Here is a 143,584-nt window from a genome sequence, read left to right as displayed (position 1 = left end):
ACTAAGTGCACACAACATAAAAATCACCTACTCAATCTTGAAAATCAGTCTTCTCCATCGTGTACATGAAAGTTATAGTTGAGAGATTTTTTTTTTTAATAACGCCAACCCATTTGGTGGTATCCAAACAGTGAGAAGATACAAATCTTATTTAAAAAAAAAAAAAGTATCTAGACTTCCATTTAAAAATTAAATAAAGAAATGCACAAAGGCCGGCAGGCAGGTGGGGGCAGCTTCCAGGATCCCGAGAGCTGACCGCCCCCTCTCCAGGAGCAAGTGACCAGGAGGGGCCTCAGTCCCTGAGGAGGTCCTCCCAGTCCCCCACCGTGCCCCCCACACGCACAGACCCAGTGCCGCAGCAGGAGTTACTAAGAGGAAAGAATCCAGAGAGGTGCTCTGTCAGGGGCCAAGGGCACCGCGAGCCCCCAGCTCTGCCCATTCACTGTGGGACCCAGGGTGGGACTTAAGCCACTCACTCACGTAGGCCACTCTTCTTAGCTAAGAACTAGGGACCCAGCCGCACCGCCCAGAGGGGCTGAGTAAAAGCAAAGTCATCGGAGCATGTTCCCAGTGCCCACGACAGAGCCTGGCGCCAAATGGCAGTTTTTAAATGACGAGTGACCACGGTTAACTGTTGTTTGGTGGGGATGGACACACACGCCCCAGAAGGGGCAGATTGCCTTGGAAATGAGAATGGGGTGAGCTCCTGTCAAAGACGACGTGACAAACAGAAACGCATCACAGATGGCAGCGAGTTGATTCTTACGTCCTGAATCCTCAAGGACAGAGAGAAGCAGAAGAGGTGAGAAGAACAAGAGATCAGTAAGTGGCACTGACGGTGCAGATCCAGGAAAGCCAGCTCCTCCGCCAGGAGTTGGGCAAACCAGTCAACCCCCGAGGAGCGCCCCCAGGGTGCCCAAGCAGGGACGTGCTGTCTCTGGAAGGGGGAAGGGGCCCAGATCAGAGGAGCGGTTGCAAGTCTTGAAAGAAGCACTGAGCCGCCTGCTCCGCTCCATTGCCCTAGCTGCCACAGACGTTTCCTTCCCTGGAGAGGGCAGGACCGAGGACCTCAGGTTCAAGTACAGAGCAGAAGGCGCTCCAGAGAGAGCACTGCAGAGGAAACAGAGCTGTCCGCTTGGAGACCTGCAGCCTTCTCCCCAGCAGGCGCCCCAGGGCTGGTGCCCCACTCACCCTCCAGCCCGAAGCCAGAAAATCACAGCCTGAAAGAAAAGACCCACATCTCCCGGCACAGGGCCACCCCTGCAGTAGGCGGAAAATACCTCCCGCCTCGGCTGCCCAACGAAACACAGGAAGCCCATGTGGATTTCAGGAGCTAAAGATTATTTCAGGAGCCCAAGATTATTCCACACAATATTTGGGACATATTTATACCCCAAATTTATTCATTGTTTGTCTGAAACCCACATTTAACTGGGCTTCCTATATTTTTATTTGTTAAATCTGGCAACTTCATCCCCCCTTCGAAGTGTGTGCACATGCCCACACACACACACGTGCTTACACTCTCACGCATGTGCGTGCACAGCTCACAAACATTTTCACAATCTCATCTCAGATACAAGCTGTCATAGATCATGACACTTTGGGGGAAGCCCTGTGCCAGGGACAGGTGGTGGGGAGGGGGGTGCAGGAGGGGACAAAGCATCTAGGAAGAAAGAGAAACCTGGAAGACGGAGCTGAGGAAATCTGAGCCTTTGGCAGAAGTGTGCTCAGTGAGAGGAGAACCGTAAAGAGACACGTCGTGGGGCATCTGGGTGGCTCAGTGGGTTAAAGCCTCTTCCTTCGGTTCAGGTCATGATCTCAGGGTCCTGGGATAGAGCCCCACATCAGGCTCTCTGCTCAGCAGGGAGCCTGCTTCCCCCTCTCTCTGCCTGCCTCTCTGCCTACTTGTAATCTCTGCCTGTCAAATAAATAAATAAAATCTTTTTAAAAAGAGAGAGAGAGAGATAACATGTGACAGCTCAGAACTTAGGGGCAAAGAGAAGGTCCTAGAAGTGTCCAGGGAGAAAACAGGAAGGTTTTCCACGCTGGACAAAGCATTACCATGGCACAGGCCTCCCCAGCACAGTCCCAAAAGCTGGAAGAGACACAGCAGCATCGTGGAGACTCTGAGCAACCCAGGACTCTAAGCTCAAACTGGGTCAAATACGGACATTTTCAGAATTGCAAGATCCTCCCAACTGACCACCTCTGCCCCTTCCTCAAGAACGCCTGGAGCCTGTGATCCACCAGAGGCCCAGGAGTCAACCCACCTCAAGGAGACTGGGGAGCAGGACAGAGGCCTCCGACCAAGATAGGACATGGGGAGGTAGGGCGGGGGTTCGGGGAAACTCTACCCAGAGCAGCGCCCACGGTTCCAGAGGAGCCTGCCCCTAGAAGACGGATGGAGACGTGGGGTTTGCATGGGTGGTGGAGAGCGTGGCATTGTCGTCACGGCAAAGGCATGGAAGTCAAAGCAAACAATCAGAGTCATCACTGGCCCCAGACAACACAACAGCTTGTCAGGCAAGGAGAAGTCATCTCTGTTCTAACACGGCTTAGCCGCGAGCAGCAAACACAGACCGTTTATCTCAGGGAGATTATGACCACCATAGTGGAAAGGCAGGGAGCTCGTGTGTGTGTATGCGCATGCGTGTGCCCGCACGTGTGCACGTGTGCATGCGCTGGAGAGGGCCCCCATGTGGCAGAAAGGCAGCCGATCTGAAAATTGGAAAGTAGCCATATAACCGAGTGGTTCCACAACCCGTGTGGACACCAGTGCGACTGGCTGGAGGAGTAACAGTGTTTGCCCCGATGGGCAGCCAGAGCAGGGCCGCCATTCTGTTTATTACTCCAAATGCTGTGTGTGTACAGCTGATAGAAAGAACAACTAAACTTTCTTTATAATCTTTTTTTAAGATTTTATTTATTTGTTCGACAGAGAGAGACAGCAAGCGAGAACACTAGCAGGGGGAGTAGGAGAGGGAGAAGCAGGCTTCCTGCCGAGCTGGGAGCCCAATGTGGGGCTTGATCCTAGGACCCAGGATCTAGATCTGTGCTGAAGGGAGACACTTAACTGACTAAGCCACCCGGGTGTCCCTTAACTTTTTTTAAAATAGAGTTTTGTTTTGTTTTCAATCTAGGTGAGCATCAAGCTAGAGCCAGGGTAAAGACTGGGAGTTTCCATCAGCGCTGTTCACCGCCCCGGAGAGCCAAGGCAGCAGCCCAGAGACTGCATCCTGGTGTCTGCAGGGGCCCAGGGCTCAGAACGGCTGTCTGTCCTGAGAAAGAAAAAGCGGCTGCAGCGTTCAGTCAGGCAGCTTCAAGCCAACTCCCCTCGCCTCTTATCCTTTTCACCAAGCTGTCTCCCCTGAATTCTGGGGCCGCCCAATTAGTTTCCTGCTTCTGCTGTAACAAATTAGCTCAACGTTAGTGGCTTAAAATAACACACGTTGATTATCTTACACTCTGGAGCTCAGAACTCCAAATTCAGTCTCTCTGCACTAAAGCCCAAGGTGTCCGCAGGGCTGTGCTCCTTCTGGAGGCTGCCTGCATTCTGGACATCCTCCCACCCCAATCCTCAACTGAATCACACCCACAAGACCCTGTGCCATGGGGGCCGACGCACACCCCAAGACCCTCGACTAAATCATACCTGCGAGACCCTGTGCCATGGGGGCTGACACGCACCCCAAGACCCTTGACTGAATCACACCCGCGAGACCCTGTGCCATGGGGGGCCAATGTGCACCCCAAGACCTTCGAATGAATCACACCCACAAAGGCCTTGTGCCATGGGGGGCCGAAGCACAAAGGCTCTGGGCACGAGGATGTGGATGGTCGGGGGCCATCCGCAGCCCGCCCCGGTCTGGTGGTAACAGACACAACGGAGGAGTTCAGAGGGATGCAGGCAGTCTCTAGAAGCTGAAAACACCAGGGAAACATGTCCTCCTTCCAAGCCGGAGAAGGGTCCCCAGAGCCGTCTGGGAACAGACTGGGCTTATAAGCCACCAGACTGGTGGCCGTTTGTGCACTGTGCCCGGTCCCCATTCGTAACAGAGACCAAGTGTTGACAGGGAAAGGCTCCTACTCTTGAAAGAAGGTTCAGCACTCCCCATGCCCTGGAGACAGAGATGGGGCGCACCACGAGAGAGCCGGCCACACGCTGGGGTCAGAAAGCAGACGGAGGCCCTAGGCAGCGCCTTTGTGATCATGGTGGCAGGAGGGAGCCGCGGAAGGCATCCCCTGTGAATCAGTGGTCAGGACAACCGCAGGCCCACAACAGCTAGTTTGCCGTGAAGACCCATGGCTTGGGTCACAGTCTGGCCCTGTGATTCACAGCCATATGGGGAGGTCGGGAGTAACAGATGTCAAAAAGCCAATACAGGATTAGCAGTGATTGACTTGTAATTGATTCATTGTTTCAGCATCCCTAGGAAGCTAACGCAACGCTCCTGGGAAGCAGGCTCGCGACAGCTGGACAGTTGGCGTGGATGCGAGCCTAGGTCTGGGAGCACAGAAGGAATCAGGAGACAGGCTGGAGGGGCCAGTGCTGGAGGCCACTTCCCTCTCCTGAGCCCAGGGAGACTAAAAGTCACCACAGTCCAGCAGGGGCTATCCAGGCGTGTTGGACACCTGAGCCCACGCTCAAGACAGGCTGCTCAGCATGGACAGGGCAGCCCCCAGGAGGGCAGTGGTGAGGACGACTCTATGCGGCCTCACTCAACAGGACAGTCTGTTAGGTTGACAGTGGTCGGGGAATCACACCTGGGGTGACTAGAGCTTTGAGCTCTTATGGCCAGAGGAGAGCAAAATCCCAAACAGAACTGCCTTGGAAAGTCTGCCTGAGTCTCGGCCGCCCCGCTGTGGAGAGCAGAGCCGGGGGAGACGGAGGGGGTGGAAGGCCCCAGGACGTTCTCGAGGTTTTCACAAGTCTCAGCGGTGCGGTGCGGAACTCGGCTGCAGCGAGGAGAAAGAATTACGGCTTGTGAATGAGGAAAGCGAGAAGGAGCCCCAGCCCGGGTTCCCCCCACCTGGGGTGGGAAGTTCAGGATGAATTTCAACTGTGAAGACCAAGGTGATTTAGAAGGTAAAACATTTGCGTTTGTGTCAGATTTCCACACCTTTCCCCTCCAGGTCCCTGCGCCCCTGCTCCCCACACCGCATTGCTCAGCCCACGCCCCCCTGATGACAGCAGGCTTCAGGGGCTCACGTCTGCAGGTTAGAGCCCTCCACAGCCCTCCTGCTCCCCCGGGGCCCACCCGGAGCCTTCCTCAGACCTGATCCTTTGGCCAGGCCACCCGGGGAGGAAACTCCTGCCTGTGGTCTCACCAGCACCGAGGGGCCAGAGTACACACTACCCCCATTGTACGCAAGCCCCCAGCTGGCCAGGGGCCAGATTCACCCCCGTTATGACATTTTTTAAATCCTACCATTTATGCATTGGGTTTGGTAGCTTTAGGTTGCTGATGTACTTAATTTCACCACTAGGCTGAGTCTGAATGAACTGGACGGAAAACATACAAATATAAAACAATGCCTGGCCAGTCTCAACACCAAGAGAACAGGTGTTTCCTATCTGCATCTCCCTGGCTCTGCATCTCCCCGCTGGCTATTCTCCACCCTGGGAGCTAGGTATGCCCCAAGGCGTTCTCTTTTAAACAGCTTTGTGATAAACACGCGGACCCGGGGCCCAGCTGGACCTCCCCTTGGGACCGCACTCTCTTGGGTCTTTCAAATAGAGCAGAGTTAGCAGGAAGGCTCATCTGTCACATCAGTCGACGAACGCCGGGGTCAACTATGTGCAACCATCCGGTATTTCTAACTCCCACTGCAGATGACTATCTGTGGACAAAGTGAGAGATTTATACCAAACTTCACCCCTCCTTCCTTCCAGAATTGTACTCTAGATTTGCAAACATGATTTTTAAAAGTAATAATAAAAGGACAGACTAGCTGAATAAAATGATAGGCAGGGAACCCAACATGTTTTGGGAGAACTTGCTTTTCCTTGGGCGCCATATTGCAATGGAGCCTCCCCTCAGGCTAGTGAGAGAAGCTCAACTTTAGGGGCCTCCATGACCCTCCCTTCAGGTCAGAGGCCTGAGCCCACGCCAGCAAGAGGCCCACACAGGGGTCAGCCCAATGGCCTGAGTTCCTAGGGGCAGTGTGCCCCCCTCAGCCACTGGGCTGGCTTCCTGGGCACGTAGCCCACAGAGGCCCACAGCCCCCCATGCTCAGGGCTGGGGGTGAGGGGTGTCCCGGTGGTCACTTTCTTGAGGTTCTTCATAAATTTGTGTTTGGTAAACGAAGGTGATGGCACAATGGTATGTGCCACCTCCCCAACCCAGGGACCTGTGCCTGAGGGCTGGGGGCACGCGCCAAGTCACAGGGTGGGCCCTGGCTCCTGGGAGAGTCTGCACTTGCACAACATTAAATAGCAAATAAAAAAACACGACAGGTCAAAAGAGAAACCACAGGAAAAGCTTTGTTCCTGCTTTTCGAACAAGGGTTCCTGTGTTTTCATTTGGCACCAAAGCCTGCAAATTATACAGCCACCCAAGCTGGTGCCCAGGGTCCTCCCTGGAGGCGGAGGAAATGCGCCCTATTGGGGTGGTGACATTGGGGGCCAGAAAAGGGCCTGATGCCTGCCAAAGTGCTGGGAATGCAAGGCAATGGGGGGGGGTCCCTTGATTTTAAAGATAAGGGAAGGAGGCCAGAGAGCACAGTGAGGTCGTCAAGGTAACACCACACCACACTCCCCTCCTCCCCACGTGGGTTTGAATCAGAGAAGACGGAGAGGGTGTGTTGTGACCCTGAGTGGGGACCACCACCCGGCAGGTCTCCCTGCAACAGAGCCGTGACGCCAGGACCTGTCACTTTGTCAGAGGTGGCAGCTGGGGGTGGGGGGCACCCACCAGGGAGAAAAAAATGATCAATAACTTCCGATAGCCTCAACCTACTTGGGCGGCCCACGCACACTCTTCTGAATATTTTCAATTCTCCTGACCCCCTGAAAAAAAATTGCTTAGTATGAAACTATAAATGAGATCAATATAAAGATATTTTTAAAGCTTATTTTGCTCCAATGGGGACCCCAGTGAATACATCTATCTGTTAAATGCATACAGCCCCAGAATGTTTCATTAAGCATCGGAGCCCTCTAAATTCCTCATCAGGCCCGGCCCTGCGAAAAGAACAGAATTTAAGAGCCGCGAGAACGTCCACTTGGCGGGGCCGGCCCCACCGCCTGTCACAGGGCCCTTTGTAGGGCTGAATATATTTTGGCTTGGGGCAGAGAAAATGCATTTGCCAAAAGGGTTATTATTACCTTAGCAGTGATTCATTTAAGCGGTTTCCCGGGAGTGCTGTTTTATTATGATTTCTCAGCTCTCGGCTTGGTTCCTGCCCCTGCGGGGGGACCAGGCAGGTCAGAGCACAGACAGCCCATTCAGCCCGCCCTCGGGGTTCCAGCCATGGCCTCTATCCTGCCACCCGCCCCAGGTGAGCTGCCCCACTGAGGTCCCTGGGGGCCTGGGCTTGGGAGCTGTCCACGTCCAGGGAAGGAAAGTAAGGCCATCGCCATTCCTGGTTCCCAGGACTCGTCTGTGTCCTGGCCGTGCTGGCTGCCCCATCGGGCAGGTATGTTCTGTCCTCGCTCTGACCTTCATTATGCTGAAGGAAGACCGAGACAAAGCAGTGAGAAAAGAAACCAAACTTGCTGGTAAGGTCTGCAAGGGAGGCAAGCTTTCCAGAACGGGCTCACCAACACAGACAGGACCGGAATGGAGACAGAACGGGACGTTACCAAAGCTCCCGAGTTTGCAGTGAGTCTCTTCGTGGGTTTGGTCAGAAAGCAGCACCTTGTGATGTGATCTGCGTGGATGAACAGTCACAGCAGATGCTGGGAAACATGCCAGCATCGCAGGAGTGGGTGGAGTTGGGAGTCGGGGACATCCAGGAAGAGTCCAGTTGTCCTCACAGTGTCCTCGCTGGGGGAAGCAGTCTCTCTGACATGCAGCCATCAGCCCAACCCACCTTCCTGACTTTTAACCAGCCTTCCTCTCCTCCCTGCAGGAGGGAAGGGACAGCCATTCTCTTCCTGTCACATGCTGACCAGAGCCCCAGAGGAAGCCCCAGAGCCCTCATCCAGGAGCCCCAGCCTGATGGGAAAGGACTCCCCAAGGAGCTGTGGGCTCGAGTCGCTGATGTGGCTCCCTCTTGTGTTCAACCCCCCCACCCCCGAGACTGAGGGCATGTCTGAGGAAATGCGATTTGATTCGGTCACTGAACAGCCCAGGAAGGGGGATGGGGTGCTCCCAATCAGAAGCAATCCCCCCCCAACCCCAGCACTCACCTTCCTTTCCATAGAGAATCTGCCCAAGGGAGATTCTCCCTCCCTTCGTGGGGACCTGACCCTCCCAAGGAGCCAGCCAAGCACCAAGCTCCCTCTAGACCTGTGCCCCCCGGACAGTGGCCACTGGACACAGGAGGCCACTGAGGTGTGCAGTTCGTGTCAAATATACACTGGTATCAAAAACTCTGTACAAAACAAGGACACACACTGTTTCACTGATGATTTTTATATGGTTTACAGGTTGAAATAATGTTTTAAAGAGAGTATATTAAAAATATATTAAATGACTGTCACCTGTTTCTTCTTCCTATTTTAACATGGCATAGACACGGTGTTCAATTTTGTAGCCACGTGTTAAAAAGGAATAAGAAACAAGCCTCTCCCTATCTCAGGGGTGGGGAACTGACTAGATCAAGAAGACTTGTCTCATTTGATGGTCCTCCCTGGTAAGCTCAGGCCACCCCAGGAATGAGATTCATACGTGGAGGAGGCTGTTTCAAGTCACCAGCCAGGAGGTTCTGGCACCTTCCATCTAGACAGCGGCCACCTCCCACACAGAACAGACAGTTCTGGCCCTGTGAATTCCCACCCCCTCCCTTTGGAGCAGCAGAAGGCAATTCTTAAAACACATCTGAAGTGAATCTAAGCAATCCAAAGACATTCTATGCCCAAGAAAAAGGTTCTCCTCGACTTTCAGTCTGAGTCCCAGTGAAAAGAACAAAGTCTGAGCTGATGCCCAAAGCAAGTGCCCTTTTGAGGTGTTGCCACAGGACCCAGCCCTTCAGTTAGGATGATCAGGAACTGAAGTTCTGGAAAGGTGACTGACTCCCCAAGTGACACAGCTGATGTTCAGGGTGCCTCACCTTTTTCCCCTAGTTTATTAGGTTTTTTTAAGCTATGTGGGGGCAAAGAAAGATGGAAGAAAATGGGATATAATCCTAACCTGCTTTTGTTCCTCTTGGAGAAGGAGACAGAGTATGGGAAGGAAGAAGACATCCTTTGGTGCAAAATAAAACCTAGCTCTTTAGTGTATACAGATGTGGGGTCTGGGGGTGTACATCCAGCCACACAATTTGCCGATTTTGAAAGAAGTAGTACGACAAGAAATGGGGAGGCAAAGGATGTGTGCAGTGCAGGAATGAGACCAGTGTTCACTGGAACAACCCAGTCCCAGCAGGTGCTCACCTGGGCCATTTACATAACACATCTAGTCTCTGCTTCCCTTTGGCTACCAAGCTATGAACAGCCCCATGTGTGCACAATAAGGGAGCAAGTAGGTGTTTTCCAAGCAAGATATCACCAGAGCGTGTGATGAGACACACAATCTGAGAGTCAGCACTCTGAGCACACTTGAGGGAGGGAGGGAGGGAGGGAAAGAGGGAGGACAGGCATCCAAGGACCCAAACTATATTGTTGACTCCTAAAACCAAATGGCACCAACTGCCCTTGTGACCGCGGTGACAATAAGAGGAAGAAATCCTTCTCTCCACTGGAATCCATAAGGCGCAGCTCAGTTCTGAGACACTGGAGGTGACGTTGCTGGAGCACGGAGAAGGCAGGGGGCTCGGGAGGCACAACAGGGGCTTGCTGCCTCCCCCTTCCATCTTCAGACCCATGGACTCTCCCTCAGGGGCTTCCCAGAAAAGAAGAACCAGAGAAAGGACTACAGTCATTTTCAGCCTTCTTTCAAATCTGGAAACCCCATCCGTGCTCTCCTTTCTGAAGGAGGAAACAGTTGGGGCTAGCAGAGACCGCCCGCACGCTCCCCCTCTGTTGCTTTCCTGATCTGCTGGAACACTTAAGCAGACCTTTTGGGAAGGACTTCTGGTACAAAAAGTAATCACTGGTGCAGCTAAAAGCTGGAGAGAAATAAGAACAGGGAAGCAAAGTCCAAGGTCTCAGTTATTAATTTTATGAACTACACGGGGTTGCCGTCTCTCTTTGCAGCAAACTTCCTTTGTCATGGATGAATGTAAACATACAAAATTTCATTGGCAATTCTGGTCAAAATATTTTAATAGAAAAATTTATGAGCAAAAGAGTGATTTTATTATTCAGTTCTGTTGCAACCAGCCCCCTGAGTTTTTGCTCAGATTTATTTCAGCTTAAAGGCAGTTTTCTGTTCATTCTCTAATGCCTTCAACCCAATTAACATGTAACAGTTGATCAAACACTCTTGCATTTTATTTTTTCTGATTGTAAAAGAAACTCATGTTCTTTCTGCTTCTGGGAATATGAAGTAGACCTGCTTTTTCCTTCTTTTCCCCACTAAGAATAGCTGAAAACTCTGGACATTGTATGCAAAACAAACACAAAACCCCCTGAAAGGTGGTATAGACCAGGTAGGGTCCCAGGGACCCTAGGAAGACACATTGGTGGGGGAGGTTTCCTGGCTTTGCTCTTGTCTAGTATATTCCAGACTCGGAGATCAAGGAAGCTGCAACCCAGAAAGGTCAATAGGCAAAGACCCAAAAAGCCCTAAGAAAAACCTGCTCCCTCTAGCCAGAGGATCAGGAAAGAGGCCACTGGCTGGGCAGAAAGTTATTAGACAATCACTTTTACTCTAGCCAAACATGATGGAGAAAGCCGTGGCCCCTCCTCATGCATAAGAGCAAGGGCAAGTGGAGCCCAGACCTCTACTTCCACCCTCCCCTGCCAGCAAAGTGTTGCAGGCTTCAGGCCAAAATCACTCATCACACCAAGAACCAGGCAGATCTCAAACTGAGTGAAAAAAGACAACCAAGAGATGTTGACAGCAAAGTGGCAGAGGCATTAGAATTATCTGGCAGAGATTCTAAAGCAGCCATAACAAAAACGCTTCCACAAGCAATTACAAACATGATTGCAACAAATGAAAAAATTGAAAGCCTCAGCAAAGAAATCGAATATATTCTAAATGGAAATCTAAGAACTAAAAAGTTTGATAGAAGACTCAGTGGATAAGCACAACAGCAGAATGGACGGGGCAGAGGAAAGACATGGTAAACTAGGAGACAAAGCAGCAGGCATTGTCCAAACTGAGCACAAAGAGAAAATGTTCTGGGAAGAGACACTATAGAGTCTCCAGGACCTACAACAAAAGTCAAATGTCCATGTCATCAGAGTCCTGGAAGGATAGGAGAAAGAAGGAGGGGCTGAAAAACATTCAGAAATATAGTGGCTGGTAATTTCACCGATTTGACAAGACACAAACCTACAGATTCAAGAAGCCAAGCAGGCTCCAAACAGGACAAACCCAAAGAAATCTGTGGACACATAACTAAGGTCTAAAAGTAAGACAAGGAAAAGATCCTAAAGCAGCTGGAGAAAAACAACATTGTACTCCAAGAGAAAAGAACAATGCAAATGGCTATGGATTTCTCATAAGAAATCAGAGTCCAGAAGGATGCAGCACGATTGTTCACATGCTGAAGAGAGAACCGTCTGCCCAGAATCACTGCCCTGGGTAGGAATGAGGGGGGAAAAACGAGATATCCTCAGATGAAGGAAGACTACTAAGAGAATCTGTCACCAGCAGACGTGTCCTAAAGAATGCCTCATGGAGGTTTTCAGAGCAGAAATCAAACAGCAGAAGAAGGAACTTGGGACATCAGTAAGGAAGAAAAACACACATAAGAAAAAGACACAGAGAATGACCATAGGCTTTCCTTCTCCTCCTGAGATTTTGAGATTATGTTTGATGTTTATAATTATAACACTGTGTGAGGTGGTTCTCAATAGATTTAGAGTAAATATTTAAAAGGATGATATCATCAATGGGGTACAGTAAAGGGACAAAAAGAGAGGTAAGATTTCTATACTTAACTCCATTCAGCAGAAAGGGACCCCATTAACCCCATCTGAAACATTGCCTCTAGGGTGACAGTGCTCCCCACCAGGCTGAACTAAGGGTGAACGTCTGCACCTGAGGGGTTCCTTGGCCCCTGTCCACCAGGGGAGGCTGCTGGGCTGACTCCCCTTTCCTGGCAGAGGGCTATCCTTTCCACCACCTCTTGCAACCAGAAGGGAAGCCATATGCCTCTTGCTGAAAGTCACCTGAAAAGATTGGCCATGACTTGAAACTGCTCTCTGCTCTGAAGGGCTAGGCCTCTTGGGGAATGACTAGGGAACCATGCAAAGGAGGTTTGGGCTCCCATCATCAACACTACCTGTATGAGTCTTATATTAACCTATCACTACTAGCAATTGCTATCTGGACTCATCAGAGCTGTCCCAGCACTGTACATTCGCAGACCCTTAAGCTGAGGCCACCGTAGAGGAACAGGGCAAAGCCAGATGGAGTCTACCCTATGCAGGTGCTGCCAATGTGGACAGGTAATCCAAAGGAAAAACAAGAATGGGAGAATGAACAAGAATGGGAGAATGTCCCACCGTCAAGAGGAGGAAGGATGATATGTGGGGAACAGGTGTCTTAAAGGGATTCCAAAGTAATCATGGGAGGGGAGGTCCCAGAGCATGGGTAGCTAGAGGGCATGGGGCTCCCCCTTGTGGGGAAGAGAGAAGGTACAGGCCCCCCAACCACCAGCCAACTTGTGTGCGAAACAAGAGCACCAGCTTGCCCTCAGAGAGGCAATTTCCAAACCCCCACTCTTCCCCGTGGGACCAGCTTCAAAAACTTTGGGATTCAGGTAGCAAATAGGGACCAGGTGAACAAAACACCTGCACTTGTAGAGGTAAGGGGCGAGACGGCTAAATCTTGAAGCATGCAGACAAGACCAATGACAGGTTCTGAAGACACGATTTCAGAGACAGAGAGTCAGAAGGCAAGTGCAAAGCGGAAAGACTCAGACTGTCCCAGGGTCAGTGGCTCGTTCATGCCAACAGTGTGCTTAGTGGTGAGCACCTGTCTTTGTTCCGGGGGCTGGGGTCACACGGACACTGCATGCCTCCATGAGCAACCCCAATAAAAGCCTCAGCAAGTTTCCTCTGTTGGCAGCACTCTATGCGTGCTATCACGCATCCTTGCTGAGATTATGTGTGTCTATGTGACCACCAGGAAAGCCACAAGAAGCCTGTGCCTGCTTTCTCCTGGACTGCCCCCCTCCCAGGTGCCTGCTCCCCCAGCATCATGAAGACAAGCTCCACGGGGCCTGAAGAAGGTGCAGAACTCTGGGCTCCAAAGGCTCTCTGAACATCTTGAGTTGGGTGGGGAGGGGTGCCGGGAGGGTCAGGATGGGAGGGCCTCGAGCTTTTTGTGCCCTTCCTAGCATGGGGATACCCTCTGACCAAGTTCTCCAGCAGCACCTGCCTGCCCTTTAGAGAGAAATGGAGAAGCACGCGGACGTCCTCCCCAAGACCTGGCTGTCTGTGCCCGGGGCAGCCAGCCGCAGGTGGGGCTCTGTCCACAGCGACAGTGGTGCATATTCCAGGCCCCGCCACTCGGCGTCGAGGGGCTGCCCTGTGCCTGGCAGGCTGTGGAGCAGCATCTCTGCTCCCTGTGCTCTGGTGGCCAACCCCTCAGCTGTGGTACCTAGAAATGCATCCAGCCACGGCCACTTGTCCCAAGGGGGCAGGACCTCTGCTCTGGAAGCCACTTCAGTCACGTTCAGGATTTGGTGTGCAGCTACTTTCTTCCAAACCACTTCTGTTTTCTTTATAAAACATACACACATACAAGCATATGCACACGCACACACACGCATCCCACAGAAAGCCACCGGCCAGGAGATACAAACGAATAGATACCTCGGAACAGGGGCCACACTAGTCAGGTGGCCAGGAACCCATGTGACAGCCACAAGGCCATGGCATTCCACCTTTCTGGCCACGTGTTGTGAGGACATGGCTCAAGACGGATTCCAGGCCGGTCTCAGCAGATCGTCCAGCTTTCCGGGAGCTACCAGGTTGCCGGGAGCCCGCCAGCCTCTGCCCAGAGACAGCAGCTTGGAGAACCTGACCACATGATGTCGCTGTCATCTGGGTCCCATGATACAGCACGCTCTTCAGATCTCCAGCGACAGCAGGAGGGGGTTGAGAATATGGGTTCACTCAAGGCAAGGCATCGGGCAGTGGGGACGCAGTGGAGGGTCCTAAAAACCCCTCTGAGCCGCCCAACCAGAGTCCTCGCCAAAGCTCGTGGTCAAAGTCTTTGAAGAAAGGTTTCATTCCTTCGTGATTCACACCCCTCCTGGCTCCACAGAGAGCAGAGGCACAGAAACAAAACGAGTCATCGGAATCAGAGGGAACATTCCAGGGCCCCAGCACCGACACAACCCCACGGCTGGATCAGCCCCTGAAAGGGGGTCACGCCATTCAGAGGGGCGGCAACCCTGGGACAGAGGAATTCCTCATTTCTAAGTCCTTCTGTAAAATGCTGCTGGCAGCTGGTGCGTTTTTCCTTTGAGAGGAACCAGAACAGTTCTAAACGTTGCCCCTGGGGGACAGGCCCTGCCAAGGCGGGGGTCAGCACAAGTGGAAATTGGGATTCTCTTGCAAACGGTTAGGAACGGCGCTAGGGCGCCAGGGTGAGGGCCGACTGCAGTGAGGCTGCGGCAGGAGCCATGTGGGCTGAGGTCACTCACCCTCCACTCGGGGACTTTCTGGGGAAGGGAGGGAGCACACGGGAAGGAGAGGAAGTTTGTCAAGACTGATGATTACCAGAACACAATGAAGCGCTCAAACTGTGATCAAAGGGCGGCCTCTCCTGCTTTGGAATAATTCTCAACACTCTGTAAGAACGTGGATTCCACCTCGGGCCTCAGGCCACATAGGCCAAAGGTGAGGCTAATTAAAACAACTTATGGAACGTGAGGATGGAGGCAAGAGGCGGAGTTGCAGCTGGAGGAAGAAGGCACCTAAGCCAGCCCTGCACGCCAAGCAGCACCTGGGGAGCCAGGGCCCTGTGAAACCTGATTCAGACCAGGGCCAGGATGCTCGCATTAAACTTGAACCTTAAACCATGCCCTTTCATCCCGCTGGGCCTTTGCACAGGCCGCCATTTGTCCACCCACCCCCATCCTTAATCTACTAGATTGTTCTGGAAAAATCCCCTCCTTGCAAGATTCCCCAGACCCTAGGACATCACCACGTAAGCCAGAATCCCTCCTCTGGGGCCCACATGACAGCCAGCAAGCCACTTTTCCCATTTTTTTTTTCCTTGGGTCACTGGGCTGAAGGTCCCAGGAGGGCAGGGCCGGGTCGTCCTATTGGCTGGGCACCAAGAGCATGGGCTATCCCTTGACTGGGCCTCCAGAAATGCTTGTGGAATTGAGTCTGTGTCCTGGGGCTGCTGACACAAAGAACCACAGACTCCGGGGCTGAACACAGCAGAGATATCCTCTCTCACAGCTCAGGAGGCCCAAAGTCCAAGATGGAGGCACGGGCGGAGTTGGTTCCTTCTGGAGCCTGTGAGGGAGACTCTCTGGCAGGCCTCCCTCTGGCCCACGACGGCTCCAGCAACCCTTGGCACTCCTTAAGGCTGCATGAGGCCAACTTCTGCCTCCCTCTTCACGCGGCCTCATTCTCTCTGGGTCTCTTCCAAGTCTCCATGTCCAAACCTCCCTCTCCTTCCTTTCTTAAGGATACCGGTCATTGGATTTAGGGCCACTCTTCTTCCAGTATGATCTCATCTTGACTTGTTTATATCTGCAAAGACCTCACGTCCAATGAAGGCCAACATCCACGGGTAGTAGGGGTTAGGACAGGACACAATTCACTGCACTGAGGCAATGCCTGAGGGAACGTCAGTCCCAGCCCCAGAAGCAGTATCCTTAAGCATCCCATCTCCCTCTCCTTTCCTAGGCCTTCAGTGGTGAGCACTTCCTGCCCTTGGAAAGGTGACCGTAGGACACCAGGTGGCCAGCAGTGCTGCCCAGTGAGGGAACAGTCCAGTCTCCACACCTGAAATCCCAAACTGAAAGTGAGTCCTCAGTCACTAATCATATCCATATCCCAAACACACACACCAAACCACAGTTGTGGGAACACAGGCATGGGGGGTAAATGTGTGAGTGTGGTGTATGTGAAACCTGAGGTCCATATGTGATACGGGTGTGGGTGTGTGTGGACAGCTGAAGGTCTGCCTTATTCTGCTTATCTTGAGAGATTTCATGGACTTGATGTGCTTCATTAGATAAAAAAAAATGTTTCCAAGAAACCAGGAAAGTTTCCCCAATGGGGCAGAGAGGTGGGAGAAATGATATTTTTCCAGCTGCAGTCAGTAGTAATGGTGGTTGTATTAGTCAGCTCAGGATGCTATAACAAAGGGTCATGGGGGAAGGGGGCTTTCAACAATGGAAATTTACTTCCTCACAGTCCTAGCCACCAGAAGTCCAAGATCAAGGGTCATTAGGGTTAGCTGCTGGTGAGGTCTCTTCCTGGCTTGTAGACAGCCACCTTCTTGCTGTGGGCTCACATGTCCTGTCCCCTGTGCATTCCTAGAGAGCGGAAGATCTCTCCTGTCTCCTCCTCTTATCATAAGGATATCAGTGAGATTAGATCAGCGTACCATCCTTATGACCTATTTTAGCCTCAGTGACCTCCTTAGAAGCACTAGCTGCAAATATTGGGGGGTTAGAGTTTCAACATACGAATTCTGAGGAACATGATTCAGTCCATAATAAGACGTAATTTGAGGAGATATGAGTGCCAACACTTCTTTTTGGAAGCGCGTAAAGCACCGAGGAGAAGGACACCTGAACAGTGCTGAAAGAATGTGGGACAAGGTGCATCCTCACCTAGGAGGCTGAGGCGCGAGGCAGGAAGTGTGACTGGCTTGGGAGGGGCTCCAGGAATACCTAGTGAGGCCACAGAAGTGGGACCCCTGGATCCACACCTGCTAGAAACACAAGGAATTTCCCTGGCTCCCTAAAGGGGACCCGATGTTCCTGTAAGGGATGTGAAGAGTGAATGTCTGAGAGGAAAGAAGCACCCCAGTCTCCCTCACAGGATTCCTGGTGACTTTGGTACCATGTGCTGAGGGGACTGAAGGAGGGGTTCCCAGGAGACCACACACAGATTCACAGAATCCCAGAGCCAAGGGGACTCCAGGCAAGGCATGGTGATTAGGGGACCTAATTATGATGATCCCATAGTAAGCAAACGCATTCATGCAGCACATGTGAGAGATGGTCAGAAGGGCACGGGTTCTAGCAGGAAGTCATACCAGATATGAGCTGTCCACCCATTTTCTTGGGCTTTCCTCAAACATTCCCTGGGGGCCAGGTCCATAGCAGCCTCCAGATCCTCCAGACTGTTCTTCATGCCACCCTGGAATATGCAAAGTTCAGAGGACTCCCAGGAAGCCACCTGAAGTTGGGGGGTGGCTTACTTTCCCTCATGGATGTACAAAGACAATAACAAGGGGTCTTTCCCCTATTCTGCGTTTCCCTAGAAGATGCTCTGTGTGGCTCAGACCAGGCTCTGTGTCTCAGGGGCGCCACACCCTTGCTGAGCCCCCAACTCCTCACCTGTGGGTTGGTACTTCTCTCAGGAAAGATGGGAGAACGGTACTCAGCTCATGAAATCATTGTGCCAACCACCAATACTGGCCAAGAAAAACCCATGATTCACCCACAGTGCTGCCCTTTGCATTTGAAGAGGGGATCCCAAAGCAGCCAACCAGCAGAGGGCACCCCTTCAGGCCCCACTTTTCTGTTCAACTGGGGTTGGTGTCTCCAGCTTTGCTTCTCAGCACCTCTGCTCAAAGGAGGTGGTGATGGCCCCATTCACTGTACATGGAGCAGGCTAATTTGCTGCTGGGACTTTTCAGTCACTTAGAGTGAAAATAATTGCATCCACATGGAATTTGTTTATAGAGAATTTCCCTCATGTTTCACTGAGTACCTTCCTTTTAACTCGGTGACTGAACCACCACCCACCAGGTTCCCCTTCTTCAATTACTGCTGTTTCCTGTTCCCTGAGCAGTTTGGGTTCTATTAAATGGTGTCAGGTACAGTGCAAGAGGGCCTCAAGTGCTGAGTAAAGGTTAGAGATGGCCTACCACACAGTAACTATACAAACTCCTGCAACCACTTTAGCCCTCTGAGCCTCAGTGTCCCCCATCTGTAAAGTTGCAACAATAACTTTGCTAACTACTTCATGGGACAATTATGAAAATCAAATTTAAAAATCATATGACAAAATGCAAATTGCTCCTGATATAAGTAGTCTGGAATTATTCCACCAATCTGCTCTAGTGTGACAGAATGGCTTGCACCAGACCAAACTCCTTGCCAGAAAGAACAAGAAAAGCTGGATAAAACACAAAGATCCCAGGGAGAAGAAAACTGACTGATATGAGTCTGACACTGAGTGCTGCTCCCACCCTCTGGGTATTTGGAAATTCCTAAGCAGCATGGATGTGAGAGGATTAGAAGCCCAGCAGAAAGTGGCTCTGAGTAAGAGAAGCAGAGTTCCTATCCACAGAAGCAGATTCTCAACAATTTCACAGGTCTACGAAGGGAAAAAAAAAAAAAGAAAAGAAAAACAACTATAGTCCAAGGTACCAATTCAGTCAAAATGGGAGGATCTTAAGAGACATGCATAGAAGAGAACACATAGAAGGAAGCCCAACACTCTTCACCACTTGTCTCCTCGGAGTGATTGCTTTCGCACAAACAGCAGCCCATGGGCTGACAGGCCCTGGAGAAAACAAAAGTCAAGAGTCTGAAAAGCCAAGCAGAACTTCAGGCACTGTCACTATTGAGTAATTGGAGTTCAGGGTACATAGAGAAGCATACCCATGAACAAAGATGATCCAGGAATTGATTTGGCCTGACAAAGACCAAAAACCACCTCAAATCAGTTCACTACCTGATTAAATTCAATCAGTCTGCCCCAAATCTAACTGCCTATCATAAGCAAAAGTAAGCATTCTTTAAAGGAAGACAGTGTCATTCAGAACTGCATCAGTTTATGATACAATGCCCAACATTCAATAAAAAATTACCAGACACATTGGACTTAGGATCAAGAGAAAAAGTCACAAGAGAATAATAGTGTAGAAACAATTCAAATATCCATTAACAGTAGAATAAACAAATAAGATGTAGTATAGTCATATAATGGATTTCTACATGATAATAAAAAACTACAAAACTACTGCTAAACAAGAAAACATGGGTGAATTCAGACATAATGGTGAGGAAACAACTCAGGGATAAAGGAATACATACTAAGGAATCCATTTATGGGCAATTCAAAAATAGAAAACTAATCCATAGTGATAGAGGTAAAAAAAAATGGTAGTCTTTAAGGAAAAAATCATATGTAAGGAACATGAGTGAGACTCTGGGGTGCTAGGAAGATAAAATATCCTAATAGAGGTGATTATTCAGATCTGAATATTGGTAAATGATGATATAGAGATAGAGGTTGAGACAGATAGAGGTGTGTGTGTGCATGTGTGTGTAAAAATTAATCAGACTAACCACAGGATTTTTGCACTTTATCATGTACAAACTACACCTCATTGAAGATTTTATTTATTTATTTATTTGAGAGAGACAGAGCATAAGCATATGGAGTGGCAGGCAGAGGGAAAGGGAGAGACAGGTTCCCCACTGAGCAGAGAGTCCAACATGGGGCTTGACCCTGACCTGAGATCTTGGGATCATGACCTGAGTCAAAGGCAGCTGCCTAACTGACTAAGCCACCCAGGTGCCCTAAATTGTAACTTACTGGAAAAAGAAAAGAGAGAAATATTATTTCAAAAAAAAAAAATAGAACTCAACACATGACTTTATAAGCAGATTACACATAGCTGAAGAGAGAATTAAAGAACTCGAAGATAAGTCAGTAGAAAATTAAATACAGAAAAGAAAAATACAGATGAAAATACAGGAAATCATTTTTAGGGAAATCTGGGACAAGGAACACTTAATATGTAAACAAAGAAAAAATTACAAGGCAGTAGGTAGATTTGAGCCCAAATATATCAGCAATTATAATAAATGTAATTTTGTTAAATATACAAATTAAAAGACAAACTATAAGATTAGATAAAAATACAAAGTTCAACTTGATGAAGTTTGAAACTTACAAGAGACATATCTTAAATATAAGGATTCAGAGACTGTGAAAGTAAAAGGAGTATTCAAAAAGATATACTATGCAAACATTAATGAAAGGAAAGCCAGTGAAGTTTACTAATATCAAATTAAACTCAAAAGCAAGAAGCATAAATAAAAAGATCCTTCATATATTTGACAATTCCAAATATATATGCACCTTATAATACAGGCTTTAAATATATAAAGCAAATTGGGATGCCTCGGTGGTTCGGTCAGTTAATACATCCAACTCTTGGTTTTGGCTCAATGTGATCTCAGGGTCATGAGATCCAGCTCCGAGTCAGGCTCTGTGCTCAGCAGAGAGTCTACTCCTCTCTCTCACTCTTTCTCTCTCTCTCCTCCCTTACTCTGCCCCTCCCCGTTCACACTTTCATTCTCTAAAAACAAATTAATTAAAATATATATAACACATATACAAAGCAAATAATTACACAAATAGATGAATCCACAACCAAAATTAAATACTTTAATAAATATCTATTCAAAGTGGACAAAATAAGCAGACAAAAATATCAGTAAATACACAGAAGACTTGAGCAACATATTGAAATCTCAATAATTTTAAATAAACACATTGTATTCTCTATGACAGAGAATTCTCTGTCATTGTCAGAATTGTCATTGTCAGAATTCTCTGACATTGTATTCTCTTTGACATGCTGGTCACACCACCGTGCGTTAGGTGTCAGGAGCAGATAACTCAGCTCTAGTTTCGTGGATCTGAAGATGGAGAGGAACGATACCCGAGGAGCTGTCCTTCCAGAACTTGGAATCTACAGAGCATTGTGGTGAGCATGGCACGCTTGGAGGAGTCTGACCCATGCAGAGAAAGAAAAGGATCTGGTGCGTACAGCTGTGAGGAAATGAGAGGTTGAGAAGAGTTGGCAGGCATGGGGTTTATGACCCTCAGTGAAGGGTCAGGGAAGTTTACTCTCACGCTCAATGACAGAACTGGAAAGCCACGTGGGGTCAGTGTAGACATAGGAAAAGGTGAAAATGGGGCCAGGTCTCAACCCTGAATCTAAAATTGTACATCCAACTAGACCTGTTCCACATTTTTCACAAGGATGTCTCCAAGATACCTCAGATTGAACATTTCCAAGACCAAATCTGGTCTAGTAGCTTCCACATGAGTAAATGACAAGACTCCGTCCAGTTGCATGAGGTAGAAATCAAGGCCCAGACCTTGATCCCTTCCCCCTCCTTACCACTCACCATCTGATCAGTCACCAAGACCAGAAGATCTGACTCCTTAAGCAATTCTAGTGTCAGCCCACTTTTCTCCATTCCCCTCTCCTGCGCTGCCAACCACCACCACAATCCAAGTTGCAGAATCCACAATGACCTCAGGAAATGGGCAAATCATTGGCCCCACCCCTAGACATCAAGACTGGCTCTTGTGGCCAATACACTCTTTTCAAAATACAAGTGCTTTTGTGACTTTCCCTAATTAAACCATTAGGTGGCTTTCCAAGGCTCCTAGAATGAGGACCAGAGAGCTTACCTGGCCCACGAGACACTCCACAGTCTCTACCTGCTGCCCCCACCAACTCCCTTGTTCCTCTCTCCCTTCAGCCTCGCTGGCCTGCCTGCTCTCAGTCCCTGGGTTACTGGGCACCCTACCACTGTGGGCCTCTGCACAAGATCGCCCCTCCCTCTACCCTCAAACCTGGCCCTTCTCCTAGGAAACTCCTAGATTTTGGCTGGGGGGTTTTCTCCCTAGAAGCCCTCCCCCCTCCCTTAATACATGCCCCACTGAACAGTACTCCTTTCCTCGGCATCCCCTGCTTGGGTTCATTTAACCTTTGAAATAAGCCTAAGCAGTAGAGGACATTCTTGGTCCCCCCTCATACATGAAGAGACATGGGCCCAGAGGAGTGAAGAAAAATGCCAAGGTCACAGAGCTGGGGACACTGAAGGAATGGGAGGCTCAGGATATATCTGATGAACAGAATGGGGAGAAAAACTATCAGTAAAGTACTTCTCACTTAGAAAATGATGATACTAAGAACAGGTAGAGAAGTAAAATGCTGTGATTACGGCTTCCTTACTTGTAAACTCCTTCTCTCCCACATATTCTCTCTCTCTTCTCCCTCGCTTGTTTCCTCCTTCCCTGCGTTCAGTAGCTAACCTGTCTCTCTTTTAATAATTCCCAAGGAATCTGCCTGAACAGTCTTTCCCACGGATTTGAAAATTCCCTGCAATAAAAACGTCAAGGGTGAAATAAGATAATGCATTTTTTCGGCCCTACATCAGGCCAAATTACACAATAAAGGACCAACGACTGAACAAAAAAAAAAAAAACTCAGGATGAGGGCCACATTTAACTTGGTGGAACCCCAGCTGAGGTCTGTATTAAATGGAGTGTGAGGGACAGCTGAAGTCATCATTCTCCAATGCTTTTGTACATGGGGTACAATTTGCTCAGCCCCTCCCTCCCTTCCCCAGGCTCCTGCCCAGCCAGGGCAAATACAAACCCTGGAGAAACTCTGATCAATTCCCACAATGGTGACTGCTGACAAAAATGCCCTTCTTGCTAGAAGTAAAAATTTGCGTTATGCCTGCTTGGGTTCCCTCCACTGGAAACCCTGGGGGCCCAATGTCCCTAGGGCTCTGAAAGCTGTCCCTTCCCAATCTCTGCACTGGGTCCAATGCACCTGCTTGGCTAAATGCATGACTGTGACCGTACACGACCCGAATGGACCAGTTCGGCCAGGCTGACAGCATGGCCGCACTTGGAGCCAGGAGGCACCGGGCCCATCCCTGCACCAATGGAGATGGTGCGCCCAGATGTCTCACAGTCTGGGCAGAGAAGGGACAAGGCCTTTCTCAGCGCTGTCTTGTACATCAGGCAGCCCATTCATGCTTCCCAGCTTTTTTTTTCTAACCTTTTTAAACTTTCTTATCTAGGTGAAAGGACTCAAAGACTCCTGCCCCCAGAGTAGCTGAAAATCTTGCTCTGTCCAAATACCAATTTGCACCTTGTTGTTCTATGAGTGACCAGCACTTTCTATCTTGGACTTATCAGAAGTCAGTGCAGGGTCCCCCGAGAAGCTCGGAACACCAGGCACCAGCTCTGGGTCTCTGGAAATGCCTCGGGAACACTGTCTCTTCTTCTTCTTGTCCAGGACAAGGTCAAGGCCCAGCCCAAAGAATGAGGTGCAATCCCTCCCCAGAGTCCCCATCCCCAAAATGACCCACAATAGGCCAGCATCTGAGCTGGATGACTTGTAAAGTTGATTTTGATTTGAAGGGTTTGGGGAGGGAAATGTTTTTTGTTTCTAGAGTCAAACCAGACGTGGATGGTGACATTTTGATATGCTGACCCCCAAGGTGGCACTTGGTCCCACTGTTCTCATTACACTGGATCTGAACTTACACACACTCCCCATGCTTAATCAGCAGGTCAATCCAATCTCTCCACCCCTCTGAGGCCTCCTTAATTTTGACTTTGCCATCACAGACAAGAAGGGGAAATGCCAAAGATGCTTAGTTACTCACCAGAGACTGTCAGTGCCCCCCCTTGATTTGTTAATAAGGAAAATAGGACCCAAAGCATAGATATCCTGCCTAAGTCTAGAGACCCAGCCAGCATCAGACCCAGAGTCCTCCAACCCTCCAAGTAGATTCTCAGTCCACAGGAAGACTCACGCTAGGGTAGGTGTGTTTCTCTCTTTCAATAGGAAGACCCTACAGGACTCAACACTATTACTAGCCCCCAAGGGGCCTTCTGCTTGTCCATCCTGGCTCTGGAAACCTACTGCTTTTTGGTTTTCACCCTATTTTCTTTTTTTTTTTTCTTTTTTTTTTTTTTTTTTTTTTTTAATTTCTTTTTTTTTTAATTTTATTTTATTTTTTCAGTGTTCCAAGATTCATTGTTTATGCACCACACCCAGTGTTCCATGCAATACGTGCCCTCCTTAATACCCACCACCAGGCTCACCTAACTCCCCACCCCTCTCCCCTCTAAAACCCGCAGTTTGTTTCTCAGAGTCCACAGTCTCTCATGGTTCATCTCCCCCTCCGATTTCCCCGAATTCACTTTTCCTTTCCTTCTCCTAAAGTCCTCCATGTTATTCCTTATGCTCCACAAGTAAGTGAAACCATATGATAATTGACTTTCTCTGCTTGACTTATTTCACTCAGCATAATCTCCTCCAGTCCCATCCATGTTGATACAAAAGTTGGGTAATCACTCTTTCTGATGGAGGCATAATACTCCATTGTATATATGGACCATATCTTCTTTAACCATTTGTCTGTTGAAAGGCATCTTAGCTCTTTCCACAGTTTGGTGACTATGGCCATTGCTGCTATGAACATTGGGGTGCATATGGCCCTTCTTTTCACTACATCTGTATCTTCAGGGTAAATACCCAGTAGTGCAATTACAGGGTCATAGGGTAGCTCTATTTTTAATTTCTTAAGGAATCTCGACACTGTTCTTCAAAGTGGTTGCACCAACTTGCATGCCCACCAACAGTGTAAGAGGGTTCCCCTTTCTCCACATCCTCTCCAACAATATATTTATTTCTTTTTTTTTTTCCCAATTTATTTATTTTCAGAAAAACAGTATTCATTATTTTTTCACCACACCCAGTGCTCCATGCAAGCTGTGCCCTCTATAATACCCACCACCTGGTACCCCAACCTCCCACCCCCCCGCCACTTCAAACCCCTCAGACTGTTTTTCAGAGTCCATAGTCTCTCATGGTTCACCTCCCCTTCCAATTTACCCAAATTCCCTACTACTCTCTAACGCCCCTTGTCCTCCATGCTATTGGTTATGCTCCACAAATGAGTGAAACCATATGATAATTGACTCTCTCTGCTTGACTGATTTCACTCAGCATAATCTCTTCCAGTCCCGTCCATGTTGCTACAAAAGTTGGATATTCGTCCTTTCTGATGGAGGCATAATACTCCATAGTGTATATGGACCACATCTTCCTTATCCATTCATCCGTTGAAGGGCATCTTGGTTCTTTCCATAGTTTGGCGACTGTGGCCATTGCTGCTATAAACATTGGGGTACAGATGGCCCTTCTTTTCACGACATCTGTATCCTTGGGGTAAATACCCAGGAGTGCAATTGCAGGGTCGTAGGGAAGCTCTATTTTTAATTTCTTGAGGAATCTCCACACTGTTCTCCAAAGAGGCTGCACCAACTTGCATTCCCACCAACAGTGTAAGAGGGTTCCCCTTTCTCCACATCCTCTCCAACACATGTTGTTTCCTGTTTTGTTAATTTTGGCCATTCTAACTGGTGTAAGGTGATATCTCAATGTGGTTTTAATTTGAATCTCCCTGAGGGCTAATGATGATGAGCATTTTTTCATGTGTCTGATAGCCATTTGTATTTCTTGATTGGAGAAGTGTCTGTTCATATCTTCTGCCCATTTTTTGATGTGTTTGTCTGTTTCGTGTGGGTTGAGTTTGAGGAGTTCATTATAGATCCTGGTTTTCACCCTATTTTCTATATAGACTAAGATAATGCTTGAAATCTAAGGTCCTTCTAAGTATCAGTGACAAGGTAGCACTGGGCTCAGGGCTTCCCCTGAGATGGCTGATATGTTAAAATATAAACTTAGTCCCAAGGAAATCAGCATGCACACACATACACACACACACACACCATGCTGGTGTCAGAGGAGGCCTGGTGGAGAGTCAGGACTTCCCAACACTGCCCAGTGGTAATGAGGTGACCACCCTGCCACCCTACACCCCTACAGGTTCTGGAAAGTCATTTTCTCCTTACCCCAGGGTGTCAACAGAGGCCAAGAAGGGAACCTGGAATTCCGCCCCACATGACAGTAACAAGGCCACTCCCTCTTCTCTCAGTGACAAGGCATCAGAGATCACCTGCTAAAACAGATTTAAACAAAATCCCAAATACCCAAAATGTTCAGGATACAACCAAAAATGACTCATCATACCAAGAAACAGAAAAATATCAACTTGAATAAGAAAAGACAGTCAAAAGATCTCAACACCAAGATGACACATATGCTGGAATTATCTGACACGGATTTTGAAGCAGCCACCACAAGTATGTTTCAATAAGGAATTATGAACATGCTTGAAATAAAAGAAAAAATAGAAGTCTCAGCAAAGAAACAGAAGATGTGAAGAACCTAAAGGAGAATTTATAACTGAAAAATGCCATAACCAAAGCTTTTTAAAAATTTACTGGATGGCTCCACAGCAGGACAGAAAAGGCAGAGGGGAGAACTGGTGAACTGGAAGAGAGGGCAGTAGAAATCTCCAATCTGAACATCAGAGGAAAAAATAGACTAGCCCCAAAAATTAACAGACTTGGGGACCTGTGGGATGATAAGGAAAGATGCAACACTCATGTCATCCAAGTAATGGGAACAAGGAGGGGGACACACAAACACCCCTACAGATTCAAGAAGCTAAGCAAACTCCAAAAAGGATAAACTCAACAAAACCTGCACCAGAACATGTCATGAGACTCCTCAAAGCTAAGGACAAAGAAAACACCTTGAAAGCAGCAACAAAGAAACATCTCTTTTTTTAAGTCTGTTTATTTATTTAAGTAATCTCCACACCCAACATGGAGCTCATGACCCTGGGATCAAGAGTCATATGCCCTACCAAGCCAGCCAGGCACCCCCAGAAACATCTCCCCTATATAAGAAAAACAATTTGAACGATATGATTTGTCATCCAAAACCATGGAGACCAGATGGAAGCAGCACAGTATCCAGCAAGTGCTGAAAGGAAAGAACCATCAACGAAAACATCTTCCAAACTTAAGGGAGACCCTGGGTAACCTCATATGGAGGGGAACTCAGATAGTCTGTCAGCAGCCAACCTGGAGTAAAGGATGGCTAAAGGAAGCTCTTGAAATGAAAAGGAGGGGCGCCTGGGTAGCTCAGTGGGTTAAAGCCTCTGCCTTTAGCTCAGGTCATGATCCCAAGGTCCAGGGATCAAGCCCCAAATCGGGCTCTCTGCTCAGCAGGGAGCCTGCTTCCCCCTTTCTCTCTGCTTGCCTCTCTGCCTACTTGTGATTTCTGTCTGTCAAATAAATAAATAAAATCTTTTTTTTAAAGATTTTATTTATTTGCCAGAGATAGAGAGAGAGTACTCACAAACAGGCAGAGAGGCAGGCAGAGAAGCAGGCTCCCTGCCAAGCAAGGAGCCCAATGCGGGACTCAATCCCAGGACCTTGGGATCATTACCTGAGCTGAAGGCAGCAGCTTAACCAACTGAGCCACCCAGGCGTCCCCAATAAATAAAATCTTTAAAAAAAAAAAAAAGAAAAGAAAAAAGAAAAAGAAATAGAAAGAAAACGAGAAACAAAGGATCTTGGAACATCAGGACAGAAAACAACAACAGAAAAAGTAAAAATACAGGTAAATACAATAAATTGGGCTTTATGAAACTATTTGGAAAAACACATGTTTTTCAGATCTTAAAACAGTATTAGGAGATGCACAGATGGTGGGCACCTAGGAAATCACTGATACCATCTAGATTTTTTTTTAAGATTTTATTTATTTATTTGACAGAGATCACAAGTAGGCAGAGAGGCAGGCAGAGAGAGGGGGAAGCAGGCTCCCCGCTGAGCAGAGAGCCTGATGCCCGGCTCAATCCTAGGACCCTGAGATCATGACCTGAGCCAAAGGCAGAGGCTTAACCCACTGAACCACCCAGGCACCCCTAGATGTTTTTTTAAAGCTAATTTGGAAGAGTTTCATTCAGATTTCACAAATAAAAAACAATGTCTGATTACTTTGTTTGCTTTTCAAAATATTCACCATCCTCATTTATAAGGGAGATTCCTCACTGACAGAATTACATATTCATAAAATCTTTCATTTTAGTGCCAAGTTTACTCCAAATAGAATTGCTCAATTTAGCAAATAAAAAGGCTGTCCAGTTAAATGTAAATATTATATGGGACACAGTAATACTAAAATTTACCTGAAATTAAAAATGTAACTGGGCTTCCTGTATTCAGTCTGGCAACCCTATAGGATTTCAATCATTGGGGTCCAAAGAATGGGTGCTCTCCTGAGTAGAAGCCCTTCTAGAACCTCATCCTCTCCCAGCAAGAAGCAAGGGACCTGTCATCTCAGTACCACTAGTCTTGGGACAGTAAATAAGGTCCTTGTTCAGAAATGTCCCATTTCCACACATAGGAAGTTCTGGGTTCTTCAAAGTTTTAATTCATCAGGGTAAGGATTATCCAGTCTTAGGGACCTTAGAGAAGAAATGAAAGTCTTTAAGCTACTGTCAGGCAAACACTGGTGGGGTGTCTCTAAGGCGGACTTCCTGAGCACATCCCCCCATCCAGCTCACTCTTCTTCTGAAACACTATGGAGAGCCGGGCAGGGGTGAGGTGGATTTCAAAACCATCAGTGCGCATTTCCCAAACCCCTTCCCCTAGGCTCCTGGACATGAAGCCAGATACCCCGACCCAGACCTGGGGAGAGAAGGAGGATGGGGGGAGCTGCTGGTGTACCGTTACCCTGGGCTGGGCAGCCTGCACATCAGGCCCTCAGCAAGGCATTCTCTGGAGGGTATTTCAGTCCAGAAAATGAATTCATTTTTGTCAAAACATGTCTTTCGTTCTTTCATTCATTCACTCAACAGCTTCATGGAGCATCTACGATAACCCAGGCCCAGGATATACAGCAAATGAAACAGGAAGCTCCTTCCCATCAAAGGGCATGGGTTTCCCTAGGAGACAGCAGGTTCCATTCTGTTTCCCCAGAGAACAGGCTCATCTTGGGCCTGGAAGGCATGCAAAGTTCTAGCAGAGGCTGTGGTGCAGATCCAGCTGGGAGGGTTGCACCATGTGGGAGGAGGGGTGATAGTGGCCAGCCACACCTCCTCACCTCCCTGAGCCTCAGCATCCCTGCCCAAAGTCAGGCTGCATGGGACCCTGCTGGCTGCCCGAGGCCTTCTTTGACACCAGGAGGGTCAGAGCCAGCATCCATGATCACTGCCACAGCCACATACAGACCTCCAGGGTGTCCTCATGCATCAAGCACAAATGGATCTGTCATCGATCTGTTTCTCGGCTCCTTATGCTGCTAGTCTACTGGTCTTACTGGTCGGTCCATCTGTCACTGTACATGCCGGCACTCGCCATCTGTATCACAGCCTCAGGCTAAGTCCTCAGGTCAGGAGGAGCAAGACTCCCAGCATCTTTTTCTCCAGTGCCGGCCAGCTAGCTTCATCCCTTTACATTACTGCATAATTATTAGAACTGCCTTTCCAGTTCAAAAAGGAAGCCAGTAAACATTTTAACTGGAATTGCATTAAGTCCCAACATGGAGAAATTTGACAGTTTTGTATAGTGTCTTTGAACAGTGATGTCCTTCAAAGCTATCCTGCACGCCTTCTGCTGCACACAGCCCTGGCTACTTGCCTTCCATGTCACTATAAACCGCACCTTCTTAAATCTTTAATTTCTAATTTCCTGGTCTTGATGCACAGGATGAGACTGAGTTTTTTTAGTTGGGGGAGGGTGGAAGGGGAGAGGAGGGGCTAGAGAGAGAATCTTAAGCAGGCTCCACGCTGAGCACAGAGCCCGACCCGGGGCTCAATCTCCCCACCCTGACATCATAAGCTGAGCTGAAATCAAAGAGCAGGACGCTTCACTGACCGAGCCCCCCCAAGGCATCCCAGACTGATTTTATAGTTGATTATGCACTCAACAACCTTATAAACTTTCTTACTAATTCTAATAATATATTTGTATATACTTCGGGATTTTCTATATTTATATTATCAGATAACAAGTTTTCTTTTCACCGTCCCAATTCTTAGACCATCTATTTATCTTTTGTTAATTGCCTAAGTGCCCCCAACTCAAAAGCAAGGCTTGGAATTTTTCGCCATTGTTATAATGCTTGCCATAGGAGTTGGGTTTTTTTACAAGTAACCTGTGTCAGAGCAGAGATACCTGCTTCCATTCCCAGTTGTTGAGGTTTTTCTTTTATTAATCAGGTTTTCTGCATCCACTAGTATGATCATATAATTTTTATCCCTTAATCTGTAAACATTGTGAAATATATAATTTACTGTGTAACATAAACATTATTAAGGAAGGCCAAAAACACACACACAGACCTCACAGTGTATATGAGCTCAGAGAACTGGAAGTTGATCACCAGTGTGATAGCTCAAGGTGGAGGTTCCGGAGGGGAAGAAGCTCCTCTGCGCCCTCCAGCTCTCCCCTTCGGACCCCACTACCCCGAAGAGCCTGTCCTCACCCACACCCTGGGAGCAAGCCTAAAGGGGAACAGACCTGGAGCAGCCTCAGCCTGGGCGGGCGTTCCCCTGGGGAAGAGTCTGGGCCCTGCGCTTCCCGGGAGCAGCCCGGACCATGAAAGAGGTTTTCCTGGAGGCCGGGGTCGAGCCATCCCCGCTGACATGAACCTGAGGCGGGTTTCACGCACGGTAGTTGATAGATCGCTAAAGCAAGTGTTCTGGGTTTTCTTTAGGATTTCGCACCTATCCCACGTGAGATAGGCCAGTACTTTTTGTCCTGCCGTACTGGCTAGGTTGTGTCGTCCAAAGTACTCCGACCCCCTAGGATGAGCAGACTCTGCTGGTTGCAAAAGCGCAGCCCTGCAGCAGGAGCGCGCCTTCTGCACCCTAGCTCGCTGCTGCAGTACCAGGCTGTGCCGGTAGAGGGAGCAGGGGCCGCTGGAGGAGGACGTTTCCCTTCCTGCCTCCACGCGTGGCTATCCTTGCTCCCTGTCCCAAGGCCATTGGTGGACCGCTGCGCACCCAGGGATGCTGTGCCAGGGCACCCGAGGCGGGTTCCTGGTGGATAGTTCAGTGGCACCCCCGCGAGCAGCTTCCTGTAGGTTCTGCAGGTGCCCCCCGCCACTCCGCTTGGAGAGTTCAAGAACACTCACCTGGAGGGCTTGGAGTGGCTCACCAGCAAGTCCAGCCATGTCCCCAGCTGGCTTCTCAGCAAACGAATGGCACCTCCCTTCCCCATGGCCAGCTTCCAGGTGAATCGTGTAGACATCCCACAGTGTGTTGGGGGGTGGGGGATAGTACCTTGGGAGGGGGAGTTCTGCCTTCTGCTAGCTGGTAGTTCTTGCCCACCAGTCTTGCCCCAGTAGACATGGACCATCTCCAGTCCAGATCGACCCCACAAATTCCTCTGCCATCTGCTGAGCTGAAATGACACCATCACCAACAAGATCTCAATCCCCACACCCTGCGGCAGGGATTCCTCTCTTCCAGATTTGTTCCTTCTGTGGTACTTTCCTTCACTGTTCCTTAGAATCCTCTTACATCCCCACATAGTAGAGAAATCACTGGAAAGAGTTAATATTCTTTATACGAAACCTGCTTTACTCCGAATGTGATATGGTTACTCTCTGCTGGCCTGGACCCAGAGGTACCTGGTACCAGGAGTAATCACAAGGGACAGGCTTGCACAGATGGGATTTGGGAAGTGATTGTACTCCTAATCTTAGGCAGTGTTGCGTTCATTACCAGTGGGAAACGGGACCCTAGTAATCTGTGGCGTGCACTGGCGTAAGACTTAATCAAGCTATCCCCTTTGGTTGATGGTGATTCTGACCAAAGCAAGGGCCTTGGAGCCCCAGTAGTGGCTGAGCTTGTCTTTCCGGGGTGGTTATGATGACGACAGAAACTCTGACATGGGCTGGAGTCTCTCCAGTGCACGAAAGGGGCTCACAGAAACAAAACGACTAGATAGGGTGAGAACCAGAGAATGGTGATAACCACTCTAAAGGAAACTTTCTACTCATAGCCACGGGGCTATTTCTAAAAATCACATGGAAAAATTAACTGCATTTGTTGAGAATAACAGTTGGATTCACAACCTCACCTTTCTCAAGGAAAAGCCAGGGCACTGACTGGGAAAGGATCAGGAAACGCAGAGTGGGGACATCTGGTCAGACCCAGATGTAACTGACTATCCTAAACCCTGAATCACTCTGAGCCTTTCTTACCAGTAATAAGTCTGCCCTGCGGTGTCTTAGAAGATCAGTCCTGTGACAGCCTTGCCAGGGGCAGGTAGGTGCCTTGAGATGGGACACTCAACACCACAACACTCTCTATGGCCGCCAGACCCGTAACTAGGGTCAGACTACAAAGTGCTTCAGAGGGATGGGTACACGCTGTGCCTCTGGAAGAGCAACCTGCCCATCTAGAAAATAAGTGAGATTTTGCTAATATCTGTCAGTAGAAACATGGAGAATATATGTGGATCCTGAAGGTATTAGACCAAAGCAGATGGAATATAACACCAAGTCAGACCAAATTCATTGATGATGGTAAAGTAACTGAAGATCCAGATTTAAGCTGCTCACTTGGGCAGCTGGGGGTGGCTCTAGCAGCATATTTGATCACTTGATTAAAACCTAAACTCAAAAAATGGCCTACAATTAATGAGGTGATAGGAATGTCAGATGGGTGCTCGCTTCAGCAGCACATATACTAAAAATAGGAATGTCAGATGGATTTATGTTGTGAACCACACATTTATCTCTTAAGTACATGCTTCAAGAAGGCCCAGGAGAGACTCCTTTCGCTAAGGCACTAAGAAACACATTAGGAAGAGGAGTATCCACACTGTTGAAAACCTCTGTGATTCCTCTCCCTGGCAGGTGGGTGTAGAGGGGGGTTGGGGGAACACTGCCGTAGAGATGGGCAGATGGCCTTATTTCCCTGGGGATGCCGGGATTCTAGAGGCCAGAGGCCAGGTGGCAGGATGTGACCACCAGAGGCAGGGGGCTGCCTCTGTCGGGAAGAACAGCAGGTATATACGGGGAATCAAAATACCACATGGTCCACGGGCACCTCTAACAGTCGTTCACTGAATATCGCACCCTAAAAATACAAGAGTGCTTGTGATACAACATGGGGGACAATCTTTAGATCTAGGAGCCAAAAACCTACCTTGAGTCACAACTGGGAATGACTGCCTCTCAGCCAGTCCCTAGATCTAACCCAGTTTACAGGCCCAGACCCCTGGACTGGAGGGGAGGCTGGGTCCCTGGCAAAAGAACCCTGCAAGGCTAGAATATTTCTTCCTTGCCTCGTGGCATGCTAGGCTTGTCAGGAGAGGGCCCTAGAGGGGCACTGGGAAGGGGGCGCTGCTCTTCAGCATTCCATTGGTCTTCTTCCTTCTTACCCCCTCCACAGGTGACTGCTACAGGAGACAGCAGTGGAGCTCCCCTCCAGCAAGTTTCAGCAGCACCCAACAGGCAACTTCATCACATTCCCACAGGAGTCCAGCCTGCTCCGGCTAGCTTTCCACCAAGTTCAACCTCGCCCCTGCAAACAGCTGCCCAGCAAATTCCCTCCACACTCCAGTAGGTGGACAACCCAGGGGACTTCTACCCTAGAGTAGGGTACAACCACTACAGAACATGCATCGGTTTCCCCCGGTACCCAAAAGATGAGCAGTCCCACGAAAGCTTTTGTAAACCAAAATGGCATAAAGCAAAGAAGCAATCACTGTTCAGTTATATGGAAATTTTTTGAGGGTTCCTAGACCCCAAAATCACCTTTCTTAGGCTTTTCCAATTACCTTAGGACACATCTTGCTAACAGATACACGAAATAAATCAAGACAAAACACAGATGTTCCACAGTTCAAAGCCCTGACTGCTTGACGCTGAGATGCCCAGTGTGGTTCCTGGGAAAGGAGTTTGCAGGACCACTCTCTGCTGAGGGTACGCCCACCTCTACAACGGCTCACTGCAAAATGAACACAGAACACTATTTTCACTCTTCACCTTTTTCATAAAAGTGAAAATCCTCTTCAGAGTTCTTTCAGTTACCAACAGTGGGGACTAATACAGATCTTTAGTAAAAGCAAAGTGGTGTGATGCAAACTTTCAGAAAGCAGACAACACCTGTATTTACTGACTGAACACAGCCACAGGAAAGACGCAGGTCTGAAGATGCTGAGAACTTCTGTGCATTCTCATCTCGCAAAGCTAGTTACTACAACATTTGTGAATGCCTACTTACAAGGGGCACATCCCCCCAAACTTTGCCACAGTCACCCCCACTCCGCCCTATTAGTTTCTGCACTAATTATGGCTCCTACGCAGCCCCTGTAGGTCCTAGTCATTGGTACCTGCCTACTAGGTTCCGGACTTCAGGGGACATGGCTCCTGCATGGGTCCTGGGAAGAACGCTTCCCCTCAGCAGTGCTGGGAAATGTGGGACAGACCCTGGATACAACAGACCAGCTCATACAGCCTGGAGATGCACTGGCAGGAGGTAGAGGGAGAGGACCATCTTGGAGCCCTTCAGTTATTCCCTAAAGGTCTTGGGCGGCAGAACAAATCAAGCCAAAAGTGGACTCAGAGTTCTTTACTGTCATCATTGGTCCCCACCACCACCCATTCCCTCAATGCTGCAGACCCCAATTCTGCTCTCAGCCCACACACAGAGTAAACAGAAACTGCCAGATAAAAGGTGGCTTGAACAATAAGGCTTTTATTCCCATACCCAGCAGAATAATGGGAGGGAGGCAGTTCCTTTGTTAGTCTGACTTGGAAACTGGACAAATCCAACAGAAGTCATATGAGGTCAATAGTATCTATGAAAAAAGGTAGGCCATCTCTGTCAGCCACAAAAAGACCCCAACTGAGCCCTCATGACCAAAGCTGAGTCACACCCATGCCATAACTGGCAACAACAGAACAAGTCCCCTAGTGCATCCCTCCCAGCAGGCAGAGTCCACAAGACGGCCTTTACCACAGGCACTGACAAGAGGGAACTGTGGTCAGGGTCCTGGGCAGGTGGGAAAGGGCAGCATGGCCCTCAGCGGCCTCCCACACACCTGGCGCTCACAAGGAATATCCCCAGGGTGGGTATTGGACTTGTGGCCCACGGCAGCCTCTCAGAGGCTGTTCTCAGAGATTCTCTCCACGCTCCTCCCCTACAGTGAAGGAGGGAACACAGCCCCTGCACGACTTAAGGCTTTCTGCAGTGTGATGCTAAGTGCGATGCGGCCCTTGGCTGAAGGTTTTCCCACACGGGCTGTGCTCGCAAGGCGCTTCTTGTGGCGAGTTCGCTGGTGCAGTTGGAAGCCTCTCTGGCGCAAGGCACTGGGCGCATCTCGGCCTTCATGTCTTCTGAGTGTGAACTTGCTAGGGGTGAAAGAGGCGGGATGGGCAGCTTAATACGGCCCCACACTAGTCCTATTTAAAAGGTTCTCCCGCCTCACAAATCTGAAGTTGGGGCAGGGTTTCCCACACCCTACTCCTAACATCTCTCCAGGCTCGAACGCTCCGTGCTAAATCCGAGCGATGCTTCATTCCGAGCGCTTAATAGATTTTCTCAGGTGGGAACATTCTGCTGAGGAATGAGCTTGGAGGTGCGGCGAAGGCTCCAGCACCACCGCCTCCCCGAGCCCTTCCTCCCGGGAGCTCCTGGCGCCCGCGGCACGCACCCGCCCTGACCGCGTCCTGGCCCCCGGCCCCACTCTCAAGTCTGCTCTCCGGCGAGAACTGCGTAGCTCCGTGAGGCCGGAGCTGCGGCACTCGCTGCGCTCAGGCGGGCCTCCAGCGTGGTGGCTGCGGGAAGCTCCCCGGTTCGCTGTGCTGCCCGGTGGGAAAGGCGTCCCCGGCGGTTGCGGACGGCGGGGCTCCCGCCACAGAGCGGCCCGGTGCTGGAGGAAGGCACACGGAGGGCCTCTCGGGCGTGCGGGCTCCGCGGCTCCGGCCGGAACTCTCCCGGGAACTCCGCGCGCCGCACCGACCCACCGGGACCGCCTGAGCCAGGGCGCTAATACAAAACACCCTGCCCGCGGGAGCCACCGCTGCGTAGCAGCTTGCGGCCACACCCTCGGGAGTCCTCCCGCCAGCACCGCGAGAGACCACGCCGCAGCCGAGAGTTCGGCGCCAGAAACCCCGCCCCCAGCCGGAGGACGCGCAGGGGAACTCCCCCTCCCGGGTTCTCATTGGCTCGGCACCGCGTGACATCATCAAAATGGGCGCCGGGATTTGATGGGAGAGGCGGTGCTTCGCCCCATCTTAAAGGAGACGCGCCAAGCTTTACAGGCGGGTGCTGCTCCCCGCCTCCTTAGGGAAACTGTTTCCCTGGAAACTGGATGTTCGCCTTTCCTTCCACAAACTTGTTGATAGTACCCTTAGCACTGGGTATCAACTGTGTAGCGCTGCCCTTCCCACAGTGATCTTCTGCCTGGGCTGCACTGGTCTCTCCGCGGGTGTATGCACTCAGGAAGCAGCAGCTGCGGCTTTGGGGCTGCCCCCTTGCTTTGTTCTCTTAACGAGTTCCAGCTCCTTCTGCTCCCTTCCTGATCTCGGGCCCTCCGCTCCGCCTCTGACCTCTCCCTTAGGAACTGAAGGACTAGACAGCTCTCACCCACACGCTTCCCCCACGCTCCGTCCTCTCAGCAGAGCTTTAAGGCTGTAAGGTCCGTAGGGTTCAACCTCAGGGTCGATCCTACTAGGACCAAGTCAACACTAACCACCGCTGCGCCTGCTACTGTTACTGGGATAATTTTCTTGCCCGTGGTTTCCTTCTTGGACTTGGGTCCGGTGACTTCCCGGGAACGTGTCAGTAACTGAATTCCAATTCCTCTCCAGGAACGTCCGGAGGCAGGGGCGGTCTAAGAACGAAGACCTCTCCGGGTCTTCCTCACATCTGCTCCAGACTGGTGCTGTCTATGCCCACTGCACAGCCACCATCCGGGAACCTTTCACTGTGCGAGCTTCCCCTCGCCTCCTGGGGTCGGGTTCCCCACCTCCTGGGTACCATGATTTCCCCTTCCTCGGGTAAATCTACACTTCCCTCATTTTGGAGGAGTACGTCCTCTTGTGGTTTCCTAAGTGTACGTGGAACACACATTTTTAAAGACACTACAATTCTTTAGCTTGGCTTTTAATCTAGCTGCAAATATTCTTGCCAGAGTTAACGAAAGTGAAGGCCCACCCTCATCTATGGCCCAGTGTGGCATCTGAGGACTCCAGGGCTACTCTTGTCCCTGTACTTTGTACACGTCCTGTTCATTCTAGCCACAAGTTGTAGGATCTTTTCTCTCCAGTGACAGGTCAGAGCAAGTCGTCTCCTGTTATTATCAGCAGTACACTGGCTCTTGTGATCTGGAAACCCTGGCCTTTGTTCTCAGAATTCTCTTGATTTGTTGGCATCTACTGTACGACATGTGAGCATGTGGCCACATTCCGTACTGGCATCTAGGTGTTCCTCTGTCAAAAACCAAACTGCATACTGAATTAAACAAAACCAAGATTAGTCTCTTGCAAGGCTTTAAGCCTGAAAACCAGGTAACTCAATGCTACAAAAGCAATGAGCTCCGAGCTGCTCACAGACTAAGCGGCTTTAATGGGACAAATATGAAAATTACTTTGCTTTTTCAGCTGATTGGTTGCCTAGCGGTGTTCTTATTTGGATAAGGGTAGCTGAGTCAGGGAACAAGAAGTCCAGAGGTAGAGTGACAGACCCAGCATTTGGGAACTAGCCAGTGTCCTCTGCTGACTGAGAAAGGCCTTCAACACCAGCACCAATGGTCTACCTTTCATCCGACATAAGGCACTCCATTTTCTTCTGGTTCTGCACCTTAGGCTAGTGATATTCCCCAGGAAGCCTCTTTCTGCTCTAATCCTGCGGCAGGGTACGAGCCTGATGCCCACCTGAAGAGGACAAGAAGAGACATACGGAAGACTGTGATGAGCCTCCTTCATCTTTCACTGGGTTGGGGCAGCTACAGCTGCCCAGCTAGGTCAGGACCAAGTCTTAACTGGCTCTCAGCCCATCCTCCCACTTTCACCCACTTCAAAGGTATCTGAGCTGCCCTGCCCATTCCAGAGCCTTCAGGAGCTTTGCAGTGAAATCAGATTCTCAGATACTCACTTCTTTTGACAAGGTGGCTTTCTCAGATGCGTCTAGGTCAGTCATCATTCGTTCATCTGTTTTCTTGAGAGGTTTGTTCCTAAATTTTGTTGCTATTCCATCATCTCGTGTATTTGTACATTTTTTGAAAAGTAAAATCCCGCTCTCATTTCAATGGGATTTCAGAAAGGAGTTATGGCAAATGGCCACATCTACTGCACAGAAGGCTGGGAAATGAAGAATATACTGGGACTTTAAAAGTCCAGCTAAAACTGGGGGCTGTTATCACAGATGAACACTGGACAGTGAAAGAAAGCCACCCATCTCTACCACACAAATTTGAGACAGAAAGTGAGGTCACATTTCCAGCAGAGCAGGAGATGTGTGTGTGCATCCAGGACGGGGTGGGGGTGGGGGGATCAGGGTGTGAAGAATGAAGAAGATATATGAAACAACAGATAGAGAGAACATGCTAGTGTCGCTGAAATAGGAGTAAATGTCTTTATTTAGTTCCTTCCCTCCTGGGTTCATTCCAAAGCTTCACACCTCCCCCTCCTGCTGTCAGAACACATCACATGTAACAGAGGCCCAGAAACAATGGTTCTGCCCACACTTCTCCACCTCCTCCCCGCTGCAGAGCACTGTAGGGACAATTCACCTTGTTTGAAAGCCATGGGTTTCACACACTTTACAGGCACATCCTCTTCAAACTGGAAACCCCACCAAGTAAAACAGGCTTGGCTGGAAGCTTCTATCTGTGCCACATTCTGGGTGCCTCTCTAGAACACTAAGATCCCTCCAAGCAGTTCAAAAAAGTTTACCTCTCCATATCTTTCCAGACAGCCAGTCACTTGGCTGAAACGTGTTTTCAAAGATTTCACAAGTCCAATTTCTACCCATTGAGATAAGCAGTCCAAAAAATTAAGGCGTGGGGGGGGCATTGAATGAAAGGGTAATAAAGCATTTATTAAAGTTACAATAATATCTCAAAGAGACCCGTCACACTTCTGGAAATGCTTAACCAGGCACAAGTGTGAGAACAGTCATGGCCCCAGCTGCTGAGGGCAAACACACCTTCATTCCCGGAGCAGGAAGGACAAACAGGAGCTAGCAGGAACGTTCCCGCCAGCCTGTCAGCAGGCGCACAGGCCCACTGCAGGTCACACTCTTGTGCTCACCACCAAAAAAGGCCCAGAAGCTGTGCAAATGCTGCAGGGCAGAGCAGCAAGCCGGGACTCCCCACACTCACAAACGCCACACTCACACTGCACTGATGTACATTCGTACATTACCTGCTAGAGATCCGAAATCAAAGCAACTGAAAAAAAAAGGATGCCCATGCATTCCAGACACTGCACAATCCTATGTTAAGGCCACAGAAGTCAGCCCTTCTCCCTGCCTCAGCTCTGCATCTGTCTGCCTAGAATGTATAGTATGTGTTCTTTACACCACCACACTCCAAAATCTGCATGTCCTTCCCATGGAATTCTCTCAGGACATAGTCCCACTAACCACTCATGAGTGACAACAGTTATTTTATTCCACACTAAGGGGTCAGGTTCTGAGGGGCTGGCCGGGGTGGGGAGCTAACAGGTAAGCCAGGGATAAAGAGGTCACATGGCCAAATGAGGCACTTCCAAGTTGGGGCGGAATCCAGAGTACTCAGGACTATTCACCAAGTGCCTGGCGGGAGACTGAAGGGGCAGAAGCCTCAGTTCCAGAAGACCCACTGCAAGTGCCATCCCCAACCTGCCAGGGAGCCATGGGCGCTCAGAGGCCCGCTGCCCCCCAAAGCCTAAGGTGAGGGCAGCCCTCACTGAGGCGGCCACATAACACTTCTGGGGTGTGCTTCTCCTGGATTCTGGAATAGCTAGAGGCCCGTCACCCCAGGGAACTGTGGGGAGGCTCTGTTGCCGCCAGAAGGTAAGCTCACACCTGCCGACACCACACACAGTGCACTCTGCAGCTAGACTGGGGTTCCCTGACCCTGCGACTCCAGTGACAGACGACCTTAAGAACTTCTGGGGCTTGACAGAGAACAGCCAACATTTTATCTTCCAACCAAGAGCATTTTAAAAAATAAAAATATTGCCCTCGATTAGCACCTTCGTTACATAAAAGTAATTTTATCACCCAAATTAAGGACATTATCTCAGAATAAAATATAAATCTTCAGGTTGAATAAACTTGACTGTCAGTTACTTAATACATGTCCTTATCCTTATGAACCTAAAAGGAGCCCTCTGTGCCAGGGGCCAATGCTGTCGGCTCCCATGACCGTCACTGCCCCGTGAGGTCCCTAAGGTCACAGGCTCTTCCAGCACCATCACCACCTCCAATGCACCCCCACTGGGAGGAAGGACCAGAGTCACACCAGCAGTTTACAACCACAGGGACCGCTGGGAACAGAGCGCCTTCGCACAGGTCCCACAGGCACGCGCAGCCAGAGGGCTGTGGAAAAGCATGGGAAAGCCCTTCTCTCTAAGACTGAGTTTCCTCGACTCTGGCCTCACTTGCTGCATGTTCTTCCCCTTCTACTTCTGCATGAACGCTTGATTTAAAAAATTGACTCGGGGAAAAAGAAAAAAAGAAGAAAGGATGGCCCTTAAGCCTGAAAACAGAAACCGAGTCAACAACAAAAAACTGCTAATTATCCTCTTTTTAAACTCACCTAACAAGTACATGCCGGCAGCAACTTACCAAATATCAAAACAGAACATCAAAAACCCAGCATCACTGCCTTAAACCCTTTTCGGGAACATGACAGGACATAAATAAATAAATATGTAAATAACATAATACGAAAAGGCTTGGATGGGTCTGGGAAACAGACTCAATACCGGCACCCAGGATGCCAAAGTGTAATTCTCAGAGGCCATCGACACTGCCCCTGATCCCAGTCCCTGCCATATGTCCACAGCTGGCCAGGCCCACCACAGGACGCTGTTCAATGCCCAGGAGGTCTCCCCCGAGTGGGAACAGTCAGGACACTCCTGGCCCAGGCTTGGGGGACACTCCAGCTCACTCCCAGGGGTCCGTCGTGCCCTCCCCAGGGAGAGCTCTGGGGCCTGGTGGGCAGAGGCCTCCTCAAGTACCACCATGTTTCCCTGCTACAAGGGACTTTCGGGCCCCATGCCTCAGAAACACAATTTCCTAAAGTGTTCTGACAGAGTTACACTTTCCTCTTTAGTATCTGATCCTGGGCAAGGAAAAGAAAGGGGGCTTTAGTAAAGTGTCACTCAAACAAGTAGGAATGGCCTTAATCAGCTATCTATACTGTTTTCAGATTCATGTTTGGCAGCTATGAAGTTTCAAACTACAGGCTGAACCTCACGGTTCTCAGGATTCTGAAAGCATCGGCCAAGTCTGGCTGTCCAATGACCAGACCTGAACTCTGCACAGAAAGGGTGGAGGCCCCGGGCCCACGCAAACTGTCCCAGAGCACAGCACATTCAAGGGGCCAAGCAGGAGCGCCCCTACTCCCTGGCACCCTCTCCTGCCTCATACTACCTCCTGGCCAGGTCGTGGGGAGACCCAACTACGAGAATCAACTCAGTCCGTTCCTTTCAGAAAGACCCCAGGAAAATGGTTCAATCCCCAGAACAAAGCCTGGCAACTGCTTCATCCGGCAGCAGACCCCATACCACCCTGCGCCCGGCCCTCACCTCCCGCAGCCCAAAGGCCATGCCCACAAGTGTGCGACTTCTACAGTGGCACCATTCCCAGGCGTGTCTTTCCAGAAGGTCCAGGGACAGAGGCACCCTCCCACCTGGGGCAGGAGTGGGGAGGCCCCATCCTAACACACCTCTGCAGAAAGCACCCAGTGGGGCAGACTCAGGTGTGCCACGCATCTGTAACACGGCCCATCTGGAGAGAACCTGAGCCAAAGGGGCCGAAGCAGGGAGGCCCAGAGTTGGAAGAGCTGAAAGGGAAGGTCAACTTACCACCCACTCTAAAACTCCTCTCTCAGCCCTACTGAAAAGGTGACCAACCACTGCTTCCCCACCTCCAGGGATAGGAAGCCCCGCAAGTGGCCCAGTCCACCCCTGGGCAGCTCCAGCTTCCCTATATCCAGTGAGCCCTACCTCCCCGCAGCTCCTGCCACAGCCTAAGCGTGGTCTCAGCCCCACCCAGACTGCCACAAAAAACACCCCGAGTCCCTTCTCAGCTGATGCCCTGGCAGCACTTGGCTCTGACCCCAAGAACCCTCATCAGCACCCACAACCCACAGCTTACGGCCTCACTTTGACCGGCCCCCGCTCTGCACAAGCCCCGGCAGCCAGGGGCCCAGTCCTTCAGCAGCAGCACACAAGCCCAACCTCAGGCTCAGCCAGCCATGCCGCACTTCCGGTATGGCCACAGCTTGTGACAGGGTCACTGTAGCCCCACAGCACCTCCGGTGATGGTGTCCACCCTCTGAATCATTCAGGGCCTCTTCTCCCCTCAGACCTCATGCACGCGCCTGCAGGTCATAGCCTGGCCTTCCAGCCAAGCTATCCAAGACACACAAGGTAGGGTTTAGAATCTTATCCTCAAGCTGCATTAGACAATGACAGACACCGCTTGTCTCCGTGGCTAAAACCTACAAGGCTGTTAGTAATTAAGTAAACCTGTATCCTTAATTCAATCATTACAAATTAGATAGCTCTTATGACAGAAAACCTAGGCACAGATTTGAAATCTGCCTATTCCTAAATACTTCTGAAGGTTAGAATCACCACGATTCCACCCAACGGTCACCAGGGATGGCCTCCCAGGAAACAGCATCACCTGGGGAGCTCTGAAGAGGCAGCCAATGGTCCACCTCTGCGGACACAGCCACATACTGAGCCGCACAGCCTGGGTGTGGGTGAGCCCTGCCCACAGCCACAGACTCGGGGATGAGAACTCAGCTCGTCTCACCCCCAGCACCCCTAGCAGGCCGGGGGAAGAATTCTGACCTGGCTGCTGCCCCCATGCTCAGGTTCTAGGAGCAACTACCAAGACATGAGGTCCAGTAAGGCAAAGAGCAATCAACCGCGCGCTAGATGTCTTGTCCACTGGACACCAAGCAACAGAAAGCCTGGAGCCATCCCGAGGACACGCGAGTCCCCCGTCGAGGAGCGTGCAAGGACCAGAAGGCAGCGCCGCAGGTGTCTCCTTCGGTTAGAACTGGCAGTGAATGCTGTGGGAGCGTCCTTGGTCCTAATGCAGGCAGTCATCTGACTGGCTAGTTCCTTGGTGCGGGCCTCCTAAAATCAATTCGTGTCTGGAAGCTCTTCCAAGGGAAAGGGCAAAGAGTTCACGAGACCTGCTGGCGTGATGCGAGGCACAGGTAGGTACAAGAACAGGTGCAGCGCTGCGGGAGGTCCTCCACTTAGACTCTGGCCAGATGCAGGCACCGACTGAGCTACCACAGCTGGTCCATGCAGCCAAGAAGCCATCCTGGGAGGAAGGCAGTTAAGAGACGACACTGCCACGAGAGAACATGGGAGTGGTAGGGAAGAGCTGAGTGTAGGCAAATACCACAGGTCACCCCCAGGAGCAGGGATACAGACTAGCAAGTTCGTGAACTGCATTTCTATACTCTACCTTTTTTTTTCTTTTTTTCTTTTCTTTTTTTTTTTTTTACCAAAACTCTCTTTTCATTTAGGTATTAGAAGGCTTTAATCAAACAATGAACTTGAGAAGTAAAAATATAAACAGAAGCACAGTTCTGGAAAGTGCTAGGTGTCCTCCCCGCTGGAGCCATGAGCAGGCCAACTCAGCCCGTACGTACACACACCACAAGGCCCACTTTGTGAATATGCTACCATGAGAAACCAAAACAGAGATACTGAGGAAGGACAAAATGAAGTTTTGTATGGACTTTTCAGCTGACAATGACCCCAGGACTGTCCAATGCCCTGAGCACCTGAGATGGAATTACAATCCACGAGAAAAAGGCCACTTCTGCTTCACCAACAGCCAAATGGGATTCCGTCAGCAGCACAGACAGGATGTGGTTCACAGGGGCAAGAATCGGTGTCAACTTTCACTGCAGATCACCTTCCTCCTCACTGCAAGCAACCGCCACGCTTGAATTCTACTCATAAAGCAGAAACTTTTTTATGGGGTCTGGCAGAGGCAGCGAGGGAATCAGATGGAGACGGTATTTGCCAAGAGCTCTTCTCACAGCCACACGGCACAGACTCAGCAAGGTCCTGGGGACACCTGAAATGCCATGGGAAGAAAAGGAGACAGAGGGAGGTTAACCAAAGGCTCGCTGAGATGGACAGACAGAACCACACTGAATGCCCATGGCCAACTTCCCAATTTCACAGTGGAGAGAGCGGTGCCTGGGGAGGAAGGTCTTGTCGCCTGCTCCTCCCGTCTGCGGAAGGAATACAATCTTCACATGAGGCACCTGCTCACCAGGACGGCGCCACCTTGACCGGGTTTAAGTTCCTAGACAGAAACAAGAGCTGACCACTGAAAGCCCTGGCAGGTGTGAATGACGGACCCTCACCTCCTCTCAGCCTCTGCTCTTGTCAGTCCCGGAAACTCCAGGGGGATCCAGAAGAAACATGCCGAGCAGTCGATGAGGAGAGCAGGCTGACAATTCTGCTCTGGGTCAGAACAGCCCGGCCGGGCCTTTGCCTTGTGAAGCAGGCACGACACCGGCAGCTTCTCTCAGCAGGACTCCAAGTGACCATTAACCAGCCCCTTTGGGGGAGGCTCAACGTGAACGTGTCTTAATGACTGGCTTAGGAAGCTCCAACAACAAAAACACAATAAACTCAAGTTCTGTGAGAGGAAAGGGTTAGGGAAAGGTTTTCAACTAAGATGCCCTCGAGACCCAGACAAGGAGGAGGACGGGTGCAGGCAGGTCACAGACGGCCCACAGCAGCCAGCAGGAGGCACACAAGGTCCACCTCTGAGCCCCAGAGAGGGCCTTGGACAAGAAGACCCAGTCCAGATCAACTGCAAACAACCTGACCATCGATTGATTGATTCATTAGCAAAATCTTCCTTCATAAATAAGTAAGCTATGGAGTTTATTCTAACAAAAATCAGAGGTATCACACAATAAACGTAATGGTAATTTGAGTGGAACTGAAGAAAGGGAATGAGGACCCCTAGAGGAAGGGCTTACCACCTGTTGTCAGGCAACCATTTAAAAACCATGCGAAAGTGAAGGGCTTTGGGGTCAAAAAGCAGAGCAGAGAGGTAAAGAGACTATAATTCCAGGAACTTCCAATGTGTACTTTTATGTATTTCTTTGTATTGATTCTTGGTGTCTAGGAATTTGAAAAGACCACTCTATAAGTATTTTGGAAACGGCCTAGCCCTAACTGCACATTCTAAGTGCTTCGTTGGAAGAGGTTTTTTTTAATCACTACAGTTCGATTCATTCAACTGACCCACACAAGTCAGAAGGGAACTCAGGCCACTTACTTCTGGCCTCTTTAAAGACCTGCAACGCCTCGGGGTCCACCTTCCTTCTGCCTCTTGACTCTGAGCCCAAGGATTCCCACTTCACCAGGTTCAGGTTGGCTCCAAACTCAACAAGCAGGCTCACGAAGGCTGCCTCACAGCCATGACGCAGGACAGCATCCATGACACACCCGGGGGAGCCCCGGTAGAAGCCCTGCGTGTTGACAGGACCATTGCAGTTGAAGTCAGGGTTCGCCCCCGCCTGGAGAAGCAGCTTGAAGCACTGGAGGTTGTGGTAGGCCGCGCTGATATACAAGGGGCAGACCACCAGGGAGGTGAGGCGCCGGGAGAAGGGGGGCCGGATGTCAGGAGTCAGGTGGTGGTTGACGTCGACGTCAGCCCCATACCTACAGGGGAGACACAGGGACAGTGAGATCTTGCGGTGGAACGACCAAAGCCACCAGACCCCCATAGCACTGGAGACAGGCCTGACCTCTGTGAGCACCAGGACGCCACTGAGGAGACACCACAGATCACAGCGGCCTCCTGACTTGCAGAGCTGAGACCATTCCAAACAACTCGGAACCCTCTCACACAAACACTCATCAGGGAACTCTTCAGAGCCTCTGAAGAGCGGACAATCTTATGGCTAGTCAAACTACTTCAAAACAAAGGATAAAAAAGGAAAATTTCCAAATTCATCTTATGAAATTAGCAGAACAATCCCTAAATCTGACAAAAGCCACACCATTAAAAAAAACAAAAACAAAAACACCTACCAACTAATTTCGCTTACGAGTATCAACCTACCCACCCTCATTAACATGTTGGCATAGCAAATCCAAAGTATGAACCACAGCGTCATGCAGGTTATTCCAAGAATGCAAGGGTGGTTCCAATATTAGAAATTCTAAGAACCCTGTCCATCATATTCACAGAACTAAGGGGAAAATCATGATTACCCCTATAGATGGAAAAAAACGCGGCATGGGACAAAACCCAACACTAACGCAGGTTTGTAAGTACTCAATAAAATAAGAAGTGATAGACATTTCCTTCACAAGATAAAACCCAGATGTTGGTGTCTCACCTAATAGGGCAAGGGGTGGCTCTCCTATGGAGGTTGGGGCGAGCCATCTACACCCACTCTCCAGCCCATTCTTATTCAGGCATTTTAAAGATTTATTTATTTACTTGAGAGAGAGAAAGTGCACAGCTTGATCTCAAGACCAGGAGGATCATGACCTGAGCCGAAATCAAGAGTCAGACAACCAACCAACCGAGCCACTCAGGCACCCCTAAAGTTTAAATAAGGGTATTAGTGCAATCTGACAAGAGAAAGCAATTAGCTGATGAAGATCATAAAGAAAGAAAAAAAAGCTTTCCCTATTTGCAGAGAATATGACTATGTCTGGAAAGCCCTGAGTAATTAATGAAAATACAATAAGCAATGAATTTATTAAATACTTTAGTAAAGTTACAAAACCAACAGCCTTCATACATACAAAAATAAGTTCAAATACAAAACGGAAAACACCTTACTTATGAAAGCAAAATAAATTTTAGAATGAGAGATCTAAGCATAAACTTAACAGTACATATCCAAAATCTGCATAAGGGAAGTTAAAAAATACTCAAACAAGTGGAACTCGGAAATGGGGAGCCCCACCACTGCCTTGGAGAGGAGGGCTCAACACTAGTAAGAGCTCAATTTTCCTGAAGTCTATTGTATAAGTGAAAATCCCATTCTTGGAGCTAAATAACTTGATTATAAATATAAGCAAAAGTAACATCTCTGCAATTCCAGAAGCTGACGATAAAGTTCATTTGGAAGATCGAAGAAGAAAAGATGTAAAAGCAAAGCTTTTTAACATGAAAATTAAACAAAGAAAAACCTGTGCATGGCAAACAGCAGCATAAGCAAAGTAAAGCAGTAAGTGGAAAAGTTCGGGGGGGATGTTACAAGGGATTAATAGCCTTATCACAGAGAGAGCCAACAAAAGGGAATGATGAGGGTGGGGGCGGGCCGGGATGGCACAGTCAGTTAAGCATCTGACTCCTGGTTTCAGCTCCAGTTATGACCTCAGGGTTGTGATCCAAGGGTCATGATCCTGTGATCGAGCCCCAAGCCGGGCACTATGCTATGCACCCAGTCTGCCTGAGACTCTCCTCTCCCTCTGTGCCTCCCCTCTGCTTGCTCATGCTCTCTCTCTTTCTCTCTCATATAAGTAAGTAAATATTTTTAAAAAAAAAAAGGAAAAGCTCAACTGCTCTACAGGAAAATGAGCTAGAGACGCTGACAGCAGCAAGCATCTCTCAGTCATCTGAAAAGATACTCAGCTTCATCATAACACAAACGCAAATTAAAACCACCTTTACACCTGAAACTAATGTAATATTTTACTTTTTTAATTTAAAAAAAAAAAACCACCACCCTGAGATACTACTTCTCACCTATCACACTGGGGAAAATCAAAATTTTATTAACCAAGCTTTAAAGAAACAAGAAGTCTCATTCAGTTCTGGGGGCGATGCAAAATGGAACAATCCCACTAGCACTGGAACAATCCCATTAGCACCCACTAAATTTGGCAAGAACTGGAAAAACTACATATCCATTTACCCTCTGACCCACCAATCACACCCTTGGAATCTCTTCCCAAGTTGCATCTGCAAAATTCCAGAAAGATGCACGCACGTAGCAATTCATTAAAATGTTATATGTAAGAGTTGAAGGCAAGAAACAACCCACAGGTCCCTCAAGAGGAGACTGGGTGAACAAACCGTGGCCCATCCACATAAAGCAGCACTGAACTCCCGTGAAAAGGTGTAAGGAGTGTCACCACTGCTCCAGAATGACCTCAGAACACACTCAGGCAGAACAGTCAAAGTGTGTACTATGCTACTGTTTATCGGAGAGAAAGTGGTTACAATACATTCGTGTATCTGATAACACACCTAGACATATGCATGTTATGCTTATTTTTTCAACAATGGAGGGATCAACTATGAAAGCTTAAAAATGGTCATCTATAGGGAAGCTGAAGGAGACTGACACAGAAGCTAGACCTCTTTTAATATATGTTGTTTTACAGACTTGACTTTGGAACCACATAAATAAGTCATAAAACAAATTAAATAAAAGGCAATCCCCAAAAACTAAAAGCAAAAAGAAAACCACTTTAGCCCCAACTGTGTATCCAGATGGTGCCATGCAGTCCTGACTGCTGGGGGCCTCCTCTTTCTGGGTGTATTAAACTGCCAGACCCAGCAGCAGAGTCCCCTGGAAAGCCCTGAGACAGGAGCACAGCTCACTGGCCTCATGCTCACAGCTGTCCCTGCAATGATCCCTGCCCAGACGTGAGGAAATCATCTCTTAGGGGCAGGTGTGGGAGCAGCCTGACCTGCCAGCCTCATTCTTCAGCAGAGCCAATCTCTAAATGACTCTAAAAAGGCAGGGGCTTTGGGTCCCCACAAGGGACCTGCCCTTGTCCCTGCCCTCAAGGGAGTCTAAATATATGACTTACTATCGGGAGTTTGGAGTTCTCCAGCCCAAGTGCAAATTACCAACCTCGGTCCCTTTCATCTAAGCAGAGGCCATGGACTCAAGCACGGAGGGCGGCCTGGCTCAGGGGATCAGAGTCCTTGCAAAGTAGAGAGTGTGCTTGTTAAAAATGCTGCCTGGCATGGGGCATGAGAGCCCACGTCAGGTGAGGAGTCATGTGTGAGAGGCGGCAGCAACATCAGACTGGTTACAGATCAGGATTGGCAAAATAAATAAATGTGTTAAGGAGAAGGGGAACCAGGTCTCTGCTAGAAAAGCAAATAATAAAGTCAGAAACGGAGAAGTAGGATATACCAGATTAGATTAGAAGTATCAGGGTGAACTCAACTGTCAATGTACATAGATACAGAAATACAGACAGAAACGTACATGTAACCTTAGCTCTGTCCAATTGGAGGGACTGAAAACAGTAACAGCCCATAACCAAAAAACACTATCGGTACCCAGATCTTGGCCTCTAAGCACCACTCTCCACTAAAAAGAAACCAGGATGCTTTGAAGAAATGACTCATTCCAGGGCTAAGACAGGCACAGTACGAGATGAGCCTAGACTATGTTGTTACAAGAGAAAGTAAGAAACTGGTCAAAGGCTGCAGGGGACATGTCCTAAGGACAGAGTTAGGCTCCAGTTTAAAGACTCTGTGCAGCCAAATCCGAGACAATCTGAGCATCAAAATAAGTAATACTACTATGAGATTATAACTCCCTGGAAAATAAAACTGTAAGTCTAACACAAATAAATTAAAAATCTGGTGAGAAATACGATATATATGTGTTGCATGGTCCCTTGCCACAAAATACGAATTAAATAATTACAGAGGGGAAAAAGGGTAGCTTTACAGTGGAGAAACCCAACAGACACCACCTTAATCAAAAGATCACACTGACATCAGCAGTGACGGGCCCAAGGACAACCGTGTGCAACCGGAGAGGACATAAAGAGCGCAGCCTTGCTCCTGGGAGAGCCCCGCCAGGCATGCCTTACGGGCTCCCCTCTGAGTCACCACTAGACAGACGGCACCTTCCTCCCTGAGCTTCCATCATGCCAGACAGCCCTCCAATGCCACCCAGGTTTCATCGGCTCGTGTTTCATGGAATTAGGAAATGCCAGCATGGAGAAGCAGAGAAGCCGGGCAGGCAGGCAGGCGCCTACGGCACAGGAAACAGCCCCATCTTCCAGGCCATGCTTTAAATGGCCAGCCAGCAGTCCTATTCTCTGGCCTGTTTCTTCAACACATTTGGAGTGTACGAAGGAACTTCTTGAAACCCACACGCCTGCTTGCAGGCAGCGCAGGCCTAAGGAGGAGAAGGGAGGGGCACACAGACCAATGTGTTCCCAGGACAGTCCTTTCCCCACTGAAGCCGCCGTCAGACACCACAAATGTAAACCTCACCCAGCCTCCTAGACACTCCAGCAGGGACAGGAAAAATGCTCCACACCACACACCAAACCAAGCAGAACTGCCATTTCACTTTACACACTCAACCAACAAAGAAAAAGAGAACTAAATTTTAAGCAGTGTTTTTTTTTTCCTTCTCTTGTTAGGGATAGGTCTTCCAAAATGTTTGTAATTTTGGGCAATATGACAATCTGGTATTAGCTGGGCTATGGGAAAGACAGCCCTTCATCCACTCATAAAAATACACTGGATAGGATCCAGTTAATTTTAATCCTGACTATTTTCCAAAATTCCCCTCCTGTTTTTAATATCTTTGGCAAGGAACCACTGGGACAACTCAGTGAATCAATATAAATTTTGCACATACAGAAACATCACTCCTTTACCTTTTTTAAAAAAACACCAGCAACATTTATCAAGGGAATTTACAAGTAACAAAATGGAATTCACTTGCAGAGAAACAGCAAATCACGGCATGACAGCAGAGAACCCTGCGTGTAAGAACAATGACCTAGAAGGCAGCTGCTGACATCAGATTTAGATTGTAGTATTTGCTCAGTAACTCAACCATATCTCTCTCATTTTCCAACAGTCACTAAGTCAGTTACCTGGTAATTTAAAAAAGAGAAACCTTTCTGACATGTGTTCTCGCTACCTCATTATAATAGTAACGTCCTAGCTCCATAAGGGAATGCAATGTCTTCATAACGGTAACACTTTCTCAAATAGGGCATCCGTACACGCACTTCTCAAAGTCAAGCCTGCAGTTAATCCAAAGCAGTTGTGCATCATGAACTGACTGAAAGGCCTTAAAGGGATTTCTGGAACCAAGATGAAATTTCATTGATTGATCCTATTCAAAAATATTTCCAAATTAATGACTTACATTCTCTAAGATGCAAAGATACGGGACTAAGGTGGCTTAGATGATCAGGCTAAAAAAAAATTTTTTTTTTTCTAAAGATTTTTTTATTTATTTGTCAGAGAGAAGAGGGAGAGAGAGCGAGCACAGGCAGACAGAATGGCAGGGAGAGGCAGAGGGAGAAGCAGGCTCCCTGCCAAGCAAGGAGCCCAATGTGGGACTCGATCCCAGGACGCTGGGATCATGACCTGAGCCGAAGGCAGCTGCTTAACCAACTGAGCCACCCAGGCGTCCCAGGCTAAAAATTTTTAAAGAGAAGGGAAATATCATAATACCCTCATTTGTCTTGCCTAAAGCCAATCCCACAGTCATTTGAAAAATAAAAATAAAAAACCTTTTAATGTAAAGTATATCCTCAGTACCTAATTCAAAAACCACACACAGCCCTAGGCAAGGGGACACCAGGTCTCTTGCTCCTCAGAACCACGCCCACTGCAGCCTGTAACAACAGGACCCTCACCCAATCCTTTCCACACTGAAAATTGTCTACCTAAACTGTACTCTGTCCAACCACAAGAAATGCCTCCAGAGCAAAGCATGGGAAAAAAGCATCTTAGGTAGAAAGAAGTCATTGGAGACACGGAAAATTAAAATGTAATCTGGTTCAAATTCTTTAAAAATGTAATGACTGGTACAACTAAAATAAGACCATAAACCATCTAAAATAACAGAAAACAAAGCAAACAAATACAGATCATGGAACAAAGATACAAAATAAAGAACAGCTAAGAAACCGAGAGAGAGAGAGACCTAACATCAGCTGTGGCAATTAGGTTAACTGTACTTAAAAAACAAAGAATCCTATACGGTCAAATAAGAAAGATGAGCACCCAAAGAACTACTTAAGCCCACGAAGATTAAAAACTGAATGTGACAGAACATGTAAACGAGCCTTCAGTGAGACCTACAGTTCCCTTTTGGTTTGATAGTGAACATAACCAAAGGAAACAACTTTTAACATCAAAACATAGGAAGCAAAAAACACTAGAAATAAAAGGAGGAAATGACAAATCACAACAGCAATTAGAGACTAACAGACTTCTCTGAACTTGGGGCAGAGCTGATGGGAAAAAAATGGGAAAAAAGAGGGACCATGAGTAAGGCGACTGAGGCTACCACACTGCCTGCTGCAAATAAATACCCGTGGTCACATGCTTTGTCACAAGCATCCACAACATCGTGTGACAGTAAAAAAAAAAAAAAAAAAAAAAAAAAAAAAAAATTAAAAACTCAAAAGAAGCCCCAAAATGCAAATTATTTGTTCCACATTACCTGAGCACGACAAGATAAAAGTAGTTCATAAAAATGTGCATTAAGTTTTTCTCCTCCATAACAACAAGAACAAAAAGGAAATCAACTTCAATAATACCTAACTTAATTATGGGGGAAAAGTTTAGCAAGTAAGAACAGAGCTACAGGTGAAAAAAATAATAACCTTGAAAGTGGACACTCTGAGAAGAGTAATGAATAATCCATCCATCATTCAACTGAAAAAGGAGAAAAATAAAGTAAAATTAAGGAAAATGGGAAAAAATAAACTAGAAATTAGTAAGCAGAAAAAGAAGAGAACTGACAGCGAAGAAGTAGCTCTTTAAAAGGACTAACAGACGGGGCGCCTGGGTGGTTCAGTGGGTTAAAGCCTCTGCCTTCGGCTCAGGTCATGATCTCAGAGTCCTGGGATCGAGCCCCACATAGGGCTCTCTGCTCTGCAGGGAGCCTGCTTCCCCCTGCCTCTCTGCCTACTTGTGATCTCTGTCAAATTAATTAATTAATTAGTTAATTGATTGATTTTTAAAAAGACTAATAGACAATTCTTCCAACACATCTAACTTTCCAGAGAGAGGGGGGTAAATATAGACAACAGGGAAAGAGCTGGCCGCCATGGGAGGTAGTGGCCACGGGGCCACGTCCTCCATAAGGGCCCGAGCCAGGCCACAGCACTGACCTGATGAGGGCCTGCAGAAGGTCGGCCCGGCCCACACGCGAGGCATGGTACACGGGGGTGCTGCGGTGGTGCCGGCTGCCGTTGGGGTCAGCGCCAGCTTCCAGGAGGATCTGAGCACTCTCCAGGTGTCCGTTCACCACAGCCACGTACAGGGCAGTCTGTCCTTTCACGTCCACGAGATCCACCTCGGCCCCTTTCCGGATCAGGAAGTCCACACAGTTGCCGTGGCCTGCGGTGGCTGCGATTCTCAGTGGCGTGCAGGGGAGCCAGCCACAGCACCAGACAGACTTCTCGTTGATGCGGCTGAGAAAGAGCACAGGGGAGCCAGGCTGTGGGGGCAGCTGGGAACCCCACACACAGCTCTGCTTCCTTGCAGACTGGTCCATGCCGGGAACAGAGCGCAGGAGGGCAACCTCTTCAGACAGACACCGCAGTGCTTCAAGAATGCCTCCGCATGTGCTGTTTTATGAAACGCTGGCTCCATGCATGGGGTAGAGCAGAACTGCAGAGCCCATTCCACAGCGGAGGGCTCTGAGGCACAGGCAGACTGACAGTCCCAGAGCTAAGACCTCAGACCTCCCAACTCCAGCTCCACAAAGGATGGAAGGGTCTGCCCAGGGAGGCAGCGCAGGATGAAAAGCAGATAGTTGCTGGCAATCTGCCAGGGTCCCGAGGCCCCTTCTCACCAACCACTCACTGTGGTGGCCTAAGGTTGGCCTTGGCACCCTCACTGGGACCGGGTGACCCCTGCGATCCCCCTACCTATGGCATAGCACAAATGCCAGCCTGTGGGAACTGCTAAGGTCATGCAGCACTCCATTCCCAGCAAATATCAGCTGAAGAGAATGGGCTACGTTCAGCCCTCATCAAAAGTGACCATCAGACTGGGACTCCCTGTCAAGAAATGCCACGGCCATGCAGCCCACTGACCCACCATGTCACCAACGGAGACACAGTTCACTTCAAGCTCCCAGGGAAGCTGTGAACAAGCCTGGCCATCCAGCTCACAGCAGAGTGACACAAAATGACACACAGTGGGTCAGGGGCTCCTCCTTCAGCTGAGACCGGCTCCCACTAGCCCAGAAGACCAAAGTACTCATGGTCGCAGTACAGAGCAACAAAAATCCATCAGCAAGAAACAGATTTACTAAAGCCAAATGTAAGGAGAAAGGAAAAAAAAGTACTTGGAAAAGCAATATGAAAATACCTAGTTGAACTCTATTTTATTCTATTGTTTTTATTGTACTGTTGCATCTGCAAACTTAAGGCTTCCTTTGGGCTTGAGTCATCTGCATTAACTATTCATGCGGAATCCATCTGCCATCTTTGTATGACGATTCCTTTCTGGATATTTAGAGCTTTTTAAAAAAAAAAATACTGATATCTATTCTAATGAAATAATGCTAGGGCATCAGAAGTTAAAAAAAGAAAAAAGAAAGAAAGAAACCTATTCTTGAATTGTTAGGAATACCTCCCTTGAGAGCTATTCACAAAAAGCAGCATTAATTTCAATATTGACACGCAGACATTTCTTCCATCAATTCACTACCAACTTAACCCCGAAGGGAAAAGAAACACAAAGCAGGAAGGAGTTTTGGGTGGCAGGTCAGCTGCTAATCTAGCTAGGGCTCCAATCTCCAACCCACAAAGCAATCAGAGAACACCCAGAGGAAAGGCAGACTCTGTGCTCTGCCAGGGGTCCCTGGCGGGGAAAAAAGGAGTACCAACACCCTCTGCTGTGAAGGTAGAGCCCAAGCCAGTGTGGAGGAGCAGGGAGGAACAGGTGGGCTCTGGCAGGCAGCAGGCCAGGCACTACAGACACGGGGAAGAAGAAGGTGAGCATACTGCATATCCCTGGGTGACGAGACAGCTGGTCTGAGGCTGAACACCAGGCCTGGGGAGGGCAGACACCTGGGGACCAGAGACACCAGAGGAGGGTACATCAGGAAGTCTGCACCCACAGTGGGATAAGCACATGAAAACAACAAAGTTAGGGGAACTCACGTATACAGCTTAGGGTAAAGAGGAGGCAGGACCACTCCTGAAGAGAGTAATAGTGCTGCCATCAGGACTAATAGCAAGAAAGCTGATATCAGAGAGGGCCAGAAGTTTCCAGAAAATACCAAGATCAATGACCGAGCTGGACTCGAATTCAGGTATCCCTATCCTCACCACTGGCTATCTCCTAGTAGTCTGACCATTCTCCCTCCGACTCCTCCTCCAACCGTCTTCATCTGCTCACCAGGGAGACACAGTGCCCTCACGGATCACACCCCTCAGCTTCCAGCAGCAGCGGGCCCACGCCAGGACAGCGATGCTCACCTCCGGTAGCTCTCCTCCTGCAGCAGGCTCCTGAGGGTCTGGAGGTCCCCCACATAGGCTGCATCATGGAGTCTCGTGTCCTCACAGTGCTCCAGCGGATGGTCACAAAACTGCTCCCTCAGCCACTCCTTCAAATTAGGACCTGCACTGAAGAGAGGGGCTCCTGTCAGCTAAGGGAAACCATGCTGACACCAAATGGGGCAGGGGTGGGGGGGTGCCCTCTACCTTGAGCCCTTTATCTTCAGACTGCAGGTCTAACTAAGCTCAAACGTTCCAGAATAAACCATTCCCATCCTCCAGAAATGCCCAGAGCTGAGAAAAATATAGAATGTCTCCCTTAGTGATCAAGCACATTCCTGACACCAAACCTGACAAGGCCGATGATTTTTAAAACGTTGGTGGGACAGGAGGCAAGGAGTCAATCCTACTGAAGAATACAGAAGATCCTACATAAAACAGCAAGGTGCAACTTAAAATACATACCAAAAACCCACCACAATATTACTCTGTTTATCTCAAGGATGTGACAGTGTCTTGATATTGGGGGGAAACAAATAATCATCGCCTGTATTACAAGAAGACACCTGCATCTGGCAAAATTCAACAGGCACACAAATGCTGCTGCTTGTAACATGAATGACTACAGTGAGCCAACCTGGGCCATGACCCCACAGGAGTCGCCATGTGCAACTCATGAGACCGTAACCTAAGATGGGTGTACTGTACTGAATGTAAGTTACACCTCAGTAAGAAGGAAAATGTTAAAATATATGCATATGAACAGAAAGCCAGCTTCACATAATGAAAACTATACAACTGGAAAACAGTAAAGATAACTAGAGTCAACCGTACCATGTGCTTGGACAGGGTGAGTCCATGCTAGAAAAATTTTAAATGATAAGAAATTAAGTGGTTTAACAAATCTCTTGGGGTTTTTATGTGAGATGTGACGAAAATATTATAAAAGTCTATCTGGAAGGGCACCTGGGTGGCTCAGTCAGTTAAGTGTCTGACTCTTGATCTCAGCTCAGGTCTTGATGTCAGGGTCCTGAGCCCAAGCCCCACTTTGGGCTCCATGCTGGGTATGGAGCTCACTTTTAAAAAAAAGTTTATGTGGAAACATGACTGAAAAAATCACGTTTTTTAGTACATATGAGAAAAAAAGACCCAACCCATTAACAGAACATATTATCTCTTATCAGAATAAAAAATTAAAGAGAATCAGTTGCCCAAAAAAGACGTTAGTATAAAGCTAAATGGGTATCAAAATCTGAGGAATAGAAAGAGTAGTTGCTATAAACTGAATGTTTGTCTCCCCTAAAATATGCTGGAATCTTAAACTCCCCAAAGTGATGGTATTAAGAGGTAGTGACTGTGGTAAGTGATTGCACAGATCATGAGAGAAGAGCCTTCGTGAATGGGATTAGCGTCCATATAAGAGAGACCCCAGAGAGCTCCACACACCCTCCACAGGGCAGGACAAAGTAAGAACACTGCCCACAGGAAGCACGCCCCGGCAGACAAAGAACATGCTGGTCCTTGGTCTTGGGACTTTCCAGCCTCCAGAGCTATGAAAAATAAGTGGTCAACAGATCTGTAAAATCAGATCCCTATTTACAAATTATCGAGTTCTTCCCCTCACACTGGAGCCCAGAAATCAAGAGTTCTGCAGACATCGTTACAGACAGGGGCTTAAGGAAAGAGTGTGACCATGGACTCCCAGTCTGTGACCAGGCACCAGTGGAAAGCACACCCCTCCACTGGGACTCCTCCCGATGAAGTTGCTTTTACATTCACATCAAATCTCTGAAATACCTACTGCAGACAAGGTCTGACCGCTGTACAAGAGGGGTGATGAGAAGGCTTCCTTGCCCTTCAGGACTCAACAGAACACTGGCAGGTGTATACACACACACACACACACACACACACACACAGGTTACTTGAGCTGATCCCACATCCACGCCTGCAGCCGATCAACAGGCAGCCTCAAGGAACCCTCAGGGCAGCCTCCACCCTGATCTTCCTTCAGTTGTTCTCCTCCACAGCAGTTATCCTGCAGTTTCACCCGCCTGAGTGAAAAGGCTCAAAGCAGGGGTGAGTGAGATTGAGGAAGTGTAGCGCCAGATAGACAGGTAAGTGGGAGCCACAGACGTTTGTTAAGTTTTTCTCTGGGCCTCCCTCTGCTGGCCTCTTTTCAACCCACTCCCTGGCCCAGCTAGGCAGTTTCCTCTACACCCAGCTCTAGATCCAAGGACACTTCAAGTTAGCGTTTCTCTGATCAGCATCTCCACTGTCAACGCGATTAGTTCACATAGGACTCAGACCTTACCTGGAATCTGTGCCCCTCCATTCCTAGGCCTGCAACACTGTAAATAACGAAACAGCACTGCTCAGACAGGAGAGGTACTGCATACTGGCCAGAGCAGCCTGTGTTCCACACGACTCCCCTCTGTACTGGGAAGCAGTCATCCATCCTCCTCTCGTTCCATCTCTCTCTCACGTTCAAATGACATCCCAGACACTAAAGTCCTGATTCAAAGTATCAACCAAATTCCAGGAGAGAGGGGGCTTTATCTGAACTGCCCTTGTTCACTGGGGTGTCCCTACCCCGGGCAAGGTCTGGTCCATAGCAGTTCCTCAAGGAAGGACTGCTGAAAGCACGGATGGAGGGATGAAAAGCTCAAGTCCCCAACTGTCAACTCCTTGGAGGGGTAGCTGTGCAAACACCCAGAGGAACGTGTGAGGTCCAGAGCACAGAAAAGCATTTGGTACACAGTGCCAATTCAGCAACGAGCACAGAGGAAATCCCACCACAGGTTAAGAAGGAACCTCCCCTGAACACAGCAAAGAACACGCTTGGCCTGCAACTTCACATCTGCTTAGTAGTTGGGTCTCGGGGTGAAAACCCTGCGTCTGATGGCTCTTCTGAGTGGTGAGCGTGAGCATTCCCAGCTGCCGGCTCTGCTGGTGGGCCAAGGGCCCCTGGACATGCTGTGTCACGGACAGCTCGCTGAGGGTGCTGTTATCGCTGTCCCTTGCCTGTGCGTTTGCGGTAGCAGCCCAGTCAAGCTGTGGGTGGCGGCGCGGAGAAAAGACACCTGCCGTCCCGAGGGACCGGCCTCGGGGGGCTTCCCAGACCCCTGCGCTCAGAGCTGGATGACGACCCGTGTCCTGTTCTTAGGGTCCTATCACATCCCCACCGGCTCACAGACCGGCAGTTAGAAAGCAAGTTCCCAGAGCGACGATGTCACCGCGAGGCCGAGGAGCGGGCACACACAGCAGCCGGGCCGCCCCGTCCGGCGTGCTGCGCTGACCCGACCCCGGCGGCAGGGCGCGGCTCCGTGGGTCTGGCCCTCCGGGGACGGGAAGGCACGGCCCCCGCCCGGGCGCAGCCACCGGGGCCCCTCGGCCAGGGCGCTGGCCCTGTCCTCTGCCGCCCCGGCCCACCCCGCGGCCCGGCGGCTGCACGCACGTTACCTGCGGGCCCCGGCCCGGCCCGCCCGTGGGGGCCGCCGCCCTCTGCCATGGGTGCCCCGGACTCCCCCAGTCCGTAGCCCTGGCCCGAGAGCGCCCCGCAGACCGGAAGCAGAGCCGCAGCGACCACTTCCGGCGCCGCGGAAAGGTGGGCCGCCTCAGGGGCGCGGCTTCCGAGGGGCGCGCCCCTCCCTCAAGGGCCTACGGGGCTTGGCGAAGGGAGCCAGCGCCTCCGCCTCCGGGGTCCAGTCGGAACGTGAGACCGGGCGAGGCGGGGCGCGCGCTGTCGGGAGGCGCGCCGTGTCGGGGGCGCGCGCCGGCAGCGCGGTGGTTTCTCTGCCGGAGTGAAGGAGTCTGGGAAAACACGCTCACCTGGGGGGCGGAGTCTAACTCTTCCGGATGAGCTCTGGCTGTCTGGATCCTTCCCCGCCCACACAAGGGAGGCGTGGCCTTGTGCCTCACGGTTGTGGGCGGGGTTGCGGGCGGGGCTGCGGGCGGGTCGCGCGGTGGTTTGGGACAGGACCGCATCCCACGCTGGGCGCATTTCGCCGTTCAGGTGATCCCCGCGCTCCTCTGTGGGCTGGAGCAGGCTCGCGAGCGCGTGGATGCGAAGGTGCCGGACGTCCAGCCCTAGTCACCGCAGCAGGTTGTGCGGGCTGGGCGCCGCTGCGGTGAGCATATAACTACGTGCTGAGAGAGGAGTGCGTTCCCTGAATCTCTTCCATGGCGGGGGGGGGGCTTGTCTATTAAATATTGCCCAGTGCCTCACACTAAGCATTTATTGAATAAATTAGGGAACAAAGGAATGCATCTTCCTGCACTCTCGCGCTTAAGCGTTGTCAAACGGTGTGTATAGAGTTTGCATTCTTGAGCGCGATTCCCTTGGCTGCAGAGCTGGCGGGCCCTGCGAGGGTGTTTGGTGAGGGAGGAGGGCTTTCTGCAATGCGTTCGCACTCGATAAGGGCAGAGAGCACCCCCGTCAGAGGCTTGGGGGTGACGCCCTCTGTCCCACAGGGCAGGGAGCCAGGGGCGTGCCCAGCCCACCGGCCCTCCACCACAGCTGCCACTGGGAACACCCGGGAGCTTCCAAAACACCCCAGCATGAAAACAAGCCAAGCGTCCGTCAGCGGTGCAGTCAGTAAACAGTGTGGTCTGGCCATCGTGGAATGATACTCAGCCTTCAAACGGAACGGACATCGGGTGGCTCAGTCCCTTAAGTGTCTGACTTCAGCTGGGGTCATGATTTCAGGATCCTGGGATGGAGCCCCTCGTTGGCCTCCCTGCTCAGTGGGGAGTTTGCTTGTGCCTCTCACTCTGCCCTCCGCCTGCTTGGGCTCTCATGCTCTCTCTCTCTCAAATAAATAAAATCTTAAAAAAAAAAAAAAAAGTAAGAATATTATGACACCTACAACATGGATGAACCTTGAGGACATCATGCTAAGTGAAATAAGCCTGTCACAAAAGGACAAATACTGGATGATGTGACTTATATGCAGCACCTGGAGGAGTCAAATTCATAGAGACAGAAAATAGCGTGGGTGCCCCAGGCTGGGGAAGGGGAGAACGGGGAGCTGTTTAAAGGACACAGAGGTTCAGTCTGAGAAGATGATAAAGTTCAGGTGATTGACCAATGTACAACAGTGTGGAGGTACGTAACTGTACACTTTTAAAAGGTTAAAATTAGAAATAATAAAAAGGTTAAAGGAGTAAAGTTTATTATGTGTCTCTTACAACAATTGAAAAATAAATAAATGAAGGAAGCAAGCAAGCTAGCAAGCTTGGCCCTGCCCCACCCCTACTGTGGAGGTCCTGACACAGCTGGGGTGTGGCCTGGGAGCCCTGTCCCTGGCTTCTGCTGTGCTGGCTTCCCCGGCTACCCGGCAGGCATCAGTGCCTTTGCACTGAGGCATACATGGCCTGAGCAGAGCATCACTCTGTGCCGAGCCCTGGCCCTGAGGTTGCCCTCAGAACCCTGTTTCCTCGTGAGAAAGATCAGAGGCCCCACTTGTATGCACAGTCTCCCACCCTCCTCCAAAATACCTGCCAACGGGGACCAACGCTGTCTATACTGGACGTGGCACTAACCCTCCTCCATGAGCCTGGTGCTGTGCCCGAAACACACAGACACCCACTAGTCTCTCCTTTCAACACCCGTGTTAAGGATCAGCTGTGCCCCACCACAGGGAGGGGGAGAGTCCCCGGCGTGGAAATCTCAGCCCTTATGCCTGAGTTGTAGGGGCAGGTAGTGACTCACAGCAGAAGCGGCAGACTCTTAGGGAATGACTCACCTGCTCCCGGGGGACCAACCTTACGGCTTTGCCCCAGACTCAGCAGGTTCCCGAACAAAGGACTCCCAGTTTTAAAACCAGTGTGGGTTGGGAACCCTCCCCCTACCCCTCACATTGCTCCCCACCAGCCTGCCTCCCACTGCCTCCCTCCCTCCCCACCAAGTTAAGTTTTCCTGCTGAGCCACTCGCTGATATCAGCCTCTGTCCAGTGGGGCTGACAATTCTTAAGCAATCCTCAGAAGTCCCACAGGTTCCTTAGCTGGGCACGTGGGGCCATTCGTACACACACTCCAACATCCTCCCTCCTACAGCTCCCAAGACACATCCAGAACCCGGGGTCTGCCCACAGCAGGTCCTCCTGTCCCCACATCAGCAGCCCAGGGGGCCATGTCCCTCTGGTTCCCCAGATGCCTCCCCGCCCCACCCACTGGGCAGCTGACGCCTGGGCTCTCTGCCAGCCACGTCTATCTCTCCCCACCTGGGCTTACAGCCCCGCAAGGCTGACGCTATCTCTGCCAGCAGACCCGTGCTTTCCTCGAAAGCTGCCTCTGGTCGGATGGGTACTTTGACTCTCTCACAGGACTTGTTATTGAACAGATGGATAAAGCCATTTATTGGCCAGAACTGACAGGGTGCCTTGTCCAGGCGTTGTGCCTGGACCCTCGGGAAGGCGTAAGCCCACCCGGACCCTGCCCACAGAACCCATGGCCCAAGGCAGCAGGGGGCATGGTGGCTCCCCAGGAGGACAAGTCCACCCCCTAACACCTGAAACCTGTGAGCGTGATCTTGTTGGGAAAGTGGTCTTTTTTTTTTTTTTAAGATTGTATTTATTTATTTGACAGAGATCACAAGTAAGCAGAGAGAAAGAGGAGGAAGCAGGCTCCCCGCTGAGCAGAGAGACCCATGTGGGGCTCGATCCCAGGACCCTAGGATCATGACCTGAACCAAAGGCAGAGGCTTTAACCCACTGAGCCACCCAGGCACCCAAGGGGTCTTTTTTTAAAAAAAAAAAAGATTTTATATATTTGACAGAGAGAGACACAGCAAGAGAGGGAACACAAGCAGTAGGAGAGGGAGAGGGAGAAGCAGGCTCCCTGTTCGGGAGGAGGACTTGATCCCGGGACCCCAGGACCATGACCCGAGCTGAAGGCAGACACCCAATGACTGAGCCACCCAGGTGCCCCGGGAAAGGGGTCTTGCAGATGTAATTATAATGTAATGATCTCAGGCACCCTGGACTCAGGCCCTAAATCCAAAGACAGGTGTGCTGATAAGAGAAAGGCATGATTTGAGACTGAGACACCCAAGGAGAAGCCACGTGAGGCAGAGACTGGAGGATGAGGCCCCAGCTAGGCGAGCCAGGGGCTATCAGGACCAGGAAGAGACTGGAAGGACGTGCAGAACCTAGCAGGGCACACACCTCGATCAGTCCCAGATCTCTGTCCCCTAAAGTGTGTGAGAATACATTTCTGTGTTTAAGCCAAGTGCACGGTAACTTTGGGGGCAGCCACAAGAAACGCATTTACCCAGGCATGGAACCAGAATCACAGACCACTGGCTGAGCCAGGGCTGTGAGCGGGACTTGGGGGCATGGAGTCAGAGAAGGGTGTGAAGTTCACCACAAAGAGACAGGAAGCGTCGGAGCCCAGGGTTAGAGGCTCCGGACCACGGAGGAGAGACTGACAGAACCCATCCCCATGTCGCAGGGAAGTCGTCAGGGCGCAATGATGGTATCAGGTTTGGAAAAGGGCACACTGTCTGCTGTGTGCAGGGAGAAGAGAAAGAAAGGATGCTGACTCCGAGGAGACCCAGGGTGACCCCCTGCCCCCCACACCAGCCAAGAGGGGGCCTAGAGATCAAGAAACACCCACCTCCCAGCGGCATCAGGCATGTGAAGGTTACATTTGTTCCTGTGAGGCCAAACCCACAGAAGCTGGTTTCAGTCGAAAAGAGTCTTTAGGGGCACCTGGGGGGCTCAGTTGGTGAAGTGTCTGCCTTCGGCTCAGGTCATGATCTCTGGGTCATGGGATCGAGCAGACTCCCTGCTCAGGGGGAGTCTGCTTCTCCCTCATCCTCTGCCTCTGAAGCTTCCCCTGCTTGTTCTCTCTCTTGCTTCCTCTCTCTGAAAATAATTTTCTTTTAAATCTTTAGATAAAAAGTCTTCAGTTTGGTTCAGGGACAGAAAGACAGACCGCCCTGGACCCAGAATCTTCTCTTGACTCTTACACTGTCTCTTTCACCCTGCTCATGTGTCTCTCTGTCTCTGACTCCACCTGCCTCTGAGGCACCGTGTCTTTCTCTCTGTGTCTACTGCTCCCTGTCTCTCCTCATCGATGACTGGTGAACAAGAACTCAGCAGCTTCCAAGGACAGTGATCACGTGTCCTCTCCCAGGGAATATGGACGGGACCTAGCAGGAAAGGCTTGTCTGTGCCTCACTACAGCCGAGTTTGGGGGCTGGCCCACAGGCTGGGGCGGTCAGTCAGGGCACCACATGTGGCCTCCCTGCAAGCTGGGATTCCTCGCAACGTGGCAGCTGGCTTCCCAGGCAAGTGTCCAAGAGAGGGAGAGAGCCAGGTGGGAGCCACTGCACTTCAGTGGTTAGAGAAGTCCCTCAGTTCTGCGGCTCAAGGGGTGCAGAGAGCTTGCCCACCTCTCAGTCAGGACCGTCAGTGTCACCTCCAGGATTGCAGGGGGCGATGGACACACATTGCTGCGGCTAACTTTGGACGATTCAGTCTCTGTCTTTCCGCTGACCCCACTTTCACTCTGTCCGTCCATCTCTGCCTCTCACCATCTCCCTGAGCCTTGGTCTGGCCCTGTCCCAATGGCTCACTCTGTCTTTGGCACCCAGACCCTCCTGCTCTCCCTCTCGCAGCTCACCAGTCTCTCCTCTGCCCATGCCCCTTGACCTTCTCTGAGCATCAGCCTCTCTAAGCGGGAGACCCTTAGTCTCACAGAGTCAGAAAGTCCAGCCTGACCCCACGTGGCCATCAGCTCAGGGAGCCACCTCCACCACAGGGCTCTCAGTTCACGTTCTTGTGACAGAATCCTGGCCAGCCAGTTGGCCAGGGTCAGGTTTCTCTGGCCCAGGGGCCCCTGCTCCAGGCCTGTATTGACTGGCAGAGCCTGACCACTTGGATAATTAAGAGCCTTGGCTGCAGTCTGTGGAGGAGGAGGTTTCCCTCCCTCACACAGTGGGTGCATGATTTGTCAGGACTTGCCATTGCAAAGGAGAGTCTCAACTCAAAGCTGCAAACAAAAAGCATCATCACCTGCGAAGCAGATGCTGCTGATGTCCTCAAGCTTTAGAACCACCACACAAGGAGGCAAGAGAGGAAGAAGTACCTGGGCATTCCATCCCTCACCTAAGGCAGGACACACATTGTGATGGACAATGTGTGTCCATCACATAATCATTTAGGGTTCCCCAGGGACACAGAACCAACAGGATGTGTGTGTGTGTGTGTGTGTGTGCCTGTGTCTGTGTGTGCATTTCTTTTTTTTTTTTTTTTTTTTATTTTTCAGAGAGAGAGAGGGAGAGAGCGAACACAGGCAGACAGAATGGCAGGCAGAGGCAGAGGGAGAAGCAGACTCCCTGCCGAGCAAGGAGCCCGATGCAGGACTTGATCCCAGGACGCCGGGATCATGACCTGAGCCGAAGGCAGCTGCTTAACCAACTGAGCCACCCAGGCGTCCCTGTGTGTGCATTTCTATGTATATGTACGTGATATATCAAGACATACACATAACACACACACATTTATATACTATACACATATACACATATGCAAAGAGATTTATTTTGAGGAATTGGCTCAGATGACAGCAAAGGCTGGCAAGTCTGAAATCCAGGCTGGCAGGCTGGAAACTCAGACAGGAGCTGATGTTGTAGTCTTGAGTCCAAAATTCACAGGGCAGGCTGGCAGCCTAGAGACTCAGACAGAGTTTGTATGCTGCAGTCTTGAGGGAGAACTGCTTTTTCTCAGAGAAACCGATTTTTGCCAGTGAGGCCTTCAACTGATGAGATGAGGCCCACCCAGATTATTAAGGGTAATCTTCATGTAAAGTCCACTGATTGTAGATGCTAATCCCATTTACAAAATATCTTCCCTGCCACTCTAGACTGGCAACGCACCACATAACTTGGGGACCACAGCCTAGCCGAGTCGACTTAAAATGGAACCATCACTCCCATGAGGACATCTGGAGAATAGGGATGTCCAGGACGGGCTGGTGTTTGGGCATAGCTGACTGCTAGAACCCTAAGTTTCGCCCTTGGTCTCATCCACCTTCGGGCTTGCTTTCCTCCATGTGCAGCCTCCACGGTGACACTTTCCTGCACGTGGCAACATCACACACCATCGGACACCTAGCTGAGCAGCTGCAGGAGAGACCACCTCTTGGCTCACATGCCATATCCATGCCCGAGAGAGCTGTGAGTGCCCCACTGTGGGCCTCGACCCACCATGGGGGCTCCCACCAGAGCCTGGTGGTTCCCCACCCCACCCCCCGCCAAAGAACTGGACCAAGGGGAACAGGAAAAGGGCCAGAGAAACCAACACGCCCACAGAGCTCCTCTCTGCCATGTTGCTCACCAGTGCATTGCTTTGGCAACTTTTTCTCAGAAATCAATTTTTCTGCTGTTTGAACACAAGATGAATTTATTTTATTTTCTCAAAGGTCATAGCCAAAAAACACAGTTGCCTCAACCTTCAGCAGTCTTGATCCAGGGGACCCAGGGCCACCCCTGGACATCTCCCCGCAGCAGTGGCCGCGCTGGAGTCGTGGCCCAGGGCGTGTGCTGGCTGCTTCTGAATCCATAAAGTAACAAAAGAATGCCCTGGGTTACAATTAATAAGGATCATTGTTCCTGGACGTGAACAAAGCCGGCCTTCATTTCTTTATTTGGTGGCCCATTTGGTGAAGCAATTAAGAAGCGCCCAGGCCAACATACACACAGAGTGGTTTTCATTACATCCTGCGCATTTATTTTTCCAGAGAGAAATAGTTCTTGGGGAAATGTCCATAAAAGCAACCTTAGCGGCTGTGTGATCGTGTGTGTGCGTTTCCTGTAGGAAGTCTGTTGAGTTTAAGGCCCAGCTTTAGTACCACGTCTTAGGGAGGGAGGGGGATGGTGAAGGCCGCCCACAGCCTGGGGGATGGGGAGGTCAATGTCGTGGCGCGGGCACGGGGCAGGGGGACGGGTGCCCCTGAAGACAGGCAGCCTGGCTGAGGGCGACACGGCCTCCATGGACTCCAGCAGCCCTCGGGAGCCCTTGGGACCTATGCCCACCCAACTGTGCTCGCTGCTTCATGTGTTCCTTAGAGACAATTCTAAGGGATCAACTTTACAAGGAATAATCAGACCCCAGATGGAAGGTCTGAGATGCAGGACAGAATGATGAGCAGATATCGGTGAATATGTGAATAAACTTGGACAAAACGTGGCTGCCTAAGCAACAACAAAGCAAATCGTGAGCTGAGAAAAGCAAGGTAAGATTAAAAGACCAGCTACTACAGCCTATCAGCTGGGGTTGTGTTTGTATTGTTGGAAGAAAGCTAAAGATAGGGATTAATCATGGGCTTTGTAAGCTGTAAGGAGTTCAAAGCAGTTAAGGTAACCATTAAAATAACAACTGTATGTTGGGCACCTGAGTGGCTCAGTTAGGTGAGCATCTGCCTTCAGCTCAGGTCATGATCTGGGGTGCTAGGGTCCGAGTCCTGCATCAGGCTCCCCGCTGAGCAGGGAGTCTGCTTCGCCCTCTCCGTCTGCCCCTCCCCCCATGCATGCACATGCTCTCTCATTCTCTCAAATAAATAAAATCTTTTTTAAAAATAACAACCATAATTTGAAAATTATGCTTTCAAGCTAGACATATCTAGGAAAATGGTATACAAAAAAAATAGGATAAAAACCTTTCTTTTTCCAAAACAAGGCAAAAAAAAAAAAAAAGTGAAGCTGAGAAAACACGGAAAGTGGGAAAAATAGAGCCCACGTAATAAGACCATATGGTACATCCAAATGGAACACACTCTGCAGGTGAAAACAGAATGCCCGACAGAATGCTTACAAGAGACACAATTAAAATATGAAAATTCAGAGAGATTTAAAGGCAAAGGATGAAAACACGTCCCAAAGAGAACTCCATTAACTATCACAGTGGGTGCGAGACTTTAAAATACATCTCTCAGGAAGTGAAGAATCAAGCAGGAAAAGCATCTCCAAGAATCTGACTTCGCATAAGACAACCAACGGGCTTGACGGAACAGGCATATTACCTACAACACGGTGCCCGGGATTCCTTTCCAAAGTATACAAAACACAACAATAAGCAGTGTGGGCGAGGATGTGGGGACCCGGTGCCCTGCTGGCGGGACCACAAAAAGGTGCGGCTGCTATGGAAAACAGAGCAGAGTTTCTGCAAACAGACTCCCCATATGATCCAGCAACTCCAATGCTGTGCGTGTCTCCAAAAGAATAGACACAAGCAGATTTTGCACACCCACATTCAGAGGAGCTGTATTTCAAGAGCCAAAGGTGGGAGCAGCCTGGGTGTTCATGGATGGATGAAGAATTAAACAAAATGCGGTCCATCGGCACGAAGAAATATTTGTGAGCCTTAGGAAATGAGATCCTGACCCACAGGAAGACATGAAGCTGAAGACACCATGTCCCCTGAAACAGGCCAGCCACGGAAGGATAAGGACTGCACATTTGCAGTTGCACAAGGAACCTAGAGCCGTCACACTCACGGAGACAGAGAGCGGATGGGTGGGCGCCAGGGGCTGCGGGTGGGCTGGGGAGTCAGGGTTTCATGGGGACATGAAAACATTCTGGAGACGGACTGTGATGAGCATTTACAGCACAAACGTAGTTAATGCCACTGCACTAGACACATAAAAATGATGAAAATGTGCATTTTATGTGTATTTGGCCACAATAAAAAAAGGTGGGATAATGACATGTCAGGTGTTGTTACATCCTAGAAAGTGAAAAATTGTTGAAAAAAACTACTTGAGCTTTTATGAACTGGAGTACGCGTGAGGCTCAGAGGGTGGAGACCAGGCAGGGAACCTTCTCTCACCACAACGCAGCCAAACCAGAAGTCAAGAATAGGAGGACCCGGGTGGTGGTGGGGTAATCTGTCAAAGGGCCAAAGGATAAATTATGATGGGTTGAGAAAATATTTGCAATGGAACCACGATAAGGTCTCCATTCAATGAAATAGTATGCAGCCATTCAAACTGTGGCGAAGAGAAGACCTGGGAAAAAGGGGGAAACGGAACAAACCGTTTACTCACAATAAGACATCAAAGTGACATTGCAATAGAAACTGTATGATCCCAAGAGCATGCATGTGTGCTTTTGTGTATGCATTGTATATGCATAAAAAATAGATGAGATTCAGGGCGCCCAGGTGGCTCAGTTGGTTAAGCCGCTGCCTTCGGCTCAGGTCATGATTCCAGGGTCCTGGGATCGAGTCCTGCATCAGGCTTCTTGCTCAGTAGGGAGCCTGCTTGTCTCTGCCTCTGCCCCTCTGCCTGCTCATGCACTCACTTTCTCTCTCTCTCTCTGATAAATAAATAAAAACTTTAAAAAAAAATAGACGAGATTGCAAAACACGTTTTAAAGATGAGACAGCAGCAAGCAGCATGTGGGTGGTGGTTGGCTTCAGAAGGTGAGACGATGAGCCACGTCTATCTCCTTGGTGCGGCTTTCTAACTGAACAAGTATTAAGCAAGCAGAAAGCTAGAACCACAAAGGTCTTTGAGATGGAAGCAGCAGTCGCTGTCAGGGAGTCGCTCTGAAAACCGGTGCCCACCCAACTTTTAATCCACTCAGTGCCGCCACTGGCCCGATGCCTGTCACACACAGTCAACGAAGGTATTGGTGGTCAGGGAAGGACACTGGCATCACCGCCCCTGCCCTGCCTCCCCAGGTGGCAGCACCCTGGGTGGGGGCAGCATGGATCTTCCCTGGAGTTGATGAGGCATGTTCTGCTCAGTCTGCAGTGCCCCCCACCCCGTCCCATATTCCCCCAAACCCCAGTCCTCGGGCTCTTTCCGATTCTGGACATACCCCTAGGAGAACCTCAGCAGCCTGGTGCCTGCTCAGTCGAGGGGAAGGTGGCCATATCTTGAGCCCCCCCAGTGTACCTGTTCCAGAAAACAGAGCCTGAAGCTGTGACCTCAAGAGGTGGTTTTGCTGGGCTCAGGGGAAATGCCACCTGAAGGACCAGTCATGGCAGAAGCTGGTCTGGGAGGGAAGGAAAATCCCACTCACAAAGGGAGATTTCTGGGGGGTGTCCTGAAGGGGGAGGAGACCCAAACCAGAGACTGTCTCCTCCCCTAGTTCAGGGGAGGTTCATTATAAAGATTAATGGTGATATAATACGGATGTTTTTTAAAAACATGACTGACAAAGATGTAGCACACAATTCAGAAATCACACGCGGTATTGTTTACCATCAGTTCCATACAATCAACCCCAGAAAAGGCTCTTGCTGATTTTGCTGAACGCCTGTCCCATAGCCAGAGGCTGCGATTCCCAAGTGTGGTTGTGCTGTGAATGTAGGCTGGTGCTTTCATTCATTTCTTTCCTAAGCAAGAGCAGAGCGAGGCCGGAAAGACCCGCGGACGGGGACTGCATGCCCTGTGGTGACACAAGCAGGCTCCTTGCTGGGCTGAAAGGTAGTTTTGAATCCGGGAAGGCATCCCTGCGTGTGTCTGTACTGTCCACGGGGCGATAGAGAGGGAGAGCATCCCAAGCCAGCATGCACCGTCACCGTCCGTGGGACCAGACTCCCGCTGGGGCTGAAGGGGACAGGACTGGACCAGCCGCAGGAGAGAGATGAGCCATCGGGCTACAACGAACCTCAGGGGCTCTGGCAAGCAGACAATGTGGAAGGTCACTAAGTGATGCATTTTCAGGATCGACTGCCTTTGTTTTTACTGTAAGGTCTCCCCAAAATTCCCAAAGGGTAACCCTCGCAGGAACGAACAGCTCCAGCCCACCCTGTGCGAGCGACCTGGGGTGTCACCATCTGGGGGTCTGTGGGCAGCCCGGAGGGACAGGAGGCGCCCCGTGGCTGAGGGGATGGATAGTGAGGGGAATCCCAACACGCATAGTCCACCTCACCCCAGAGACCACCTTGCCCCTGACAAACTGTGACCTTCCTCATCCCGCCGCAGAGGGACCCAGGCCTTTTAGCCCCACACGGCTGTCGGGGCAGCTGTAAAGACAGGGTCACAAAAACGGTTTTGCAGGAGACGAGCCAGGCCCGGTGTGCAGGCCCCATGGGGCAGCAGGGGCAACGGGGCCAGGGCAGCCGTGGACACGGGGTGAGGGAGAGGGGAGAGAGGGGCGTGCACAGCGCCTCAGGCTGCCCCAGCCAAGTCCATGGCCAAGGCTCTGATTTCACAACTATCTGAACGAGCTGCACACTTAAAATCTGTGGTTTGGGAGTTTCTCTTTGAATGTTCTATTTTTAAATGCATCCCCATGTTTGTATTGAAACCGCCCCAAAGGCACTTGCCTTCAGAGCCATAATCCCTGGAAAGGGAAAACCCACCAGAAGCAGGCAGCTCTGCTGGGCTCTGGGGGTGCATACTGGACGGGGAGGGGAGTGAGGCCAGCTCTGGGGTGGGTCCAGCCACACAGGGGCCCAGTGTGAGTCCCGGTGTCCACATTACAACTTGGGCCTTGTGGGCCCTTCCTCCACAGAAATTACTAAAAATTATATTATACAACTGTGTTGATATATTAATAGCGTCTATTAAAACATCTACTCTGACCTAGAAGTTCGTTCTATTTTCTGATTATAGAAGAAGTGAAAACACGTTGTTGGGTCCCTACAGTACTGGAGGCACCGCGGGCTTGCCCAGATGTAGCAGCCGGGAGCCCTCGCGTGGCTGGGCGAGTGCCAAGGGCCACCCTGGGGATGGGGTCTGGAGCAGGGCATCAGGCAGCAGCCCCTTCCCGAAGGCTCCCCAGGGCCCTGGGGCAGCCACGCTCATTGCAGCTCACCCCTGGCCCACTTACCCCAAAGGTGCCAGGGACTCAGAACCGGAAGAGGCCAGTAACTTGCTCCTACAGCTTTGGTTTCCCATCTGTAAAGTGGGTAGAAGGGCTGTCTCCCAGCCCTGGAAAGGCTCACGTGGCAAAGTGGGAGCGAAGGATCTTTGACATAGTTCCCCAACAGGAGGGGTCTTTATTCCTGCAGCCCCCCAAAACAGCAGAGGGGCATATGGGGCATTTCTAGCCCTGACTGAGGTTCAAAGCCCTGAAAACCTACAGGGCAGCTGCAGCCAACCCAGGCCCCCAGCCAGTGCCAGGCATGTGACCGCAAAGGCTGCTGCTGCCCCACAGTTTAAACGACAATCCCGGAAGGCTCTCCAATAGGCCGCTTGTGGGGGGGGGGGGGCAGGAAAACCAGCAAACGCATTTGTCCAGATCAGTACCTGCTCCAGGAGAGGCATATCTGGTCCCCAAACTGCATGCAACATCCCCTTGGCTTCCCAGGACTCAGAAGGCCCCAGAAGGTAGCATCTGTTCAGGGGCGAACAGGGACAGAAACCTCTTCCAGCTGGAGGAGGGCACACTGTATGCAGTGTGAGGGGCCTCACAGAGGCAGCAACGACAGCCAGGCTAGGCTGGGGGGCTCTTGAAGCTCAAGCCTGTGAACATGTTGGGTCAGCCGCTAGGCCAGTTAAGGGGCTGGGCAGGAGACCTGGGATGGTGGGGTGGTTTATTGCTTATCGGGGTAGGCAAGGCCAGGTAGTAGCCATGGGAGCAACCAGTGGAAACCTCAGCAGTACCCCTGAGAACTGGTTGACCAGTTCTGCTTGCACACCTCCTGTGATGGGGAGCTCACTATCTACCTGGACCATCCACATCATCTTGGAACCATCCTGTATGAGAGGAGACTTCCTTCTTTATTCAGACCCAAGGTCTATCACTCCAAATTTCTCACCCATGAGTCTGTCCTACAGCCACAGAGTACAGCTTCCCCCTCCCCCTCTCCAGACCTTGTATTTGAAGACAACAGTCATGTCTGTTTCAGCTTTCTACTGGATCAGGAAAATATTCCCGTCTTTAATTTTGAGAAGGACTTCCAAGATACCCTTTAAAATAACTGGACAATTCACACCACTACATCCTCAACCACACCGTGTATTAATATAATCTAACTTTCACCAGCTGAAAACTGTGCAGGTGTGGTATGAACAGAGATCAGAACAGCAGGCAGTATCTGTGTGGAGCGTACCGTGGGCCGACTGTCTATTTTTGTGCTCTACAACCGGTAATGCAACTACCCTCTGACAACACACCATAAAGCAGGCACCCCGCAGACCGACCCAAACACAGGAAAGTGGGGCAAGAGGTTTCAGCCACTTGCGCAGTCACAAGCTAGTACCTGCGGCGTCCACAGGTTAAGGGCAGGGCGCCCTGACCAGGATTCCCACTCAGGTAACTACTGCCTGTCTGGATTCCAGACGCCCGGCCATGTTGTTTCCCTACCGTAAGGTTAAACACAGGTCTCATGCACTTCTTCTGAGAACTCTATCCTTGTTCCATCATCCAACTGCATCTAAGAATTTTTCTTACTATTAGAAGTCTGTCTACTATGACTATTACCTCCGCTAGAGAGGTTGCAAATACTTCTCCCAGTGGGACATCATTTTTTTTTTCTTTTTTAACCTTTACTTGGCTAGAAACGTTTAATTCTTATGAGCTTATTGTTATTTTTTCACCTATGGCTTCTGAAAACTCTGTCTATTTTAGAAAGTTCTTCTTCACTCCAAAACACATTTAGCACTCACTCTGCTCTCTCCCAGGTGCTTTGTTCCTATATATTACCTCTCACAAAATAAAACTATAATAACATAAATGTATTAGCATGTCAATAAATAAAATATATCTACAAATATGATAAATACAAAATGTTCTTCAATCATTCTAGTATTCTCATATTTTTTAAGTTCTTTAATTTGGGGGGAACTTGTTTTTATATGTGGTATGAGGCAAGAATACAACTTCATTTTTCCATATGTATGACCATATGCTCTAATACCATATATTTGGACAACAATCTGAAATGCCTCTCCTTTGAAATACCATGTTTTCCGACACTAAATTCCCAATTTATATATCTAGTCAGAAGTTGATTAATGCTGTTTCAATAACTTGCACTTTTTTCCTTAGGATTTTATTTATTTATTTGAGAGACAGTGAGCACAAGCAGGCAGAAGGGTAGAGGGAAAAGCAGGCTCCCTGCTCAGTAGAGAGCCCCACAAAGGGTTCAATCCTAGGACCCTGGGATCATGACCTGAGCTGAAAGCCGATGCTTAACTTACTGAGCCACTCAGGTGCCCCAGAAAGGGTAAGTTTCTTAAAAAAAAAAAAAAAAAATCATTCTTACACATAACCTTGTCACCAGGGTGTCCTGCTGGGCTCTAAGGGATCCTGGACTAGCAGGCGGTGGCACAGGTCCAGCCAAGATTCAGGTCCTCCAGCGCCTCCCAAGATCGAAGCACCTGGCTTCTTCAGAGAACAACGGTGGCCATGGTGGGGTGGGGAGGTTTCCACCGATGCTCCCACCCATCACATCCCAAGTGTGGTACCGCCTGGACATCCGTGTCCTCATGGTTCTTCCTGTCATCTTTCACCGAGTCAGGGCTGGCCCAGCTTCATGTTCCCATGTCCTGAGTTGATGCTTCATCACATGGGGCCTGCCCACTTGTTCACACCAGTTGTGAATTACAGAGCCACTTCCCCCAGCTTTGTCCAGATCACCAGGAAAGACGAACAGACCCACCAAGAATTTGCTTCAGGGCAACATCAGTTCATAGACAGGAGCCTTTATGGCAAGGTCCTTGCACCAGCGATGAAGGCAAACACACTCCCACGTCTGCCCACAGAGAAGCAGAAACCTCGCCAGGTGTCCGAGGTCTTGAGAGCACATCCCCCCAATCCAGCTTACTAACTTCAGCAGTGGACCCTGCTGTGAGCCACACAGCGCTCCATGGGCACCCGAGCGCCCTTGCTGCCTCTTGGCAGCCACACTCCACCAGGCATGACAGGTTTCCAATAGGAAGAGGGGCATGTCATCTGCTGTCCAAACCAGGATGTGGCTGCAGGTGGGAGGGGGATGCTGTTAAATTCTCACTTTGAGAGAAGCCAGAGCTGCACATGCCCTGAGCAGATCAAGATGGCCACCACCCTCCAGGGGCCTGCCAGCACCCCCGGAGCCTGGGCGGGGGCTGTAAGCACCGCAAGTGTCCACACCAATGACCTGGCACAGAGTCCTGCACACACCAGCTGGTGTCATCCTGAAGAATACTGGCCTTGATGGAGGTTTTGGTGAGGAAACCTAACTGCTCTATCGTGGTGACAGCAGCATCACAGAGCTGTTCCTGAGACCTGCACGGAGACGTAAGAGAACCACATAGGCCAGCACAGGCACTGGGAGGTCCAGTGTGCTGGCCCCACTGTTCCACCCCTCCCGATAGCCTGGCAGGAGGCACTGGGGTCTCGGGGAAGAGCAGCAGGCGCTGGGACCACAGGTGCTTACAGAGCCTGACCACACCCCCGCCCACCTCACTGGGCCCAGCTTCCTTATGGTTCATGGACTGCACTGTCTGAACCCCGTTTTCTTACCAGGAAGACCACTTGCCTGGTTTAAGAAGCTGATCATCAATCTAGAACTCAGCTCTAAATACGGCTTAAAAAGGTTACAGTTTAAAAACCATTCATGGGCGCCTGGGTGGCTCAGTGGGTTAAGCCGCTGCCTTTGGCTCAGGTCATGATCTCAGGGTCCTGGGATCGAGTCCCGCATCAGGCTCTCTGCTCAGCAGGGAGCCTGCTTCCTCCTCTCTCTCTCTCTGCCTGCCTCTGTCTACCTGTCATCTCTGTCAAATAAATAAAATCTTTTTAAAAAATAAATAAATAAATGAATAAAAACCATTCACATTTCCCTTCACTAGCCGAATTAAAAAAAAAAAAAAGTCCTTCCCAATCTTCCTTCATGAAAACCCCCAAAACAAGCAAACAGGGCCTCACTTCTGCTCCACTGCAAGGCTGGTAAAACTACACTTACCAAGACACCTTTTTGGGAAAATAGAAAAGGTTTATATAAAGTGCATCGTGAGACCGTTCAACTCAGAGCCCAAGGGTAGGACACAAGTCCCCTCTGGTCCTGACGGGGCACTCCCACCTCCCACCTCCTGCCCTCGAGGCTGTGGCTGGCTCCTGGGGAGGCACCGCTGGGTACGCATGGAAGATCCTGGAGCTGGGTGCACCCTCGCAGCGGGCACGCCGACACATAGTCTTGTGCATGGCCTCCACTGAAGCCGATGCTCGTGGAAGCTCCTGCAGCTGGTCATGCCAAGCCTGTGACCATGGACATCTGCGTGTTCGCACACAGGTTGGTCTAGCCCCGCTGCCCTTGACCCACTCATGTGCCTTGACCCTGCGTGCCAAGAGCAGATAGACGCAGTCAGCTCGGCACAGCGCAGACAAGGAGGGCAAGCACGCTCTGGGGCGCCTGTCGGGACGCAGGGTGGGACTCCAGACCACCCAACATCCCAAACACACTCCATGTCACTGAGTGACATCATCTCTCGTCACTAACCTGTCACCAGTATTTGTTTAAATTGCTTATTGAAAAGAAAAATAAGCACGACTATCAAAGCAGAAAGTTCACATTTTAGTCCTGAATTTTTTCCCCAAAGGTTTACACGTTTTTCTTTGAATGTAAATTAATGTCAGCTCTACTTTTAGATTAAAATTCCGCAGTGAGATCCCACACTTCCTGGAAAGGTCCAAGCCAAAGCAGAGCTAAAGGCTTAATAACCCCCTTGCATACTTTCTCAAAGTAACAGATAATATCAGGACTTAATGTGTCTCTGATACCATAATCATCACAGAGACTGTCTAAAACTTCATGAGTGAACTTGAAATTTCTGACAAATGCTTATCAGTCTTATAAAGCTTTAATTTATACAGAACATGGATAAGTGTCATGATAGGAATGAAAAGATAAATTTCCCTGAACTTTCTTCACAAGAAAAATAAAATATACATGTGAAAATACAAAAATCCAAATGCTTATATTTTCTCTAGCTGTGAACTGAATTGTGCAACCCATACACTTATAGAAAAAATAATGATTTATGTATAAAATAAAAATAAATTTTATGATACAATTCGATAAACTACCTCATACAAAATTTTACTCACATAAAATGTATGCAATTTTTTTTTGCAGTGCAAAAATCCTATTCGTATGTACAAATTCATAAAAGGCAAACACATCTTAAAGCAAAACAGTCCACCTAGGGTTATGTCTAAGTCATTCAAATGAGAAGGAGAGAGACAAGTACATGGGGGGACTTGTTAATGGACACCCTCCCGCCTCCAATAATGCATTTAGTACAATCTGATCAGTTTTACAGTGCAGCGTAGAAATGACCAAGTGACCAATGTGTCAAAACAGCAGAGTTTCATAATCTGATCTTAAACTGATTCAGCTTGGTAAAATCACATAACCACCTCAGAAAAGGATTTCTTTTGGAAATGACAGTAAGGAAACCTAATCTGTGCATTTGTGCTAAGACTTAAAGAAGAAGAACTTTCTCAGGCAATTCTAACATTTAAATGGCACTGCATGGTTCACACCGTATGTGTCTAGAAATAATAGCATCAGGACCCAAACCATATGAACCGTATGCCTCCAAACACTGGAATCCTTTATATACAAACTTCAGACTTTTTTTAGTATTTACAATTATCAAATGTGAGTGAAAAACTTAATATAAACCAAATTCTAAAAAAAGTTGCTTTACAAAATAATTTCCAAAAAAATGGTAACATCAAAAAAATGTTGCAAATTGGTGTGTCCCCTGAAGTATTCCTTCAGCTGTTTGCATCGAGCTACAGGCCTCTCTAGAACGCACATCTACAGGAAGGACCAGGAAAGACACCGAGGCCACGGGCTCAGGCAAGTACAGGCCCAGAGCAGCTCACTGTTACCTACGTGGGGAAAACCCTGGGGCCGAATGTCCATGAAGGACATACTGAAATCTCCTAAATATATGAACTTTAAGGCTGCAAACACAAGCAAGAGGCCATAGGGACGAATGAGAAAATGACAAAAAGGTATACACAGATGCAAAGAGCTTTAAGAAAAAAAACTCAGGTGTACCTTGTAAAGATACAGACCGAAATGAACCCTTTCCAAGGGGAAATGAACTCAAAACAGAGCGGACTCATGGTCAGGCCCCATTTCTGTTTGTAAGTGCCGTCAGAAGGCAGCCATCCTTCACTCTACTCCCTTCAGGTTCCTGTCACCAGCCCTAAAACCTGAAACCGAGGACACAGCTTCCTCGCGTGCCACCTCCACTCACCTGCTGGTGACTTCTGGCACGGCCCTGAGCACGACTGGCCGCGCGGAGACGCAGAGAACACGTCCGCACGGCAGGCAACACCCCACTGGAGGAAGGGGACAGAACATGGCCCTCAACACACGGATGTGCCTGCGTTTTCAGAGCTCTGCCCCTTGGAGGGAGGACACAGAAAGCTTCATTTTCTCAGAAAACTGAACTGAGAGAGTGGTGACGTTCTATCTTCCTTTTTATTTTCAGACTGAGGAGGACTTCCAGCTTTGGAAACATGTGAGCTTCACCTTCTCGAGCTCAGGTTGATGCTGTAGACCATTTTCTGAATCTTCTCCTCGTTCTTCAGGATGTTGGCCTTCACGGCACAGATCTTGTCCTGCTGGTCTTTGATCAGCTGCTCCAGCTCAGCCAGCTCGGCCTTCAGGGGCTCAACCGCACCATCTGTGATGCTGGTGGGACACAACACAGGGGCTTGTGAGCACCGGGCTCAGCTTAGAGCTGTTTTTTATTTTGATTTTTTTAAAGATTTTATTTATCCAGTGAGAGAGAGAGAGAGAGAGAATAAAAGGGGAGAATGTCAGAGGGAGAAGCAGACTCCCCACGGAGCTGGAAGCCTGATGCAGGACTCAATCCTAGGACTCCACGATCATGACCTGAGCTGAAGGCAGACACTCAACCAACTGAGCTATCCAGGTGCCCTAGAGCGGCTTCTTGATTGAAACAATCAAAGATGACAAAAGTTAAGTTATTCAGAGCATCCAAAGAAAAAGGGTAAAAATATAAACACACTCAGATAAGAATATAAAGGGACGAGGTCCTCACACCTGGGAAAAACATTATTTTACCCTCCCACAGCCAAAAGTAAAGTCAAACATGCCAATCTGCTAAGCGGCATTCTCTTTTTAAAGCCTCATGTCACATACAGCAGAGAGCCCTGGGACGGCAGGGAGGGGAGCAGCACGGCTACCAACAAGGGCCATGGCCCCGGCAGCCCAACACGAACCCCACCTTCCCCCAAGCAGGTTCGTCCAACCACCAGGGCTTCCCTACCCAGGGCCCTCCAACTCACAAGTTCCAGGCATGAGGCCTTTCAGTGCCCAGTTACCTGCCAGGAAAAATCTAGAACATACTTGGGAAAGCAAAGATCAAACTGGCCTCTCCTTTAGTTTTTTAAACATGTAAATACAAAATAAGTACAAAAATGAGTGATGGGGACACCTGGATGGCTCAATCAGTTGAACATCTGCCTTGGGCTCAGGTCATGGTCTCAGGGTCCTGGGATCGAGCCCCAAGTCAGGCTCCCTGATCGGAGAGAAGTCTGCATCTCACTTTCCCTCTGTCCTTCCCCCTGCTCTCTCTCTCGCTCTCTCTAATTAATAAAAATCTTTAAAAAGACTCTATATAAAAAACAAAACAAATGAAGAGTGACGATTTCCAACCATCCTACCACAAAGCAAACTCAGGTTCTTTCAGCAAGAAGCATCTACGTGCTACGTCTTAGACCTAAAATCAGCTGTAGGAAGGGCCGACAAATCACCATGCTGGGCTCGGCACCAAAAAGTTCTGGGAGATTTCCTAACTCTTCTAATGCTGGACATTTAAACTTTTAAGGGCTTTTTAGGAGTAAGCAGGCTGATAATAAAGACAGCAGCTTTCTTATCACACAGCATTTTATCACCGGGCTTGCAGACGAGCACTGGATCCACTCAGGTCGTTTCTGGACAACAAGAAGTAATAAAGTGTCATGCATTCCAGATTCCCTGATTATAAACATAGAACATCAAACATTTCCCTAAAATAAGTATCTTTTTAGTAGCCATTATATTTCCTTTATAGTAGCAATTTCAAAATGGGCTCACCAGCATTTATTTCTTTTCAGAGTAAAAAATTAAAATACTTTCGAAGTACAAATAGTTACCAAACTTTGGGGATTTTGGTAAAACACATAAAACAATAATTCCCATACTGCAAAGTTCCCCGTATTGTTTACTGCCTGTACCACTTGTGTGTGAATGTTAACGCCATAACTCCTCAAGGCTGCAAAGGTGTGCCCTGTGCCATACAAATGCAGAAGGAAAACACTTCCTTGGGGTGGGGGGTGGGGGGTGTGGCGTGGGGGGTAGAGGGGTCAGGGGATTCCTTGGGAGGCATCCCCCTGGGCTCCCTGAGCCTCCACCCCCACCCACCTCTGCTTCTTCTGCACAGCCTTGCCCCTGGTCCCCCACCAACCTCTGTTCCTTCTGCAGCCCCCCAACCCTGGGTCCCAACTCTGCTCCTTCCGCAGCAAACCCCCCCACCCCCAGCCCCTCCACCCTGCTCCTTCTGCAACACCATCCCCGCCCCCGGGCCCAACGACCTCTGCTCCTTCTGCAGCATCCACCCTGCCCCCAGCCCCCACCCACCTCTGCTCCTTTTGCAGGGCCTCAGCATGCTGCTTGTTCTCGCTATGCCACAGCTGCAGCTCATTCTGCATGGCGTCCACATCCTCCTGGATGTAGTCCATGATCTTCCCCAGGGGTAGCGCACTCTTGCACAGGGTCTGGATGGACACGCGCAGCTTCTCGATCTCCTTGGAAACTATGTCCTTCTCCTTCTTCCACGCAGCCTCAAAGACAAGCGACTTCTCCTACAGTCAGTGGGGAAAAGGGGCAGAGAAGGAAGCATCCTCACTCCTGAGGCAGGTCGGGGACCTGCTGAGGGTAGAGAGCCATGGGAGCTGGGACCGAACTGGCTCAAGCCAGCAGCAGCCCCGAGGTACCAAGCACGGTTCAGGAACTGACACTGTGCCCAGTGACGGTCCATCCCTTTTCTTCTCAGAGGTACAGGGGGTCTTCACCTGGAAGGCTGTCAGAGGGGCACAGTTCTATGTAGTAAGATTTCTTTCCCAACTGGCCAGAAGCTTACTGTAGTTACTGTTACCAGAACTGAGGGACGCTGATGATTTTCCCAGACAGACTGGCAGAAAGTGGCCCTGACTCCCTGCGTCTCAGTCCTTGCATGGGCTTCCTTTCCATCTCAAAGGACTCTGCAACCCATCTCCCCAAGAAAGGGGGGAAAGGAACCCTTCAGAGAGGAGGAAAACTACTGGTGTGGGAATGAAGGGACAAGAGGTTTGCAAAGGAGGACATGGTGGACAGCACCAAGCTGGGCAGCAGGCCCGCTGAGTAAGAAGGGCTGGACAGAGCAGGCTGGTCATGGGGCCCAGGTGGCCTGGTGCCCTCGGTGGGAACCACAGGTGTGGGGGCCAGAGGGGTGCAGCAAAAGAGACAGCAGCAACTGAGAACTTCATTCAGTTCTGGCCAGGAATTCTCTTCATGTGAGCTTTTATCACAGGCCTCTCTGAATTTCAGAAGCTGATGCAAGTTGGTGAGAAGCAATGAATGGTTTGGCTTCTTGGAAAACCTTTCCTAGGAGATGGACATCATCTAGGAAGCCCTCCCTGGATGCTCCCACTCCATCGGGCTGGCTAAGGTGTCACTGCCTCACTCACTCACAGTTTGAGTCGGCCTCTGATAATTCAAGTGTAACTAATGAACTGGTTTTATTAAGTGACACAACCATCTGCGTTACTGGTAACGCCTGCAGCCACATCCCCCCACAAGAGGTTCTCCTTAGATATTTTGCAGATGAACAAATGGAGTGACTGACTAACCCACCTGCCAAGAGGCCAGCTCCCCTGCCTCCCAGGCTTCTGCAAGCACGCAGAAAGCCCTCACATGATGCCTGGCACGCACAAACTGTTCAATAAACAGGGGGAGCAACGAACAGTAAAATTCATAAACCCATCAGTTCAGCAAGGTGGCAGGAGACAAGATGAAACATACAAATATCAGTTATATTCCTACGTACTGTCAACACATGGACACTGAAATTAAAAATAGTGTCATTCACAACTGTATATGTAAACAAAAGAGAGAAATGCCTAGATGTAAATCTAACAAAGTATGTACAGAACTTGTGTACTGAAAATTACTTAATGTGGATGAAAGAAATCAAAGTAGACCTAAATAAATGGAAAGACATACCATGTTCCTCAAATGAACAATTCAAATACTGTAAAGATGTCAATTCTCCCCCAGTTGATATACAAGTTTAACAAAATTCCTATCAAAATCCCAACCAAACGTTTTGGAAATATAGACAAGATTATCCTAAAATTTATATGGGAAGGCAAAGGAACTAGAATAGCTAGAACATTTGTTTTAGAAAAGAATAAAGAGGGAGGAATCAGTCCATCCGATTTCGGGATTTTATAGTTAGAGCAATCAAAACTGTGTGGTACTGGCAGGACAGACACACAGATCAATGGAACAGAATGAAGAATCTAGAAAAAGACCCTCCCAAACATACCCAACAGGTTTTTGTTTTTTTTTTTTTTTAATTGGTATTTATTTGAAAGAGACACAGAGCATGTGCAGAGCATGGGACAGAGGGAAAAGGAGAGGGACAAGGAGAGTCCACCCTGAGCAGGGAGCCCAATGTGGGGCTCGGTCTTAGACCCCAAGATCATGACCTGAGCCGAAGTCAGCCACTTAACTGGGTTAGCCTCCCAGGTGCCCCTGCCCAGCTGATTTTTGACAAAGGTATAAAAAGCAATTCAATGAAGGAAACAGAGTCTTTAAATATGTGGTACTAGAACAACTGGATATCCACAGGGCAAAAGGAACCTTGACCTCAGTCTCCTATCTTATACAAAAATTAACTCAAAATGGATCACTGACTTAAATATAAAATGTAAAACTACAAAACTTTTAGGAAAAAAACTAGAGAAAATCTTTGGAATTTAGGGCCAGAGAGTTCTCACACTGTCCCCCAAAAGCATGATTCATTAAAGGAACAATTGATAAAGTACACTCTGTCACAACTAAAAATTTTTGTTGTGCGGAAGATCCTACTGAGAGGTTGAAAGACAAAATAGAGAGTGAAAGTACATATTTTCAAACCAAGTATCTGACAAAGGACTAGTATCTAAATCTGTAAACTCTCAAAACTCTTCAGCAAAAAGCAAACACTCCAATTAGACATGAACAAAAGACACAGACCCTGCATCAAAGGGGATACTACATGATGGCCAATAAACACATGAAAAGAGGGTCAAAGTCATTACTTATCAGGGCAATTCAAAATAAAGCCACAATGAGATATCACTGCCAGGATGGCTTTAAAAAAAAGGGGGGGGCGCCTGGGTGGCTCAGTGGGTTAAAGCCTCTGCCTTCATCTCAGGTCATGATCCCAGGGTCCTGGGATCGAGCCCTGCATCTGGCTCTCTGCTCAGCAGGGAGCGAGCCTGCTTCCTCCTCTCTCTCTGCCTGCCTCTCTGCCTACTTGTGATCTCTGTCAAATAAATAAATAAAATCTTTAAAAAAAAAAAAAATAGTGACAACGTCACATGCTGGTGAGGATGCAGAGAAACACGATTACTCATACCCGGCTGGTACGAGTGTAAGGTGGTACGGTTCCTATGGAAGTTTTCTTTAAAAACTAATATGCAATTAGCATCTGACCTCACAACCCTCCTCCTGGACACTTAGCCCAGAGGAATGAGAAGTCACGTTCACACACTGCCTGTGCGCGAACGTTTATGAAGCTGTACTCAGAGCAGCCCCAAACTGGAAAAAACCCAGATGCCCTTCAGCAGGTGAACAGTTAAATGATCTGTGCTCCACTCACACACCGGAATCTGCCCGGCAATAAAAAGGGACGAGCTGCTGAGTCATGCAACCTTCTGGACGGCTCTCCAGACAGTTACACTGAACAAAAGCAGCCAATCTCCAAAGACGTGCTCTGTGATGCACTTGCAGAACCTTCTTGAAATGATGGTATTACAAAAACAGAGAACAGTTACTGGTTGCCAAGGGTTAAGGAGGGGTGAGGTGGGAGGGAGGGAGGAGGTGTGGTTATAGAGGGCAAGAAAAAGGACACTTGTGGTGATGGAGCAGTTGTGTATCCCGACTGTGTCAAGGTCAGTAGCCTGGGGCTGACGCTGTACTGTGGCTTTAAAAGATGCTGCCGGTGGGGAAAACACAGTACGTGGGAAATCCCCATCACGTCTTGCAACTGCACATGAACCTACAGTTACCTCAAGATACATTCAGCTGAAGAAGAGTTAGTGGCCATAGAAATGCCTTTAAAGTCTACGGCCATACCACCCTGAACGCGCCCGATCTCGTCTGATCTCGGAAGCTAAGCAGGGTCGGGCCTGGTTAGTACTTGGATGGGAGAAATGCCTTTAAATTAAAATGCTAGATGACTAACATGAATTCCAGACAATAAAAAATGATTTCTCAAGGAAAAAAGTGTTGTCTTTACACAGATTAGTAAATCTCTCATTAATTTAGTTGAACACTTTAAAATTCTAAAACCCATTCAAGGGCCCTGGGCAGCTCCGTCAATTGAGCATCTGACTCTGGATTTCAGCTCCAAGTCATGGGATCAAGTTCCGCATCAGGCTCCATGCTCAGTGCGGAGCATGCTTGAGGTTCTCTCTCTCCCTCTGCCCCCGCCACCCCGGCCCTCATGCTCTCTAATAAATAAATAAACCTTTAAAAAATAAATACACGCAGTTCTACTAAAAGCTGTTCACAATGCTTATTAAGTAGTTCCTATGTGTTTGGCCTTTTGTGTTGAGTCTGATACAGAACAGATCGGGGCACGGAACTTAGGATGGGAGACAAAATCCACGAAAAAGTCCAGCAAAACTGGTGAGTTATAAGGCAGATCATGACACGGAGGGGTTAAGCAGCGTAGCTCCTGCCTATCCCAGGTCACCTGGTCAAACCCCCTCATAGTTCTGTGTCACAGCACCAAGCAGACTTGGGAATACTAGCCTTAAATTTATAACTTTATTTTTAAGGGATTAAGAATTCAAAACAAAATGCATTTGGGCTAGGGTTATGGCAGTCAGGAGAGACTTTTATTATTGCTGCAAACAGAAAGCCACAAAACACCAAAACTCTGGTGTTTAAAAAAACACATTCACTTAAATGAACGTGGCAGGGTGGAGTGGATAAGTCAACGATTGTTTGCTTTAAGAGCACACCTCTCTGACGATAGGCTGATTTATATGCAGCTCATGATTGTTTGCTTTAAGAGCACACCTCTCTGACGATAGGCTGATTTATATGCAGCTCGTACAGCTCTATCAGCAAATTTCCAGGCCAACATAACCATTATAAACCCTTGGTTTATAGACTTTCAATACGTATAGTAAAATATGAGAATCTACTACCATATTCACCACCCAGGAATGAGTCATATGAAATATGCTTAATTTCTGGAAACAGAAAAGGAAAAAATAATGAAACTACATCATTCCACAAAGTGGGACCTACAACAGCCTGCAGCACAGGAAGACTCTGGGGAAGTGGGGTGTGGGCTCCAGGACACGTGCTCAGCAGGTGCGAAGCTGGTGCCGATCTGGCTTCACCACCTCCTGACTTTATGGCCCTGGGAGCCTGACCTGACCTCTCTGTACCTCGGGTTCATCCTAATAAAATGGAAATCATAATATTTATCCTGCAGGTTGAGATTAAATGGGATAATATAAAACAAGCAGCTCAGTGTTTCACACATAGTAAACCCTCAGTAAACATTAACCGTTACTGTAAATACACCCAACACAGGAACCGGGTCGCAAGCCCTGCAGCGGGACGCAGGCGCGCTCATCCCTCGGTGCCAGGACGTGGCTCCCTACCCACGAGCTATCTCACGGGCAACAAACCACTCCAGGTCAGGCACATTCAGAGAACACGCTCGTACCGTGTCAACACCAACCAGAAGCTGTTATGTCCTGCTTCAGAGAGTTCTGCCACCGAAAACACCCCCTGCTCACTGCCACGCCCCCTTCCCCAACTGCACTTCACAAATACAGATACCCCAATCCCATGAAACTCAACCTCAAAACCCCTTTCTGGAAGACCTGGACCTCGGCTCTGAGCCAGGCACGACCCACTGCGCCCCTGCCACGGCCCCCCTTCCCATGGGGGACACACATAGGGGAGGCAGCAGAGCATGTCTCCTGGGGCAGGCAGCATAACCCCTATCTGCCTGACCCCTTGTCTGGCGCAGGCTGCGGACTATGGACTCAGCTGCTCTCTGGCCAGACGACCTCTGACAAAGTGTATTCCAGAGGCTCGCTGGCCACTTACACCTGTGCTTTAGACAAAGTGACTTTCCAAGAATTGTCAGGGGACCAGTTACTTCTGGGACTTAATAGGATTTGCATTTAACACACACACATCCGCAGGAATGTGAGAATTTGTGTTTACGGTGAGTTTTAAGTTTACACTGATATATTCTAAGTCATTTAAATAAAAAATATGAGCTAAAAAACTTGTTTATTTCAAGTTCAGTCGCAGTGCTTCATGAGAAGAAAGTACTATTTTTAAGATCACGCCTTACAAGCCCAGCCCTCTGACCCTGCCAGGAAGACTCCCAGAAGCAGGCTCTGGGAACAAGCAGAGGGCCATGGATCCGAGAGGTCCCACCCCTGAGCAGAACTCTACCCCACACTCAGCAAACCCAATAAACAAAGGCCTGATTAATGCAGGAGCAGGGAGGGAACCATAAATCACAGAGCATGAGTATTTGCTTTAAATAACATACGCTCCCATGACCTCAGGAACTGATTTATATACAGCCTGCCAAAAGTTCACTTTCCTTACAAACTGAGGAATGCCTCTATCCAAGTTACAAGAGAAACGCAGAGACTGACAGCGTAACCATTCTGAGTGTCTCGCTCATCCAGAAATATTCGCTCACCCAACTATGTCAACCAAACACGCGTCTCTCATGTGGGTCAGACCAGATCCCTTAGCGCATGGTAAAATAAAACAGTCTGCCCTCAAGTACTCCAACCCTTCTGCGCTCACACAGAAAAGCACGTAAAATGTAAATGTGTGGGACAAGATGATAAAGTGACCCCCGCAACCTCTGCCTTGATCAAGAAAGCCAACTTGGCCAGGGTCCCAAAAGCCCGAGGCCGCCACCACACTGCCCGCCATGTGCTCGAGCAGCTGGTCTGCTGGGCTCACCGTGTGCCTGGCTCACCCGTACGGCATGGACAGAACCACAAAGCGCACAGCCAAATGCATCTGCCTCTTCTGCTCAAGCATGTGTACGCCGTTGGTATTTCGTGACAAGAACACACCGTGACTTGTTTACCCACTCTGCTGCTGGACATCAGGTGATTCAGGGTCTGGGGCTACTGCAACAGCTGCCCAGAGAAAGTGAGTATTCTGAGCAGTGAAGCTGTCAGTGACAATAAAAACAAAACAAAAAAAAAACAAACAAAAACCCCAGCTACGACAGTGGTCGGGAGGCACAACCATGAAGAAGCTTCCCTCTGTCCCAGCATACACAAGTGCAGGACTCCAGGGACACACGTGAGCAGTGGCACTGTGGCCAAAGGCTACATCTCCAACTCCGTAACACGGTATCAAACGGTTTTCCAAAACGGTTGTACCAGTGACGTCAAATAGTTTTCACACACCAGTATTTATTTTCTGTGCATAAAATACAACAAGAGCGACTCCTGTGGCATCACCACAATCCAACAGTGGCCGGCAGAGGAGCCACAGGATCAGTACACGGGCAGCAGAGGGGGACCAGCTACGACACAGAACCTTCCACAGGAAAGACACAGATCACCTAAGTGCCTCCAGACCAGCGCACAGGTGCAAGCAGGACACAATCAGCATGCATGCCTATGGAGGGAATATGGTGTGAGGGCCACCCGGTCCTGGGGAACATCCCACCTCTGCCACTGACGGTCTGCATCAGACAAAGGAACTCCGAGCCCTGGAGACAGGGATGGGGCTCAGCTAAACAATCACCATGGGCAGAGCGATGTTTACCTCTCCTTCATCCTATGGAGTCTGCAGAAATGGCAACTGTTGGGACAACTGTCCAGAGCTAAGAACTGGCTGGCAAGCCTCCACAGGAGGAAAAATGTGGCCAGGCACCTCCAAGCATGTGGCACAGGGTGGAAGGTGGCCCCATGCTCTCTCCCTGCACAGAAAGGAGGGTCTCTGGAGAGGAAGGGGTGGGAAGCGCAAGAAAGGCGGCTTAGCCAGCATCCACTGGGGTCACTGGGGCCAAAGCCGAAGCTCCGTGCAGGCCAGAGAAGATGTCTATTCAGACTGGTCTTCTGACTGCCCCGAAAATCCAAAGTAGTTTAAAATCCACCTTTGATAACATGAACAGTGGGTCAGACGGCCACTAAGGAGCCAGCAGGCAGCAGGGAAACATAGGACTCAAATTTTCAGCCCCAACAGCCCCTTCTCTATTTAAAGTCACAAAAGTGAAGAATGTGACCAGATTGGCCTAAAACTGGTCCCTTCAAACATTTTTATGAAAGCCTATTCTCACGTATTTATTCTCTCAGAGAAACTTGAGAATATTATTTGTCAAGGTCCAAAACATCCCCTGAATATTTATTGGAATTCCATTAAATTTATAAACTAAGTTGAGGAAAATCACATATCATATCGAGTTTCCCATCCAGAAACACTTTCTCGACTTTTTCCAGGCCTTTTATATTTCTTGGTAAAATTCTGTGGCTTCTCAAAATAGTTGCTATAAATCTCCTATTAAACACGTGGCTCTGTAAGTCACGTTTTTGTTTTCAGTTCCGAGGGGGACTTCATGCACAGTATTTTGAATGGGCTATTGCTGACGTGCAGGAAAAGTATGGATTTCTGAGTGTCTGTTTTGACACTGGGCAGCATACACATTTGTTTCGAACTATTAACCTTTCGGAGATCAACGCGGTCATCGTGGAATGACAGTGATACCATGTCCCCCATGAAGACCTACGTGCCTCACGTGGTCCTGCACTGGCTGGAGCCCCCAGCACAGCTGGCAGGACCCTTCCACAGCCTCCATCCCGCGCTCGGGGGGGAACACATGCAGCCACTCACTGCTGCCCAGGATGCTGACTGCCCAGGGGACGTGCTCCTCCATCCTCGTTCACTGCACGTGTCCAGTCATACAAGAAGCTGAATCCTACATGTGCCGTTTATTCTTGAGAGAAAACGCAGCTGACCTGACTTGGTTCAAGAACAGCTTCTCAATTAAGCAGAGGAGAAGTAAGCCATGCCTGAAGGATGCAGCCCCCACTGAGCTCTGTTTTTAGCTGAGAAGGCCGCGGTGGTAGGGTGACAGGCAGCGCTGACCATTGATGGAAACAGAACCATACTTGGCTAACAGAAGCACATCTTCGCTCCTAGGATACATTCTAGTTTACTATTAATTATATAATAAAATACACGCTTTAGGGGGAAAAAATCAGTTTTTTTTCCAGTTCCTAACCACGAACTTTTGGTTCTTCTAACCCATACTAGCTACAGATTTTTAAGGTTATATACTTCTTTGAAAAATGAGCGAGTAGATTCTGGGCAGAATAAGAAAATGGGAACCTACTAGGAAACATAAAGTGGAACCAACCAACCTGAGGGCCCGAGAATGGGCAGAGGCCAGCCCACCCTGGACCTTGCTGGCTGTGGGGGGATGACCTCCTGGCTCTGCTCAGGGTGTCAGGAGGTGGGGACCATCCTGGGCCAGCTGACAGGCTGGAACCTGCAGACACGGCGGGCTAGATTCCAGGAGGTCCTGGAAAACCGTCTGAGATAATCGCCCACGGTGGAGAGAGCCTGTGCACAGGCCCTGGCGTCCAGAGCGGAAGCTCCAGCACCCCACAGTTTGGAGGCACTGATGAGGGAGAAAGAACAGTGTGACTGTACCTCCATCACCTTTCCCAGGGGGCACCGCGCAGGGCCAGGAGTGACCTCAGCTCCTGATTTCTCCCGAGAGGGTGAGTGACAGTGTGTGGGGAGCCCCTGGCCTCCCCAGCTGTGCAGGATGCTGCCCACGAGACCCCACATCTCTTTCACCCTCTCCAGATGACTGTGTCTCAGGCCACAGGACTCGGGGGCAGGAGCAGTTGGGAGAGAGGCAGACAGGATTCTCAGAGGACAACAAAGAGACAAAGGTCCTTTTACACTGAAGACCCCATCAAGAAATCCGCCCATGAGCTGCTAGGGACATTTTGCCCATGGATCTGTACCCCCTGCTGGTGCCCAGCAGGCACCCCCACCCTGTGTGTGCCCCTGAGGGCAGCGAGAGAGTAAGCCTTGACAGGCAGCCAGAGAGTACACACAAAGCCAGCCTGAATCTGGAGCCCGGGAGAGGCCACAAACAAGAGCTTTAGCTTGGCCCTTTGGAATGCAAAAGGGGGAGCTGTCAGCACCCACCCTGGCAGGCTGCAGGATTTAGAGAAAGCACACAACCTTAAACATTCTGCCCCAAGAGGGAGCAAGAAACTCGGGGCAGGGATGTCCACTGAAGGTCGAAAAAGCTTTAGAGTCCCCAGCAGGGAGGACAGAAGGCGATGTGTCTCCCAGAGTCAGCGAGTACAGATGGACAAGGTCACTGTTACTTCAAGGCAAACAGAGCAATGCAAGACTCCAAGGAACATGACAATCAGGGAAACACTGGCACCAACAAATAATCTCAGTAACTTTCCAGCAAATGACCCCCCAAACATGGAGATCTGCAGTTTATCCGGTGAAGAACTCAGAACAGGCATTTTAAGGAAGCTCAGTGAGCTACAAGAAAACACAGAAAGACAACCCAATAAATCAGGGAAATCATACGTGAAAAAGATAAGTAGTTTAACAGAGAGACAAAAATCATACAAAAGTACCACACAAATTCTGGAGCTGAAAATACTATGAACAAAACAAACACAACAATGAAGAGCACCAACGGTATGATGAATGGGGAAGAAAGACCATCCGAGTTCCGGGACAGACCTTCAGGTTATCCAGCCCCAGGAAAACCAAACCAAACAACAAGAGTGAAGGGGGAAAAGAAAGCCCAGGTGATCTGAGGGATACCGGCAAATGAAGCAATTGGTGAATTATGGAACCAGAAGGAGGAGAGGGGCAGGAGGGGCAGAAAGCTTATTTGAAGAAATAACAGCTGAACACGTCCCAAGTCTGGGGAGAGTCTGGGTATCCAAGTTCATGAAGCTCACCAAGTTCACCAAACAAACTCAACTTCAGGAGACCCTCTCCAGACACATTAGAACAGAACTGGAAAATCACAGGCAAAGAGGGGCGCCTAGAGGGCTCAGTCGGTTAAGCCTCTGCCTTCAGCTCAGGTCATGATCCCAGGGTCCTGGGATTGAGTCCCGCATCGGGTTCCCTGCTCAGCAGGGAGTCTGCTTCTCCCTCTGCCTCAGTGCTTTCTCTCTCTCTCTCTTTCTCTTACACTTGCTCTCTCTCAAGTAAACAAATAATGTATTAAAAAAAGAAAAAAAAAAACACACAAGCAATGGGAGACTCTTCAAGGCAGCAGGAAAAGAGTTTGTGTGTCCCAAGGAACCCTGCGGGACAACAGCGGACTGGCCAGGAGGGAGTGGGACGATGCACTTGAAGGCTGAGGGAAACCGAGTGCTCACGAGAACACGACCTGGCAAAGCTGTCCTTCAAAAATGAAGGCGAGGGAAAGCCGCTCCCAGACAGAGCTAAGGAGGAAGTGGCCAGCAGAGGCCCTGCCCCCTCCCAGGAAAGCCTGAGAGGAGTCCTCAGGCTTCAGTGAAGGGCACAGATGGGAGCAGGAGCATAGGCATGGCCAGGGAACATGGGGGCAGAGGGGAGCACTTGTCAGAACTGGGGGATAAGAAGGAAGGGCCGTCAGCCACTCTGTACAAAGGCAAAAGGACAGAGTCCTGAAAATAACCTGCGACCACAACCTAAAGAGGTAAACTCCAACTTCAAAAACATGAAAGACATACTAAAAGGACAGAGCTTCTGAAATTAGCTTGTTATCAGCATGAACCAGCCCTTAACCTAGAAGACGTTTCATGTGAGCTTCATGGTAACAACCAAGCAAACACCCGCAGTTGATTCCCAAGAGACAGAGAAGGGAAGCAAAGCATCCCCGCTGTGGAAAATCTGATCACAAAGAGCAAGAGAAGAAAACGGTAAGATGGAATTAGCAAGTTCTTACCTATCATTAATCACTCGAAATACAAGTGGATTCAAATCTCCAATCAAAAGGCAGAGTTGCTGGACACCTAAAAAAGCAAGACCCAGCCGTATGCTTAGACAAGACTCCTTCTCACTTTACAGACACACAAACTGGCTCAAAGAGATGGAAAAAGATATTCAGAGCACATGGAAACTGAGAGAGAGCAGCAGGGGCTCCACACATTACGCTGGCCAAAACAGACTTTCAGCTGAAAACTGAGATGAGAGGCAGGGAAGGTCATGTCATTACCTGTGGATGGCGTTCCCCTCCTCAGGAGGACAGGAGCACTGGCAGCATTCAGGGTGAGCACTGCGCACCTGCACACAACGCAAGCACCGACAGAGGAGGAAGAGCGCGTCTGGATTCCCGCCACCCTGACCTGAAGCTCTGTGCACTCAGAAGCGCCAGAGACACCGCGCACCCTCCTGAGTGCAAACGTGTGGCAAGAAACCCAGTGGCATTTTGCAAACAGGACAGCTGACTCCGGGGCTGCCCTCGGAAGACCAGAAGACCGGGAAGACTGGAATCAAGCCCTGGCTGGAGCTGAAATCCCATGCCAGCTGCGGAGTTCCCACGGAAGCACCCACCGCATGTCCACATGCAGCCCAAGCCCGAGTCCTGGATGTGCCCTTCTCAAGCTTCCATCCCACTGTGCACTGCCCTCGTCTCTCTAAAACTGTGTATTTGTCACGCAGGTTTCAGAGGCCCAGAGACCAGCAGGCATGTGCAGGCATCCCTTCCACAGCGCTGCTGCCTGGGAAGCAGAGTGGAGTGCCGGGAGGACAGACGGCTCAGCGAGGAATCCATCCAGGTCCCCCGTCCCATTCATGGGAGCAAGCAGAAGCTGCTATAACTGGCCCGCACTGGGGCCACTGGGCAGGGCAACAGTGCACACTTCCTACTGGTCGGGAATACACCCCAAGATCTGCCTCAACTGCCCAGCTTCCCCCTCAAATGAGCTGGGTCCACGGGGCACTGCCACCAGCACTGCCACCACCCAGGGACCCAGGTGGGGACAGGCTCTTTCTTCTCCCAGTCTTCCAAGAGGTTCAAAGGATCAGGCTTTGTGCACAGGAACCAAAGGACAAGGTAGGAAGCCTCCCACCTTACTCTTCCAGGGTCAGCAACCAACCGGACCAGAAGTTCTGGTTCCCGGCTATGCGTCAGAATCACCCAGTGAACTTTCTAAAATACCAAGGCCAGGACCCTGCCCAAAGATGGATGTCCTGGGTCTGAGAAGGGGCCCTGGCTCCAGTGTTTCATAAAAACTCTGGACAGTTCTAACACACCAGCAGCTCTAAGCAGGTGCGCCTTCAAGTAGCTTTCAAAGGACAAAAGATTCTAAAGTTCACTCGCTTTACATTTTTTAAAAAAGATTTTATTTATTTATTTGACAGACAGAGATCACAAGTAGGCAGAGAGGCAGGCAGAGAGAGAGGGTGGGGGGAAGCAGGCTCTGCACTGAGCTAAGAGCCCGATATGGGGCTCGATCCCAGGACCCTTCGATCATGACCTAAGCCTCAGGCACAGGCTTTAACTCACTGAGCCACCCAGGCACTCCTCCCTTTCCATTTTATAAGCATTTTCCTGCTACGGGCAATGACAGCAAAAGAATCTAAGTTTTAAAATATACTTTACTCTGTGCCCCCTCTCTCAGCCCTGCCACTAATGCTCTCTCTCAAATAAAATATTTTTTTCTAAGATTTTATTTACTTGACAGAGACAGACAGACACAGTGAGAGAAGAAACACAAGCAGGAGGAGTAGAGGGAGAAGCAGGCTCCCCGCTTAGCAGGGAGCCCAATGTGGGGCTCGATCCCAGGACCCCAGGATAATGACCTGAGCCGAAGGAAGACGCTTAATGACTGAGCCACCCAGGCACCCCAAACAAATAAAATTTTAAAAAAATATACACTTTATTTCCCTTTTCACTATCATCTCTGGAAACAACATTGGGATTATTAAATTATTTTGCTTTTTATTTCCATGCCTTTATGAACTAATTGGATTTACTACTTTAAATGTCCTGCTAACTATGGACTCTGAAAAATAATCTGAGGGGTTTGAAGTGGCGGGGGGGTGGGAGGTTGGGGTACCAGGTGGTGGGTATTATAGAGGGCACGGCTTGCATGGAGCACTGGGTGTGGTGAAAAAATAATGAATACTGTTTTTCTGAAAATAAATAAATTGGAAAAAAAAATAAATGTCCTGCTAAAATATTCATCATTTTTTACCAAAGCTATAGCTACAATCTTTCTTCTAATTCTGGTTCATTTTATTTTTACATATTTAGCCTCCTAAATTCTCTAAAAATACCAGACAAAATAATCACACCCAAATTAACCATCAGTCTTACAAGGCAGTTTCTGGGCAACATGAAACCCACCTTCTGGTTGGCATGTGAACTGAAAAAGAGATGTTCAAACCTGTCATAAAAGTCAGGATGTCAGAGCCTTCCAACGAAAATACATTCCACAGAATGATGACTAGAAGACATGACTCCAAAGACTGGAAGAGCAGAGGAAAATTCAAAACTAGGACAGTCAGATCCCAATACCTTGCAAGCGGTGGGGCCAAGAGGGCAATGATGCGTTGCAAACAGTGTTCTGACCTGATGCAGATACGGAGCTGAACTTTCACTAAACTTGTGCTCACCATACCTCGGTTAATCCAAAACCACAAAATTTCAGTGAGCGGTTGAGGTCAGGAAGAAAAGGAAGTAGGGTTGGAGCCTGGTGGGCAGTGGGGTAGAGGACTAACGAAGCTGGCTGGGGGTGGGGGCTCTCTGGAGGGGTGGCATATGAGCAGAGACATGCATGGTGACAGGAAGTCTCTGACTAAGCAAAATCAGCGTTTTCTCTGATGGGTCCTACTACGGTCCACCAGGCCCAAGAGACCAGTAGCCCGCCTCCAGGTAACTTTGGACTGCCAGCACAAACAAGGGCAAGAAGACACGTGGCCCGCAGAAAAACAGGCCTGTAATTCTGTACAAACACCTACTCTTCCCTACTGCCCACAGACAACCAAAGAGTAATCGGGGAAGAAACAAACTGTACAAGTCTGGGATCCTGCTGAGCCCCTGCCATGGGGTAAGGGTAGCTGGACCCACTGTTCATCTCATGGCTTCTGGGGTGAGGATGGGATGGGGACCGCACAAGGAGTCACATGAGAGCGTGCTAGAGAAGGACCCTCCCAGGGCTCCAGACCTCAGCCCCATGTACCCTGCAGGCAAGAGTCAAGGAACCTGTGACAAGTCAGGAACTGCTGACCAGGGAAGCATGTGGGCTCCGAGCTCCCAGAATCTCAAGCCATGGAATGGGATGTGAGCTCCTGCTTCTGACCAGTGGCCCTGGGGAGACAAGCCCCCAGAGAGGAACAATGTCTTCCAAGAGGGAGCCCCAAGGCTCCCCAACTTCTGTGAACCAGGTCACTCCTCAGACTTCAACTGTTCTAGGGCACAGGAAGTATTTTTGTAAGAATTAACTACATAAAACTAACATAATCTTGATTCTAACACCTAACAACAACAGCACACACACAAAACGGGCTAATGTCAGTTGACCATGGACTTCTGTTTTAAAAGATTAGAAAGTTGGGGTGCCTGGCTGGTTCAGTTTGAAGAGCATGTAACTCTTGGTCTTGGGGTTGTAAGTTTGAGCCCTACAATGGATGTGCATATTATTGAAAAATAAATAAAACCTAGGAATAAATAAATAAATATACTAGCAAACTGAATATGATTTTACATCAGATAAATGATAGACCATGACCAAGCAAAGGTTACCTTAGGAATATAAGAACTGCTCGACATCAGGAATTCTATTAATATGCAATAATCTCAACAGCTGCCAAGAAAATAATGTTTGATAACGTTGCACATCCATTTCTTTTCTTTTCTTTTTAAAGATTTCATTTATTTGACAGAGAAAATGCAAGCAGGGTGCAGTGGCAGAGGGATAGGGAGAGATGTGGCACTGGGATCGCGACCTGAGCCAAAGGCAGAGGCATAACTGAGTCCCCCAGGAGCCCCCTACACAGCCATTTCTGATTATCATTCTGCAACAGTGCCTGCATATGGAGGTGATGGATAAATCCTGACTTAAACCACACAGTAACCTGTAATCACAAAATAAGTTTATATAAGGCTAAAAAAAAAAAAGCCAAATAAACACCAGTAATGTAAGAGTCCAATTAAGAAATTAAAAGGACAACAGAATAAACACAAAGAAAGTAGAGGGAAATGAATAAAACAGGATAAATCGGTGAATAGAATAAAAATACAAAAGAGAAGGTCAATGATGCCAAAAGCGGGTGGTTTAAAAAAGACTGACAAACTTCTGAAAACACTGCTTCAAAAAAAAGGAAGAAAAAGTACAAATTAGTAGTATTATTAATAAGAACAGAACAAAACAAAATGACAAATAAAGCACATGTTTAAAGAATTCTATCAAGAGCTTTTGCCGGAAACTTGAAAATTTAAAAAAGACAATGATGACCAAAACTGACTCAAGAGGAAAGAGAAAGCCTGAATCTTCCCCTAATGTAAAAATAACAGCCATGCCCTAAAAGTTCCCATCATGCTCAGATGGGTCTACACACAAGTCCACAAACTACTGAGAAACACACCATTCCATCATCTACCATCTCTTCTAGAAAAGACAGAAAGAGGGGCACCTGGGTGGCTCAGTGGGTTAAGCCTCTGCCTTCGGCTCAGGTCATGGTCTCGGGGCCCTGGGATCGAGCCCCGCATCTGGCTCTCTGCTCAGCAGGGAGCCTGCTTCCCCTCTCTCTCTGCTGGCCTCTCTGCCTACTTGTGATCTATATGTCAAATAAATAAATAAAATTTTAAAAAGAAAAAGCTTCTTTAAAAAAAAAAGAAAAGAAGGAACTCTCCCCAGTTCACTCTCAACCTTGGCACTAATACAAGACAAGGATCATATGAGGAAAAGAAAATCGTAGGTCCAATTCATCCATGAATATAAATGGGAAAATTCTAATTAGCAAACAGAATCTACCAGTGGATGAAAAAGATAATAAGAGTGTAACAACGCTGTTTCACCTCAGAAACGATCACTTAAAAGCTGTGTCATTTAGTGAATTAAAGAAGTATAATGGAATCATCTCAATGGAGAAAAAGCATTTCATAAAATTCAACACCCATTCATGATAAAGCCCCACAGTGGGGGAAAAAAAAATCAAACTTTCTTAATCTATTTTATTAAGCGCTATAATAAGTATCATCAGAAAAGAGTAAATTCTAGAAGAAATTTCATTAAAAACCAGAAAGGAAGAAAGTGGTGCACTATGATCATTACTACCCCTCAGGGAGAGGAGTCCTGGAGGCCCCATGGAAGCGATCAGACAACAGTACAGAAGGCATGAGGCCTGGAGAGGAGGTACAGGGCCATGGAGACTTGGGGCGACAGGAACGAGGGCGCAGCTCAGGGGGAAGAACACAGACTCGGGCCAGGTGCCTGCGTTCACATCCCAGCTCTGGTGCTCACCAGTCCTGAGGCCCTAGACAAGTCCCTTCCCGTCCTGATCCCCCAGACAGGGGTGACAACAGTACCTGTATCTCGCTGTGTTCCGTGTTTGTATCCAGCGGCTACTACAACACAGAAAACACAAAAGAACCAACATATAGTTTTAAAACAATGGTCTGTCAAGGAAGTGGTTGTAAGTCAACAGCATTCCTCCCCACCAACAATTAGAAAAGAAATTTAAAACAGAGTATTTCCAGTACCAGAATAGCCTCTCGAGTGCCCACATACAAATCTAACAAACAGCAGACACAATCACTATAGAAACAAGCCACAAACGCTCACTGAGAGGCATTAAGAGCGAACACACGGAGAGATCACGGCTCGCCCACACACTTCAACTCCCCAGAGAGTGCCCCCTGGCGCTCAATCAACAGCCGACAGCATTTCTACAGAAGCGGAAAGGACCAAGAATAAATAGCCAAATCACCCAAGACAAGGCCTGTTTATAAGCTGATCAGAGCAGCGTGGAATCAGGCAGCGCCAGTGGGACAGACACATACCACAGGCTGACCCGTGGCCTAGCTGTCTGTATATCCTATGAGTGCAGATCAGTTTTTACTAAACAAATAGCTGAAAACAATATTTAAAAGGTAGTGTTTTCTGGTCCATGAAAGTTCTATAAAATCTGCATTTTGGTATCCATAAAAAAAAACAAATGATCGGCACCCGGCCGCACTGGTTCACCGGGGGGGGGTGTCTAGGGCCGCTCTGGAAAGCTGAATAGTGGTGACCGAGCACACACGGCTTGGAGCTAAAAACACGTGCTTTTGTACCCTTGCTAGAAAAGTCTGCTAACCTCTGGCATACAGAGCCCAGAAAGCACACGTAACCTCCACACACAGCAGAGCAATGTGGAAAGGAAGAAGAACTGGTCATTCATGTTAAAGGAAAAATTGCACCTCGATCTCACAGAACACAGGAAAATCAGCTCCAGGTGGACTAAGGACAGAAAGGTCCAAACAAAGCTTTAAACATTTAAAAAGAAAAAATATCTTTCTGGCCTTAGGAGAAGGATTTTTTAACTAAGACACAAAAAAATCCCTGATCCTGAGAGTTAAGACTGAGAAATTTTAGTTACATTAAAGTTAAGATCTCAGTCCTCAAAAGATACTTTAAAGAAAGCAAATGGGAAAAGTTTTGGACAATGGTTTTATTTATTTATTTATTTAAAAGATTTTTTTAATTTATTTATTTGACAGACAGAGATGACAAGTAGGCAGAGAGGCAGGCAGAGAGAGAGGAGGAAGCAGGCTCCCTGCCCAGCAGAAAGCCCAACATGGGGCTCGATCCCAGGACTCTGGGATCATGACCTGAGCTGAAGGCAGAGGCTTTAACCCACTGAGCCACCCAGGCGCCCCTGGACAATGGTTTTAATGTGATTTTACCTCCCTTAACCCTCTGCCCCACCCACCGAGTCTTACGAGGTTATTTTTTTTCCATAAAACCGATTTTTCAGAAACTGCTTTAGGGTTTTTGTGCTCAGCTCCACAGTGATGGTACGTTCAACTCTTTTTGCTTAACCAGTTTTATTTACTACAAGTTTCTACTAGCTTCGTTAAAAACTAAGAGGTGAAATTAATTTCGAGACATTTAACTCAATACATATAAATTACTGTTTCAATATGCATTCAACATAAAAATTACTAATGAGACATCTTATATGCTTTTTTTTTCCCTAAGTCTTCGGAATCCATTGCATATTTTATCCTCACCCTGTATTCAGTCTGGCCTGGCTGCTTTCCATGTGCTCAACCCCCAGGGGACAAGCAGTGTCATGCTTGCTTTTCCTAGTTATCCAGGTAGGCTCTGCCATAGGCCATCCTCCCCCAAGAACCCGAGAGCAGTACATTTTGAGCCCTGGAATCATCCCGATGCATCGTTTCTTATTTCTACATGTGTAATGCCAACTGGATTAAACAACAGGAACCCTGAGTCAACCTGTTCCTCCACAACAGGTTGTCTATTGTCCCCTCTTCCTTGAGTGTTTACAGCTACAGAGCACAGGTACAAGCAAATCCGACTTTTGTTCTTTTGAAAAGAACCCACGGTTTCTTGCAATATGTTCCTTCCTGGAACATGAAAGCCCCTTTAAGGGTGGACCCACAGCAGGTTCCATTCTTGCTCTCTGTTAAAGTACCAAAGTGCCTCTAAAAAAAAAATCAGACTTCGTTTAACATCCCATTAATCTAGGTCAGGAAGCTTATCCCTCGTATCACACTTCACTTTGCAATCTGTCTTGCTGTCCGAACTCCAATACCCCCACTGGGGCAGAAAGCCACAAGGCGAGAGGGCTGTGCCTGCTCCCAGGGCCTGCAGTCAGGAGTCGCGTGTGAGCAGCTGAAGGCACTGGTCAGCGAGGGGCTCACTGAGGCTACAGCACCCCCGCCACATCCTCTTCCCCTCCAGAAGCACCATGAAAACATCTGCTGACCTTCCAAATGCAGGTCTGTTTATTTCATTCTGCCAAGTGCTGCCTCATATTTGATCATTTGTTCCTTTCTGTCTCCCTCTGTCTCTTCTAACTTTTGTTCCAGGAGCTGAACTCATCTAGGCAACAAGTTAAAGAGAACTTACGTCTAGCACTGTGCTAGCTACGGGAGAATCACGGGCCTCCCCGATGAGATTCCGTTCCAGAAGAGAGTCAGTGGCTGGTGTTTTCCTCCTGAACCACTCAGTCCTAAAGACTGTACACAGGCCAAGCACAGAAGCACCTGCACCAAGGTGGGGAGAGGGAGAGCCATGGGGCCCAGAATAAGGACATCCATGTGGGCAAGGGGAGCAGCAGCCAGCACAGGGCAGAAGGAGTCCTAGACAGGCAAATGGCTACCCCAGGGGTGAGCAGGAGCCCACCCACGCAACAGGATATGTTGGGTGAGGTGGGTGAAGAGGGCAAGCATGCGGGCCAGGGAAACAGCAGCAACAGGAGACAGGGTTGGTTCACTAAGGCGATCTACCAGGACAATGACCATCATGCTCCTCATGAGTGGAGAAGAGAATTATCAATACAGAACGGGAGGAAACTAACATGATCCTGTGGTGTGTGCGAGCACGTGGGCATGCGCGCACACACGCACACACTTTTCCTGCAGCTCTGACCACCGAGAGGGCCCAAGAGCCTAATACCACACAGGGACAAGTGTGTCCAACAGCATATCCTGCTTTTGAGACACCAACCTCCCCTAAAGGGAATCAGAAGAAATGGCTGGTTTCGGGCCTGGGACAGGGCAAGGCAAGATGAGCCTAGAAAATCTCCATGAGCCCAAAAGGAAGGAAGAACTCGAAGAACAACAGGGCAGACTGTGAGAACACAGACGCCAATCTGAAGGAGCCCCTGCAGGACAAATCTGGGGCAATCTGAGCACCAACACACGAGTCAGCGTGTCAGCCCCTGAGTAAGACTGGAAAGTGAGCCCACGATGACAGAAAGAGGTGACAAAACGGACAGTGAGTGAAGAGCAGGAGACTTACGCGTCCCAGAACATGCTAGAAATTACGAAGGGAAGCGGAGGCTGGAGATGGTGGAGAAGCCGGCAGAATCCACCCCCAACCCCACCTGTCACGGGACAAATGAAAACATGTGCCCGGTGACAGGGTGCAGGTGGAAGAGCTGTGGGTGACTGTAGCCCAAGAGGCTCGAGCAAACATGCCTCCCTGAGGGACCCACTCCAAAACAGCCTGCGGTCTCCAAAGCTGGCAGAGTCAGGAGAGGGAAGGACAGACGATGGCTCCGGCCTGGGAGAGCCTACAGTGCGGCGAGCTCCGGGTGCCTGGACAGCGGCCATGGACCACATCCCCGTCCTCGTCTGACACAGAATGACCTGGTTTGCAGAAATCCCTCAATCAAGTGCTCAGCAGTGAGGTCAGCAATCTGTAGTCAAGTAGTGCGGGTTGGGGGGTTGGGGGGGGGGCTTCTCTGTATCAGACACACAACCTCTCCGGCATGTGCCACCACCCCAGGCCCACGTGGCAGCAGCTCACCCTGCGCTGGGGCAGGAGGACTCTGGCTGCCACCCACAGGATGGGCTGTGGGGAGGGCTGGCCTTCCCCAAACCAGAGCTGTGGCGGGCGCTGTCGGCTGAACCCCGACTGAGCCAACAGGACCCTGGCAACACAGACCCCACAAGGAGGATGGCGCAACACGCTCCCTCTAGACCCTGAATGTAGTGGTCAGGCATCTCTGAAGTAGTTGAGAGTTCTCAACCTTCATAACTTTAAATGTCTGACCTGCTTGCCTTCAGAAGTTGTTTTTAACGTTGTATAAAACCATTAACTTTATTCAGTCTGTTTAGTTTTTCCTTTTACAGCATGATTTTCTATCATTTTTCCCTACAAACAAACTCTCTATAGTACCATAAAGCTTTCATAAGCTACCTGGAAACTTAATCAGTACCAAAAATACGAGTATTTAAAAATTACTCCTGAGTTTCAAAATCTAACCGAACTTACAGAATGCATCTTGTGGGTAACACGGAGTGTGCATATCACAGCGTAATTCAGACGTGTCCACACACAGTATGCTTTATTTACAATGTCTAAATAACTCCCTATCTAAAATAAACACATTTCTGTTTTATTTTAATATCTTTTTTTTTTTTTTTTTCCTGTAAGGGACTAAAGAATATTCTGTGAAATTTGACAAACCCCTGACATAATGCAAGCTCCTGGCAAAGTGGCTGTCAGTCATGGCCTCGGGGACATGGCTTTTCAAGGGCTCTGTTAATTAGTAAAGGGGTCCCAGGTGGTGGGGAGGGCTCTTCGGCCAGAAAGAAAGGTTCAGAGAATTCCACCCAGAAACCTTGATAATGCTCCAATATGAAAAATCAAACATGCATCACTGCTATAAGCAGGAAATCTAAGTATTTTAACGTCCAGAACTTCAGTTTCCCATTACTGTAAAAAGACCCAGAAACCCATCTCCTGGAGAAACCGGACAAAGCTGCGGCCCCGGTTTGCCCACGTCAGCCCCTTCGGAGACTGCTTCCTCAGGTTCAGCTGAAGCCAAGAAAGCCTGACTCAGCAGCAGAGCCCGTCCCTCCAGCAGCAGCTCGCGTCACTGGAAGCCACTCCTCAAGTTGAGAAGTCGACAGACAGGAACTAGGAAAATAAAGGCATTTCTCATTTCAAACAGTGAGCACAAATGGGTGTGTTTTAGAAAGAATAAAAATAACTAAGAAATAAGGGAAAAAGTTACGAGGAAATAAATTCCTTTGTTCAAAGAGAAGCCAAAGAAACATAGAATTTCAGGACCGAAATAATTCTGGAAGCAGCTGCTCTACCAAACGCTGACAAAATCCCTGTGTGCCGCCTCCACACAGGACAGGGCCTCTGTCCCAACATGCACCTGCCATCCCCAAGGAGCCCGTGTGCCCGGAAGCCAGATAAGCAGAAGGACACAGGCCTAGAGCATAAGGTCACAAGCGAGCACACAGCTTAGAGAGGAAAGCTACTGTGGCTCCCCGTACCATTGTTACCTATGAACCACATGGGTGAGCAGAGACGTGGGAGGCCCTGCCTGGGGCGCCACTCCCAGCAGAAGAGAAAGAAGCCAGACCACACCAACAGCTCGCCGGGGCTCAGCCACAGTGCAGGGCTTTCCAAGGTCCTTTTTCCCTTACACACCCACCTCGTGTCTCACCAGCTACGTTCAGAAGTCTTCATGCTTCTCCAGACCATCGAGAAAGGTTCAGCAGGGGCAGGCCATCCTCAGTGTCCCCCTGTTGGAGGCCCGCACTTGCCAGAAGGCTGCAGATTCCATGACTCATGGGACAGAGTCCCTTCTGTCCCCTTACTGCTCTCTGCACAACCTGCATTGGTTTCCACTGAGCTTCATGCATCTTTCCCAGTCCCTGATTGACTTGGATCTGAATTCTAATCCTTTTCATCCCGAGGCCACCAGAGCATCAACCCTCCCACCTCAGGGATGTGCCACAGGGACAGTGCCCACACTCACACCCGCACCACCGGGGACCTGAGTTCCAGCACTCAGGCTGGTGTCTGTGCACAGCAATTAGGACACTGACGGAAATAAGGCCAGAATGGCTTCTCAGGCCCAACCAACTAAATCTGGAAGAGTTATAAATACAAAATGATGTGAATGTTAAGCTGGCATTTTGGGTAAAAAAAAAATTTTTTTTTTTTTTTGAGAGAGAGTGCATGCACATGTACAAGCAGGGGGCAGGGCAGAGCGAGAGGGAGTGAGAGTTCCCTGCAGGCTCCAAGCTCAGTGTGGAGCCCAGTGCGAAGAATAAAATCGTTATTCGCTGTATGATCACTCACTGCGCAAACATACTACCCAGCAGATGAGGACCACTCAGTCTGGAAACGTTTGTCAGGCCAGAGCTGATCATATCCTTAGAGTCCCGTTTTCTTAAGTCATGTACACATTTTCCAGCAGATAAAGTATTCTGATAGCTTACCCATATCATGGCCTTTGTATATACAAAAAAGGCCCATTTACGCATCATAATTATTGCCATGAAGTTCACACACATATGACGTTCAGATGCTTCCCAAACCACTGTCCCAGTCTATAATGTTTCCATGCCACACATCTCCAAGCATTTTTAGGTGATATTGTTGGTTATTTGCTAGCAACAATTTTATATCGGAAACCTAAAATCCCCCGCCAGCATACTGGAAGACACTGTACTACTTGGGAACAGAAAACTATCGTCTTGTTTCCCAAAATAAATAACTCACTCTTTACAACTGAAGTCAGTGTCAGCAGCAGCCGGTTTTGTTACTAACGTCTCATCATCAAAGAATGTCGTAGCATATGTCCCCTTTCTTTCAAAGCAATTTAAATGGAAACAGTATTTCTAGCAAAAGAACACCCATCCAATAATACTAGGACCACAAACATGCAAACTAAAAATACTTTCATCAGGTACAGACTTTGAGCTAAGCCGTGATTTCTGAGGAAACTTTTTCTAATAGGGTTCAAGTATTTGTGGTGAAACTGCACCACCTCGTGACCAAAATAAGAAATAACTGGAAGGTCTACTCGGATCACCAAAGAGAAAATCAGAATGCCTGCCTTTCACGGAATTGAGCTGACGATTGTTCACTACACACGACTTGCTGTAATTGAAACAGAACATGTTCAGGGTAAAGTCACTTTATCCACCTAGAGTCATTTCAAGATGCACATTTCCAAATACACGCTTCTTTCAGATCACTGTCCAGAGACTGCAAGCACAACTCCACGGGACCCGTGGCACAACACTCACCGAGAAGGGCATCAAATACATACATTCACGTCAAATTAAGCACACGCTAAGGTCTCATCTGAGATGTACAACCTCCAGAGGACACGGCTTATGTGAGCAAGAAGGGGAAGAGTAAAATCACACAAGCTTTAAATGAACTAAAAAAGAAACCCACTAAGAGAAATACTCTATTTCAAAATAAAGAATTTCAGTGAAAAGAAAAAGCATCTAAAACTGACATTCGATTAGAACTGACCCAAAGCAGAGAAGCCCAACCCAGATAAGGTACAGGATCAGGAGTGAGGAGTGAGGGCACCGTCTCTGAAATGGCCAGCTAGCATCCAAAGCATCTTCATTTATAAAGTTCAAAAAGCAAGTACTTTTAAAGCAGAAGAAACACTAATAAAACTGCTTTTCTGGTTGTTTTTCAAAAACTTCCTCATAAATATGAAAGAAAAAAAATGCTGGCATGAGCTAGTACCTTACTATTAACAAAATTTATATTTCCTCTTGAGAAGACAGCGAGTCGGCCAGGCTAATGAAGACAATGCTTCGTCTGATGCACGTTGGTTCTGTAATGGATTATTCGAGTCCATACGTACAGTAAGACGTAGCTTTCCTTCCAAGGCAACGCCAAAGGCTGGCCTGAGGGACGGCTCGACTACAAACTGCTATCTCCTCGGCACTGAAAAAACAGTGTTCCCCCAAAACAACAGGAAGTCCAAGACAAGAAGCACAATTTACATGAAAAGCAGAGAAAACATCTATCATCTGAATGTTTATGTGAGACCGAAGACAAGCAATTATGACAAGAGGCCTGAGCACAGAGTCTCACCACCACCTCTTTGCAAAATCCACCAGGAGCACTAAGTCTGGACCGAAAGCCCAGGAAACAGACGGTCTGCGAGCTCTCAGAAACAGCTGTAAAAACTGACCTCAGACCAGACCCCAAAGAAAAGCTTCAGTCCAAATAATAACACACAGACTGTATTCTTCAAACATGAAATTATATTAGGAATTATCCATAAAAAGTTTCTAAAAACCTTTATGTTTCAAAACTAAAGAACAGGCTCATAAATAGTCCACATGATAAAAAGAAATAAAGTATTTCGAATTAAAATTCAAAGAATTTTTGATATTAATATTTAATAAATTTAAATAAAGCACGCTTAAAGAGAAATGTATAGCCTTGGGGCACCAGGGTGGCTCAATCAGTTGAGCATCTGACTCCTGATTTCAGCTGAGGTCATGATCTCAGGGTCCTAAGACCAAGCCCACATCCCGCTCTTTGCTCAACATAAAGTCTGCCTGAGATTCTCCCCCCACCCCCAACACCCACTCCCCACCTCACATGCACGCAACGTGTGTGCTCTAAAACAAATTTTAAAATTAAAAAAAAAAAGAAGTATAGCCTTAAACATTCATTTAAAGTGACAAAGACTAAAAATGGATGAGCCAAGTATTTTCCACAAGAGACTAAAAACATAAATAACCAAAGAAATTAAAAGAAAAAATAAGGAATAGAAATCAGTGAAATGAAAACCAAAGTGAGTATCTACAAGACCAGAAGTTGGTCTTTGCTAGAGGGTGACTTTTTCAATAGTTTCTTTAAAGTCTCATCAAAGAAAACAAAACAAAACAAAAAAAAGATTTAGCAGGAAAACTATGAACTGTAGATATATTTTTATAAAATCATAAAAGCACAGGTGAACCATCTTGATGCCATGACTTAGTAAAAAGAGAAGGAACAGTTGGCTGCAGAGAGGCTGGGGAGGGCCTGGCGACGCTGCCTTCTGCTCTCCCTCCCATGGCCAAGCGTCCTGCCCTGGGTGCATCCCACACGTGGGGGACAGGACGCTTCCAGAAACCCTTGGCCCCCAGCCAGGCGGCTGGTCTCCTCCACCCACCCACGTGTCTTGCAAATACCGTCATTTTCTGAGCGCACCAGGCAGCAAGACGACTGGGCAGATCTATCCTGATCACTGGCTGAGCAAACCAATGCACTGAATAATGGTTTCACTTCACGTACCTTCACGGTGAAGATCTGGCCGGAACCACAGACATGGGAGTGGGACGCACAACTTCTGAGAAGCCTCAAAGGAAAGGGGCGCGCTCCTGCCCTCTGCCGCTCCTCCGTCCCCTCCCTTCCTGACAGCCGCACCTGGATGGCCTCCTTGGGCCACGAGGGGCCAAGGTGCAGGGGTCACGCACATGGGGGATGGGCAGAAGATGCCTGGGCCACTGCTACATCCACCCTCTGGCTCGGAAGCTGAAGCGCTCCCCCCTCATCTAAGCCACTGACACTTGGGGTCTCTCCTTCACTCACAGCCCAACCCAACCCAAAGGAACAGAAAAACGGAATTCCACCCACAAGAAACTGCCTTGGTTAGACAAACAAAGGGTCAGTCCAAAAGAACAGAACAGCTACAGCAACCCAAGTCGTCCAGCGAAGAAAAGAGCAGGAACTGGCGTCGGACGGAATCACGTCAGCCATGAAGGGAACTCACATCACAACACAAGAAATTAGAGATACTGAGCACCGCGAGTGGGGCGCAGGCAGGGGAACTGCGCTTGCGGGCACCGTGGCGGGAGCAAGGAGGACGCAGCTGGTTCTCAGAAAGACCCACGCACGCCGCACTCTTGCTCATCGGGTCTGCCCCTAGGGACTGGAGCTCTCCGTGCACATAGGACGTGCGGGATGCTCTCCACAACTTTCCTTCCAAAGGACTGAACCCCCAACAAACCCCACACCCTCACCCGACAAGCGGACACACACCCAGGGCACGTTCGCACCAGGCATGACCCACAACAAAAGGGAAGGAGCTATTCCAGCAGCATCACCCCAACGGGGAAGATGACAAAGAGGGGCTAGCCAGGACAGGAGCACAGGTACCGAGCCCACACGGCCACACATCTGGGAAACGAACCAGAGGGACCAGCAACAGAGCTGCAGCCAATGGACCAGGCGGGAAGGGGGTCCCCTCTCGCTGGGACCTGTGGGCAGCAAGGCCCAGGTCCTCCATCCCCAGTGTGGGTGGCACAGCCTCTCAGACACAGGAGCGCACCCGGACACCGCCAGCCCCAGTCCCTGACTCTGGACCCGCACCAGCACCAGGCTGTGAAGCTTTCCCACAACACAGCCACACAAGCTCCCACTGCTGCCAGTGCTGCAGCCACTGCCAGGCTCTGTCCGTAGGGCCGAGAAGCCGTGACAGCCCATGTGGCCCCCCGCGAACATGTGCACAGCCCCTCCCCCTGGCGGACCTGTGGGCACCTGAAGGCCGGCCGACACACCCTAGAGCCCAAGAGTGCAGGTACACCCGAGTCCCCAGAACCAGAGCTAACAAAGACCAAAGAACCAGACACCAGGTGCCCACCCTGGGAGGGCCTGGGAACAGCACGCCACCCAAGACCAGCACTGGTGTCACAGGTCTGCCCCAGGCAAGACCCACGACTGCCGAGAACAGGCGGTGGCCTTTCAGGTCAGGCTGCCGCCAACTCTGACCCTGGGATCGAGGGCCCTGGGGACGCCGAGGCAGAAAGGACATCAAGTCTCCCCGAAGGTTTTAATTTCTTTTATTTCAAAACCTCAAAGCCATTTTTTGAGGGCCCCCGAGTGGAACTGCAGCCTGATGCCCCTGTGTGCACCGATAACGATAAGGCTGGCTCATGCCCCAGCCGCGACAGACATGCGGCCCCAGCTCTGACCCGACTGGCTGTGCTGTCTGAGAGCAGCCTGTGTCCACCACTGAGGACACGGATTTCCTGCCTCTCCTGCAGTCAGAGCCTCCAGCCTGAAGCGCACCCCCGCGGGCAGCCTGTGGCATGGACCCAGAGCACTGTGCAGGGCAAGCACAGGCGATAAATGGGGACCCCCGGAGCCTCGCCCTCGCCCACATCACAGCCCCGAACTACACACTCGTGGTTTCCAAGCAGCTCCCAGAAATACCACCAGGGCCACAGGGCAGCCCTCTGGCCACGAAAAGGACGAGGCCCTGCTAAAACCCCACAGCAAGAGGCCGCAGCCCACGCAAAGGCAGTTCTCCCTCCGGACGAGTGAATGGGGGTGCCGCCAACTAAAGCCCCAGACAGCACTCTTCTCCTGGGACTGTTCCCGGACCCCTCCGATGTTGCTCGCGACTACAAGGTCCACTCACCAACTGTTTCTGGCCACGTATTCAAGAAAACTAGGACATTTTAGGCAGATCATCTCTGCATGTAAGTGTGTAAAACATACTGGAAACATCGGCTGCCGATAGAACTGTCTTGCTGTTACAGAAGCGGCTAAGTGAAGACATATTCTTATTTTTGAAAGTAGCTGTAACAAGCCTAGCCGTGACTTCTGAGGCTCGCTGCGTGGCCTGTAGGTATTTATCCCAGGGTCACAGGCCCAGGGGTGGCGGCTTGCAGGAAGCTGGGGGGTCCCAACAAGACCACAACTGCAAGGAAGGTGGCGGGGAGGCCAGGCTCCAACAGCACCTGGATTTAAGCCAGATGTGAAAACTCCCCCATCTCTTACTCTGCAATCAGCCAGGGCCAGGCGGCCCGCCTCCCAGCTCTGCAAGCAGGGAGAAGGGACTGGATAGGGTAGGAAGGGGATAGACATGGGGTCAGAGCAGAACAGGCCTGTGACCTTGACTCCAGGACACTCAGGAGCAGCTCTGGATTTTCTATCCTTCCAAATGAGGAGGTGGGAGGGAGCGCTGAAGTCCATCAGCACCTGCACAGACATCACTCCTTACCTTCTCTCCAGGTCTGGGTGCCCGCTGAAACTTCTCATAATCTTTCTTGGTCTCCAGAATCTTTTTCACAAGTCCTCCTGTTAAGAATCAGTGGTTTTATGTTATTCTCTAGGGAGCTATTCTACTCTAAATGGGTGGAGGGGTGTTCTTCCTCTTTCTATAATGAACACAGCTTCAAATAATCTTTTTTTGATAAAAGGGTCTACTGCAGACTGATACAGCGGGTGATGGAAATTAACCATAAAACTTTAGAGTGTTTCAAAGAAATTAGCTCAAAGGTTTAAAAAAAGAGAGAGAGAAAACAACTTTGGAAATAGAAAACAATTAGGAGGAAATGCAGATTAACATTCCAGATGATAACCATTTGTCAAACAGGAGTGGCAATCCTAAACTGTTTCTAAGCACAAATACTCCTTCAATATGAGGTCAAGAGTCTTCAATTTCCTTTAAAAAAAAAAAAAAAAAGAAAGAAGAAGGAAGAAAAGAATTGCCTATGGGGTAAATAGCACACAAAACATTGTCTTTAGCATACGGCCTCATCCAAACATGCATCCACGTGAAAGGGGCTATGGACGCTTGGGACAGTGTCCTGTGAGCTGCAGTGAGGGCTCGTCCACACTGCCAAGGGACAAATGTCAGCACACGCTGCCCAGTCACAAGAGCAAGAGGGACACACAGGGGTACTGCCAAATACACACACACACACACACACACACACACACCACACATGTATTAACTTGTAATTTTTTAAATCAAAGTGTAAGCCATATTCCTTACTGTTATCTACAGGGGGAGTGAGAGGACAGGGTGGAGGCCCCAATCTCAGAATATGCCTCCTCTGGTACATTTGACCTTGGAAATGGGACTATTTTACAGAAATAAAACAAAATCATATAAGATTTTTCAATGCCTAAAAACTGAAACCAAAATGGAACCCATAAACCTAAGAACATCACGCTGGCAAGCAGAGCCTAACAGAATTGTTCTGGAAACTTACAACAGAGTAGGCTGTCCATCCCTGATGGGACATACCTGAGGACAGACAGACCCCAACAGAAACCCTACACTGTCTCTGGCAAACTGAGGCCGCTGACAGCTGGTGGTGTTCCAAAGGTGCTGCATGTGCATGCCAGCCCCAGGGTGAAGCAGACAGATGCCCGACACTGGGAGCCAGGATTTTTGGTGTGAGATAGACATGCATGTAAAAATCAAAAATTTAGAAGAGAGTCTAGAATAGTAAAGCTGCACTGGAAATATCAGTATGAGCTTGGATACACGTTCTCATTGTTTTTTAAAAAAAAGGTAAGAATACCCTTACGAACAACCCAGAAGTAAAGTACAGTCAGGCGTCTTGGAGAAACAGAGGGCTCCATCCTTGGAGCAGGAAATACACCATATGAGCCTGGGACATCTGGTCCTCTCAGAAAACAAGGAAGCTGCAAAGTCTCCCAGGCTGTGTCAACAGGCCCCAGAGAACGACTCCAGCAGGCACCTACCAATTACACACTGGGCAATCTGAACATCGGTGAGAACTGATTTGGTGTGAAATGAGACCCCTCAAGTGCGTTAGAGGTAAAGCCATGATTTCACACAGACATCACACAGCTATCAGCAACCACCACCCCACACGACCTCTTCAGTCACAATGATGGTGCCAGGGCACAGATTGACTCTGAGGAAAACCCTCCTCCTAGGGGCTGTGCCACGGCACAGTTAGAGGCTGGGTGGGGTGGGGAGCCCTGCACCTTGGCATCCGCCAGCCAAACCCTGAAGAAGGGAGGGTGGATGAGAACATCACTATCCTGCAGCCCTTAATGATCCAGGCTAACGTCACAAGCAGACATCAGGAAAAACCAACACCACCTACCAGCATTTTTGCTCAAAACCTGCATCTGACCAAGTCTCTGGGACCAAGTTACAAGAATAAAAGAATATGTAAAAAACCATACCATGGGCATATAATAAGCAACACTCAACTATGGGAGACCCTAAAGGACAATCAACCAGTTTTCTCCGCAAATACATTACAAGGGAAAGGAGAGGGAGGGAACATACAGGTTAAGAGAGACCCAAGAGTTCAATCGAATCCAATGGTAGGACTTTATTTGGATTCTGACTCAAACTAGAAAAAAATATACAAAATAACTAGAGAAACTGTGATGATATCAGGAAATTATTTCGTTTTTATGGTTATGTTTTTTGGAAGAGAGCCCTTATCTTTTAAAGCTACATCTAACATGTTAACCCAAGACACGATTTTCTCTAGGACTTGAGAACAGTCTAGGGGAGCAGGGGTCTGCAGCAGCCAGAGGCTTACAGAAAACATGAGCCAATCACTATGGACACCATGTAACGAGTACAGGGAGTTCGCTGGACTACTCTCTCTGCTTCTGCAAATGTTTGGAATCAAAGAAGATACTTAGGAAAAGGAAAAGTAGTATTACAAATAATGTCAATCTGGGAACGACCCCAGAAGTCTGACCCTTAATCTAAGTGCATGCCACGTCAGAAGCCACTGACAGAAAGCCCCAGGGTCCCAAGGCCCAGCGCCCATCAGCTCTGAGACTAAACCCACAACCGAGGAGGAGCCCGTCTGTGCCCTGGTATACCACCAGGACCAATGCGGGGCACATGGAGCTCCCGTGTGCAAGACCCTCTCACAGCCACGCCTGCCACTCACCGTGCTTCTCCTCGGCCTCCATGTCTACCGCAGGCACCTGGGCAGGAAAGCAAGAAGGAAAAAGCTGATTCTTGAAATGCTGCTTCCATGGATCTCCTCAAGGCAATGACACAGTTAAAGAAGGCAGAAATCTGACTGAAAAATCAGAGGCTCGTTTTGTCTACATAAACCTCAATGCTGGATCAGAAGTTCCAAGGCCCGTCCAGGAGCAACGTCAGAAACAAATGCTCCCATTAACTCACCACTTCCAGCTCCGATGTCTCAGGGAGCTGGGGGGCCGCCTCCACCACAAACTGACTGTCGTCCTCATTGTCGGAGTTCTGCGCGTCTACGATCACACTCGCAACGATTTTCCCACTTCCTGTCCTGAAGAGGAAAAGGAATCAGGTTACATCGGAAGAGCTGCTGATCGCACATCCGCATCAACCCCCTGCATCCCAGGCCCCGAGAGGCTGCCTACCTGCCTCTAGAATGTCACAAAACCCAGGTGTGGAAGCCAAGTGCAGACCCACGCCTGGGTCCCTATGAGAGTTGCCCTCTGTGCTCCCTCCACCCTGCCCCCTCCCTACACCCCTACCTCCCAAGGGCCCTTGGAGCCTCACTCCTCCCCTGGCTGTACTCTCTGGACACCAGCCCTCCACCTGCAGCCCCTCACCCCGGGAGCCCTAGTCTTCCAAGTCACAAACATCAAGGCAGAGGTGGCGATGCAGCTCCAGACCCCTGCCCCAACACAGAGGCCTCCTCCTGGCTGCAACTCCCTGCCCAGCACCTCCTCTCCACCAAGACCTACCATCACTCTGGCCAGTCCAATACCCAACTGCCTGGCCCATAGGCCTGGACCTGTCCTCGCAGGTGACTATGTCCGTCCAAGGGCTCTCTTAGACCTCCTGAAGCCACCCTCTGGAACAGCCCTACCTACTGTCACCCCACTGCAGGCCACCGTCAGCTGCCCTCTGCTTAGGCCCTCACCCCGACCACACTGGGCCCAGGTCACAAGGCTCCAAACCCAGACACTCACCAGCTCCCCATCAGTCCCACCTGCCTTCACTTCTCACGTAGCAGCGTAACACAACCCTGCTTTACTGAGTGCCTTTAACCCCCAGTGCCCTACAATCACTGGTACACACACAGACACACCCTCTCCCTTGCTTCAGGGTAACACACAAGGTCAGCAGGAAACCCATGGGTTTCCCGCACTTGGGTATGAGCTCTCAAAACAGTACACATTTCCCCCAAAACACCCTCAGCTTCTTCGATGGGCCCTTCAACCCTCACAGGCAATGTCCTGCCTCTAGCAGGGCCAGCCTCACCACACCCCATATTTCCCCCAAGCCCTGCACCCATCGAGCCCCTCCCACACACCATCCCTCATCAGCAAGCCCTCTCCATTCTCCCCTGCCTCAAGCAGCAGCTTCCCATGGCCAGGCCCAGAGGGAGGGCAGCTTTCTTGTGCTTACTGTGTCTTCCAGATCACTCTCTCTCAAGTCTGCCAACTCTGACTCCACACCACAGCCTCTCTGGCCCCCTTGTCACCGCTGCCAGCTGCCAGGCAGCCCCCCTGCACTCTTGGCTCCCTGCCACCACTGCCCTCATCTTTACTGAGAAACAGCCCTTCCCAAAGCCTGGCTCCAGGGTCCCCAAGCCCTCCTGCCACCATCCTGCTTCCATCACCCAGCTACACGTTCAGGGTCACCCTTGGGCACCGCCACTGGCAGCAAGCCCCCAACCTCAAACCTGAGCACCCCACTCTTGGACCACCATCACCCACATTTCTGTCTCTGTGCCCACCCAGAGCCCACACCAGGCACCTGCCCACGGTGGGGGAACAAAGTCCACGGCAGCACTTCACACCACGTGCAACCAGAGGCAGCCCAGCTTCTTGCTTCGCATGCTACGCCACAGACCTCTGGGCCTACGGTCCTCTGGGTGGGGTTGCCAGTCTGAGGGGGGACTTTCGACCTCACCCCTGCCCCACTGCCCAGCTAGATGCCAAGAACATTCCCTCTAGGCCCTCCCAGTCCTGACACTACTTGGGGTCCCCAGACATAGCCCCACAGAAGGCTGGGGGTTGGGAGAGGATAAGACCTCAGATGAGGACCCTCACCCGATCTCTGGGAGTGGGGCTCTGGGCCTCCCCGCCCAGACTTGCTCTGGGTTCACAAGACAAGTGGAGCTCTGGAGTGGGGGAGAGGGAGGTCAGCTTCTAGAACCCACTTACAAGCACCATCCCCTCCAAAGCCAATCCCTCTGTGTCCCCCCACCCCTTGGGGACGATGTTCCAACAATCTTCGCACCCCCGCAGCTCCGACCTCCCCAGTTCCCCATCTCCTCAGATCGGTCCCATCACCAGAAACATGCGCCAGTCTCCTCATCTCACAAACAGTCAAGAGTAATGTTCTCACAACCTCTCCCTCCTGCCACCTCCTGCATCAATCTTTCGTGTCCCTTACAATGCAGCCACATCTGTCCCCAGTTCCTGCCTCCTGCTCTATTTTAAACCATGCCGGTCTGGCCTGCTTTATTTTTCTATTTTTATGTTTTGATTTCTTGTACTTTCCTCTAAAGATCACACTACATCCACAGGGATAGTTGTAACACTTAGAGAGCCCTGTCTGTGGCTTGCTTTCACATACTTTATGACTTTCTGACCTTTTATCTTATATTTGTGTGCAATTAAGCCTTGAAATCTTTTTTTTTCCTATTTTCCCCCTTGTTGCTTCTATGGTTAGAAAATACTCCCAAAAAAAAAAAAAAAAAAATACTCCCCCCGGCCCCCAACTTCTCTCAAAGAATAACTCCCCCTACCCCCACACTATGCTATAAATATAAAGCACATTTTCTCTTCAGCTAAGTGTGTGGCCGGGGGCATGTGGCCTGACCGGCTTCCCCACAAGTCAGCTGGCAGTGGCCCCGCCCCGCCCTCACCCCACCCAGCACAGCGCCCCCACAGAGGTCTCACCTGTCTGGTGTTAACGCCTCCACGCTGTCCTGGCGCTTCACGCGGGGGGGTGCTGGCCTCGCACTCCCAGGCCGAGGTATTCTTCTAAACCCAAACACGGGAAAACCAAAGAGGGAACATGACACACTTGGACATTTCAAAGGGACAACAAGAAACAAAGATCAACAATACTACTAATTTCCCACCATCAACATGCTCGTCGGGACACATTCTGCAGAATGTTAAGAACATCCCGTTAATCTGACAGGTTTAAAAGTGTCCGTCTCTTAATCTTATGTTTTCATTAATTTTAAGGCTCAAAAGGAATCATGTAACTCTCAGTAATCAAAACATAATTTATCATAACTATGAATTTCCCTAAATCTTTATAATGTCCTATATGTAGTAACTTCTATCCAATACAGGAAAATTAAATTAAATGGTTTCTGCTTTCTTTGCACAAGTATTTCCTCATAACTGAGCTCAAGCACTAACCGAACTGTGGGAAGTGCAGAAAGCAGCAGGCAGTGGCAACCCGGGCATTGGACGGGGGCCCACAGACCTGAGGTTGGCTGGAAGCTCGCCCGGCAGCTCGGAGCTCTCGGACACCTCAGGCTTTTCTGGGCCAGAAGGTCCAACTTCTCCTTCTGAAGTGTGACAATCCAGTGAGCAGTTCACAAAGGAAGAAATACAAACAGGTAATCAATACTTGAAAAGATAGCAATCCAATAATTGCAAATATACATGAGCTTTATTCATCTCTTATTTTCATCAAGATAAAACAGACGATTCATGCCTAGATTCAGTGAAGATTGGGGGAGACGGGTGCACTCAAACCCTGGAAATACAAACTGGTTCAATTTCTTAAGAAACGGAATTCAAAAGGTAGGTTCATCCAGTCAAGCAATTTAACATAAAAGAAATACAACCTGAGAGGGACGGATGTGTGTGATCTGTGTGTCCAGATGTTCCCCACCCACCACCTGTTACTGTCAACTGTGGGTCACATCAGCAGACCCTCGGCAAAGAACAGTGTCACCATCCTAACACGAAACTGAGGATAATAACATATTTAATCACACACACACACACACACATATACACACAACGGGAGTTCTAGATGGACATTCATTTAGATTAGAAACAGTGTTTTTCGCTTCCTTCTTGATATTTTTCTGCATTTAAAAAACTCTACTTTGGTTATGTGCCAAATGGTTTTTATAATCTGAGTAAAGCTTTCTTCATTTTAATAAAAAAATTAAATCAGTAAGTAACAACCCCTAACTACTAAAGCACTTAAATTTACTCCTGCATTTTAAGTAAAAGGGCTTTGTATTTTAGAAAATAGGATAAATCAGACTTTGAATTTAGAAATACACGTTTTATTCTCGGAAGTGAAATACATTCTTCTGGAACAAAGGATACATAAACTAAATCTTAAAGTAATATAGTTATGTTTCCTTAATTTACTTTCACTAACTCAGTGTGTAAAACAAATCTGAGAGTACATGTTAGTATCTACACACAAATGCAAAATTTATATCAAATACACCCAGTTCAGGCCGTTCCTCACCTGCATCACTAGGAGAGTCACCTGTAAAAAAAAAAATAATAATAATAATAAGGTACATCAGAAAAGTGACTTCCGTGTTGGTAAAGCTCAGTGCATTAAATAGCAGGACTATGGAAAAACACAAACCAAGTAACAGTGGACACCTGTCAGGGAACACATAGCCATTCCTAGTGTCCCACTGCCAAGACTTTATTTTCAAAAATCGAAAGACAGAGAACAAAGCAAACTATGAATTCTAAAATGCTATTAATGAAGAGAGCCAACAGGAGTATGAAGAGAGTGGGTCACAGACACAAATGAGAGAGATCTGAGATGAGGCAACAGCTGGTAAGCCAGGGAGTGTGAAGGATGAGAAGGTGTGACGCCCCTTCCATGACGGGGTGACAGCGAGCAGGGCCCTCCCCCTCCTGAACTCATCAGCAAGGGTTCTTCCATCAGCTCCTGAATGAGGACATATCTCCCAGCTCCCCATGGACTACTTCCTTCTTCAAGTGCTGTGTTTTGGGGACAAATGGGACCTACGTGGCCACAAGGACATGAGCGGGAGAGCACTGTGGCGGGGGGGGGGGGGGTGGACTTAAAAGTCCCAAGAGGATACTCTCTGCATGACACACTTAAGACAAAGGACCAAACCCTCAGACGCACCAGGATGGCACAGGTCCAAGTCGGAGCCAAGGACCCCGGGGAGCTGCCGGGCATCCCCCATTAACTACAAGCCCACCTCCACACAGGGACCTATCCCACACACAAGGACCAGGTCCAGGGCTCCCGAGGGCACACGGCACTCCTCAGACAACACAGTTTGTCTGCTGAGGTGAACTTCAGATCTCTGTTTACTAGTCAAAGACCTACACAAATGGTGCCCTAAAGAAGGTGACTCTGGGAAGAAAAGCCAGGCCTATGGGGCAAGAGGAAGTGGGAGGCCCTGCAGGACCTCTGGGTATGGGACACAGGAACCTCCCAGAAGGCACACTGCACAGAGCAGAGGACGGCCCAGCACCCACAGAGCCTCACAAACTGTGGGTTAGGAGGGGCCTAGAAATCACGTTTCCAGACAGCACCACTGTAAGGATGGGGTGACAGCAATGCGGGACTGGAGCTCGACCCAGGGACACAGCACTGTCCCAGGGCCAGAGCAGCTAGCGGCAGAGTCTCTCCTCGACGCCACGCCATCTGGAGCGTGCTTGACAGAGCCCAGCATGTGGCAGCCAGTGTGCGACATGGGGCCCTGGATTCTAGACCCCGGGGTTCTCTTCCAAACTCCCACCATCAGTGCTGGGGACAGACTGCAAGTTCATGTGCAACTGCTGGATCTCAGGGCCAACACCCAAAGGGAGAGTGTGCACAGCAGATCCCCCCTGTCACAGATGGGGTCTCCCACCCTTTGGCAAGGGCTCCTGCCCCCCAGACACTTGGGTCTTCTCTGGACCCTTCACCAGCACAGCCTCTTTCCAGCAAGGCATGAAGGCCCTCTTTCCCTCGCCCTGGAAACCCCACCCCGGGCCACTCACGGGCCATCTCTGGCACAGCCCTTGCCCTAAGTACCCCGGAACCTGCCCGTCCCCCCAACCCCACTCCAGCCCAGGCTGCTAAGGCTCCTAAACTAACGTGATGCATATGGGACAAAGCCTCCTGCGGGAGCTTTCCCTGCCTCCATGCCGGGGCGACATCCCTTGAGCTCCGGGCATCCTCCAGGCCGGCTCTGCCCACCGAGGCAAACACACCGATAGGCGCCGGCCCCGGGGTGTCACACACTGGGCCACCGGGTGCCAGCACCCCACCACGCCTGCCAGGAGCTCTGGGGCCCAAATGTGTCCTTCCCCACAGCGTAACTGCTGGGAACGACGGTGCCAAAAGCAGAATGTCACCTAGGCACAGCTGAAGAAACCCAGAGAACGTTACAGAGAGAAACACTGGGTCAGGACGGTGTTTCCAGCTGCTTCAGAGTCCTCTCTGAACAAAAAATGTGGGGGTGCATGGTTCGGCCCGTGGGCCTCCCCGGAACAAACCCCGAAGCTCGTGTCCGGAGCCTCTCACCACTGCCGGGCTTCATATGCAACCTCCACGAGAGCACCGGGGACCTGGGAGGGGCCGGGGCCACCACAGCAGGACCACATGCCCTACCCTGGCTGATGTAAGACGGCACAAGGGGGTCATTTGCCACATCTGGTCCTGCAGGTATGAAGAACCAGGGCCTGGACCCCATGTGGGTCAGAGAGCCGCGGAGACCCCTTCACAGAGAGGTGCCCCCAGCGTGCAAGTGCAGTGGCTCGGACTCCCTCACTGGGAAAGGGGCAAAGACAGGGCGTCCTTCTTACCTTTCTGCTTCACTGTTGGCTCAGGCTCAACATTCTCCCGCCACATACTCGCTGAGTTATCATCTGAAACACTAGCTGAGTTAGTATTAGCTTCTTTTGTTCCTGACAGAAAACAGTGTAAAACGAGTCAGGACAATGTCCACGGCAGGCTGGTCCTCTAGGCTTCGACAGCAGAGAGCACACCTACTTGTCCACGCCTTCCCACACTGCGAGCTTACACACACCTGACCTAAGAATGTTCCTCCCAGCTGTGGCTGTGGGATCAGGAGAGGAAAGGGGTGCCCGGAACAGGAGAAGGCCCCAGGCCCACTCAGCCCAGGAGGAGGTTGGGATCCCCAAAGCCAAAGCAAACTGGTCCCTCTACCCCCATTTCCAGAAACTTTCTGACGCTACCTGTCTCCATCCACCACCTCGTCACTGCAGCCAGGCCCAGATGAGAAGCTGCAGGTAAGTGACAACTGTAGCAAAGCAGGAGGGAAAGAAAGATTCCTGTGCCACAGTTCATAGTTCTAGTCACACTGAAAGCTCCTAAGCCCCCGTGAACTACTAACTAATGTATCAATGTCTATAAAAATCGAAAAAACATCAAATACCTGAGAAATAATACCTTTTTTATATTAAAAATAAAGGAGGGGGCAGGGAGGTGCTGCAGGAAAAGATTTTTAATGTGGTAGGACTCAGGGTAGAAAACTAATCCACCACTAAAGGACCCCCACTCTAAAATTAAACCAGGAGAAGACAAAAATAAAATTCAAAAAATGTTCCCTTTCCTAAAATACAATCTTATAATTTCTTAAAAGTATTCAAATAAACAGTTTATATCAGAATCAACCTATCATTATCAAAGAACTGAATTTATGTAATAGAACCTCACAGAGTAGATGACATAATTTTCTAAGGAAATTTTTTTCAATCTATAAAAATGATCATTTAAACAGTGATTCAAGTAATTATTTATTAAATCTAAGGTAGTCAAAGAATCACTATGAAATACTAAACTCTAAAATGTAAAAATAAACATAAGCTTGGCAACTATATTTTAAAAGAAAACATGCAAAAATTTTAGATTGTTACATTTTATTTGAAAGTGTCAAAAATTTCCTACACCATTCAAAACTAACAGCACAATAACTAACTTCCAAATGCAACATCTTCTGTCCAAAGCCCAAAGGGACTGATGACACTCTGCACCATTCCTCTCTTCAAAGGTCTAGTGGCACTTTTTTTTGAGAGGCCTATGATGGTCGTTTTAATATCTTTCCTAATATTCTTAAGTAAGCTTTACTAAAACTCCAATACACACAGAAAAACAGACTATACGTTCTGATAATACCACAATCAATTCCTAATCAGAGGACAGATTAACCAGTCTGCAAAATAAAAGCTTTAAAGAAAAGAAATAACACACCCTTAAAAAATAAAAATTATTATGAAGTAGCAAAAAAAATCTGTTGTCCGAATCACCGGGAATGAATGAACCCATCCGGGAAGGGTGTGGTCCTGGCGTCCTGATTTTCTAGCTTGAGTGCGCTCCTCGCCTCTTCAGAGCCTCGGTTTCCCCCAGTTTATGGCGCTCCGGTAATGGGAACGTGTGCTTTATAAAGCAGGGAGCACTGTGCCTGGCCAAGTGCCTGCCTGTCAGTCATCATCCCTGAAACTCACCAGGTAGAGCCCCCCACACCGCCCAAGCCGCTTCCCACTCTGCCTGCGTGCTGTGCAGATGCTCACAGCACAGGGCTGCCAGTGACATCGAAGTGTAAACGCGAACAGATACCCAGGCCCTACAACAAGGGGCTCCGCCTGGCCCAGCGACCAGTCTGAGCATCCTGTTACGGGACACGGAAGCACTAGTTTAACCAGACAGAACACAAGATAAAGGCACAGCTGGCCTATGTCGGGTCAGAATGAAGCCAGATGTTCAACCCAAAGCTAATGAGGCCTTTAGATCAAACAGAAACATGGGGAGAAGCAGGGGGAGAGGACTGTCGTAAGTGAAGTGACATCACAAGGAAATGGATGAGTGTCCAGAGGGTGGAGCATTCTACAAGGTTGGCCACCTCATCTCTTCCATAGCCAGCGCACTAGACTGAAAAAGTAAGACAAGAGCATATGGGGTCAGGGGACTGGAGATTCAAGTCATTTAAAAAGTAAAAGAATAAAAAACATACAGTGTATTCATCTTAATGGAACCCTGTTTCTTGTCTTTTGTTTTTTGTTTTAAAATAACGCTTCGGAAACATGAAGATTTCGACACTACCGGGTAACAGTAACCCTGCTACAGAGAACCATGTTGGCTCGTGTCCCAGCACATCTCTCTTGTTTTCCGAGCTGATACTGAAGTATTTAAAGTGTCAGGATGAAAAAAATAAAAAAATAAAAATAAAGTGTCAGGATGTTTAACAGACTTTGAAATCATTCATAAAAAGATATGGCTCTAGACAACGCACGTATGATGAGACATGAGAACCGCTGAATCTGTGTGAGGGGTCAGAGAGGGTTCAAAGTTCTTCCTACTCCTGTGCATTTTCATAGTAAAAACCTTTACACAACTGGACAAAATGACCTAAGTGACAGAAGCCAAGCAAGTTGAAGACGCAGACGGCACAGCGTTCCAGGAGAACCTGGACCGTCGAACGACTGTAAACAGAACGAGGCTCATCACGCCACAAGCGTTCCAAGATGGAGCAGGGAAGAAGTGGCTCGTGTTTGAGAAAGAAATGGGTAATTTCCTTGTTGAGCTCTTCAGTGTCCCTGAAAGAGGAAGCACACAGGTGGTCCTGTGACGGCCCTGCGGCCACCGTCAGACCCAGGGACAGCGGGGGCACGGTGAGGCTGATATGCACCAGCTCAAGGTGAAGGGCAAGCAGGAGGAAAGGCTACCAGACCAGGCCCAGCAGCACTGCTCCTGGAAATCACACTCAGTGAGAAACTCCGCAGCTGTGACAATTGCCGACAAACCCTGAATCCCAAAGTCAAATGACTGGCAGCACAGGTGACCTCTGTCACTGGCATGACAGTGACTGACAGTGATAACAGGGACCCAGGGCCCAGGCAGAGGCAGGGAGAGGGGAGGAGGCACCAGGGGTCACAGGACCACCAGGACAGGGTGCAGGACTCCACTCTGACCACCAGATGGCACCAGGCTCCACCCGAACCTCCACCCAGAACCTCACTCCCTGAACACTGAGCGGTCAGTAGTGTCTACAAAGTGAGGGTACTTTGGTAGTACTGGGTACTGCTGTAGTAGTCAGTACTACTGTAGTCTGAGTGGCCTCTGCACTTTATTCTGGATCCACGTTACCAACCCAGGATGCAATGCCTCACCCTGACGTGGGGCTTGCAGTCACTAAATGGATCCACGAAGCAGATCTGCCAGGCACACATGCGACATGCCAGCCACTTTGTGGACAGACCTCACTGAGTCGCACAGCAGGCGTTTAAAGAGCCACTTACCACGAGGTCACTGTGGCTCAGAGGACATGCCATGAAGCTAGCTCGAGGCCAAGAGGTGGGCAAACAGGAGGCACAGGATCTTCCCACTGGTCTGGGATGTGGGCACATCTGCCCACATGGGCAGCACTACCCAAAACCCCTCCTGCTGCACAGGGACCACCTGGTGCTTCCCCTGCTCAGACTGGACTGGACCAGCCTGCAGCCCAGACAAGGCCCCCCAGTGCAAGCCCGAGGTCAAGTGAGAGAGAACTCATCCTCTGCTCCCATTCGGCACCCCCAGTCCCAGTCACCCCACACCAGTCACCACACACCACTGAGGACCTACATAAACCATGAAAAGCTGACCTGCTCAGAATAAGATCAGTGGGGACGACCTCTCAAGAGGCCCACCTTTCCCTGTGCCCCTGCTGAGCCCAGGGAACACAGGACAAAGCAGCTGCCCTGACCAAAAACACAGCTGCTCTCAGGGGCCCAACCTCTTAAAGGGAAAGCGTGTACCCAGAAGATGTGCTTCCCATGATCCTAGCTATACGCACAGAATTTTTGAAAGTCAAAAAGATACAAGTTCAGCCTAGACAAATTCTTATCTTTTCCTGGAGTCAAGATTTACACTCTATTTTCCACTATATGTCACTCAAGATTTTTAGTATTTCTTAAGAATTTAGTTTGACATCACAGCAAATTCTGCTCTTCATCAAGGATCAGCCATCTGAAATCCCCAGTTCACACGTCTCACTGCTCCAGGGTAGGGATGCACGCATACCCCTTGCACCGCCTGCCACGGGGAACAACCTCCCCAACGTGCCCTGGCAAGCACCTTAAAATCCTTATTATGGGGCATTTTCTTAATACAACACAGCAGAGCAGAATGGGAGAGCTGAACGACCATTTCTCTCTCTGACCATCACATCACCATGCAGAATCCCAACAGCAAGATAAGGAAAGCATCTTTATCTAGATGTGAAAGGAAGTCACACCTAGAAAGGCACGTAAGAGTTAAATAAAACTGAGTTAATCTTTCTCATATAATTTAGGAAATTAAAGCAAGTGGTGTATCAAGTCATTTCTGATCTTCACTATCCTGTGGTTAGAAGAATAAAAAAATTCTCTTTTTTTTATTGGGGTACCTGGGTGGCTCAGTTGGTTACACCACTGCTTTTGGCTCAGGTCATGATCCCAGAGTCCCGAGATCGGGTCCTGCATTGGGCTCCCAGCTCCACGGGGGAGTCTGCTTCTCCCTCTGACCTTCTCCCCTCTCATATTCTCTCTCACACACTCTCTCTCTCAAATAAATAAAATCTTAAAATATATATACAATTATGTTGAGAGATAAATATTTCATATCAAGGTGCTGAGAAATATAAACTAAAGAGTATCTTTTTCTTACCAATTTCTGAAGTCGTAGTTTCCTGATCTGCTTCATGATTTAATCCAGACACTACAGGATCTAACATTTTAGCTGAAATATTATCTTCCTTTCTTCCTGATGTAAAATAGTGATAGATTAAAATACTGCAGAGGTTTTTGCCTGTGGGAGGCTCTGGTCAGGCAAACAGGGGTTTACACCAGGCTCACACTACCTGGTCCCCTCCAAGGTCCCAGGACACGCCCCTGACCACCACTCCTCCCTCCCGGGGCTCTCTGACCAGGACCACGGGCTGGACTGCCCCTCGCCATGGGTCTTGGCCGGCTCTGGGGCTCACTGTCTTGATCTCCACGCTCCCCTACACTAACTTCACATGGATCTTCATGTGACAGCAGGAAACACCATCATGGGAAAACCCCCCAACTTCTTTGATTTTACCTTCAGTCGCCCCAACTCCCTCCCTGAAGAGCAGGCCTCCAGCTCCACTCTTGTCTGGACACACTGCCGGGCCATGCGGTAGTGGATGCCTCACATTCCACGTGTGAGAATTCCTGGCACTGCCCCCCAGCCCAGCAAACAGGCTTCCCCCAAAGCCTTCACACTCCAGCAACAGCACCCCCTGGGTGCCCAGACCCCGCCATGGGTCTTCTCGCTGTGCACTCTCCTCTAACAAGGGCATCTAGTCACAGCGACTCTTATCCCTTCCATTGAGCACATCCTCAGCAGTGACGCTCAGGTCCCGGCTGTCAGTCTCACTGGGACACGAACCGCTGTCTGGCCTCTATACTTGCCTCCACATTCTGAAAAGGGGATGTTTCTAACATCTGACCAGTCATGCCTCAGTCCTGCTTACTGTCCTCCGAGGATGTCTACTCACACTCACTACAAAACTCTCAGCCTGCATGGCCCAACGCCTCGGGCCTGCCTATTCCTGCAGACCCTATCGCTTTGCCTCCCCACCCAGCCTCACTGCCAGGCCTCCCGCCCTCCAACAGGCAAGGCTGTCCCCAGCTCAGGGCCTCTGCCCCAGCCTAGACACTCACAGATCCTCCTTCCCCCACTCAATTCTCTGTCCAGACATCCCCTCCCCAGAGCCTCTCCGCCTGTGCACCCGCTCCTACATTTGACATCAGAAGACTCATGGCTAACGTGGAAGGGCACACCCTGTGGTCTCCTGATTATCTGTCCAGTCCCTCCACACTGTGCACTCAAAAGGGCAGATCCTGGGACGCCTGGGTGGCTCAGTTGGTTAGGCAGCTGCCTTCGGCTCAGGTCATGATCCCAGCGTCCTGGGATCGAGTCCCACATCGGGCTCCTTGCTCCGCAGGGAGCCTGCTTCTCCCTCTGACTCTGCCTGCCACTCTGTCTGCCTGTGCTCGCTCTCGCTCGCTCTCTGACAAATAAATAAATAAAATCTTTAAAAAAAAAAAAAAAAAAGGGCAGGTCCTCCATCAATAGCTGCAGAACAAAGAAGGGCAGACCCGAGTACAAAATCGCAGCCCGTGACTGATCCATGCTAGGCTGGTGGCTGGGGTGGCCCCGCGACTCAGCGGGCAAGGCTCACGGCCCTTCTGCCCCTGCTCCGCTCTGGGCCCAAGCCCCATGTCCAGCAGGGCAGCCCCCCACAGGGCTCCACCTGCTCGGTGGTCAAAGGGAAGCAAGGTGCCAACTCCCCAACAGTCGCAGCCCCTCTGGGGCCTGCATCGTCTTACCAAGCTGCTTCACGGTGTGCTCCTTCTTAGCTTTACTGTAGGAAGAGTTATGTTCTTTTTCAGGGGAAAGACTATTTTCACTAGCTCTAGAGCCCCTTCTTCCTGATACGAAATTGCATAATGAAAGTACATATTAAGCTTAATTCATAATGCTGTAATTCATACTAAGTATACTCATTCTTAGTACCTTATTCTGCTATAATTGCCACTTAACAACAAATCAAAAATATTGTACTTTTGAGAAGAATGTTTTTTGGATTCTATAGAGATCCTAGAATAGCTTTAAGATTCTAAATATGTTTAACAAACAGGATACCCCACACTCCAGTAAATGCAAGGCTGATCCCCTCGGGCCGCGGGGTGCCTCCCCCTCCTGCCAGATGCTGGACAGTCGCCCAAATGTGACCCATTAAAGTCAGGCAGAAGGTCAGGGTGGAGCACAGGTTGTACTGGGTGCGGCCGCACCATGAGATCTGCGCCCAGCTCACCAGCAGGGCGAGCCATCAGCTTGTTGGCTCAAGAAGGCTAGTATCAGGAAGGCTGCAAACCGCAGTGATCATCTCTCTTAGTGGCCACAGAAAAGGAGCCTGTGGGCAGCCCGCTCGCCAGCAAACTCAGATGCACACGCCAAGATACTAGAAAAGCAGACAATAGCAACTGTCAGCTTACCAAAAGACACAATTCGACAGAAGAGCTGCGGGCTACGACTGAACACAAGGCGAGTCTGCAGCGCAGGGACCGCAGTCCACGACGCTTCTACGGGCTACGACTGAACACAAGGCGAGTCTGCAGCACAGGGACCGCAGTCCACGACGCTTCTACACTCCAGCAGTCACCAGAGGAACGGACAAGGAGAAGGAGATGCCACTTTGAAACCAACCAAAAACAAACTGTCGTGATCCAGGACGAACAGACACAGCCCCACACGTGCGCGAGGAAACGCCCATACTAACTTGGGGTCAGAAATATCCAATCTTCCCCAAATCCGGAAAGCGTAAGTTTAACATGGGTCCAACACAAACCTGATCAGTTTATTAGTTCTGTTTATGGGAGGGGAGATTCTTTGGCTCAATGGTTTTAAAATAATCTAGAAGAATAAACACATAAAATGGCTTCAAATGAATGATTCTGGAACACCTGATGAGTTACTCTGAAAAAATAAACATCACCTTATAGCATGAATTAAAATAATAACTAACTAAAAAGATTAAGTACAAAAATGCATGACAAAACACAAATCTTCATCTCTCAAATCTCTGGATAAACCACCAAAAAAAAAGACTGGTCACTTCCAGTGCATAAAAATTAAACACTCAGGGGCGCCTGGGTGGCTCAGTGGGTTAAGCCGCTGCCTTCGGCTCAGGTCATGATCTCAGGGTCCTGGGATCGAGTCCCATATCGGGCTCTCTGCTCAGCAGGGAGCCTGCTTCCCTCTCTCTCTCTCTGCCTGCCTCTCCATCTACTTGTGACTCTCTCTGTCAAATAAATAAATACAATCTTTAAAAAAAAAAAAATTAAACACTCAGGCAAGTCAGGAACTAACATAATGAGTAGAAATGAACTTCGGGGTGGGGGGGAAACACTCATGTAAAAACTGGCAGATGTTCTTAACATACAGTGAGCTTATGCAAACTAAGAATAATACTGCAACGGCCAGCACAGCAGTGAGGAACCCTGCAAAGGACAGACAAGCCCGAGGAGTCAATAAAAATTATGAACACACATAAAAATGCACAATTTCCCTAGCAATTCAAAAGAGCTAGCACTGCTCATTTTTCACCTCCCAGACTCAGCAAGCCTTGGAAACCTATGGAAAAGGCATAGGGCAGAGGGTTTGGTCAACATACCCCATAGCCGACACAGCCAACGTCCCTGCCCTCTGTGCCAGGCCTCCCTGGGGAACCTGTCTCTGGAGATGGCCCACAGAGGGAAAAGCTCATGAAAGCATTATGTACTATTCTGAAGGAGAAATTCCAACCATGGTTCTCCTGCCACGTTGCTCTAACAGTTTAGAAAAAGGACCCCATTTCAGATATTACCACTGCTCAGAGTAACCTCACACTTCATCTGAAAACCTGCAACAGCACTGGTCCCCAGCAGCACTTGCCTGCCCTGGATGGACCCTCCTGTCCTGCGTGCTGGTTGGGCTGAACTGGTGCGACCCTCAAGCAAACCCCCGGCCAGGCCTGCTCACTTCAACCTCAGATCTTAGGAGCACGACTCCCAGGAGATGGGACCAGCTGTTTTGAAATGCAGGAACATCACCTACGAGTGATCCCCGCACCCCAAGTCCTTGCTGGCCACTGAGTCAGGATTGCACTGAGCCACCACTTCAAAGACAAGAGTCAACAAAACAAGGGTGACTGATAGCTATTTCTGGAAAGTTACACCTCGATCGCATCTTTTAGATTGTAACAGATCTCTAGCAAAGAGGTGGTACTCTGCCGCTGGTGTCACGTGCTCACAAATGTACACTGGCACGCACGTGGGTGTGTGTGTATGCATGTGAGAGAGGGAGAGAGAAAGGGAGACATCTTCATCCTTTTCACATAGTCTTTGTTCCCCTCAATGGCAGATCTGCATTCTGACCACACGGTGGTTTTTCTACCAGATACTATGATTAATACCCATATTTTCAGCTCCTTATATGATAAATCCTCAGTACCTTCCACTGCATTTTTGGATCGCCGTTTTGATGCTTTTGTTGCCACTGACCTGGACGCTCTAGTGGAAAGCTCGGTCTTAAAGAAAGGAGAACAGACAGAATTAGTTGAGGCACGACACAGCAGTGCATCGAGATTTACTATGCAGATGCTGCTCGAGGAAGAACAAAGAGGCAATAGGACACACCAACCACTAACTCCGCACAGCTCAGCAGCCCAGACCTGAGGGTGAACAGAGGACACTCAGGCCTCCCTTATTCTAAATTCAGAAATCCTTCTTTCTGCAAAGCAGTCCAAAGCCCAGCAACCCGTCAACTACACTGAGTATGGTCTTACCGGATATGTTTATGAGGACCCCATCTCCCTTGCTATCTGCTAATTATTCACATGCATCGTGACAGCTCTGGGTGCAAACACACACGTGTTCAAACCGAGCACACAGCAGCCCTAAGGTTTTGCTCAGCCTGCCATAACTCCCTCCTAACTGGCCTCCCAGCCTCTGTGTCACACCCAGTCCACCTTCCTTGCAGCTACCTGGACACGTCCCCAGAAGTACAAAGTGCTTTAGGGAAGTTGGCCTGAGTCGAACCTCCAGGGCCTGGAGGCAGGGAGACGATCTGCTCCGGCCACAGGACATACGCCACCAGACCTCACACAGGCAAAACAGAACTCGGAGGGATCCCTCTGGCAGCCTAGCTGTCCCAGCCTGCCTGGAGACTGGATCCTCACCCAGACCCTCTCCCAAATGACTCCCGCATCCCTCTGTACCCCAGGTCATACCCGTCAAATAAGTATATAAGGGAAACCCAGAGCCCAGCATAGAAATTAGGGCTCATGCATGAGCCTACACCACATCCCCCGCACCCCAGGGTCCCCACAGACTAGAGAAGACCACAGCATGGTGTCACCACGTCAACACAGCCATGGTTTATGTCTCTGGAAGTTATTCTTCAAAGTTTACCTCTGTTTCAGCTTTGGAGTCTTTCAAAGATCCATCTGGCATCTTTTTGGACACCTCCCCTGAGCTTGAGGACTGTTAAGAAAAAAATTCATCATATTCTTAGAATTCCTCAAATCTGTGACACCTAAAACCACATGGAGGTTCAGTTTCTTGCTGAGCAGCAGTAAGAGCACCCTTTCCTTACGAGCATCCGTCCCCCTCCAGGCCTGAGCTTCCGCAGCTGGTACGCTGCCTGCTTCCACAAGGGCCATCGGATCATTCCAGTAGGGCAGGCCGGGGTCAAGGGGGTTGGGGCAGCACCTCCCAGGAAACTCTGGGACAGCAGGACCTGTGGGATGCCCACGCCAGGCCAAATCTCTTGGATACGCCCCCATAAAACAGGGGGAAATCTGGAACAGGGGAAGGAGTGAACAAGAGAAACTGCCAGCCACCAGGTAACACAGCCACAGCTCATTATGGGGCGGGGGGAGGGGGCAACTTTCCAACAGAGGATTCTCCTCAGGCAAAAGCTTCAGACTCTCCATCAGGAAATATTCCCAAAGGGAAGTACAGGGCACCCACAAGCCCCAGCTCAGAGCCACAGTCAAGTCTCTGACCAACACGTCCTGACGAAAGGCCTAGAAGAGACTAGGCCGCAGACCTTGTGCCCGGTGAAGACTGAAAAGCAAGGGTTGACCATCAAGCTCAACGATGGCTCTGAAACTTCCTGTTGGAGGCACCAGGCTCTGCGCAGCCCAGCCTGCTGTCCCCTTAGGGTGAGGGGCACCACACCACCAGCTGGACACCTGGTCCTTCACCGCAGGAGTCATGAGTGCTGCACAGGCCCCACCCCTCCCCACGCTTCTGACCCTGAATCTGTCCAGACCTCCACTCCCTCCTTCCTGGCAGCTGGACACCAAGAGAGTTTCACAACCCTCTAGAGACACTCTGTAACATACTGTCCCCATGAGAACAGCCATGTGCAGGGCCAGCCCCTAACGGAGACCTGAACCACCTATAGTGAACCCAAAAGTAACTTGCACATTTAGAAAACACAGCAACTGAACAAAATTTCTGGCCAAACACAAATTTACCTGAAAATTTAATTAAGCAAAAATTACAGTAATCGGAAGTCTTGTACATATCTGCTGACACCCACAAGACCTAGAGAGGCGCCCTGAGGCTCCGTACATTCAGCCATGCCCAGGAGCACATACACAACCCAGGCAGCTTGGAAGGACTGCTCCTATAGATACAGGGTGGGCCCCCCATCTTCAAAAAGCACCCAGATGCACACATGCAGCCAGAGGCTCAGAACCCCTGCAAAACTGGTGTCCGTTTGGGTTTCTACTGGGAATGCCCGAGTGGCATCACTTTACCATAGCGCTGGAGAGAAGCAGAGTCCCCATCGCACTGCGACAAAGATAGGAAACACCTTTGAGAATAATACAAACTCTTCTTAAAGACAGAGGTTTTCAAGCAGGACTTTACCTTTTTCTCAGGTTTGTCATGCTCTCTGCTCTTCTCCCTGTCAGGGTCCCTGGAGTGCTCCCCATCCTTCAGCTTCCGCCTGTCCCTGTCCCTGTCCCGGGCCTTGTCTCGCTCACGCTCTCTCTCCCGGTCTTTCCACCTCTCTTTCTCCTTTCCTCCCTCATTCCTTCTCTCTCTCTCATGGTCCAGGTCTTTGTCGCGGTCTCTGTTGCCTCGGTCTCTGTCCTGCTTGGTCCGGTTTCTGGCTCGTTCTCTCTCCCCATCTCGGTGCTTGTCTCGTTCAGCATCTTTATGTCTCTCACGGTCGTTCTCCTTCGTCTTCTCCTTCTCTTTGTCCTTCTCTCCTGCTTTGCTTTCTTCCTTCACTTCTTCTTTCTGTTTCCGATCTCTGCTTATACTCCTCTCATTAATTTCAGAGTTCCTTTTATCCTGAAAAGGTCAAACAACAATATCACTTTTTTTTTAAAATGTCTTTACCTGAACTCTAGAAAGACTCATTATTTTTCAAATATTTTCAAATATGTGCAACCTGCAACTCACCTCTTTATCTTTATGAACTCTGGGCTCTTCTTCTTGTGCATTCTTATTGTCCAGTTCCTGAGATTTTGACATCAGTGAGGACCTTCCCTTCAGATCCCCCTTCTCTCCAGCTAACACTCTCTTCACCGCCTCGTCGCTGGAGAGCTTGTGGTCCGAATGGGAGGAAATGGAACACAAGGTGAAAACAAGATCAGCACAAGAGACCAAAGCAAGTGTCCACATTCGTGGGCAGTTCACTAAACACGTTAAACACATGGACGTGAAAGTCAAAGGATAAGCTACTAGAAGGAAATGCTGTTATCAGTCACCAAGTATACCACTCCGGACATGACCAGCAGAGTCGACCCAAGCTAAGCAAATCCCACTTCAATCCCCCCGAACTGGCTCAAGTGTAGACATGCGTGTCATTGAAGGACAACACGGCTACCGCGCGTGACTCCACAGATGCCACATGGTTCCCGCAGGATCGCAAAGGCCCAGCACTGAAAGGGTCTCCCAGAATGATCTGACTCAAACTCGACTGAATCCAAAACCCTCCCACGACCTCCCTGACTCCACGCAGAAGCTTCCAACACCTCCGGGCAGGCATCCCTCTTACTGACATGCTCACTTGCTCCCCAAGGATACACGAAGCGACCATCACACCGGGCACCAGATGTCATGCTGAGGACACACTGGGTTTCGGAGGAGAGGACAGATGCGGCAGCTAAACACCAGTGTGCCTACCCAGCCGCGGAGAGAGGAAAGGCCAGGGTTCCGGGAAACAACCTATCCACCACCAAAGCCAGACGAATAAACGAAGGGCATGACCAAGCCCAGGGACCTCAGCGTCCAGGCGCAGGTGTAGGAGCTGAGAGAGGAGGGGAGGGGCTAGCAGCAGCTCGAGGACCCTTGTGAGCCAGGTCACAGAGCTGGCTGTGCCCACAGGCAACAGGAAGCTGGCAAAGGATGAAGCGGGGAATGTGGGAGTCAAAAGTGTTTTGAAAAAAAAGTAACAGGAAGGATGCAGGGGTGGGGACCGGGGACGAAGCCAGGGCATGGGCGAAATCAGCTGTGTGCCTCCGAACCTGAGATCTGGATGGAGATCAGGGTAGGACACACTGGAGGCCTCCTTGATGCCACAAGCTCCCATCCCCATCCTCACCCCCACCCCTGCCATGGCAGGCTGAAACCCACCCTCTTGCCTATTTTGGAAACATGGAAGGTTAGCCCAGCCCACAACCCATCAGGTACACGAAGGGCCAGATTAGCTCTGCCCTCCGACTTAGATCCCACAAAGAAGAAAGGCCCTGGAGATGCCCGGCTGGCATCACCAAGCCGAGATGCCCTCTGGCGTCCCTAGTAAGCATGGCCTGGGCTGGATCTAAGCAGAAAGGCCAAGTCTCCAACCCACAATGAGGATCTCAGGAAGTAGAGAATCACTCCCTATGTAGTGACACCGGCTTTCTCTGAAGGCAGCGCAGCTCTGCTGTTAGTAGCCAGAAGGAAAAGGATTGGAAAAACAGAGGGCAGAGAGGAGAGAGAAGAGAGGAAGGAAGGAATGGAAGGAAAGAAGCAGACACAAAAGGCTGCAAAGGCAGACAGAGTACAGGGCCATGCCATAAGCTCCGAGGAAGCAGCCCAGCAAGTTATCCAGCCCCTAGCCCCTGCCCTGGAAGGAGGCTCTAAAGGAGAAAGCCAGCAGGGCTTGGCCGCTGGGCATGCCACCCCCACCAAGAGCCAGTGTCCACAAAGTTCCCTCATTAATTCTTAGCACCTGAAGAACCTGGTATGGCAGACCTTTGTTTCACTGTATAGTTCTGACTCAGTCCTTCTGGATCTCTGAGGCCAAAGCACTGCGCTTGGCAGACACCACCCAGGGCTCCCTCCTCAGACACACTGTCCCCCACCCTGCGAGTGCCTGTCACCCCGCCTTGTCTCTCAGGACTGCTGCATCTGCGTTCTGGCCCCTCCGTGTTACCTTGCTGAGACAGCATCTGCCAATTCTCTGCAGCAGCTCGTTTGTTCTTTCAGGCTCGTGCCCGGCCACGATCCGCGCTGGCTTTGCTGACAGTGGCTCTCCTGAAACCATCACCACCACGTCTATGGCCTTCTGAAGGAAGCTAATTTTTGCATCTTTATCCTGAAAGATTTCCATTTAAAATACAAATGAAAAACCCATCCAAGAAAGTCTCCATCATCTTCAGTTTGCTTAACAGGCACACTTACTATTTAAAGTATGTCAGATGTGGAAATATTCACTCTTTGTAACAAAAGAAAAACAAATAAAGCATTTAGTTTGAGGTGGGAGGCTAGCAGGGACCTTTAAAACACTAGTTCCCTTTCTCAGTCGATAAAATTAGCAGGATATGCAGCTGGCAAGAATAAGAAAATGAAATGAGAAAGAGTATAGCACAATTCATTAATTAATCAACCTTGTATTTCAACACCCCTCAGCATATAAACGATACAGATCCACTGTAAGGATGAGGGGTGCCCCCCGCCCCCCGGCCTACCTTAACGTTATCGGACTTCATCTCAGCGTCTGTGTAGAGGCCCTTCATGAAACCGGTCATCCTAATCACCTTCAAAAGATCAAGGCCGTGGTCAGCACCTATCACGGCAGCCTCTGTGTCAGCCTCAGCCCCGGAACCGCACACCGTCAGAGCTGCCGGAGTCTGTCCATATCCAGGATTTAACTCCCTCCCACGTAACTCAGCCAGCTTTTAAGTGTCTACTGTTGGGGAGACCTTACACAGGCGGAACCCAGCCTGGAAGTGTGGACGGGTAAACACTGCAACAGACCTGCAGAATGCTGAGGGAGGACAGGATCAGTCCCTGGTCCGAACATAGGAGGGGCCAGGGTGTCAGGGGAAGTTTACCAGAAGACGCTGGATCTACACTGAGCCGACGGGCTGAGGGGCAGGCAGGGGTGTTTAGGACCCATGTGCCAGGCTAAACAATCCCTACAAAAGGTCCTGGGCCCAGAAGGTCCTGTTCAAGAGAGCAGAACAAGTTCAGTGCAGGAGGAGTCTGAGGCCAGAGTCTGGCAGGGCCAGTGTCAGGCCGGGCCTGATCCAGATGGCTGTCAAAGCCACCAAGAATACGGACTTTCACCTAGGACTCCGAGGAGGCCCTGAAAGGTTCAGAGGCAGGGGAACAGTATCTTACGAGGGTCACTCAGGCCCAAGAGTGAGAATGGACTTTGGAAAGAACAGGAATCTCTCAGCCTGGGTTTTGAGCCTGGACGGAAAGTTCTTCTCACACACTTTACTACAACAGGGGGATGCTCTGTGTAATTGTCACTTTTGTTTTCTCCCTTCCTGTCCCTCCCCTCGGTCAGCCTGTAGCTCCCCATTACCCTGAACCAGCTTTAGGGGTGGTGATTTTCCCTGTTCCTCCCCACGCCCACAGATAGCCAAGCTCCTCGTTCTCTCAGATCAAGGCTTTTCAAAATGCAAGCAGTCCCTGTAAAGTCAACAAAATGAGTAGCAACAAGCTTTTTTCTTCTTTTCTTTTCTTTTCTTTTTTTTTTTCCCCAAAAATAAACCAGAAAGGCAAGTGCCAGCTGCCCTGTATGCAAGAAGGATGAATATACCTACGTGTGTGTTGTGGGTGGAATTAAAGCACATGTATTCATGCAAGTCATGTTCGTTGGAAAATGGACAGTCCCATGCTAACATGAGGCAATTTCTCCGAGACCAAGCACGCCTCACTAGTAAGCTGGCTCTCACTCTCATCAACTACCTAAGAGCCGTGCTATCATTTCTCCTGAGAAGACAGACGGAATATTAAGAGTACACACGAAACAGACAAACACATCAAAAAATGGGAAGAAGATATGAACAGACACTTCTCCAATCAAGACATACAAATGGCTATCAGACACATGAAAAAATGCTCATCATCATTAGCCCTCAGGGAGATTCAAATTAAAACCACATTGAGATATCACCTTACACCAGTTAGAATGGCCAAAATTAACAAAACAGGAAACAACATGTGTTGGAGAGGATGTGGAGAAAGGGGAACCCTCTTACACTGTTGGTGGGAATGCAAGTTGGTGCAGCCTCTTTGGAGAACAGTGTGGAGATTCCTCAAGAAATTAAAAATAGAGTTTCCCTACGACCCTGCAATTGCACTCCTGGGTATTTACCCCAAAGATACAGATGTCGTGAAAAGAAGGGCCATCTGTACCCCAATGTTTATAGCAGCAATGGCCACGGTCGCCAAACTATGGAAAGAACCAAGATGCCCTTCAACGGATGAATGGATAAGGAAGATGTGGTCCATATACACTATGGAGTATTATGCCTCCATCAGAAAGGATGAATACCCAACTTTTGTAGCAACATGGACGGGACTGGAAGAGATTATGCTGAGTGAAATACGTCAAGCAGAGAGAGTCAATTATCATATGGTTTCACTTATTTGTGGAGCATAACAAATAGCATGGAGGACAAGGGGCGTTAGAGAGGAGTAGGGAATTTAGGTAAATTGGAAGGGGAGGTGAACCATGAGAGACTATGGACTCTGAAAAACAGTCTGAGGGGTTTGAAGTGGCGGGGGGGTGGGAGGTTGGGGTACCAGGTGGTGGGTATTATAGAGGGCACGGCTTGCATGGAGCACTGGGTGTGGTGAAAAAATAATGAATACTGTTTTTCTGAAAATAAATAAATTGGAAAAAAAAATAAAAAAAATTTAAAAAAAAAAGAGTATCCTACACTTCATACTCCTAGAGCCTTTTCATTTTGTCTCTTCTGAGGTTTTCCTACATTGCTGGCAAGCAAAGGGACCAGAAACATTAAACTTACAAGATCAATGCTTCGATTTATGAAAGAAACAGTTTAGCTATGGCTAAATTACTAAATTCTGTGGTGACTTGTGAAAACAACACTCAGAGTTAAGATTTTCAGGATGCTCTTTACCTCTTACACGAAAATGCTTTCCAATATGTTGATCATTCTAAAATTCTTAACAAGCAGGTGACAATTAATGTATTTACCTTTCCATAAGCAGAGAAATTCATTTCAGCATTAGATTAGGAAAAAACCATTACAGAAAAGCAGACCACTTGTTCTTAACTGCCTCCACACAACCTGGCTGCTGGTTCACCAAGTCAGTTCCTGCCTGAAAGTCCCTTCCCCTTCCCCATTTCGAGGCACTCTGACGTTCCAGGAGCCCAGTGCCACACCAAGACCCACAGGAGGAGGCCTAACCCCACGGCCTGCCTCCCAGCTCTCCATTTCAGTGGGGAGACAGGACTAACAGAAGATAAAAGCGTGAGGGTATGGTAAGTGCTGAAGTCACTGCTAACTCACTTCTTCCCTTTTGGGATCAAGGGCACTACCTGCCTACTTCGAAAGTAATGCAGCACACAGTCGTGTCCCTTCCCCAAACACCGTCTAGTGACAGGTGGAAGTGTTGCCCCAGCTACAGGAGGCTAGGCAAGACAGCGCTGGGATGTGTGTGGGATTCCAGAGAGTTCTAAGCACAGTTAGGGTTTTCAACACAGAGGCACACATTATAAACTAAGTTGAGGCAGCAAATGATAAAGCAAAGCTTGTGGAGAATAATACACCCAGCCTGTTAGCAAGAGTAAGAAATGAAGTTTGAGGACCAATATGTGGAACCCTTGGAAATCTGCAAGTTCAGCCTGATTCCTAACTCCCAGAGACCAGAGACCACGCCCAAGTCCCTGAGTTCAATGCTCTTCCTAAGTGCACCATGGAGATGAGTTACCAGGAGCCTAGACAGCCTCCTTCAACAAAGAATGTGTGCTGTGCACCTTCTGTGTACCTTACCCAGTTCAGCTAATCCAGGATATGGCAATAAACAAGTACAGTCTCCATCAGCCAGTAATTCACCTTCCACTGGGGAAACGTTACAGATGACCAATCTCAACGGAGGTGAAGCTGTGCCCTTCATCAGCCAACATCAACCTGCTCTCGTACAGTTTTCCCCTGTGGGTCCCACTACCACGTTCAGCAAGTTTATCCACAGGTATTTATTAAGCATCCAAAACGTGGTCACCATGGACAGAAGTGTGCAGAAAAACTGTGGATATGAGGATAAAAAAATAAATCACTTAATTCCCCAACGATTTTTGATCATCTTTCATGAGCTAGGCACTGAGGGGGGAAAAGAACCCCAGAAACGACTCTGCCAGGCAGGGTGTTAGAAGAGTGCTAACAGGTACAAGGGTAGTCTGGAAAGAAAGAATGCTCAAGGAGCCAGAAGAGCCGGCCCAGGAGAAGGGATGAGAAGGGGAGAGCAGAGATGAGGGCAAGGAACTCAGTACAGAGGCACCGCAGAACTGGGCCTAGTGGATGTTCCTCTGGCAGGGCCTGCACTAGGCTATAGAAGGTCCAACTTTGAAGTCAGCCCTGATTCTGGCCCCGGGCCGGCCTGCACCCCGCAACTGGGCCCTGACCTCCACCTGGGCCCCAACTCCCGGCTTGGACCCCAGCCCGCACCCCACACTTAGGCCCTGACTCCCGGCCCTGACCCCCCACCCGGGCTCGCCCTGCCCCAGGACGTCTACCCTTGACCCCCCACCCCCGCCCCGCCCGCTCCTGGGCCCTGACCCGCAGCTGGGGGCCCACTCCGGCCCGCACTTGGGTCCTGAATTCCCCACCCCGGGGCCCCGACCCTCAGTCCGCACCCCGGCCTCCGGCCCGCAACTGGGCCTAGAACCCCACCCGGGTCCCGACCTGCACTCCGGCCCCCCGCCCGCGTCTGGGTCCCGACCCCCACCCGGGACGCTGACCCCCGGCCTGCGCCCGGCCCCCGGCCCGGCCCCCACCTCCGTGATGATATCGTGCAGGTAGCGGAACGGGGGCTTGCTCAGCAGCTTCTCCGTCAGCGGCGGCCTCCGGATCACCTTCCCCAGGGCCTCCTGCGTCCGCTTCACCACCGCGGCGTTCATGGCGGCGCCGCCCGCGCCCGTGCTCCCGCCGGCCAGTCGAGCCTAAGCCGCGCTCCCCTGCCGCCGCCGGCCCCGCCGCCGCCGCCCGCTCTGGCCTCGACGTGCCGCTCGGGCTCCCATCCCACAGTGCACCGGAGTCGGCCGCGGCGCATGCGCAGGGCCCCGGGCTCACCCCCGTCGCCAGGGCGTCGCGACCTTAGCAACGGACGCGCCGCGGCTCCCCGCCCCGCCCCTGCCGGCGGCACGCTGCGGGAGGTTTGTACCCAAGGTCCTGCCGGCGCCTGGCAACCGGGACCAAGCCACGCCCTTATTCATCTACCAGGTGTCGCTGATTACCGGCACCTGTCTTCCACCCGCCCGGCTCGCCGCGGAATTCCTTCTGGTGATTTGGAGGCTTTATGACCTGTTTCTCATTCTTTTTTTATAAAAAGGTGCCGATTGCCCCTGCATCTTCAAATCTTTTTTAATTGACAAATAATTGAGAAAGGGGACATTATCTTCAAGTGTACGACATAATTATTTGATCTTTGTGAATATTGCAAAATGACCACAATGAGTCTAGTTAACATCCACCATCATAGTTACAAAAAGTTTTTATTGTAATGAGAACTTTTAAGATGTATCTTAGTACCTTTCAAATATGTGACACAATATTGTTAACTACAGTCATCTTGCTGCACCTTATATCTCCATGACTGACTTTATAACTGAAAATTTACACTTTTTGGCCCCTTTCATCCATTTCGTTCTTGTAATGGTATTTTTATAACTTATTAACATTTATTTTTACCGTTTTCAATCTTTTTATTCTTTGCATAGACTCGAATTTCCATGTGGTATCACGTTCCTCTTGTCTGAAGAACTTCCTTTACTAATTTCTTTTCGCAAAGGTCAGCTGGCGATGAGCTCTGTCGCTTTCCTTTGTCTGAAAGTGTTTATCACACCTTCACATTTGAAAGATTGTTTCACAGCATTTGCAAGCCTAGGTTAACATTTTTTTTTCTCTTTCACTGCTTTACAGATTTTACTCCACTGGCTTCTGGCTTACATAGTTTCTGAAGAGAAGTCCTCTCTAGTCCTTTGTTCTGTGTATATCTGGCTGCCTTCAAGATTTGCCTTTTATCCTTGGTTTTTATAAATTTGCCAGTGATGTATCTAGGTGTGGGAGTTTTTAAACTTAAAATTTATATTTGGGGGACGCCTGGGTGGCTCAGTTGGTTAAGCGACCGCCTTCGGCTCAGGTCATGATCCCAGCGTCCTGGGATCGAGTCCCACATCGGGCTCCTTGCTCAGCGGGGAGCTTGCTTCTCCCTCTGCCTCTGCCTGCCACTCTGTCTGCCTGTGCTCACAGTCTCTGACAAATAAATAAATAAAATCTTAAAAAAATTATATTTGATTATTATTTATATGCAATAAGCTCCACCTATTTTACCTATTTTAAGTACACTGATTGATGCATTTATGCTCCTGCACCACAACCAAGGTATATAACAGTGCATGTTCCCTAAGTATCTTCCTGCTCATTTGCAATCTACTCCTCCCCCACCCCAGCCCCAGGCAACCACTGATTCACTTTCTGTCACTATAATTTTATCTTTTCCAGGGTTTCATATAAATGAAATCATACACTACATAGTCTTTTGTGTTTCTTTCACCTATAAAGACTTTGAAATTCATCAATGTTGCTACATAAGTAATATGTCATTCCTTTTTGTTGCTGAGTAGTGTTTCATAATATAATTTGTTTATCCATTCACCAGTTTATCGATACTTGGATTGCTTTGGAGTTTTGATTATTTGATTATTTAGCGCTGCTAAGAACATTCACATACAAGTCTTTGTGCAAACATAGTTTTCCTTTTGTTGCAGAACTGCAGGGTTTTGTTTTTGTTTTTAATTTTTTTCAAAGATTTTTATTTATTTATTTGACAGAGAGAGATCACAAGTAGGCAGAGAGGCAGGCAGAGAGAGAGAGAGAGAGAGAGGAGGAAGCAGGCTCCCTGCTGAGCAGAGAGCCCGATGCGGGACTCGATCCCAGGACCCTGAGATCATGACCTGAGCTGAAGGCAGCGGCTTAACCCACTGAGCCACCCAGGCACCCAGAACTGCAGGGTTTTTGTCTTAGGGGTTGAAGAGTGAATCTTGAGGACACAAAAAAAGGTGAAGTGAAGTGAAAGTTTATTAAGTTAAGTTAAGAACAGAAAGGAAAAGTTCTCTAGAGTGAGAAGCATCCCAAGTGGGCTGCCACTGAAGGTTTTAATGGTCATCGGTCTTTCATTGAAAACTGACCAGGGAACTGAAATCTTCTTAACCTCTCTACCACTGATAGCACCAAGTTTACCTCTCCTTTGAAGTTTAGTGGCTTTTAATTGTCAGTCTGTAACTGTCATATAAAAATACCTCATCTCCAGGGACACCTGAGTGGCTCAGTCGGTTAAGCTCCTGCCATCGACTCAGGTCATGATCCCAGTGTCCTGGGATTGAGCCACACATTTGCCGGGGTGGGGGTTGGGGGGTGGTGGTCTTCTGCTCAGCAGGGGGTCCACTTTTTCCTCTGCCTCCCCCTCCCTGTTCCTGCTTGCTCTCCCTCTCTCTCTCTCTCAAATGAATAAATCAAATCTTTTTAAAAAAAATCTCATCTCTGGGGCACCTGGGTGGCTCAGTGGGTTAAAGCCTCTGCTTTCGGCTTGGGTCATGATCCCAGGGTCCTGGGATCAAGCCCTGCATCGGGCTCTTTGCTCAGCAGGAGCCTGCCTCCACCCCCCCCCCACTCTGCCTGCCTCTCTGCCTACTTGTGATCTCTGTCTGTCAAATAAATAAATAAATAACCTTTAAAAAAAATCTCATCTCTGACATTTAAGACAAAAGGGGTGGTCTGGTTATGTTCTTTTATCTCTGGTATCTTACCCCTCAGCATTTTTCCACATCTGGGATTTCTGTGAGCCTGGTCATGGAACCCCCCACCTCTCTCTCCCTACCTAGCCCCGCCTGTCCCTTACTCACTTTCTCTTGGATAAATACCCAGGACTGGCATTTCTGGGTGATATGTTAAGATTATGTTCAACTTTACAAGATGCTACCAGGTTTTCAAATTCAAGTCATCTTTCATTCCCATCAGCAATGTCTGTGATTTCCAGTTGTTTTGTATTCCTGCCAAGACCCGATAGGTCAGTCTTTTTCCTTTTTTAGGTCAGTCTTTTTAACTTCAGTCATTCTCGGCATGGTGTAGTATCTTATTATGATTTTAATTTGCATTCCTCTAGTGATTTGTGATTTTGAATTCTTTTTCATGTACTAGTTGGATATTTATACGTGATCGGTGAAGAGAGCTCATGAAGAAGTGTCCCAGCATTAATGAATCATTTCTGTGAGCCGTGGAAAGTAATGAAAGGAAACGTAGTTCACCATAGAGAGTCTGGAGGCCAGCAGGAGGAGCTCTCACTCCCAACGCTAGTTATCAATCGCAGGTCCAACAGGAACAGAAGGACCTTGCGCATGGTTTTAAAAGATTCTACCATCCTGGCCACAAGAAGAAAGCTTTCCCCCTCGCCAGGCACCAGCCTGGTCAATGACAGACTGTCACGGTTCAGCCCATGGGAAGTCACTTGCAGCTCTCAGTTGCCTTCCACAGACTTTTTGTTTGTAAGCGCCCTCCCAACCTCCTCTTTCCTCTATCAAAAAGAATTTCTCTCTTTTGTTCTGGGGACTTGCCTATGGTTTTGCTGTGATGTGCTTGTTCCTGAATTCTCTGCTATTCCAGAACCAACCCGTTTTTGCTGGTAGAATAACTGACAGTTTTATTTTTAAGGTTAGCGGTGCAGAAGACTGGCTAGGCGCTAGGGACTTCATGGAGAACCGGTTTCCTTCTAGTGGCATCCATCCATGCCGTCCTCTGCTGTCCACTGCTCCAGGAAATCTCACTGGGGCTAGCTGCATCCTGGACCGCACGAGTTTGGTCACCTGGACAGAGGCCAGGCGAGCCACCAGAGCTCATCTCCCTCCAGCAGCGCTGACCTGGATTCTGTCCATAATTCACCACGCAGGCAGGCTGCCTGTCTAAGACTTTCCTGAGGAGTTAGGAGCCACCTAAGGGAATAACAACCCAGGAGGGAAGAAATTTGGCAATACTCACTGGATAGAGCTATTCTGTGCTCCGTGGGAAAAAAGCACCCAGCAAATTGCACTCTCAGACATGTTCCTTCCTGGGTGGCCCTGAGTTACCAGTCCTATTCCCCAGCTTCCAGGTCGATCTGCTTAGCCGAAGCACCTCCATCCTCTGACCCCTCCCTTGTCAAATCTTCCTGACCTTCTAGAAACCCCACCATCTACATATGTATCTTCCCAACTACCCCCTCTCTTTCAGCACAGGGTGACTCATCCCAAGGCAGGGACAGGAGAGTTCAATCCCTTGGAACAGTCCAGGGTCATGGAGGACACTGTGACTCAGGGTCCTTCCGGGGCTCCCAGATCTTCATGGTTCTCCTGATTGTCTACATATATATCTTTATCACACACACACACACGTCCTGCTTCCCAAGAACAAATGTTCTCAAACAGTTCATCAGACTCCAAGAAGAAGAATAAAATGGTTTCCCAAATGTTTCGTCATTTCTGAACATCTTTGTCCACCCTGAAAGTAATATTTCGTATTCACATGGAGAACAGTGTTAGCCTTCTTTCTTCCCTTTCCCTGACCCTGCCGCTGCCCCGCCCCCCACCCTTGGCTTCCCTGGAAATCTTCTAAATAGGGGAGATGGGCCTTAGTGAGACTGTGTCCTTCTTCAGGCCTGGGCCCTTGGTCCATGAGGGCTGGCACAGAGCTCTAAAGTGATTAAGCCTTTAGACAAAGTGGCACCAGCTTGCTGCCCTCTGGGTGTTAGGGAGAGAAGCGGCAGGATGTCATTCTCACAGGATGGCCAGGCAGAGCCCTTCGGGGGCTGCACCACATACACAGGATGATGTGGTGTGGGGGAGCTGAAACATCCCGGCCCAGACGTCATCCCTGATCTGCTCACCATGGCTGAGACTTCTGTGAGGAGCACCACCTCTGAGTTCTGAACAGTGTCTATATCGGCCTGAATAAGGGTGGTGGAGGATCTCAGGGAGGTCACCGACCCTGGTCTCTGACCTCAAGTGCTCTGTCTTCCTAGCAGACACTGGGTACAGTGTCTGTACCCCCTTCCTCCAAAATTCATGCTAGACCGAAGCCTTCTCTGGGCCTGGGGCCCTGGGACAGCTGTGACCTGTAATGGCTTATCTGTGAGCAGTCAGTCCCCTGGAGTGGTGGGGATAGGGACTATGCCACACCAGGGGGAAGCCTGATTCTGGTTTCTCCCACAGTGTGTGGGAAACAGGGGAGCCATCTAGGCTGAGGAGGCCCTGTGAAGGCCTGTAGGCACAGGGCTTTCTTCTGTCTTTGAGGCTGAGGGCCATGAGAGAGGGTCTCTGAGAGGATCTGGGACAAGGAAGCAGCATCACCAGACCCCAGTGAGAGCCTGTCTGAGGAAAGCAGACCACAGAGTAGGTATGGCAGCCTT

At 49.3% G+C, this 143,584-nt stretch overlaps 2 protein-coding genes and 1 long non-coding RNA gene across 7 annotated transcripts; all 3 read right to left on the bottom strand.

Moving 5' to 3' along the window:
• Positions 1-34,829: 34,829 nt before the first annotated feature.
• On the bottom strand, positions 34,830-36,124 carry LOC122901790. Its single transcript, XR_006383674.1, has 2 exons — positions 35,804-36,124; positions 34,830-35,501 (listed from the first exon to the last, which is right to left on the bottom strand). It is a non-coding gene; the product is annotated as an uncharacterized LOC122901790 (long non-coding RNA).
• Positions 36,125-38,713: 2,589 nt separating this feature from the next.
• On the bottom strand, positions 38,714-59,540 carry ASB1 (ankyrin repeat and SOCS box containing 1). The gene is made up of 5 exons (XM_044241962.1): positions 59,256-59,540; positions 55,776-55,917; positions 53,454-53,756; positions 45,643-46,028; positions 38,714-44,418 (listed from the first exon to the last, which is right to left on the bottom strand). Exons 1-5 carry the CDS (start codon positions 59,302-59,304, stop codon positions 44,291-44,293), a joined length of 1,008 nt encoding a protein of 335 aa, XP_044097897.1. The 5' UTR covers positions 59,305-59,540; the 3' UTR covers positions 38,714-44,290.
• A 16,689-nt stretch (positions 59,541-76,229) lies between these two features.
• On the bottom strand, positions 76,230-138,088 carry TRAF3IP1 (TRAF3 interacting protein 1). Of its 5 annotated transcripts, XM_044241961.1 has the most exons (18): positions 137,925-138,088; positions 133,636-133,704; positions 133,101-133,262; positions 131,141-131,284; positions 130,601-131,029; positions 129,131-129,202; positions 128,172-128,247; positions 125,507-125,608; positions 123,816-123,911; positions 118,976-119,077; positions 116,658-116,678; positions 115,647-115,731; positions 115,106-115,189; positions 112,389-112,512; positions 112,147-112,183; positions 109,467-109,543; positions 80,343-80,566; positions 76,230-78,389 (listed from the first exon to the last, which is right to left on the bottom strand). In XM_044241961.1, exons 1-18 carry the CDS (start codon positions 138,045-138,047, stop codon positions 78,224-78,226), a joined length of 2,193 nt encoding a protein of 730 aa, XP_044097896.1. In that variant the 5' UTR covers positions 138,048-138,088; the 3' UTR covers positions 76,230-78,223. The 5 variants fall into 5 exon arrangements, with proteins under 5 accessions (XP_044097896.1, XP_044097895.1, XP_044097892.1 ...); XM_044241960.1 differs by lacking the exon at positions 125,507-125,608 and having other exon boundaries at positions 137,925-138,087; XM_044241957.1 differs by lacking the exons at positions 123,816-123,911; positions 125,507-125,608 and having other exon boundaries at positions 137,925-138,086.
• Positions 138,089-143,584: the final 5,496 nt, after the last annotated feature.

This window comes from Neovison vison, chromosome 3 (assembly GCF_020171115.1).
Source record: "Neovison vison isolate M4711 chromosome 3, ASM_NN_V1, whole genome shotgun sequence".
NCBI lineage: Eukaryota > Metazoa > Chordata > Mammalia > Carnivora > Mustelidae > Neogale > Neogale vison.
Note: the sequence above shows the minus strand (reverse complement) of the source record. Positions and strands in the feature narration are given on the sequence as shown.

Bases quoted from the DNA above. Each gene is read 5' to 3' on its own strand.
- ASB1 (XM_044241962.1), bottom strand. From the start codon at position 59,304: ATGGCAGAGGGCGGCGGCCCCCACGGGCGGGCCGGGCCGGGGCCCGCA. The intron at 55,918-59,255 runs GTAACGTGCGTG...TCTTCAGTGCAG, and splicing joins GGCCGGGCCGGGGCCCGCAG to GTCCTAATTTGAAGGAGTGG. The intron at 44,419-45,642 runs GTAAGTGGCCTG...ATGGCATTTCAG, and splicing joins GGTCTTTAAAGAGGCCAGAA to GTGTCCCCAGGACCTTGCTG.
- TRAF3IP1 (XM_044241961.1), bottom strand. From the start codon at position 138,047: ATGAACGCCGCGGTGGTGAAGCGGACGCAGGAGGCCCTGGGGAAGGTG. The intron at 125,609-128,171 runs GTACTGAGGATT...ATTTCGTATCAG, and splicing joins ATCCAAAAATGCAGTGGAAG to GAAGAAGGGGCTCTAGAGCT. The intron at 116,679-118,975 runs GTAAGAAGGACG...TTTTTTTTACAG, and splicing joins GCCAACAGTGAAGCAGAAAG to GTGACTCTCCTAGTGATGCA.